Raw genomic sequence first — 108246 nt, forward strand, 5'->3', positions numbered from 1 at the left:
ACTTACCTGGGCAGAAAGTCCTCTTTATAACCTCTGTGGGTAACTAGTTAACTAGTTAAATAATAGTGAGCTTTTCCTGAGATCACAATCTGTTAGACAAACCTTCCAAATGATTTATTAAGAATCGCCATAGACTCTAATGGTGAGTTCTGTCTGACAGATTATCCCGGAGACGTTAGATGGTTAAACAATTAACGCCAGTGTTTATAGTGCATCAGATTTGTAAACTGAGACTGGACTTTGTGTGCGCAGGATTCCAGGCAGCGATGTGCAATAAAAGAGAATGTTTGGTTTAAAGCGGAACCTTCGTCGTTCTTCTCTGACGAACTTTCACGCCATGCGGTTTATTCACTAAACAGGGATTTCTGGAAAAAACTAAATAACCGAACTGTAAAGAGGTAAACAATCTCCAAGTTTGGCTGTTATGGCTCATATCATGGAATTTGCAATTTTCATCTTTATTTTTTATCTTTTAAACCATTTTATATTTCTCTTTTTTGATTTTTGCTTTGGGAAGTGTATGCTCCAGTTTATAAACCTAGCTGTTTTTCCTTCTTCACCTTTTTCGTACTTGTTCTGCCCTGATAAGCTGCGTAGAAGGCGTTGCTTGGATTTGAAATTCACTTCTTTTACAGCAGAAACATGGCTTCTCAAAGCTCACTGTTGTGGTTATGGTGCCAGGATGGCCCTGGCACCGTCCATTGTAAGGCTTCGTTTGACTTGTTACCTGGGATCCACGAGTGCTGCTTTCCACCTCTACTACTAACACTGGAGAGTCGGAAGTCTGTAGAAGTCCTAGGGGCGCTGGTTCACTCCTGGCACCATAACCACTACAGGGAGCTTTAATATATATTATGCAATACAATTACTGATATAGCGCCAACATATCCCACAGAGCTGTAAAACAGGTAAACAAGATAAATATTTGATTCTAACAAAACATGTATCACATACGGGAACAGTAGGTGGAGAGGGCCCTGGCCAAAAGAGCTTACATTCTAAAGCATTAAAACATATTGGTCCACTTTAGAGTCTCCTAAGCTAATCCTCATTATTATTATTTTTTGTGACATCATTGTCACGTGATGATGTAAGACAGGCAGGGTCAGAATATGCTACACCCATTTTGCCTTTTTATTTACACCATACATTAGCGGGAAATTTTACATGTAGATGGTTTTTATATTGTACTAACCTCTGCCACCTCGGGAGGACGGCTAGTCCATGAATGCATCCTTGGTTTATATTAAGTAATTCATTTAATCTAATATCACTAAGGTTGATGTGCTTTGACATAGCACAAGGCACAGTAATTGGGAGCATTTTGCAGTGGCTCTGAGGCCTGGCAAAGCTCAGTTTTAAGATTGCCCACTGGCTCAGTGAGGCCATGCTCAGTTTCAGCAGCCAGCGGCACTCCTCAGGACCGAGCTTTGCAGGCAGCATGTCGAGTGACCGGATATTTCCTGTAATTTCACACTCCAGGTTATGGACAAGTGGACATTCACAGGTGTAACTAGTCTTTGAAGTTGGCTGGTCAGCTGTTACTACCGTCAGCAGACAATTTTTTCATTGCTGATTGTTAGCTCTTGGGTTAGATTTTGTAATGTCTTCCTGATTGTTTACACTGTGCATGGTAGAGACTATAACAGACTGTTATACAGAAAGGATTTACCTGGTAAAAACACTCGCAGAGACTCAATTTCTAGGGGCTCGGCGTGCGCTGTGAGTCCTTCTAATCCGCTCTGGTATTTGGAGAATAGAGCTCTGCCAAAACTGCCATCACAGAACCAGCTAAGAGACAAATGCGTAGGTAGATACTCGTTACCGATACACTTGTGTGTGTGTGTGTGTGTGGGCATCATGTATTTGTATTTCATATACTTGTTAAGCATTGTGTTTGTGTTGCTGCCAGTATGCTCTCTCTAGCTCTCTATATCCTGCACTCCCTGAGCAGTACGCTCTCTCCGACTCTCTATATCCTGCACTCCCTGAGCAGTACGCTCTCTCTGACTCTCTCTATCCTGCACTCCCTGAGCAGTACGCTCTCTCCGACTCTCTCTATCCTGCACTCCCTGAGCAGTACGCTCTCTCAGACTCTCTCTATCCTGCACTCCCTGAGCAGTACGCTCTCTCCGACTCTCTATATCCTGCACTCCCTGAGCAGTACGCTCTCTCCGACTCTCTCTATCCTGCACTCCCTGAGCAGTACGCTCTCTCTATCCTGCACTCCCTGAGCAGTACGCTCTCTCCGGCTCTCTATATCCTGCACTCCCTGAGCAGTACACTCTCTCCGGCTCTCTATATCCTGCACTCCCTGAGCAGTACACTCTCTCCTGCTCTCTATAACCTGCACTGCCTGAGCAGTACGCTCTCTCCGACTCTCTCTATCCTGCACTCCCTGAGCAGTACACTCTCTCCGGGTCGCCTGTAACTTGCACTCCCTGAGCAGTAAGCTCTCTATAACCTGTACTCCCTGAGCAGTACGCTCTCTCCGGCTCTCTATAATCTGCTCTCACTGAGCAGTACACTCTCTCCAGCTCTCTATATCCTGCACTCCCTGAGCAGTACGCTCTCTCCGGCTCTCTATAACCTGCACTCCCTGAGCAGTACACTCTCTCCAGCTCTCTATATCCTGCTCTCACTAAGCAGTATGCTCTCTCCAGCTCTCTATATCCTGCTCTCACTGAGCAGTACACTCTCTCCAGCCTTCCTTTAATCTGCACTCCCTGAGCAGTACGCTCTCTCCGGCTCTCTATAACCTGCACTCCCTGAGCAGTACACTCTCTCCAGCTCTCTATATCCTGCTCTCACTAAGCAGTATGCTCTCTCCAGCTCTCTATATCCTGCTCTCACTGAGCAGTACACTCTCTCCAGCCTTCCTTTAATCTGCACTCCCTGAGCAGTACACTCTCTCCGGCTCTCTATATCCTGCTCTCACTGAGCAGTACGCTCTCTCCAGCTCGCTATAACCTGCACTCCCTGAGCAGTACGCTCTCTCCGACTCTCTCTATCCTGCACTCCCTGAGCAGTACACTCTCTCTGGCTCTCTATAACCTGCACTCACTGAGCAGTACGCTCTCTCCAGCTCTCTATAACCTGCACTCCCTGAGCAGTACGCTCTCTCCGGCTCTCTATATCCTGCACTCCCTGAGCAGTATGCTCTCTCCGTCTCTCTATATCCTGCTCTCACTGAGCAGTACGCTCTCCATCCTTCCTTTAATCTGCACTCCCTGAGCAGTACGCTCTCTCCAGCTCTCTATAACCTGCACTCCCTGAGCAGTACGCTCTCTCCGGCTCTCTATAACCTGCACTCCCTGAGCAGTACGCTCTCTCCGGCTCTCTATAACCTGCACTCCCTGATCAGTACGCTCTCTCCGGCTCTCTATAACCTGCACTCCCTGAGCAGTACGCTCTCTCCGGCTCTCTATAACCTGCACTCCCTTAGCAGTACACTCTCTCCGGCTCTCTATATCCTGCTCTCACTGAGCAGTACGCTCTCTCCAGCTCTCTATAACCTGCATTTTCCTGAGCAGTACGCTCTCTCCAGCTCTCTATAACCTGCACTCCCTGAGCAGTACGCTCTCTCCGGCTCTCTATAACCTGCACTCCCTGAGCAGTACGCTCTCTCCGGCTCTCTATAACCTGCACTCCCTGAGCAGTACGCTCTCTCCGGCTCTCTATAACCTGCACTCCCTGAGCAGTACGCTCTCTCCGGCTCTCTATATCCTGCACTCCCTGAGCAGTACGCTCTCTCCAGCTCTCTATAACCTGCACTCCCTGAGCAGTACGCTCTCTCCGGCTCTCTATAACCTACACTCCCTGAGCAGTACGCTCTCTCCAGCTCTCTATAATCTGCACTCCCTGAGCAGTACGCTCTCTCCGGCTCTCTATAACCTGCACTCCCTGAGCAGCACGCTCTCTCCGGCTCTCTATAACCTGCACTCCCTGAGCAGCACGCTCTCCGGCTCTCTATATCCTGCTCTCACTGAGCAGTACGCTCTCTCCAGCTCTCTATAACCTGCACTCCCTGAGCAGTACGCTCTCTCCGGCTCTCTATAACCTGCACTCCCTGAGCAGTACGCTCTCTCCGGCTCTCTATAACCTGCACTCCCTGAGCAGTACACTCTCTCCGGCTCTCTATAACCTGCACTCCCTGAGCAGTACGCTCTCTCCGGCTCTCCATAACCTGCATTCCCTGAGCAGTACACTCTCTCCAGCTCTCTATAACCTGCACTCCCTGAGCAGTACGCTCTCTCCGGCTCTCCATAACCTGCACTCCCTGAGCAGTACGCTCTCTCCAGCTCTCTATAACCTGCACTCCCTGAGCGGTACGCTCTCTCTGGCTCTCTATAACCTGCACTCCCTGAGCAGCACGCTCTCTCCAGCTCTCTATATCCTGCACTCCCTGAGCAGTACACTCTCTCCGGCTCTCTATATCCTGCACTCCCTGAGCAGTACACTCTCTCCGGCTCTCTATATCCTGCACTCCCTGAGCAGTACACTCTCTCCAGCTCTCTATAACCTGCACTCCCTGAGCAGTACACTCTCTCCGGCTCTCTATATCCTGCACTCCCTGAGCAGTACACTCTCTCCGGCTCTCTATAACCTGCAATCCCTGAGCAGTACACTCTCTCCGGCTCTCTATAACCTGCACTCCCTGAGCAGTACACTCTCTCCGGCTCTCTATATCCTGCACTCCCTGAGCAGTACGCTCTCTCCGGCTCTCTATAACCTGCACTCCCTGAGCAGTACACTCTCTCCGGCTCTCTATATCCTGCACTCCCTGAGCAGTACACTCTCTCCGGCTCTCTATAATCTGCACTCCCTGAGCAGTACGCTCTCTCCGGCTCTCTATAACCTGCACTCCCTGAGCAGTACACTCTCTCTGGCTCTCTATAACCTGCACTCCCTGAGCAGTACGCTCTCTCCGGCTCTCTATAACCTGCACTCCCTGAGCAGTACGCTCTCTCCGGCTCTCCATAACCTGCACTCCCTGAGCAGTACACTCTCTCCAGCTCTCTATAACCTGCACTCCCTGAGCAGTACGCTCTCTCCGGCTCTCCATAACCTGCACTCCCTGAGCAGTACGCTCTCTCCAGCTCTCTATAACCTGCACTCCCTGAGCAGTACGCTCTCTCCGGCTCTCTATAACCTGCACTCCCTGAGCAGTACACTCTCTCCGGCTCTCTATATCCTGCACTCCCTGAGCAGTACACTCTCTCCGGCTCTCTATAACCTGCAATCCCTGAGCAGTACACTCTCTCCGGCTCTCTATAACCTGCACTCCCTGAGCAGTACACTCTCTCCGGCTCTCTATATCCTGCACTCCCTGAGCAGTACGCTCTCTCCGGCTCTCTATAACCTGCACTCCCTGAGCAGTACACTCTCTCCGGCTCTCTATATCCTGCACTCCCTGAGCAGTACACTCTCTCCGGCTCTCTATAATCTGCACTCCCTGAGCAGTACGCTCTCTCCGGCTCTCTATAACCTGCACTCCCTGAGCAGTACACTCTCTCTGGCTCTCTATAACCTGCACTCCCTGAGCAGTACGCTCTCTCCGGCTCTCTATAACCTGCACTCCCTGAGCAGTACGCTCTCTCCGGCTCTCCATAACCTGCACTCCCTGAGCAGTACACTCTCTCCAGCTCTCTATAACCTGCACTCCCTGAGCAGTACGCTCTCTCCGGCTCTCCATAACCTGCACTCCCTGAGCAGTACGCTCTCTCCAGCTCTCTATAACCTGCACTCCCTGAGCGGTACGCTCTCTCTGGCTCTCTATAACCTGCACTCCCTGAGCAGCACGCTCTCTCCGGCTCTCTATATCCTGCACTCCCTGAGCAGTACACTCTCTCCGGCTCTCTATATCCTGCACTCCCTGAGCAGTACACTCTCTCCGGCTCTCTATATCCTGCACTCCCTGAGCAGTACACTCTCTCCAGCTCTCTATAACCTGCACTCCCTGAGCAGTACACTCTCTCCGGCTCTCTATATCCTGCACTCCCTGAGCAGTACACTCTCTCCGGCTCTCTATATCCTGCACTCCCTGAGCAGTACACTCTCTCCAGCTCTCTATAACCTGCACTCCCTGAGCAGTACACTCTCTCCGGCTCTCTATATCCTGCACTCCCTGAGCAGTACGCTCTCTCCGGCTCTCTATAACCTGCACTCCCTGAGCAGTACACTCTCTCCGGCTCTCTATATCCTGCACTCCCTGAGCAGTACACTCTCTCCGGTTCTCTATAACCTGCACTCCCTGAGCAGTACGCTCTCTCCAGCTCTCTATAACCTGCACTCCCTGAGCAGTACGCTCTCTCCGGCTCTCTATAACCTGCACTCCCTGAGCAGTACACTCTCTCCGGCTCTCTATAATCTGCACTCCCTGAGCAGTACGCTCTCTCCGGCTCTCTATAACCTGCACTCCCTGAGCAGTACACTCTCTCTGGCTCTCTATAATCTGCACTCCCTGAGCAGTACACTCTCTCTGGCTCTCTATAATCTGCACTCCCTGAGCAGTACGCTCTCTCCGGCTCTCTATCCTGCACTCCCTGAGCAGTACGCTCTCTCCAGCTCTCTATAACCTGCACTCCTTGAGCAGTACACTCTCTCTGGCTCTCTATAATCTGCACTCCCTGAGCAGTACACTCTCTCCGGCTCTCTATAACCTGCACTCCCTGAGCAGTACACTCTCTCTGGCTCTCTATAATCTGCACTCCCTGAGCAGTACACTCTCTCCGGCTCTCTATAACCAGCACTCCCTGAGCAGCACGCTCTCTGGCTCTCTATAACCTGCACTCCCTGAGCAGTACGCTCTCTCCAGCTCTCTATAACCTGCACTCCCTGAGCAGTACACTCTCTTCGGCTCTCTATAACCTGCACTCCCTGAGCAGCACGCTCTCTCCGGCTCTCTATAACCTGCACTCCCTGAGCAGCACGCTCTCTCCGGCTCTCTATAACCTGCACTCCCTGAGCAGTACACTCTCTCTGGCTCTCTATAATCTGCACTCCCTGAGCAGTACACTCTCTCCGGCTCTCTATAACCAGCACTCCCTGAGCAGCACGCTCTCTCCGGCTCTCTATAACCTGCACTCCCTGAGCAGCACGCTCTCTCCGGCTCTCTATAACCTGCACTCACTGAGCAGTACGCTCTCTCCAGCCCTCCTTTAATCTGCACTCCCTGAGCAGCACGCTCTCTCCGGCTCTCTATAACCTGCACTCCCTGAGCAGTACACTCTCTCTGGCTCTCTATAATCTGCACTCCCTGAGCAGTACACTCTCTCCGGCTCTCTATAACCAGCACTCCCTGAGCAGTACGCTCTCTCCGGCTCTCTATAACCTGCTCTCACTGAGCAGTACGCTCTCTCCGGCTCTCTATAACCTGCACTCCCTGAGCAGTACGCTCTCTCCGGCTCTCTATATCCTGCACTCCCTGAGCAGTACGCTCTCTCCGGCTCTCTATAACCTGCACTCCCTGAGCAGTACGCTCTCTCCGGCTCTCTATATCCTGCACTCCCTGAGCAGTACGCTCTCTCCGGCTCTCTATAACCTGCACTCCCTGAGCAGTACACTCTCTCCGGCTCTCTATAACCAGCACTCCCTGAGCAGTACGCTCTCTCCGGCTCTCTATATCCTGCACTCCCTGAGCAGTACACTCTCTCCGGCTCTCTATATCCTGCACTCCCTGAGCAGCACGCTCTCTCCAGCTCTCTATAACCTGCACTCCCTGAGCAGTACACTCTCTCCGGCTCTCTATATCCTGCACTCCCTGAGCAGCACGCTCTCTGGCTCTCTATAACCTGCACTCCCTGAGCAGTACGCTCTCTCTATCCTGCACTCCCTGAGCAGTACGCTCTCTCCAGCTCTCTATATCCTGCTCTCACTGAGCAGTACACTCTCTCCAGCTCTCTATAACCTGCACTCCCTGAGCAGCACGCTCTCTCCAGCTCTCTATAACCTGCACTCCCTGAGCAGTACACTCTCTCCGGCTCTCCATAACCTGCACTCCCTGAGCAGTACGCTCTCTGGCTCTCTATAACCTGCACTCCCTGAGCAGTACGCTCTCTCTATCCTGCACTCCCTGAGCAGTACGCTCTCTCCAGCTCTCTATATCCTGCTCTCACTGAGCAGTACACTCTCTCCAGCTCTCTATAACCTGCACTCCCTGAGCAGTACGCTCTCTCCGGCTCTCTATAACCTGCACTCCCTGAGCAGTACGCTCTCTCCGGCTCTCTATAACCTGCACTCCCTGAGCAGTACACTCTCTCCGGTTCTCTATAACCTGCACTCCCTGAGCAGTACGCTCTCTCCAGCTCTCCATAACCTGCACTCCCTGAGCAGCACGCTCTCTCCAGCTCTCTATAACCTGCTCTCACTGAGCAGTACGCTCTCTCCAGCTCTCTATATCCTGCTCTCACTGAGCAGTACGCTCTCTCCGGCTCTCTATAACCTGCACTCCCTGAGCAGTACGCTCTCTCCGGCTCTCCATAACCTGCACTCCCTGAGCAGTACGCTCTCCAGCCCTCCTTTAATCTGCACTCCCTGAGCAGTACGCTCTCTCCAGCTCTCTATAACCTGCACTCCCTGAGCAGTATGCTCTCCCTGGCTCTCTATAACCTGCACTCCCTAAGCAGTATGATCTCTCCAGCTCTCTATAACCTGCACTCCCTGAGCAGTACGCTCTCCGGCTCTCCATAACCTGCACTCCCTGAGCAGTACGCTCTCCCTGGCTCTCTATAACCTGCACTCCCTGAGCAGCACGCTCTCTCCAAATGTGTGATTTTGATTTTTTTTTTTTCCTTTAACTGAGATTTCGTTTTGCTAAAATTCTGAAGCAATAAATACGCAGTTTATCCCTAACGGTTCCACTTTTATGATGGGATGAAATCCTAATGGAGCCACTTACAAGGGAAATCAATCTTGTCATCCTAGAGCCGCCACCTCAGCCACATTTTCCCAGAGAGCTGTAAGAGTCAGGTGCAGTTGTTGCATACAGGAAAGGTGCTGCCCATTAGGAATTCCTAAAGAACCTGCTTTGATTAAATGAATTGACGTGCCATTGTGCAGTTAGGTCACAGTGACAGATGGTGGCAGTAGAGAGCTGTCGGGAATCTGTAGGGTACGCTCATGCATTCAGTAATACGTACATTGTATCAGTATAGATATATCCGCTCAGTAAGCACAATCAGCTTTGTTATGTCGACTTACAGCTGATTTAAAAGCCAAGCTAACGGCAGCTGAATAAAAGCACTAATTCGGCTAAGATATTTAAATTTGCTTTTATAAATGGCCAAAAGGATTGTATGTGGCTAAAACGTCCCTGGGCTGCCGTTCGGCTTTTAGTAAATTCTCCCCTACTCTGTGTTTTGTATTGGTTGATTTCATATCTTCCAACATCTCAGTTTAGCTGATAAACCCCTAAATCTAGTCCGCTCATGAGGCGTGTTTTGGTAACTCAGAACGACTTCCCAGGTTACTCGTCTCTTACACGTATATTTTCTGTTTTGATTTCAGTCAGTGTCTGTGAAAATTCCCCCTTTGAAGTCGGTGAGTGGCGTTTATTGGGCAGCTAGAAATCAGTGTTTGGTGGCATGTCCCCACGTTTAGAGGAAGCAGGAATGGGTCCCACACAGTAAAGTCTGTCTTAAACCTCACGTGTGAAATCCCCTTCCTTCCTGCCCCCCCCCCCCCCTCTCCATGGAAGGAGAAGAGTGTTGGTGTATCCTGTGGGTGAGTGTGGGGGCATGTATGGAAAAATCACAGCACTATAAAGGGAAGGGGGCAAAATACTTTATTATTCAAAGACTACAGGGGCCTTATTCAGACTTGTGTCATACTGAGTATCAGTATGTAAGTGCTGCTGGTTTAATCACAGGTTTGAACTGTGTCTAGTTAGATGTGTCTGGATACAAAGATTCATCAAACGGACAGAGTTAAGACTTCTGCTTTCATCAACATAAATTCCTCTTCGCCTTCCCGCTTCCATCAACATAAATTCCTCTTCCCCCTCCTGCTTCCATCAACATAAACCCCTCTTCCTGCTTCCATCAACATAATTTCCTCTTCTCCTTCCTGCTTCAATCAACATAAATCCCTCTTCCCATTCCTGCTTCCATCAACATAATTTCCTCTTCCTGCTTCGATCAACATAAATTCCTCTTCCCCTTCCTGCCTCCATCAACATACACCCCTCTTCCCCTTTCTGCTTCCATCAACATAAACCCCTCTTCCCCTTTCTGCTTCCATCAACATAAACCCCTCTTCCCCTTCCTGCTTCCATCAACATAAATTCCTCTTCCCCTTCCTGCCTCCATTAACATACACCCCTCTTCCCCTTCCTGCCTCCATCAACATAAACCCCTCTTTCCCTCCCTGCTTCCATCAACATAAACCCCTCTTTCCCTCCCTGCTTCCATCAACATAAACCCCTCTTTCCCTCCCTGCTTCCATCAACATAAATCTTCTATCCCTCTCCCTGCTTCCATCAGCATATATATGTTATTCCTCATCTTCTTCCTGCTTCAATACCTATAAATATATCTATCTTCTTCCTGATTCTATCAATATAACGTCCCTATCCCTCTTCCCCTTCTTTCTTCCATCAATATAAACCCCTTATCTCTCTTCCCCTTCCTGTTTCCGTCCCTTTAAATCCCCTATCCCTCTTCCTGCTCCCATCAATATAAATACCATATTCCTCTTCTATGTTCTGCTTCCATACCTATAAATCTATACGTCTTCTTCCTGATTCTATCAAAAAACTTCCCTATTCCTCTTCCCCCTTCCTACTTCCAGCCCTATAAATCTATCCGTCTCCCACTTCCTGTTTCCACCCATATCACCCCCTTATCCCTCTTCCCCTTCCTGTTTCCATCCCTTTAAATCCCCTATCCCTTTCCTGCTTCCATCAATATAAATCCCATATCCCTCTTCCCCTTCCTGATTCTATCAATATAACTTCCCTATCCCTCTTCCACTTCCTACTTCCATCCCTATAAATCTATTCCTCTTCCTGCTTCCATCCCTTTCAATCCCATATCGCTTTTATTCTTCCTGCTTCCATCAATATAAACCACCTATCCGTCTTCCCCTTCTTGCCCCCTATCCCATTTCCTCCAGTGTTAGCATTTCTTGTTGAACTTGTTTGGGAAGAAAGTGACTCATTCGTTTAATGCTGAGCCCTTTGAGTGATGCCACATTTAGTCACCCTGCTCTTATACACACACTCATCGTACGACAAACTTCCCCAGAACGTACAAACACACACATCAGCATGTTCACAGACAAAAAACTGGGAAAAACACTCAGAAACACAACAATGAGAAGGAAACGGTGGGGCTAATAAATAACATGGACGTGGTGGGTGGTGGGGTGAGGATTACAAAACCTAGAATGAGACAATGGGATTTAATCCGAAACTCCAATTGAAGGCATTGAACCATTTTAACAGTTTTATTTTTCATTTCTCAAGGATGTCTGTTTCAGTAGCAGAATATGAATATGTTGGTTTCTGATTTGCTCAGAATATTTGTATTATTTCAGCGCGACTCTGGGCACCATCACTACTTTGAATGAAAAAAGTGGTCATGGTACTTGGTGTAACCCTTTAAATTTCACATTTTGTAATTGAGGGTACCATTGATGCCTTGGAACTAAACATTGTTTTTGCACACTAAGGGTTGCAGAGGAGAAACATTAGAAACCCCATTCATTTAAATCACATGCACTACATACAGAGTGTAGACGGAATTATTAACCTGGTTAATACCCTGATATTTAACCCCTCATTCGCGGCACACTGAGGGAGACCATTTAAAGGAGCTCTATAGTGTTAGGAATGCAAACCTGTATTATATAAATATATATATAAATATAGTCTCTGTCCCTTGCTCTACGTAGCTGCCCCCCCTCTTTTTTGCCGTAAAAAAGAATTCAAATTCGGTTTTACTTGCCTCTTCCCGGTGCTGAGGCTCCCCTGCGCCAAGGTGCGTTGGGGACTCAATGCACATGCGATGGGCACATTCAAACTTTCCCATAATCAATGCTTACATATAGGGACTACATGCCCACTTCCTTCCATTTCTTAAAAGGACAGGCACACTGCACCCAGACCACTTCAATGAGAATACGTGGGTGACTATAGTGTCCCTTTAACAGGTAATTAACCCGCACCGCACAGCCCAGAGGAGGAGGTGTTAGCGTCTGCCCAACGCTTTGTTTATTCTTGGCCATTAATGTGATATGAATGACATGCCTTTGGAGTGCCTTCTGGTTTATCCTCTGTTATAATAGATAATATAATCCATCATTTATTGATTGAACTGATTATTTGCGGGCTGCGAAGACTTCCAAATTTAGAGCAAAGTTTTATATTTCAGATGAAAGTCAATTTACCAAATATTTACCCAAAATGTGTCTTGTGAGTTCCTGGCTTTGCTTTTATTGTCATTTTTTTTTGTGTGTGTGTGTGTGTGTTATAGTGTAGGTTTTGGAACAGAAATCCAGTCTCTGTAGAACCCCCAATAGACCATGTAAACAGGACAGTGTATTCTTTAACTGGCTATAATTAGTTGATTATTAACGTATAGATTGTATTTTCGTACATTACAACATGTCGGATTTCCTCTCGGAACATTGTGCATGTGTTAGTAAACGCTGTAACCTCCTTCTTCTGTACGCATTGTTTACTCAGTAGAAACACACTAGACACTGGGACTGGCTGCAGACGCACATGTGAGCATTACGCAATGCGGTGAGCTCAGCACCCTGTGTTGTTATGTGCTGTGTGCAGCGGATGTTCTAAATGGTACATGCCAGATGTTTAGTAATGTAGCAGACATATTAACTCTGCGGAAATCAGGGCCCGGAGTTTAAAAAATGTAACTATTTTCCCCGCTGGCAGGGCTAGAGTCCCGAGGACAGAGAGTAAAAAAAATCCAAGGGTTAATTATGTAGCAGCTGACCAGCACTTGCTACAAAGTGTTAAAAAAAAATACATTTTAAAAAGGCCATGGGGATAATAAGTTTTTAACTTCGTTCATGCCCCCACCCACTATGCCGTAGGTTGGGGCACGTCTACTAAACAGTGAACTGAAACCATGCAGCTAGAAAGCCATCCTGTTTAGCAGGTCTCCCTCCAGACATTTTCCAGGCCCCACGACTGGACAGCTACATAACTGCCTAGTCACTAGTTTTTAATTACATCGAGCAGCCGCTCACTAAAAACCAAGTGAATGGTCGTTTGCGATTGTGCATGGTGCTGCATGCAGTTTGTCACTATTGTGTTTAAAATCAGTGCTTCGTACATCTTCACAATCCTTCACTTGGATGCGAAAAGCACTGGATTTTATCCCAGACATCTAATGCAACCGAACTATTGTTGTGGATACAGTCAAGTTTACCAAATTCCGTCTTGTATTACCTTTAGTAAATATGAGAATTACCATTGATGGAATTCATTCATTTTTACTTGATTTTGTCCATCCAGGAGTTTTGGACGAACACTTTATGTGGGACCCTGAACTACTCCTATGTCTGAATCACCTTGTGCCAGTTATGGGTGCAGGTTGTGTATTAGGTATTTATTGTTAATTGTTTTCTGTGCTCTCCTGTCCTGCTGAGGATTGCTACCAACTAGGGGGATTTGGCTATGGAGCCTATATAGCGCCCTCTGTTGGTAGCAACAGCTATATGCAATACCTGAATAGCAAGGCTTATTAATTTGCATACTGTAGATTTGCATATCGCTAATTCTGCAGGCAGGAGAGATGTTTTGTATTAATTATTGTATTCCCCACCCATTTTTAAATATGTAATTATGTTCTTATGAGTTCCTGTATATTGTCCAATGTGATTTGATTGTTTGTATTTTTATTGAGTTATCACAGTAAGCTTTTTGTAATGAGTCCCAAGTAAAAATAGAGATGATCATGTTGGTTCCTTTTGGAAATGTGTGTCCTGTGTGGAATTTTTAGGGATCCCATCTACAGAGTTGTTGTATTTGTAGGCTGGCTACTGATCTTTCTAGCCCTGGAACAAATCAAAAAGAGTTAGGCCTGAGAGTTGTAAGTATATTTATAAAGACAGGAGCAATAACGCTGCAGGCAGAGGTGCATTCCTACATGGAAGGAAAGCAACAGAGGAATAAGCAGAGTGGGCGATACCTGCCTGGAAGAAGGGAAGAAGGGCTGCAGGGGGGGCGATACCTGCCTGGAAGAAGGGCTGCAGGGGGGTGATACCTGCCTGGGAGAAGGGCTGCTTAGGGGGGGTGATACCTGCCTGGGAGAAGGGCTGCTTAGGGGGGGGGTGATACCTGCCTGGGAGAAGGGCTGCTTAGGGGGGGGGGGGTGATACCTGCCTGGGAGGGCTGCTTAGGGGGGGGGGTGATACCTGCCTGGGAGAAGGGCTGCTTAGGGGGGGTGATACCTGTCTGGGAGAAGGGCTGCTTAGGGGGGGGGGGGGATACCAGCTTGGGAGAAGGGCTGCTTAGGGGGGGTGATACCTGCCTGGGAGAAGGGGCTGCTTAGGGGGGGTGATACCTGCCTGGGAGAAGGGCTGCTTAGGGGGGTGATACCTGCCTGGGAGAAGGGCTGCTTAGGGGGGGTGATACCTGCCTGGGAGAAGGGCTGCTTGTGGGGGGGGGGTGATACCTGCCTGGGAGAAGGGCTGCTTAGGGGGGGTGATACCTGCCTGGGAGAAGGGCTGCTTAGGGGGGGGTGATACCTGCCTGGGAGAAGGGCTGCTTAGGGGGGGGTGATACCTGCCTGGGAGAAGGGCTGCTTAGGGGGGGGTGATACCTGCCTAGGAGAAGGGCTGCTTAGGGGGGGTGATACCTGCCTGGGAGAAGGGCTGCTTAGGGGGGGTGATACCTGCCTGGGAGAAGGGCTGCTTAGGGGGGGTGATACCTGCCTGGGAGAAGGGCTGCTTAGGGGGGGTGATACCTGCCTGGGAGAAGGGCTGCTTAGGGGGGTGATACCTGCCTGGGAGAAGGGCTGCCCCCCTATGCAGCCCTTCTCCCAGGCAGGTATCGCCCCCCTATGCAGCCTTCTCCTAGGCAGGTATCACCCCCCCTATGCAGCCCTTCTCCCAGGCAGGTATCACCCCCCCCCCTATGCAGCCCTTCTCCCAGGCAGGTATCACCCCCCCTATGCAGCCCTTCTCCCAGGCAGGTATCACCCCCCCCCCCTATGCAGCCCTTCTCCCAGGCAGGTATCACCCCCCCCCATGCAGCCCATCTCCCGGGCAGGTATCACCCCCCCCCCATGCAGCCCTTCTCCCGGGCATGTATCAACACCCCCCCTATGCACCCCTTCTCCCAGGCAGGTATCAACCCACCCCCCCTATGCACCCCTTCTCCCAGGCAGGTATCACCCCCCCTATGCACCCCTTCTCCCAGGCAGGTATCACCCCCCCCCATGCAGCCCTTCTCCCAGGCAGGTATCACCCCCCCCCCCTATGCAGCCCTTCTCCCAGGCAGGTATCACCCCCCCCCATGCAGCCCTTCTCCCAGGCAGGTATCACCCCCCCCCCTATGCAGCCCTTCTCCCAGGCAGGTATCACCCCCCCCCCCTATGCAGCCCTTCTCCCAGGCAGGTATCACCCCCCCCCCTATGCAGCCCTTCTCCCAGGCAGGTATCACCCCCCCCCCCCTATGCAGCCCTTCTCCCAGGCAGGTATCACCCCCCCCCCCCCTATGCAGCCCTTCTCCCAGGCAGGTATCATCCCCCCCCCCTATGCAGCCCTTCTCCCAGGCAGGTATCACCCCCCCCCCCATGCAGCCCTTCTCCCAGGCAGGTATCACCCCCCCCATGCAGCCCTTCTCCCAGGCAGGTATCACCCCCCCATGCAGCCCTTCTCCCAGGCAGGTATCACCCCCCCCCCCCATGCAGCCCTTCTCCCAGGCAGTTTATCACCCCCCCCCCATGCAGCCCTTCTCCCAGGCAGGTATCACCCCCCCCTCCCCTATGCAGCCCTTCTCCCAGGCAGGTATCACCCCCCTATGCAGCCCTTCTCCCAGGCAGGTATCACCCCCCTATGCAGCCCTTCTCCCAGGCAGGTATCACCAATGTTACACACATGGGAGATACATCATGGCCTATTCAATCAGTGAGTTGTACTTTATTGAAATCTAAACTGCAAAATAGTTGTTTAAAAAAGTTCTTTAACATCGGTGTAGTCACAGCTTCGCTATTTTACCCTGAATTTTGCAATTTTCTTTTCCATTCCATTAAATCACTGTTAGTGAATAATCCTCAATGGGTTTTCTGCTCTGTTTTTCCTTAAAGTGAATTTCAATTTCCTCCTTAAAGGGTTATTACAGCCCCCCTGTGGTGGTTATGGTGGTAGGAGTACTCGGGTGCTGTTTCTTCATTGGCCTAGAGCATCAGCTGACCACGATCAGCCAATGAGTTAGTGTCTGTGCCAGTCTAGAACCCTGGTTCCGGGTTAAACTCGGTATGTGCAGCATTTCACCCATACAGGAACACTGCAAATAGAAGTGGTTATGGTGCTTGTAGTAGCCCTTTAAATAGAGGAGAGAGTTCTCAAGTTGGTCTATAAACTCCCTTTGATCCCCCGTGTTCGTGTCCTTTTCTGTGGATGTTTTAATGAATAGCTTCACACCCAGTAAATACATAAAATAAGCGGTAATGTATCGTCGGAAATACTAACCGTGCGCCATAAAGTCTGAGTAATTCTGCAATGGAACACACGGAAACCTTGAGACTGTCTGGATCTGAGTTCCTGTAAAGTTAGTAAACCACAAACATTTTCCAAAATCAACCGAGGATTAGCGGGAAACTCTGCAGTTGCTGATTTTATGGCATTTTAACTGTTTAAATACTGGGCTTCAAAGTGCTCCCAAATCACAAAGTCCCTGCATTCAATTCACTATGGGTGCAGCTATACTGAGTGTAGATACTCAGTATCATTATACAGAGCGCTGTGTTCATTATCAGTGTATAGATACTCAGTATCATTATACAGAGCGCTGTGTTCATTATCAGTGTATAGATACTCAGTATCATTATACAGAGCGCTGTGTTCATTATCAGTGTATAGATACTCAGTATCATTATACAGAGCGCTGTGTTCATTATCAGTGTATAGATACTCAGTATCATTATACAGAGCGCTGTGTTCATTATCAGTGTATAGATACTCAGTATCATTATACAGAGCGCTGTGTTCATTATCAGCGTATAGATACTCAGTATCATTATACAGAGCGCTGTGTTCATTATCAGCGTATAGATACTCAGTATCATTATACAGAGCGACGTGTTCATTGTTAGTGTATAGATACTCAGTATCATTATACAGAGCGGCGTGTTCATTATCAGTGTATAGATACTCAGTATCATTATACAGAGCACTGTGTTCATTATCAGTGTATAGATACTCAGTATCATTATACAGAGCGCTGTGTTCATTATCAGCGTATAGATACTCAGTATCATTATACAGAGCGCTGTGTTCATTATCAGCGTATAGATACTCAGTATCATTATACAGAGCGACGTGTTCATTGTTAGTGTATAGATACTCAGTATCATTATACAGAGCGGTGTGTTCATTATCAGTGTATAGATACTCAGTATTATACAGAGCGGGGTGTTCATTATCAGCGTATAGATACTCAGTATCATTATACAGAGCGCTGTGTTCATTATCAGCGTATAGATACTCAGTATCATTATACAGAGCGCTGTGTTCATTATCAGCGTATAGATACTCATGATCATTATACAGAGCGCTGTGTTCATTATCAGCGTATAGATACTCAGTATCATTATACAGAGCGCTGTGTTCATTATCAGTGTATAGATACTCAGTATCATTATACAGTGCGCTGTGTTCATTATCAGTGTGTAGATACTCAGTATCATTATACAGAGCGCTGTGTTCATTATCAGTGTGTAGATACTCAGTATCATTATACAGAGCGCTGTGTTCATTATCAGCGTGTACATACTCAGTATCATTATACAGAGCGCTGTGTTCACTATCAGCGTATAGATACTCAGTATCATTATACAGAGCGCTGTGTTCATTATCAGTGTATAGATACTCAGTATCATTATACAGAGCGCTGTGTTCATTATCAGTGTATAGATACTCAGTATCATTATACAGAGCGCTGTGTTCATTATCAGTGTATAGATACTCAGTATCATTATACAGAGCGCTGTGTTCATTATCAGTGTATAGATACTCAGTATCATTATACAGAGCGCTGTGTTCATTATCAGTGTATAGATACTCAGTATCATTATACAGAGCGCTGTGTTCATTATCAGCGTATAGATACTCAGTATCATTATACAGAGCGCTGTGTTCATTATCAGCGTATAGATACTCAGTATCATTATACAGAGCGACGTGTTCATTGTTAGTGTATAGATACTCAGTATCATTATACAGAGCGGCGTGTTCATTATCAGTGTATAGATACTCAGTATCATTATACAGAGCACTGTGTTCATTATCAGTGTATAGATACTCAGTATCATTATACAGAGCGCTGTGTTCATTATCAGCGTATAGATACTCAGTATCATTATACAGAGCGCTGTGTTCATTATCAGCGTATAGATACTCAGTATCATTATACAGAGCGACGTGTTCATTGTTAGTGTATAGATACTCAGTATCATTATACAGAGCGGTGTGTTCATTATCAGTGTATAGATACTCAGTATTATTATACAGAGCGGGGTGTTCATTATCAGCGTATAGATACTCAGTATCATTATACAGAGCGCTGTGTTCATTATCAGCGTATAGATACTCAGTATCATTATACAGAGCGCTGTGTTCATTATCAGCGTATAGATACTCAGTATCATTATACAGAGCGCTGTGTTCATTATCAGCGTATAGATACTCAGTATCATTATACAGAGCGCTGTGTTCATTATCAGTGTATAGATACTCAGTATCATTATACAGTGCGCTGTGTTCATTATCAGTGTGTAGATACTCAGTATCATTATACAGAGCGCTGTGTTCATTATCAGTGTGTAGATACTCAGTATCATTATACAGAGCGCTGTGTTCATTATCAGCGTGTACATACTCAGTATCATTATACAGAGCGCTGTGTTCACTATCAGCGTATAGATACTCAGTATCATTATACAGAGCGCTGTGTTCATTATCAGCGTATAGATACTCAGTATCATTATACAGAGCGCTGTGTTCACTATCAGCGTATAGATACTCAGTATCATTATACAGAGCGCTGTGTTCATTATCAGCGTATAGATACTCAGTATCATTATACAGAGCGCTGTGTTCATTATCACCGTATAGATACTCAGTATCATTATACAGAGTGCGGTGTTCATTATCAGCGTATAGATACTCAGTATCATTATACAGAGCGCTGTGTTCACTATCAGCGTATAGATACTCAGTATCATTATACAGAGCGCTGTGTTCATTATCAGCGTATAGATACTCAGTATCATTATACAGAGCGCGGTGTTCATTATCAGCGTATAGATACTCAGTATCATTATACAGAGCGCTGTGTTCACTATCAGCGTATAGATACTCAGTATCATTATACAGAGCGCTGTGTTCATTATCAGCGTATAGATACTCAGTATCATTATACAGAGCGCTGTGTTCATTATCAGCGTATAGATACTCAGTATCATTATACAGAGCGCTGTGTTCATTATCAGCGTATAGATACTCAGTATCATTATACAGAGCGCGGTGTTCATTATCAGCGTATAGATACTCAGTATCATTATACAGAGCGCTGTGTTCACTATCAGCGTATAGATACTCAGTATCATTATACAGAGCGATGTGTTCATTATCAGCGTATAGATACTCAGTATCATTATACAGAGCGCGGTGTTCATTATCAGCGTATAGATACTCTGTATCATTATACAGAGCGCTGTGTTCACTATCAGCGTATAGATACTCAGTATCATTATACAGAGCGGTGTGTTTATTATCAGTGTATAGATACTCAGTATCATTATACAGAGCGCTGTGTTCATTATCAGCGTATAGATACTCAGTATCATTATACAGAGCGCGGTGTTCATTATCAGCGTATAGATACTCAGTATCATTATACAGAGCGCTGTGTTCATTATCAGCGTATAGATACTCAGTATCATTATACAGAGCGACGTGTTCATTGTTAGTGTATAGATACTCAGTATCATTATACAGAGCGGCGTGTTCATTATCAGTGTATAGATACTCAGTATCATTATACAGAGCACTGTGTTCATTATCAGTGTATAGATACTCAGTATCATTATACAGAGCGCTGTGTTCATTATCAGCGTATAGATACTCAGTATCATTATACAGAGCGCTGTGTTCATTATCAGCGTATAGATACTCAGTATCATTATACAGAGCGACGTGTTCATTGTTAGTGTATAGATACTCAGTATCATTATACAGAGCGGTGTGTTCATTATCAGTGTATAGATACTCAGTATTATTATACAGAGCGGGGTGTTCATTATCAGCGTATAGATACTCAGTATCATTATACAGAGCGCTGTGTTCATTATCAGCGTATAGATACTCAGTATCATTATACAGAGCGCTGTGTTCATTATCAGCGTATAGATACTCAGTATCATTATACAGAGCGCTGTGTTCATTATCAGCGTATAGATACTCAGTATCATTATACAGAGCGCTGTGTTCATTATCAGTGTATAGATACTCAGTATCATTATACAGTGCGCTGTGTTCATTATCAGTGTGTAGATACTCAGTATCATTATACAGAGCGCTGTGTTCATTATCAGTGTGTAGATACTCAGTATCATTATACAGAGCGCTGTGTTCATTATCAGCGTGTACATACTCAGTATCATTATACAGAGCGCTGTGTTCACTATCAGCGTATAGATACTCAGTATCATTATACAGAGCGCTGTGTTCACTATCAGCGTATAGATACTCAGTATCATTATACAGAGCGCTGTGTTCATTATCAGCGTATAGATACTCAGTATCATTATACAGAGCGCTGTGTTCATTATCACCGTATAGATACTCAGTATCATTATACAGAGTGCGGTGTTCATTATCAGCGTATAGATACTCAGTATCATTATACAGAGCGCTGTGTTCACTATCAGCGTATAGATACTCAGTATCATTATACAGAGCGCTGTGTTCATTATCAGCGTATAGATACTCAGTATCATTATACAGAGCGCGGTGTTCATTATCAGCGTATAGATACTCAGTATCATTATACAGAGCGCTGTGTTCACTATCAGCGTATAGATACTCAGTATCATTATACAGAGCGCTGTGTTCATTATCAGCGTATAGATACTCAGTATCATTATACAGAGCGCTGTGTTCATTATCAGCGTATAGATACTCAGTATCATTATACAGAGCGCTGTGTTCATTATCAGCGTATAGATACTCAGTATCATTATACAGAGCGCGGTGTTCATTATCAGCGTATAGATACTCAGTATCATTATACAGAGCGCTGTGTTCACTATCAGCGTATAGATACTCAGTATCATTATACAGAGCGCTGTGTTCATTATCAGCGTATAGATACTCAGTATCATTATACAGAGCGCGGTGTTCATTATCAGCGTATAGATACTCTGTATCATTATACAGAGCGCTGTGTTCACTATCAGCGTATAGATACTCAGTATCATTATACAGAGCGGTGTGTTTATTATCAGTGTATAGATACTCAGTATCATTATACACTGCGCTGTGTTCATTATCAGCGTATAGATACTCAGTATCATTATACAGAGCGCGGTGTTCATTATCAGCGTATAGATACTCAGTATCATTATACAGAGCGCTGTGTTCACTATCAGCGTATAGATACTCAGTATCATTATACAGAGCGCTGTGTTCATTATCAGTGTATAGATACTCAGTATCATTATACAGAGCGCTGTGTTCATTATCAGCGTATAGATACTCAGTATCATTATACAGAGCGCTGTGTTCATTATCAGCGTATAGATACTCAGTATCATTATACAGAGCGCTGTGTTCATTATCAGCGTATAGATACTCAGTATCATTATACAGAGCGCTGTGTTCATTATCAGCGTATAGATACTCAGTATCATTATACAGAGCGCTGTGTTCATTATCAGCGTATAGATACTCAGTATCATTATACAGAGCGCTGTGTTCATTATCAGCGTATAGATACTCAGTATCATTATACAGAGCGCTGTGTTCATTATCAGCGTATAGATACTCAGTATCATTATACAGAGCGCTGTGTTCATTATCAGCGTATAGATACTCAGTATCATTATACAGAGCGCTGTGTTCATTATCAGTGTATAGATACTCAGTATCATTATACAGAGCGCTGTTTTCATTATCAGCGTATAGATACTCAGTATCATTATACAGAGCGCTGTGTTCATTATCAGCGTATAGATACTCAGTATCATTATACAGAGCGCGGTGTTCATTATCAGCGCATAATGATACTCAGTATCATTATACAGAGCGCTGTGTTCACTATCAGCGTATAGATACTCAGTATCATTATACAGAGCGCTGTGTTCATTATCAGCGTATAGATACTCAGTATCATTATACAGAGCGCTGTGTTCATTATCAGCGTATAGATACTCAGTATCATTATACAGAGCGGTGTGTTTATTATCAGTGTATAGATACTCAGTATCATTATACAGAGCGCTGTGTTCATTATCAGTGTATAGATACTCCGTATCATTATACAGAGCGCTGTGTTCATTATCAGTGTATAGATACTCCGTATCATTATACAGAGCGCTGTGTTCATTATCAGCGTATAGATACTCAGTATCATTATACAGAGCGCTGTGTTCATTATCAGCGTATAGATACTCAGTATCATTATACAGAGCGCTGTGTTCATTATCAGCGTATAGATACTCAGTATCATTATACAGAGCGCTGTGTTCATTATCAGCGTATAGATACTCAGTATCATTATACAGAGCGCTGTGTTCATTATCAGTGTATAGATACTCAGTATCATTATACAGAGCGCTGTGTTCATTATCAGTGTATAGATACTCATGACATGCGCACAGTCGATTATTCGGCAGGTGCGCTGTGTACCCCAACCCCCCAATAACTTACAGACACCGTATTTCTGTTGGAATAAAAAAGTCCACAGCTTTATTTATTATCATAAACAAGGTAACAAATTGGGGTCATTGCCACAAATGTAAATTTACCTCCACCCCCCACCGTACATAAATTACCCCCGGCAATGACCCCGCCCAATAACAATAAATAACATTATAAATAACAAATAACACATAACAAATGGCCTACCAAAGAGGCCCCATATCCATAACTTTTTTAACTGTAGGGGTGTACCGAGACCCCCCTACACCACCTGGTTCGGAGCCACCGACGAGCTCGAACCCACAAACCATTTCACATTCCAGTCTAATCCAGCCTAACCAATTTATACTCCTCCTACCTTCCAATTACCCAAGCTCTATCCCGCCATAGCAAGAGACTTGAACCCTTAATGTCTCGAGCGACCCCCACCACACATAAATAGGGCTTTAGAAATACCATCCTGGAAACCTAAATTTAATAGGTCACACCCCACCTCAGACAGGTGCACACCATCCCTCCTATAATAACCGGGCAACCCGCCCTCCAATTCAAAGTGCCTCACTGGGACCCCCCCTATCCTCCTAATAAAGACAGACATGGCCTTGTTTACTTTACCCCGGCAACGTGCCACAGCCGCTGGATCCCTGGCATGCCTCCAGTTCAACCGCGGCACCATCTCAGACCACACAATTGTAACTCCAGGGACCAGTGCCCTCACCCTATCCATGTCCCTCTTCATTCTCCTGACCAACACCTTCTGGGGGACCAAACCTAAATCGTTGCCCCCACCGTGAATCAAAAGTATATCTGGGGCAAACCCCCTTGACAACATTCCAAAAATCTCCCCACTTATGCTCTGCCAGCTGAAACCCCGAAAACCAAACCACCGAAGGTCCACTGTGTCCAGAAGAAAACCCAGTTGTGTGCCTTGTCTCCGAACTGCGGCCCTCTTCTCCGCCCAGTAGACAAACGAGTGACCCACCAGCCAAGCGACCAAGCCTGAAAGGAAACAAATTCAGTTAACCGGCAGAGCACCCTTTTCCCACATCCACAACATTCCATTCACACCAACCTTTCCGGCCTTACATATGCACGGAACCTGATGGATTCCCATCTCCCAATCTGCTTAATCCGCTCCTCCCCTAGCCCGAGACGCGCCGCCTCAGTCGCAGCCCCGATACGGAAGGAGTGCGTACCAAATTGTCCGGGCTGTAAGCCCAGTCTCGTCAACCCCATGCGGAAGACTCGCAAGAACTGAAAGCGCGACAGCGCTTTCCCATCCTCGTGAATCAGGAAGCAACCACCAACCTTCGGGCGAATCTGTAAAAACACGTCCCCACACACTACCGGGCACACCGGGGACCCTGGTAGCGAGGACAGAACAATTTTCTTACCCTTTCCGAAGACGTCCGTCTTCGAGCGCCGGAGCCAAATCACGACCTTGTCCTGTTCGATAACCACATCCTCATACCGGAGGCCCGATGTCCCCGACCTATTGGCGCTTACCAATTCGCCAATACGAAAGGCCCCAAAGAAAGCCCATACGAAAGCCACAGAGAACAAATTTACCTCAAATGCCGAGCTGCACACTTCGCTCAACAACCCCACCAACCCTTGAAGGGTGGCAAAGGACACCGGCCTCCTCGTATCCACGGACCTCCTGCCCTTCTTGAAACCCTTCAAAGTTTGCTTCACCAAAAAATGTTTTGTCAAGTCTTCCCACCCGTTAAACTTGAACAGGAAAGCTAACGCAGACATGTAGCGCTCCACCCTAGAAGGGGACGACCCACCTGCCACCAACCTGCAAAGAAGCCACAACAGCGTATCCAACCTACCGGCCGCTGAACCGCCTGCTCCCGTCTGGGACATCATTTCCTCCCATTCACTCCAAACCTTTGTATAAGCGGCCCAAGTCCCCGGTGCCAGCGAGCTCCTTATGTATCGCCCAAGCACAACGTCCCGAGCCGCCACATCTCCTCCGGGCACGCCTGCCCCGTCGCTTGCGCGTCCGGTGCTGCTTCCCGGAACCGCTCCCACTGCGAACGAGACAGAGCGTCAGCGACCACATTCAGCAGACCCGGCACGTGCCGTGCCCTAAAGACAATGTTCCACGACATACACAAGAGCACTAGCTGACGCAACAACCTAACCACTGGAAGGGACGAAGCCGACAGACTATTAATTACCTGTACCACTGCCATATTATCAGAGTGGAAGATAACTTTCTTGTCCTTGAGCTCCCTGCCCCATAGTGATACCGCCACCACAACTGGAAAAAGCTCCAAAAAGGCGAGGTTCCGAATCAAGGGGCTCTCGGACCAAGCCGTAGGCCAAACCTCGGCACACCACTTGCCCCCAAGGTAAGCCCCAAAGCCAACGCTCCCCGAGGCGTCCGTAAACAGCCCGGCGTCGCCAGATGCCTTCATCGCATCCCTGAAAAACACCCGCCCATTAAATTTAGTGAGGAAGCGGTCCCATATGTCCAAGTCCTCTCTCATGCCTACAGACACCCTGATGTAATGACTCGGCAGTCGAACACCACAGGTAGCCCTAGCCAGTAACCTACAAAAAACCCTACCCATAGGGATCACCTTACAGGCGAAGTTAAGGCTGCCGAGCAAGGACTGCAGACCCCGAAGCGTAACCTTTCTAGCGCCCTTTATCGCGTTCACCTGCTGGCGGAGCACCCTCAACTTCTCCTCCGGCAGCCTACATTCCCCCACGACCGAGTCGATTTCCAGCCCTAAAAAACTCAGGCACTCGGTCGGGCCCACTGTCTTGTCCTCAGCCAGAGGAATCCCAAACTGTTGCGCTATCCTCTGAAAAACCCGTAGTATATGGGCACATCTGTCGGACCCAGCCGGGCCCACACACAGAAAGTCGTCCAGGTAATGGACCACCGTACCCCCGCCCGTTTCCTTACGCACTACCCACTCCAAGAACGTGCTAAACTTTTCGAAATACGCACATGAGATGGAGCAACCCATGGGTAGGCACAGGTCCACGAAAAACTTACCCTCAAACAGGCACCCCAACAAATGGTGACAGTCTGGGTGGATAGGAAGGAGCCGAAATGCTGCCTCCACATCCACCTTCGCCATCAAGGCCCCTCGCCCTGCTCTCCGAACCAACTCGACAGCATGGTCGAATGATGCATACGATACGGAGCACAGGGCCTCATCGATATCATCATTTACCGACGCTCCTTTCGGGAATGATAAATGATGAATCAACCTAAACTTACCCGCCTCCTTCTTGGGGACTACCCCTAGCGGGGACACCCTCAAGTCAGGCAACGGCGGAGCCTCGAACGGCCCTGCCATCCTACCCAGTTGCACCTCCTTCAGCAACTTGTCCCGCACAACTCCCGGGTGTTCCCCCACCGACTTGAGGTTACTGCATAACCTCCCCACATCCCTACTCTGAAACGGTATTGAAAAACCTTCCGTAAAGCCTTGCCATAAGAATTGATGATTACCGTACTGTTTTAGCCACGGTAGCATCTCGCCTACTTTCACTGGGGTTGCCCCCCGCGGCAGCGGAGGGGGCCGCCGCTCCAATGGCTCCCCCTCCTGGTGCAGACTTACCTCGCTTAAAACACCTACTGGCTCCATGGGCTCCCCCACAACCGGAGCACTCGTGCTTAAACCGGCACGCCGTTCCCCACTTGCATTGGCCCTCGTTAAAGAGCCAACAGAAGCCTTTCTTTTGCCCGGCCGATGCAGGTCCCCCAGGGGCCGCACCGGCCGTCCCGTGAAAGGGCGCAGCCTTCTGCGCCATCATGAGCCGCATCCAGAGGGGGAGGTCCATTTGATCCCACCGCATGCTGGGATTCGCCGCTAACCTCTGGCGAAACTGTTCGTCGTACCGCCACCAGGCGACCCCGCCATAAGTACGGTACGCTTCCCCAATCCCGTCTAAGTAGCAGAACAGTTGGGAGCATTTATCCGGCGACTTTTCCCCAATCACACTGGCCAGGATACAAAAGGCCCGTAGCCAGTTCCCAAATGTTTTAGGAATCTTCCGATACCTACGCTTTTTCTCCTCCTCCTCCTTCTTCGCGTCTTTCTTGTCCTCCTCCTTCATGTCTAAAAACTCCTCCAGCGGGAGTAAAGAAAAAACCTCCACAAACTCACCTTTCCAAATTTTTTCCTTGATGTCCATTTTTAGATGACAACCTAATGGGCCTGAGAAAGACACGTGCACGTTTTGCCGCGCAGCGTCGGTAATTTCGCCCCCAATACCAACCGTCTCCCCCGACTCCTTAACAGATTCGGACACAGATAACCCCACCTCGTTATCCTCTGTGGGACCCACGGCCCTACCCGGCAACCCTTGGCCCTTCTCACACGTCCACACTCTCCCAAACTGAGGTGAAGCCATTTCCCCACCCGCCCATGAATCTAAGAAGGATTTTAAACAAGTCAATAGTGTTCCTGCGTGTGGTGCAACAGTTGACTCACCGCCTGAGCCCGAAGCCGCAGAAGGCCGTGGGTTCGTTTCCCTTCCGTCCGCCATGCTTGGCTCTGGAGCATCCGATTGGCGCCGACTCCTGTCAGCCTGGCCCTGCCTCAGGACCGCGGGTGTAGTGCTGCGAGACCTGCAAGGAGAACGACACCTGGGTAGCGTGTCCACATGATCACATACCCGCCCAACCTCCTTATACTCCTGCCTGTAGTTCCGCACCATGTCCCGCTTCCCTGCCTGGCCCTCCCGGCCGTAAGCGCTGCGCCGCTGACCTGGCGAGCTCCTGCCTGATGACCCAGACGCACTGCGCCGCTGCCTCCACCTCCGTTCCCTTGAAACCGATCTCCTCCTGCTAAGCCTGCTTGATGACCTGCTCCTCTCTCTACCCCTCCACCCGTCAGCCCGCCTCCTGTCATGCCTGGCACTGACGCCGCGCTGCTCCCTGCTGCGATGCGGCCTAGGGCTCCGCGAGAGACCCCGCCGTCCCCGGGAGCCGCCCCTGTGGCCCTCCCGCTCTCTCCCAGCCCGTCCTGTCACCATGCCCTGGGCTGATTCCTGGGAGCTATCCCGACCCGCTGAACCTGGCCCCTGTTGGGCCGCCTTGTGAACTGGGGATTCCACCTGTCTGTCCTGGCGCCTCCGGTCCACCAAAGCCGCGGGCCCTGCCGGCCCTAAGGTACCTGGCTGGGCGGACCCGCCGTCTGCGTCCCTTGTGCTGCACCTGGCCCCACTAGAGGCCGCCCCCGTTGTGTCCCCTTGCACAGGGGCTCCCCCTGCCATCAGGGGGACCGCCTGTCCTCTAGAGGCCTCCGCTCTGCCCGCTGCCCGGCCCCAGCGCCATTCCCTGACCCGGGCCGCTCACTGCTTCCTCCATCCGATCCGCTCTGCTCCCTGGCTCCAGCCGCAACCGTCCCGCCTGCCGCCTCCCGGCGGGGCGCACACCGCGTGGTAGGCCGCGGCCTAGCTGCTGCCCGCGCCCGGCCAGCACCGCGTCGAACAGCCGGTGCCGGCCGCGGTCTCTCCACTCCGCTGGGGCCCGCTACCTCATCCAGGGCCCTAACAGACTCCGCCGACGGGCTCCTCCGTCTGCCGACTTCAGGCTCCATGCCTGGGCTCAGCCGCTGGGGCGGTCTCGCCCTCCTCATGGAACGCCGCGCAGCCGCCGCAGGGGCTGCAGGGGGGGGACCCTGAGCCCCCAGTTGCTCATGAAGCCAGGCCAGTCCTCTATCCCGCACAGCAGCTCTCACTCCCTCCAGGATTTCTTCCATTGATGCCATGATCTGAAAGACAAAGAAAAAACCAACCCAGACCTGCCAAAAACAATTACCAGGTAAGTGTCAGTTTAGTTAAAATGTCCCTTACTCATAAAATGGCCGCTTAATATACTCCTATTATCCAGCCCCCATTTTCCAATAACCACGCCCCTTTAACTGGTTACTCCCCTGCCTACTCCTGGCTCTGTCAAGGCCCACTCCCCTGACTGCGCTGATCCATGGGCTTCAGTATCATTATACAGAGCGCTGTGTTCATTATCAGTGTATAGATACTCAGTATCATTATACAGAGCGCTGCGTTCATTATCAGTGTATAGATACTCAGTATCATTATACAGAGCGGTGTGTTCATTATCAGTGTATAGATACTCAGTATCATTATACAGAGCGCTGTGTTCATTATCAGCGTATAGATACTCAGTATCATTATACAGAGCGGTGTGTTCATTATCAGCGTATAGATACTCAGTATTATTATACAGAGCGCTGTGTTCATTATCAGTGTATAGATACTCAATATCATTATACTGAGCGCTGTGTTCATTATCAGCGTATAGATACTCAGTATCATTATACAGAGCGCTGTGTTCATTATCAGTGTATAGATACTCAATATCATTATACTGAGCGCTGTGTTCATTATCAGCGTATAGATACTCAGTATCATTATACAGAGCGCTGTGTTCACTATCAGAGTATAGATACTCAGTATCATTATACAGAGCGCTGTGTTCACTATCAGCGTATAGATACTCAGTATCATTATACAGAGCGCTGTGTTCATTATCAGCGTATAGATACTCAGTATCATTATACAGAGCGCTGTGTTCATTATCAGTGTATAGATACTCAGTATCATTATACAGAGCGGTGTGTTCATTATCAGTGTATAGATACTCAGTATTATTATACAGAGCGCTGTGTTCATTATCAGCGTATAGATACTCAGTATCATTATACAGAGCGGTGTGTTCATTATCAGTGTATAGATACTCAGGATCATTATACAGAGCGCTGTGTTCATTATCAGCGTATAGATACTCAGTATCATTATACAGAGCGCTGTGTTCACTATCAGCGTATAGATACTCAGTATCATCATACAGAGCGCTGTGTTCATTATCAGTGTATAAATACTCAGTATTATTATACAGAGCGCGGAGTTCATTATCAGCGTATAGATACTCAGTATTATTATACAGAGCGCGGAGTTCATTATCAGCGTATAGATACTCAGTATCATTATACAGAGCGCTGTGTTCATTATCAGCGTATAGATACTCAGTATCATTATACAGAGCGCTGTGTTCATTATCAGTGTATAGATACTCAGTATCATTATACAGAGCGACGTGTTCATTATCAGTGTATAGATACTCAGTATCATTATACAGAGCGGTGTGTTCATTATCAGTGTATAGATACTCAGTATCATTATACAGAGCGGTGTGTTCATTATCAGTGTATAGATACTCAGTATCATTATACAGAGCGCTGTGTTCATTATCAGTGTATAGAGACTCAATATCTTTCTATGATACTCTGTATCATTATACAGAGTGGTGTGTTTATACAGACACTGTATCATTACACAATAAAGAGTTGATAAAGGGGAAGTTTCGTCCCTCTTACATTGTGTTGCAGTGTGTGCGCTCCGTACGCAGAGTGCGACACTTGTGGAAAGATGTAACTGTCCAGTAGGCAGAGAATGGACACCTGCCCTATGTCACCATGTGTGATCCACCTGGAGATGTGCAGTCAGGATTATGGTCCCTTGGCTGCTTTAAAAGTGTTCAGGATCCTATCAATGTATCTCTCAGCTTGTTAACTCTTCTGACATTTCCCGTGCCTTGCATCGAGCATTTCCGAGGAGTAGAAGGAGCCCTGAAATTGAGAGGTAAATATCTCTCCAGCACTTTTTATGGGAATTAAATAACAATAAGTGTTTTTATTCTATTTTCCCCTTTAAATGTTGACGTGTTAACCTCTCCGCTGAGGATTTGCTAATACTGTGTTTTTGTTAATGTGTAAGCTCGGTTATTTTTAGGATCTGTGGAATATTTCCCATGGTTATTAAATGCTCAGCGTGACGGCCAGCCAACCCGCCTGGACGTGGAGTTGTCACTGAAACTGTGTGTCACTCTGAGACAGTCTGATCCTTCCTATAAAATTCCTTTCCCAACAGTCGCACAATGGACGTGACTCACTGAGGATCTGTTACAAGGAGACTCACAATGTGCATGACAAACACTGTGCCTACAGCTGCATTAAATCACTTTACCTGTGTCACTGGGCGTCCATTCATAACAAGGAGCCTTAGATATACAATGAAGAGTCTAAGATCCCAAGGGAACTGAGCCTGTCCTGATAATGTGCGGTCAGATCCCCTACATTAGATATAAACCCAGCGCTGTCTGAGCCTGTCCTGATAACGTGCGGTCAGATCCCCTACATTAGATATAAACCCAGCGCTGTCTGAGCCTGTCCTGATAACGTGCGGTCAGATCCCCTACATTAGATATAAACCCAGCGCTGTCTGAGCCTGTCCTGATAACGTGCGGTCAGATCCCCTACATTAGATATAAACCCAGCGCTGTCTGAGCCTGTCCTGATAACGTGCAGTCAGATCCCCTACATTAGATATAAACCTAGCGCTGTCTGAGCCTGTCATGATAACGTGCGGTCAGATCCCCTACATTAGATATAAACTCAGCGCTGTCTGAGCCTGTCCTGATAACGTGCGGTCAGATCCCCTACATTAGATATAATCCCAGCGCTGTCTGAGCCTGTCCTGATAACGTGCGGTCAGATCCCCTACATTAGATATAATCCCAGCGCTGTCTGAGCCTGTCCTGATAACGTGCGGTCAGATCCCCCTACATTCGGTCTGTTTAGTTGAATATTGCCAATACCCTTCAAGGTGATGTGTTTTTCCCCAGTCGCTCCTGTGAGGAGAGTGGAGATTGTTATCCAATCTTCTCTCCTGGTTGTTGCTGTCTTCCTCTTGGTCACAGTCTTTAAGTTCCTGTCCAGAGCTGCATCACAATTGTACTCAGGTGTGAGATTACACGGGGTCTCTGGTCTTGTGAGATCTTCATTAGATAATTTCATACCTGTGCAATGACACTATAACTATGAAATGTTGCACGTGAAGATGTGGGTTTCAAAAGCATCACACACACATACATCCCAAATGTCCCTATTTAGTAAGGTCAGTCCCTAATTTGGACTCAAATCCACCGTCCCTCTTTTCTGATCCAATGTCCCTCTTTTCTAGGAGCTTTTAGTTTTGGTGGGTCTAAGTGTATAACCGAGCTCCACAGCAATAATACTCCCAGTAATGTGCCTGAGTGTATAACAGAGCTCCACAGCAATAATACTCCCAGTAATGTGCCTGAGTGTATAACCGAGCTCCACAGCAATAATACTCCCAGTAATGTGTCTGAGTGTATAACAGAGCTCCACAGCGATAATACTCCCAGTAATGTGTCTGAGTGTATAACAGAGCTCCACATCAATAATACTCCCAGTAATGTGTCTGAGTGTATAACAGATCCCCACAGTAATAATACTCCCAGTAATGTGTCTGAGTGTATAACGGAGCTCCACAGTAATAATACTCCCAGTAATGTGTCTGAGTGTATAACGGAGCTCCACAGTAATAATACTCCCAGTAATGTGTCTGAGTGTATAATAGAGCTCCACAGCAATAATACTTCCAGCATGGGGTCTCCATTCTCTATAACAGTAAGCCCGTCCAGGCGCCTCTGTGTCTGAGAGATAGGTGAGTTTGCTTTTCCTTAAACTAATGATCTCCCAGACACTAGTTACAGTACAGAACATGAAAAACACCCCAAAATACATACAATATTGATAGGAACCCCCACAAGTATTATAGCCCGGATCTGAGCGCCCAATTTGTCCAAATATCATTCAGACCCATGTGGTATAGCCGAATCGCCACCGGGGGAAAGTTTTGACTGGTCGCTGCTGCCCAAAATAGTTCCAGAGAAAAGGAGGTAGCAGCCGGTCACTTTTTGGGAGTTCCTATTCAAATTTAAATGAAATTTCCCCCTGCTCGTAGGGAGCGAATGTGCTCCTTGTTCAGTAGCGTCTTTTCCTCGAAAAGCGCTCTCCTCGCTTGTCTAGGAACAGAGCTGGCAACGGTATGATTTTCCCGGGGTTCGCGAGGCAAAGTGTCTGAAATATAGTTCCACGCACTCGATGACCAAGTACCGCTGCCTGCGTTCGGGAGTCAAAATGGCAGGACATGTTTTCGGTTTTACGAATGGTGGCCACCCAGATAGAGCACTTAAGCTTGTGGTTTCTTTGTAGTTAAAGAGCCAGGGGGTGGTCAGTGTTCGGTAGTTTGCAAGTGCCGGAACAGGGAAAAGCATGTGGAGTTTGGTAAAACTTTTTAACGAAATAGGGTAGCTCATCCAACGAGATTGTTAATAGTGGGTACATCACACTGCTATACCACGGTTTATTGCCCAGCTGCCAGAGTTGAGGACTTCTGCACTCTCATCACACTCAGCCAGCCAGAGATTTGGCCATTTATCTATTTATTTGACAGGGAGCCTCAAGGATAGAATCCCACATTTCACAACAACTGTTTTTATATTTATGTGAAATTTTAGGGATTGGTTGATATCTGACATTGTGTTTTATGTCTCCACAGATGATCCATATAATGTTTATTGGAGACATGCTGCCTGGGATTACAGCTCCCCTGTGAGCAGGATTGGATTATTTTACATATAATGTTTATTGGAGACATGCTGCCTGGGATTACAGCTCCCCTGTGAGCAGGATTGGATTATTTTACATATAATATTTATTGGAGACATTCTGCCTGGGATTACAGCTCCCCTGTGAGCAGGATTGGATTATTTTACATATAATGTTTATTGGAGACATTCTGCCTGGATTATTTTACATATAATATTTATTAGAGACATGCTGCCCGGATTATTTTACATATAATGTTTATTAGAGACATGCTGCCTGGATTATTTTACATATAATGTTTATTAGAGACATGCTGCCTGGATTATTTTACATATAATGTTTATTGGAGACATTCTGCCTGGATTATTTTACATATAATGTTTATTGGAGACATTCTGCCTGGATTATTTTACATATAATAGTTATTGGAGACATGCTGACTGGATTATTTTACATATAATGTTTATTGGAGACATTCTGCCTGGATTATTTTACATATAATGTTTATTGGAGACATTCTGCCTGGATTATTTTACATATAATAGTTATTGGAGACATGCTGACTGGATTATTTTACATATAATGTTTATTGGAGACATTCTGCCTGGATTATTTTACATATAATATTTATTAGAGACATGCTCCCTGTGATTGCAGCTCCCCTGTGAGGAGCAGGATTGGATTTTTTTCACTTTTTGTTTTGTTTATGTTGGGACTATATTCTGGAGCTGGAGTTGGCCGCGGAAGGATATTGCCTGTGAATTGTCATGCGCAGGGATTCGCTGCGCTGTGATTCGCACCACTGAATGTGTTGCTGGGACACCCAGGGCTTTGTGTTTGGCCACGCCTAGCTGATCTTGATTGGTCGTTTCTTGGTGTGACGTCGGCGCCTGGGGTAGGGAGTCACCGTTACGGTGCTCAGGATGGGACAAAGCTCATCGAAACGCGCAGCTCAGGCAACTCCAGCTCTATACACACCCGCACACCGCAAGAAGCTGCTCAGAGCGAGGAGACAGCGGAGTGGTGACAACAGCAGCTCTGCCACAGCCAGTACACCCAGCCAAGGCACAGCACAGAGTACAGACAAGGGTACAGCACAAAGTATAGTGTCAGCCTCAGCCAGTACTCCCAGCCAGGGCACAGCACAGAGTACAGACAGGGGTACAGCACAGAGTATAGTGTCAGCCTCAGCCAGTACTCCCAGCCAGGGCACAGCACAGAGTACAGAGAGGGGTACAGCACAGAGTATAGTGTCAGCCTCAGCCAGGACTCCCAGCCAGGGTACAGCACAGAGTATAGAGCCTGGCACAGAGAGGGGTACAGCACAGAGTACAGAGAGGGGCACAGCACAGAGTATAGAGCCTGGCACTGAGAGGGGTACAGCACAGAGTATAGAGCCTGGCACTGAGAGGGGTACAGCACAGAGTATAGAGCCTGGCACTGAGAGGGGTACAGCACAGAGTACAGAGAGGGGCACAGCACAGAGTATAGAGCCAGGCACTGAGAGGGGTACAGTACAGAGTATAGAGCCTGGCACAGAGAGGGGTACAGTACAGAGTATAGAGCTTGGCACACAGAAGGGTACAGGGCAAGATGCACAACCTGGCACAGAGGGAAGTACAGTACAGGGAATAGAGCCCAGCACTGAGAGAGGTACAGTACAGGGTGCAGTGTCTGATTCAGAGGTAGGTAAGGTACAGGCTATACACTCTGGTACAGAGAGGGGTACACTGCTGGGTATAGAGACTGGCACAGAAAGTGATATAGATCCAGGCACTAAGAGAGGTACAGTACAGGGTACACTGTCTGTGTCCCTTGAGAGGACGCTATCAGTCACCGCAGCGTGTGTAGAAAGCATCGCTTCAGAGGAAATAAAACGAACATTCAGATTGGAAGAGACGCTGCAGACTGACACTGGGACATGGCTGTTATTCCCAGTCACAGCACCGGACATACCAACGGTGCCCCTTTATATTGATGCTGCTCTGAGGTCAACAGAAGGGACCGCCAAGAAACACATTCAAATCACAAGTCTTTGTTCACCAGCAGATTCAAAGACACAGACATCTTTGAAACCTTCTAAGAATACACTCCCTGGATTGTATCCAAATGTATCTATCGTAGGAGGCTCAGAGCGAAGGGTGACACTTCCCAGTGATACAGCGCCAAGCACACAAGTTGCCCTATTACCTGAGATGAGACTGGATGGGCAGGGAGTGGGGTGCAGAAGGGATATTTCCAAAGGTGGTGGTTCACAGGGTGCTATGACCGACAGAGGAAAGGTATGGTCCGAAGACTATGGGAAGAGCCACATGGAGTCATTGAAAGACACACAAAGAAATGTGGAGAATGAAACGGTTGTCTTGGGCTTTATTGAACAAAAGACAGAAAGTCAGCCGCAGAGCTCTGTGGCTGAAAGTTATAGGGAAGAGGCAACCGCTGTAAATAGTCTGGGTGATGGGAGCAAGCTGTTGGGGATGTCCTGGAAAAAGACAGTGATGTTTCCTGGAAGTTTGGGTTCAGTGGAGTGCGTTGGCACAGGAGGTGGGGAAGTTGGAGAGAAAACAACAAAAAATGCAGAGAGGAATGAAAAAGACCTAATGCTTCATGGCCAGGAAAGGACTTCAGGTCTAGAAAATGTTTCTTTGGCAGAGACACCACAGTCAGGGACAGGCCAGCAAGAGGCATTAGGAGGTGGCAATCTGGGCATAACCAGCTTGCGGCTAACAGTCACCCCACCAGACTCTCAACTTATCCCTGAATTGGCTCATAGAAGGGAGCTGCCCAGGAAGGGGCCACCACTTCTGGAGTTTAGGCTGTTGCCTGCAGAGCTGGCCTCCGATACCCACAGCTACTCCATTCCAAGACTTATTGTTACTCGGGAACCCAGCCCCAACCACCGTCTGTCCTCTTCATCTCCCCAGCTACTGGAGTCGAGCTGCAGTCTAGATGTACCCCTTTCTGGAGATGCGGAGTCTCCCTGCTCGGACAGTGGCTGCGGTGGGTCCCCTGTGCCCTCTCTCTTCCTACGCAAGCTGTCAAGCTCATCTGGCCTGTCCTCTGCATCATCTTTCGAGGAGTCTGAAGACGATTTTGGTGGCAGCGACGTTGAACCAAATGGATTACACGTCCTATACTGCAGTCCTGAAGACCATGCCGCTACGGTTAGTATGAAATTGTCTAACAAGTTATCTTCATTTGCAGACTCATGACTGCCATTGACCTGCATTCTAATGGGGCATTTAGTGATAGTGAACACACACCACATTTTACCTAACTTGTACGGGACTGTTAACAATAGATGTCTTCAGGTGTATATATAAATATATATTTTTTTCATTGTTATACTTGTGATCGCCGTCTCTTCAAGCTAAAATCTCTAAAATGTGCGTTCTCTTGGACAAAGGACCCTCTGCGCCTTCTGTTATTGTAACGTAGTGCCAACGTATTCCACAGCGCTTTACAATCAGAGAATGGGATGGGGAAGGACCTGCTCAAAGGAGCTTACAATCTAACTTGTCGTTCCATTTGTAAAGCTCTACACAAAATACTGGCTGAGTAGCACTGCTAATAATCTTATTGTTTCAGAAAATGTTTGATAGTGATGCCCAATAAAAGATCTCTATGGTTCTGCCTGCACTAGTGTAGCAGACGTTAAATATTCTAAATAAAAAAGAACTCTCAGGTGCTCATGCTGTGCCGTTAAAATTGCAATTCAGATAGAACTGGCTGAGCATAATGGGAGTTCATTGGGAAGAATAATTATTTGAAGAAGTAAGAGATTTATTTATTAAAGTGGGGTTCCAGGCCTGAATATCCAATTTTTGTATAATTCCCAGTTTAGTGGATGATCCCCGTGGAGGCCAGTATTCAGGTTTACCTTGTTGTAGTCTAGAGTTACAGTGACTTGCTGGTTAAGCATCACGATCGTCTATTCAACAGCCGCCATTCTAAACTGGGAGGGCGTTTTTATGAAAACGACCTTCTTTTAGTATATTCTGTGTGTTATCTCCATGCTGGGTCACTGCCAGATACATTGTATTAATATATAATGCCGCTGGTGGTGATGCGGTGCTATTTTACCAGCTGTGCCAATTTTGAAGTGTTCATGGCTCCGATTGAGCTCCAAACCCTTCGGTTCAGACCTTATTTCAGACGAGTTTATTTTCGGTAGCAGGTCTCACATCCGTGCAGTCTAATCCCCGTCAGTGACAGACGGACATCTAACAAGAATGCTGTCTATGTTTGCCTTCCTGAGATAAAAGCCCATTATATAAAATAATACTGTGTGTTTGCACTTCAAAAGCTTTGTTCTCCGTTTGCCTTTGGCAAACACACACCTGCTTTGTATACAGAAATCTGACATCCTATAGTCCAGGCATAGGCAACCTTTGGCACTCCAGATGTTTTGGACTACACCTCCCATGATGCTTTGCCAGCATTAAGGGTGTAAGAGCATTATGGGGGATGTAGTCCAAAACATCTGGAGTGCCGAAGGTTGCCTATCTCTGCGTCTAGTCTATCCCAGCGAGCTGTCTGCATGTACAGCGTACGTGTATACATGCAGCTCATCCCGATTCGTTCTGTGCGTTAATAGCCGGTGCACAAACTTTTGACATGACGCACGTCCCCAGTGTGAGGAAGCTGGTCACACGCCTGGTGTGTGCTGACAGATGTGGGTAGTGAACGGAGATACACTTTGAAGGCTCAAGATTTGTGGCAATGTCACGCTGGTGTGACTGCACGTGGGGGCAATGACTGACAGTCCAACCATAACCCTACTTTAGCTGTAATCCTGATAATGTCGGATGGGTCACACAGACCATTCATGGAGCTCTCGTTGGTTAATGACTGTTGCAGGAAAAAGTATTTTTGGCGAGAATTGGGAACAGTGGCTGGCATGCTTGTCAACTACCTCTCCTTTGATGCCCATACAGCTTGGCTGTGCATGATGCACCCGTTTTGGGTGGCGAGACGCCAGCCTGCGTTGCTTTTACAACCGAGCTGCCTGCCGCTATGAATTAGCTGGGGTAAATGTTTTATCGGTTATTCACTAGAGTGCGGAGAGTCAGGAATGGAAAGATCTTTGGACAAATTCTGCCTCTGCGTTATTAATTCAAGTTACATAGTTACATAGCTGAAAAGAGACTTGCGTCCATCAAGTTCAGCCTTCCTCACATATGTTTTTGCTGTTGATCCAAAAGAAGGCAAAAAACCCAGTCTGTAGCGCTTCTAATTTTGCAACAAACTAGGAAAAAATTCTTTCTTGACCCCAAAATAGCAGTCAGATGTCTCCTTGGATCAAGCAGCTATTACCCCACTAATTAGAAATTATATCACTATTTTGCAAGTATTTATCCAATTGCTGTTTAAACATCTGTATAGACTCTGACAAAACCACCTCTTCAGAGAATTCCATATCCTTATTGCTCTTACTGTAAAAAAAAAAAACTTTTCTTTGCCTTAGATGAAATCTCCTTTCTTCAAGCCTAAATGTGTGACCTCGTGTCCTATGTATAGCCCTGTTTATGAATAGATTTCCAGATAATGGTTTGTACTGGCCCCAAATATATTTGTATAATGTTATCATATCCCCTCTCAGGCGCCGTTTTTCCAAACTAAAGAGATTTAAATTTTTTAACCTTTCTTCGTAACTAAAATGCTCCATTCCTGAGTGACAATTTAAAGACTATTTCAAATACAAAGAGGCCAAAGCGAACTTCGATAATGTTTTCATTTCGGCTGTTTTACCTTGAAATCGAATTTCACTTTGAATTCTCACTTTAATAATCCCGATGTGAGTGTTTTCCGTCCAGCTATTTTGGGCAAAAAGTTAGAATTTACCTTTTCATTTCTGACTACAAACCCTGCAAGTGTTATGTGGCTACTGCCCCTTCCGTGTGTTGGTTTTAGTTAGAAATAATATATATATATATATATATATATATATATATATATATATTGGTAAAAAGAGGTGGTAGCACTCACGGACTTTATAATGCTGTAAATCTCTTATTATTCCATCTTGGAAAAGTGTGATAAAACATGCTGGTCAACGTTTCAGTCCCAGTTTGGGACATTCCTCAGGATCCAGAAAAAAAGCCCCAAACTGACTGCAACGTTCACCAGCATGTTTTATCACACTGTTCTGTGAAAACTTCAGATATTGAACAATGAATGTTAGAAGATAGAGCTGGATCTGTATCCCAGGCTGACAGAACGGAGTTAGTGAATGGCCTCTTTGTTTGGCTATCGGTTCCGTACAAGATTTGTATTGTTGTCCTGATACTATGTGACAATGCTTGTGTGGGTGTTACTCTGTCACTTGGAATGCGTAGAGACGCTGTTGATTAGGATCAGCATTTATAATTTGTCTATCTTTATTCCCTGCCTGGGACCTGCGCCAGACACTGCTTGCGTCGCTCCTGTACATGCTTTGCAGTGGACACGGATCTTGGATTTACTGTCCGTGGAAATAAAGTGCTCGCTCATTTAATGCTGTCTGCAAGCTAGCCAAGTATTCTTTTTAATACCAAATAATTCATTGAATGCACTTTTAAACTTTGTGTTCTCCTGACTTATTGTGATTGCATTCATGATAGCCCATCAACCGGCATACTTGACAATATATTCATTTGGGGTTCCAAGATGTTTAGGACCCAATAGGCCTGTTTGCCACCTAGATTCTACAAGGCCTTGGCATCACTCTGAGTCCACGGAGGGAAAGCTTTCTTTCCAGCTCATGGGCCGGAGACAGAGCATTTTAGTCCACAATAGTCAGGGCGCCATGGATTTAATGGATGGCACATACTCTAATGCAATACTGAATAGAAACCGACACATATATTCTGAAGACGTCAACCTGGCTTGATCTAGGCATTCGCAGTGTGCCATCCTGTTTTACCAAAGCTGTTACCTCACACGTTAATGTGTTTAATCTAGATTTACCGAACTGTTAGTGCTCTTCGCCCAGTTTTGGGAGCACAGGGTGAAAACCTTGGTGACTTTCCCATCAACTCTCCGAGTATCCTAGCCATTGTTGGAAGTGGCAGGATCTTAGGCTTACTAAGCATCATGGGAAATGTAGTTCACAAATATTTGCTGTGACTGTCCTACAAATGCATGTTGACCTCCTAAGATGCTTAGTCTTACCCCCAGGATTTAGCTTCCCAGCGATTTTCATATAATTCTCTTTCAGTTATTCACTAAAGGTAAGCATTATCGGAAAATGGAAATCAAAGTGAATTTCAAGTTTAAGGCCAAAATGTGCATTGGTGCAGTGTGCGTGCTGCGTGTGCACTGGTACCATGCAGTGTGTGTGTGCTGCGTGTGCACTGGTACCATGCAGTGTGTGTGTGCTGCGTGTGCACTGGTACCATGCAGTGTGTTTGTGCTGCGTGTGCACTGGTACCATGCAGTGTGTTTGTGCTGCGTGTGCACTGGTACCATGCAGTGTGTGTGTGCTGCGTGTGCACTGGTACCATGCAGTGTGTGTGTGCTGCGTGTGCACTGGTACCATGCAGTGTGTGTGTGCTGCGTGTGCACTGGTACCATGCAGTGTGTGTGTGCTGCGTGTGCACTGGTACCATGCAGTGTGTGTGTGCTGCGTGTGCACTGGTACCATGCAGTGTGTGTGTGCTGCGTGTGCACTGGTACCATGCAGTGTGTGTGTGTGCTGCGTGTGCACTGGTACCATGCAGTGTGTGTGTGCTGCGTGTGCACTGGTACCATGCAGTGTGTGTGTGCTGCGTGTGCACTGGTACCATGCAGTGTGTGTGTGTGCTGCGTGTGCACTGGTACCATGCAGTGTGTGTGTGTGCTGCGTGTGCACTGGTACCATGCAGTGTGTGTGTGTGTGCTGCGTGTGCACTGGTACCATGCAGTGTGTGTGCTGCGTGTACACTGGTACCATGCAGTGTATGTGCTGCGTGTGCACTGGTACCATGCAGTGTGTGTGCTGCGTGTGCACTGGTACCATGCAGTGCGTGCTGCGTGTGCACTGGTACCATGCAGTGTGTGTGCTGCATGTGTGTGCACTGGTACCATGCAGTGTGTGTGCACTGGTACCATGCAGTGTATGTGCTGCGTGTACACTGGTACCATGCAGTGTGTGTGCGCTGCGTGTGCACTGGTACCATGCAGTGTGTGTGCGCTGCGTGTGCACTGGTACCATGCAGTGTGTGTGCGCTGCGTGTGCACTGGTACCATGCAGTGTGTGTGCGCTGCGTGTGCACTGGTACCATGCAGTGTGTGTGCGCTGCGTGTGCACTGGTACCATGCAGTGTGTGTGCGCTGCGTGTGCACTGGTACCATGCAGTGTGTGTGCGCTGCGTGTGCACTGGTACCATGCAGTGTGTGTGCGCTGCGTGTGCACTGGTACCATGCAGTGTGTGTGCGCTGCGTGTGCACTGGTACCATGCAGTGTGTGCGCTGCGTGTGCACTGGTACCATGCAGTGTGTGCGCTGCGTGTGCACTGGTACCATGCAGTGTGTGCGCTGCGTGTGCACTGGTACCATGCAGTGTGTGCGCTGCGTGTGCACTGGTACCATGCAGTGTATGTGCTGCGTGTGCACTGGTACCATGCAGTGTGTGTGTGCTGCGTGTGCACTGGTACCATGCAGTGTGCGTGTTGCGTGTGCACTGGTACCATGCAGTGTGCGTGCTGCGTGTGCACTGGTACCATGCAGTGTGCGTGCTGCGTGTGCACTGGTACCATGCAGTGTGCGTGCTGCGTGTGCACTGGTACCATGCAGTGTGCGTGCTGCGTGTGCACTGGTACCATGCAGTGTGCGTGCTGCGTGTGCACTGGTACCATGCAGTGTGCGTGCTGCGTGTGCACTGGTACCATGCAGTGTGCGTGCTGCGTGTGCACTGGTACCATGCAGTGTGCGTGCTGCGTGTGCACTGGTACCATGCAGTGTGTGTGCACTGGTACCATGCAGTGTGCGTGCTGCGTGTGCACTGGTACCATGCAGTGTGTGTGCACTGGTACCATGCAGTGTGTGTGCTGCGTGTGCACTGGTACCATGCAGTGTGTGTGCTGCGTGTGCACTGGTACCATGCAGTGTGTGTGCTGCGTGTGCACTGGTACCATGCAGTGTGTGTGCTGCGTGTGCACTGGTGCTGTGCAGAATGAGTGGGTGGGTGCAGTAGTGACATGGAGTGCATATGCACTGGGGCCACATTCTAAATTAATAAGGGAGAAGAAGCATCGGTACACAGGATCTTGTCTTGTGCTCCCCCACTTCCCCCCACACAGCAGTTCATTTGCAGAGTGCAGGGGAGAGACATGGCATGTGGAATAAAATCCTGAAAACCCAACGCAGGACAGATAAACCGAATTGAGACCCCTAATTTTAACTCCTGCTTTATCAGAGTCGAGACACGTCTAATCAGTGACTGAATGGAAGCTAAACCAGACTCCTGCATCCTGAGCTAACAGAATAGGAGCAGAGCCTTGTAGCCACTTTACTAATTACTAAACCAGAAATTCAAGAAAAACTCTGTCTATTGTGCCGAGCTCTATAATATGGCATCGAGGAGTCGACCCTCCAGTACGAGAGCCACCATTTTCAGCTGTAATCCAAGTTACCAGGCCACTGTTTGTATCCCCCCACCATTAACGGCTGTAATCAAAGTTACCAGGCCACTGTTTGTATCCCCCACCATTAACACTTTTCTGCGTCTGATGCGATTTGATCAACCATAAGGATTGAAATGTGACATTTTAATTCACACAATGCAAAAGACAAATTACAAATGTATTAAGGACCCTCAAGCGAATGCACAATCTGTACATTTCACAAAAGGTTTTCTTTATTTTTTCGTTAATCACTCTGTAGAATTTTAGTAATTCCCCTTTAGCAATATACTATATATTATGTGCTCTAAATCCCGCACCCTCTATAAGTAATTAATCCTAACTGTCTGACAGCGACGCAGTGTCTCCTAATTCGTTAAGTAAAGCATGTAAAACCAACTAATCCAGCCCAAACTTGTTAAGAATTCTTTCTTTTAATAACCTCTGTGGAGCCGTGTGTTTGGAATGGTTATACAGATTGATAACCTTTATCACACAGCGTGTTGGCAGGGACTTCTGATGCCTCCTGTTATAATAGCTGTGGAGCTCTGTGATCTAGTCGTCACACGTTACATTGCTGTGAGTTTTATTGCTGTGGAGCTCTGTGATCTAGTCGTCACACGTTACATTACTGTGAGTTTTATTGCTGTGGAGCTCTGTGATCTAGTCGTCACACGTTACATTACTGTGAGTTTTATTGCTGTGGAGCTCTGTGATCTAGTCGTCACACATTACATTACTGTGAGTTTTATTGCTGTGGAGCTCTGTGATCTAGTCGTCACACGTTACATTACTGTGCGTTTTATTGCTGTGGAGCTCTGTGATCTAGTCGTCACACGTTACATTACTGTGAGTTTTATTGCTGTGGAGCTCTGTGATCTAGTCGTCATACATTACATTGCTGTGAGTTTTATTGCTGTGGAGCTCTGTGATCTAGTCGTCACACGTTACATTACTGTGAGTTTTATTGCTGTGGAGCTCTGTGATCTAGTCGTCACACATTACATTGCTGTGGAGCTCTGTGATCTAGTCGTCACACGTTACATTACTGTGAGTTTTATTGCTGTGGAGCTCTGTGATCTAGTCGTCACACGTTACATTACTGTGAGTTTTATTGCTGTTGAGCTCTGTGATCTAGTCGTCACACATTACATTGCTGTGAGTTTTATTGCTGTGGAGCTCTGTGATCTAGTAGTCACACATTACAAAATCTGTGTTTTTCGGTCCGGCCCTCAATGTTACACTGCCAGTTCCCAGTATAGTGAATAAGGTGTCAGTGAGTTGTGATTGCACTGAGCTCCGTTTAGTGAGTCAGTGGCAAGTCATCCTGAGAGGCAACAGGTAATCTCCAGGCGCTCGACAAGCACAAATAGCCTTTTGTTGCTATTTTGAGAATTACCTGGAAAACCTGTTTGAGAAAAACACAGTGGGAGGAAGTGAAGACACATTTAGACCATTTATATGGCTGACAAAGCCTCTCCCTCCTGACACCTTCTATAGATACGCTAATCTCCTAACACCTTCTATACATCCACTCATTTCAACAGGTCTTCATCCTAAGAAACGGACGGGACTACAAACAAACGCTATAAGTAGCCTAAACCAGCTGTCATCCGAGTCACAGATTATTCACTGAACTGGCAATTAGCTTAATTAATGAGTTTAAAGGAGCTGAATTGGAGAATTATGCCCACTCGTGTCCAGGCGTAGTCGCTTGTACGCACGCAGTTTGGGGCTCTCGGCTTCTTTACAGCATGAAACTAACCTCTCTACCATCCAGTCACCCCAAAAAAGAGACGGTCTAGTGATAACTTATCCCTTGTCTGAGTCCTGCACTGGTTATTCAATAAGAAGAGAGACTCCAGGAAATGTCACAGGCTGTGAGACGGTCTGCACAACTTTAGGCTTTCTGACACACACACAGTACCTGAGCGATGTTTGGTTTTAGAATCCCCCCTTTTCACTATTCGCTCTAATTCTTATTAAGGACACCTATTGCTCCACCTAATCAGAGCACCGGGATTGGCTGAGCAATCTCAGACAATTCCTGGTCTGGTTAAAGCTCATTGCAGAAGATGGATGAGAATATAATTTTACTCTTGTAATTTTATTATTTTTTTCATGTGGTTTGGGTGTAACATCAGACGGACTGTTCGCCCCTGTTTCTGAAATAGCTGATTTGAAACCCATACACAAATCTATTTGCTAATCCGGGGGTGGGAACTAAATGCCAGGACAGTTCCATCGCTCCCCCCGGCTGTGTCCTAAAATCACATCCATTTTTTCCCTCCTGGCTCAGAGACGGCTTTCCCAGCTGGGAACAAATGCCAGTAAACAGAAGACTTTCTTAAAACGTGATCTATTGTTATAGAGCGCGGGCACGCCTGCGATGTTGCAGGCTCATATTAATTATAGACACAAAAACTCAATCCCTCCTCGAATCCCCAGCCGCTGCCTACACGTGAGTCAGTCTTTGTGTTGTGTTTTTCTTTCTTTTTTAATTTTTCCTCTTCATTTCCTGCCCACTTGAAATGGGTACATGCTTCCTGCCGTCATTCTATTTGTGCTATTTTCATCTCCTACATCGAGACCATGTATTAGTTACTGTGGCAAAACCAACCTCGCCACTGTGCACCGGAGGAGCCTGGTTGCTCACCTGCTTTCTTTGGACTATGGCCCTGCAGGTTAAAGCTTTTATTTTCCCTGCAGAGAGGCTTGTACGTGCCTTTCTGCCGGGGTGTTCAGTAGATTCCAGCTACCGAATAAATTACCGTATGAGGGACCACCTAGGAGCTGGAGTGTGCCGTCAATTGACCGCACAGAAGCTGCGGTTAACCGCAGTTTAATTGATGAACGCTGGGTGGCTTTTGTTCGGTTGCCAAACACGTGGCAGCGGCCATTTTAACTCCCGAACGGCCAACAGTGTTCAGCGCTCAAACTATGGAACTAAAAACGGACACTTTATTGCGCGAACACCGCTGAGCCGCCAGCCTCCTTACCTCGGCATTCGGTAGTGGAACCAACTGGCTGTTCATTCGGTAGTTTGACCATATGAACAGCCTCAACCCAGATAGCCTTGCCATGGAGCCTATTCGTGTAACGAAAGACTATGTGAAAGACTTTGGCTCCATGGCGATTGAACTATATATATGTGATCTGAGCGCAATTCGGTAATAATGTGCGCTCAGATCTAAGCTATCTGGGGATATATTGCATGTATGTGTTTTGTGTACTAAATGTGTCAGTGGGTAATTTTGTGTCTTTTACTGTCTTTTTGTCTGCCATGTGGGTAATGGAGTTTTGCCTCTGTCCTTGGAGATAATTAGATTCCTTCTCCAATTATCTCCAGGCCAGGGAGGAGGGATTGTGATGCATTGTGGGATTGTTTAAAGGTGTATGTCTGTGATTGGTCCGTGTCCTATATGTTTCCCAGTTTTTCATCTGGTCCCCTAGGGGAGTGTCCACCAAGTGGGAAACCTGCATAAAAGCCGGGCAGGTAGCCCCAGTAAATGAGTTCCTGCTTAACCCTCAAAGTGAAGTGTTGTCTCATTCTTGGGGGGGAATTTGATTGTATGCCGATTGCCAGGAGTGTAAGCTGTTCATAGGGCTTTTCCTGTTCGGCTGCTTCCAGTGTTCGGGTGTCTCTTGTTCGGGAGTTGGTGAATTTGTGTAGTTTGCAGTTAGGAAGATTGGTGATTGCAGTAGCTGCTGGTCTATCTGGAAGGGGATTATCGCCTAAACGTTTTTATCCCCTTGTGAGCGAAACGGTCCGTTAGTTACTTCCAAGGACGCAGGTCGCCCATCATATTCCCCTCCCCACCTACACTCTCTGACTGCAGATTAAAAGGAAGGCCTGAGTAAATGCCTTAAAAGACACGCTGCTTGAAGTGGTTGGTTGTAGTGTCTGGCGCTGTCCTTCCAGCATTTAATGTTTTAATGCTAAACAGCGGATCCCCTCTGTGCTTCTTGGGCTAGTGAGGAAGCATTACCCACTACCCTACGTATCTCAAGTTGAGCATTCTGCGTTTTATGTATTTCCAGTTTATGCGGTTTGCTGCCTGCGTAACTGGTCCTTGGTAAGAAATTCCGCAGCTACCTGATAAACGTGCCATAGGTTACTCCACCCAAGGCAAGTTAAATGTAGAAAGTGAGGGAAATATTTACCAAATATCAGGCCCATATTGTGCTTGTGAGCGACGGCTGGTAATTTGTGAAAATAATCCTCTCCAGACGAGTCAGTACAAGCACCGCATTTTATCTACATGGATCATAATAAGGGCAGCTGGTCATGTGTGCGGAAAGCAGATCGCTCTGGTTGGATTCAGTACCAGTAAAGTCAGAATTCACCTAATTCACCAACTAACCTGGGATACAGTATTTTTTATAAAGCTTGGTATCAGCCCATTCAAATTTAATACTGGCCACATTATCAAATTCCGGGCCATGCTTAGAGGGAACTGCGAAAGGGTGTGGAGAATTTTACACCATTAAATAATGGTGCAGTGACGTGCACCCCGACAAGATGGTTTTGCAATGGGGGGGATTAATGATGATTTGAGTGGTTATCATTAGCCCCCCATTCACAAAATAGAGTGAAAAAGTTGTGTATCCTTTTCACAACCAATCAATGAACAGTTTACCCCAGAAGGTTAGCTGGCAAGCAGGACCTTCTTGCACCATAACAACTTAACGGAACACCATAGTATCCCTAACATGTTGGGCTAACTATTTAGGTTCCCAGCCCCACTCAGAATGGAGTTAAAAGGTATTTGACTTATCTTTACTCCATCGCCGCAGTTGGCCCTACCGCTGTGGCTGAGATCATTAATCTTGACGATCTCAGCCAAGCCAGTGCTTTCCCATATGAAAGCATTGGGAGGCTGTTGCGCATACGCAGCAAGATTCCGCGTTGCGCCAATCAGTATCTCCTCGTAGAGATGCATTGCGCCTCCATGCAGTGTGGTGAAATGCTGAACGTAGGTGCTGCACACTTTGCAGCCCTGAGATATGATACACCTCTAGTGGTCGCCTGAGTGACTGCACCTAGAGGGGTTCCTAGGCACTAAAGCGTTTTCATTGCTCAGCCTGCAAGGACAAGCCCTAGACTCCAGAACCACTACATTAAGCTATAGTGGTTCTGACGACACTAATGTCCCTTTAATTCCGATGAAGTTGAGCCTGTAGTGTTTCTTTACAAATATAGCTGTAAATGTTGCGTTTGCTATCTGGAGGTGTGTATCAGCCATTCTTCCTGTGTGGTGCAGAAACTATAAACAAATACTTTGCTACCTGCTACATAAATGGGAACACAGTCATTTTGAACCCACCCTGATTTATTTTACTTGCACACTGCCACTAGGGGTGCTGGAGAGCAGCCCTGCTGTGGGGCTATTGCCATCTGTGGTGTACTGTATGAAGTCAACAGGAATTCCTCTGTCCTGTGTCAGACATTCCTGGCTCGCTGAACAAACAGGAAGGTGTGTGACGCAGCCCCTCCTCGGGAGGCCGACTCTATTCAACAGCTGCTTGGCAAAACATTGGCAGCGGCTTCTCTTAACCCTCGGATGGCCTTCTGCAAAAAGCTATTCCTAAATGCAGTGCAGGCCCATCCGAGCTATGGATAGTGTGCCAAAGTGACATATTACAGCAAGCATGCCAAGTTCAAAGGCTAACATGGGCCAAATAAACAAGGTTTACTTTTATGTGGGCCGCAAAATACCCAAAACGTCAGTTTTCATGGAAACATAGGTTTATTTAAAAAAGTACGGTATTAACAAAGTCGCCTAACGGACACTGGACGTCCTCACGCTCGTAGGGCTTCAAATTAATCGTACGGAGACGGCATTTACATATAACCAATGTTTAAATCCAACTACCTTGACATATTAAGAAACGTTTGGTAATGGGACTGAAATGGTGAATGTATGCTGTTGCACAGCTGTGAAAAACAAATGACGGTATCTTGTTTATTTTGAAGCCCTATGAGTGTGTTCTTCACTTTGACTGAGATCATCAAACGTAATGATCTCCGCCAATCCAATGCTTTCCCATAGGAAAGCATTGGGAGGCTATTGTACATGTGTGGCAAAACGCTACGCTGTCAATGAGGTTCTCCATGGGGAGCGTTCAGCGCCTCCATGCAGACCCAATCTAATTCATTGCCTCCTTACCCCATTCTAATACACTGCCTCCTTACCTCATTCTAATACACTGCCCCCCTCACTCCACTCTAATTGAATACTGTCCCCCCTCCACCCAATTTAATACACTGCCCCCTTCCCTCTCCAATTTAATACACTGCCACCCCTGCCACCCTGCCTTCCCCAAAATAATACACTGCCTCCTCCCACCCCAGATTGAATAACTGCCCCTCTTCCCCTACCTTAAGATGAGCCACCCATCCTCCAGTTCCAGCCCTGTTCTTCTCTGCTCAAGCAGGCCAGACGCTCCTGGCACTGCGAGCAGAAGGGAAGGGGGAGTGGCTGGCACTGCGAGCAGGAGGGAAGGGGGAGTGGCTGGCACTGCGGGCAGGAGGGAAGGGGGAGTGGCTGGCACTGCGGGCAGGAGGGAAGGGGGAGTGGCTGGCACTGCGAGCAGGAGGGAAGGGGGAGTGGCTGGCACTGCGAGCAGGAGGGAAGGGGGAGTGGCTGGCACTGCGGGCAGGAGGGAAGGGGGAGTGGCTGGTACTGCGGGCAGGAGGGAAGGGGGAGTGGCTGGCACTGCGGGCAGGAGGGAAGGTGGAGTGGCTGGCACTGCGAGCAGGAGGGAAGGGGGAGTGGCTGGCCTGCTCTGCAGACAGACAGACAGACACTCTGCACACTGTGGCACCGCCGCCGGATATGACTTCACATGCTGTATGCGCATATCTGGTGGCTGGCGTGGAATAATGCATTATTGCTGCCGTCGGAGCACACGATCAGCCGTGGAAGGGCAGACAGGAAAGATCTTTCCTGGCTTGTGGCTGGCCACGGCCACCGCACAATGTGGCCCCAGGCAGGTGGGCCGCAAGTTTGAAATGCTTCTATTACACTGTGACACTTAAAGGGACAATCCAATCGCCATAACCACTACAGCTCACTGTAGTAGTTAAGGTGTCCTGGTGTATTCCCAGACTAAGCATTGTAGAACGGTTTGACAACTTTGACACTCTGGATTCAGTGATTGAGCTGCCTCTTGAACTGTACCAGTAAACTACTAGCGCTGAATTCCACCTCTGGTTTTACTTCGATTTGACAACTTTCCTGGGTCCTCTTGGTGCCTTGCTGCATCCGGTATTTTTCTGCAGGAGAAGCAAGGTCTGTTTATGGAGCTAAGGAGGTCCGATACAGACCTGTGTTAACTGGCAGAGAGCTCTCAACTAACTGGTGCTCTGCACAAAAAATATGGATGTTTGGGCTGCGGGGGCTGGAAGAGACCCAGGCTGTTGGGATGCTTGGAGTGTCACTGTTATTTGTACACTGTGACCCTGGGTGAAACCACATACATGCATCAACACACCCACAGGGCAATAATGATAAACACCTCATTTATCATTATTGCCCTGTGGGTGTGTTGATGCATGTATGTGGTTTCACCTCTTACCTTCTTTACTATCCACCACAAAAGGCCAAGCGAGGTCACGTATGTGAACCAGTCTGCCTGCGGGAGGTCAGGGGTTAACCCTCAATACAAACACTCTATTTTACTCCTGTGTCATGGAAAAATTCTCCTGGGGTTGCAGTTACTGAGCAACTTTTCAACGTCAGCACCAACCCCTCCCCGATCGCTGTGCTCCGTCTTCCTCACTTCGATCTCTCGGCCTCTCTTCGCAGACAATGCTACTGCTCAGGTGTCTGCCATGGAACCCCAGGTGAAAGGTGTAACTTCACCGGTATGTTGGAAAGGGTTTGAGCATAGCAGGTGGGTGACTGGTTTCAGGGAGGTGGTTTTACTCACCGGAATATGGTTTATAATTAGTTCTTTAATTATTTCAGTTGAATCATCATGTACCTAATAGCATTATATTTTAGATAAGGAGGTATGTTGGCTTATATTATGATCACCTACCTGCAGCCTGATACTGTTCTGGGTCTGTACTTACCTGCAGTGTGTTACTGCTCTGGGTCTGTACTTACCTGCAGTGTGTTACTGCTCTGGGTCTGTACTTACCTGCAGTGTGTTACTGCTCTGGGTCTGTACTTACCTGCAGTGTGTTACTGCTCTGGGTCTGTACTTACCTGCAGTGTGTTACTGCTCTGGGTCTGTACTTACCTGCAGTGTGTTACTGCTCTGGGTCTGTACTTACCTGCAGTATGTTACTGCTCTGGGTCTGTACTTACCTGCAGTGTGTTACTGCTCTGGGTCTGTACTTACCTGCAGTGTGTTACTGCTCTGGGTCTGTACTTACCTGCAGTGTGTTACTGCTCTGGGTCTGTACTTACCTGCAGTGTGTTACTGCTCTGGGTCTGTACTTACCTGCAGTGTGTTACTGCTCTGGGTCTGTACTTACCTGCAGTGTGTTACTGCTCTGGGTCTGTACTTACCTGCAGTGTGTTACTGCTCTGGGTCTGTACTTACCTGCAGTGTGTTACTGCTCTGGGTCTGTACTTACCTGCAGTGTGTTACTGCTCTGGGTCTGTACTTACCTGCAGTGTGTTACTGCTCTGGGTCTGTACTTACCTGCAGTGTGTTACTGCTCTGGGTCTGTACTTACCTGCAGTGTGTTACTGCTCTGGGTCTGTACTTACCTGCAGTGTGTTACTGCTCTGGGTCTGTACTTACCTGCAGTGTGTTACTGCTCTGGGTCTGTACTTACCTGCAGTGTGTTACTGCTCTGGGTCTGTACTTACCTGCAGTGTGTTACTGCTCTGGGTCTGTACTTACCTGCAGTGTGTTACTGCTCTGGGTCTGTACTTACCTGCAGTGTGTTACTGCTCTGGGTCTGTACTTACCTGCAGTGTGTTACTGCTCTGGGTCTGTACTTACCTGCAGAATTTTGCAGCTCTGTCTCCATACCTACAGGCAGCCTTTTACTGCTCAGGATGTGTACCAACCTGCAGAGTGTTACTGTCCAATATATGTACCAACCTGCAGAGTGTTACTGTCCAATATATGTACCTACCTGCTGGAAGTACAATGCTAATTATTTGTGCATCCTTGAAAGATATTTCCGTGTTTATAATTTTTGCAAGGAAGACAAATTTTGTGGCAAGTTGAGCTTTCGGGAAATCACCGGTCTGTGCCCAGGGTAGAATGGCACGAGGATTTATAGAGCTTGAGTTCCCAGATCAATTCATTCTAATTATAATGGTCTGGCATGTTCTGCAGTTCTCATTATCATTGGAATGAATACTGCACTCTGCACAGGAGAATCGGCTGCTGGCAATATAAAAGTGGTATGAAAGCGCTGTGATTGGTAAAGCGCAGATCATGGCAGTGTGGTAGGTACTCTTACCCTTCTGCGATGGTCTTTGTTTTTTGTACCGTCTTTTTTTATCTAAATTGTTAAGCGCTGCAGAATTTTTGGGTCCTTTTTAACTGATCGTATAAATAATATGTCATACAGTGGCAGAATTCTGAGAATTGTTATTCGAGTACGTGGCTTTAACTCTACCAGGCGCCGGTTCCCCTTTGTGTAGGTTTTTAGTTATAGTTTGCTATGGCAGTATGCTTTCTATTGAGAGGTGAGATCTTTTTTGTTGGTTTCGTGGAAAGGCTGATTTCTGGTCACCAGATTTAACGTTCTACACACTCTGAAATTTGCTTTCATACCACGTTTGTTTTGTTTACATTAAACCATACAGATCCTGAACAATTTTCATTGTGTAGTTCCATTGGTCCAAGAACCAGTTGCACAATATATTCTACTCATGTTATGTACACAGCTACTTTAAAGGGATACTCCGACACCTAGAGCACTTTAGTTTGTTGAAATTGCCTTATTTTTGGAGTGTCCTTTTTAAAAATAAAATTTCATTTTACAAAAAGTGCAGCTTTCAACTGAAATGTACACTTTTATAAATTAACCTGGTTACACCCCTCATGATGTCAGTCATACAACATGTCCTATTACTTCCTGGTTTGTTTAGCTCAGTGCAGATAAACTCAAAAGGCAGCCATTGCCCAGAGCAACAGCCTTGCAAAGACTTCGCATAGAGCTGCATTGGGAAGTCTGTGATTGGACAGCCACAGAAAGCCTGGGCGGGGTAAGAAGGGGAGGGTTTGCAAAGGCTGCAGATAACAGATTAATTTTAATTCATGTTGTTATATCTATAAAAAAAAAATATTATCTTTATTTATTTGGGCAGTGGCGTGTCTCTTTAAAAATAATCTTGGGAGGTAAGATGTAGAATAAAATGGCACACACGGTATACACAGAGGTGAAGTGTCTCGTTTTATATAATTATATATATATATATATATATATATATATATATATGGTAATTCCTGATTGTGGACTGATATGTTCACTTGACTTTGTACACAGAAAGTGTGAATGCTTCAAATATGAAGAAATAAAGACTGTTACTATAGAAGACCGTGAGTGCATATAAATTAATTCTAAAAGCCGGGGTATCCCTTTAATTGTGTGCACAGACGTTTTAAAGGGACATTGTTATTGCCTTCTGTGTATTACTGTGTTTTATTACCCTGGATATTATAAAATTGCTTTTGAATCAGTACAGATTTATTTGCATACGTTTTCTATTTTCTCTGATTGCTCATATTCCGCTCTCATTATCTCTTGTGCACAGAAAATGTATTCAAATCTTCCCTGCCCACATTCCAGCAAGCAAACCATCCACTGGCTCTAATCGCCGCCATTACTTCCAAGGTTTCTTATTGATGCGGAGACCGTTAGAGGGGAAACATTCTGCCGTAGTTTGTAACACAGAGGAAGCCAACGGATCACATGACCGGTTACTGAAACCAACTGAACGTCATTATTCTGTTGGGGTTTTATTTACTAACCATGGGAATTGCAAACCTAAGTACAAAATAATCAAACTGGAAAAACGGCCTTTTAGATTCCGCACGCCGGGCATAGAATGCGAATGAGCTTCCAGTCATGTCGTACGTTTGGGTTACAGCAATTAATGTGACAAGACAGGTATGCGGCGTTTGAAAACTATTTTAACTTGGAATGTTCGCCCCCATGATGACAATCTGTCTGTTATGGAATCCGCATGTTTATAGGCTGTAACTGATCCACCTGCACATTGTGTTCACATGTGCGTCAAATGTAAAAAATAGCTACTCCACACTTTATACATTGGTGATTTTTGGCCGACTTATTCTGTATTGCGGCAAAATCATCTGTTTTTCTTCCACGTTATTTCTCGTTTACATTTTTTGTTCCTTTTTTTTATGATGATTTTGCCATTGATTATGTTAACAAAGTAGAAATAATTCACAATTTGAATGAGAAAACAGCTTGCCCGTTCCAGCAAAACATTTGTCAGGAACACTGTGCACGCTTGCACCCTGTTTTTGATATATCTTGCCACCCAAGGTGTGTACTACATAATGGGGACAGATCACATCCACTGAATAATAACTTCAGAATAAAATGCCTTGTGAAATAGGAATCGTAATGGCTGCATCTAAGAACACTTACAGCTCTGCTGCCCAATGAAGGCCCCAGAGATACAATATGATGTTTGCTAATTACCATGATAGCTGTCCTGGCATCCATAAGGCTTCTAATTGTCTCTTAGTCCCACTATCCTCAGCCAGCTCTGTATGGGATTGCAGTGCAGAATGTGCCCTAGCCCCATTTTAGGATGTTTTTCCCCTTTGGCCAGAGAATTTGTTTTAAATTCTGCCATTTATCGCACACGTTAGTACTCCACACGTGCAGCCTGGGCAAATGTTACAGACTGCTGGAGCCGAAGTGGTTTTATTTATATATGTGCGTGTGTTTGTTTATGATCTTTATTCTGTATTTTTGGAGCAGTACTTTCATTGTGTTTTCCGGGCAATGCTTGCCAACAGCTGTAACCGTTTTACGAGCCCTGTCTCCTTAAAGTTGGGTTTTATGGCCGGCAGTGTGTGTTGCACTGTGTGTACACTCTGCTTGTTAACAGGTGTACGCTATGGACAGGTAGATATCACTAAAACACATCTGGATTAGTTTGGATGTTGGATTGGTGTTATAACACTGGAGTGTGTAGCACATTATAATTGTGCAGTTCAGGTATTGTGGTTTTATCCCATTTTTTTCACACACCTGATTTCCCTTTTTTTAGCGCTCCAAAAATATCCTTTACATTTCTAGCCATTAAGTGTAAAGCATAGATCAGAGATGTTCTGTGTAACACGCACCCAGATGCACGTGTTTGAAGCGTGTGCACTAGCAGAGCATACACCCACTGTTGTTCTAAGGAAACAATAGGCGGAAACCTCAGATAAATGGGGGGTGATTTTCACTTTTTCTACCTAAACGTTGACTCTCAGAATTGGCGTTCAATGGCTTGGCACAGCTCTCATTGTGCCTGCAGAGTCACCAAGGTGCCAGTGAAAACCCACCCGCAATAAGATGACTGGGGTAACATCTTTCCTGAATGTTTGAATAAAATGTGGTTATGGGGTTACATGGGTCATGGCACTTCTGTAACCACAAGTCTCACTGGGTCTGTCAGCTGGTGCTTCAGTCTCGCTGGATCTCTAATTCTGCAACCACAACCCTCTGGGGTCTGCCCGTGAGCCGGGATCTGTGATTCAGTACTAACCAGGTGCAAGTGAACATAATAATAAAAAAATGAACTGCGTGTCAAAGACGTACAGTCACAATCATGATGGATTTTCTTCCTTGCTCTTTAATCGTCAAAAATCAGTATACCGAATCTACTTAGTGGTACGGCGAAAAAAGCCATAAAGATATATTCACCTAGAAAAGAACACTTGCAAGAAATAGACTTTTAAAAGAAGATTTTTTACAACTAACGCCAGATTCTCGTCAGTATTAATACATAGTTCCTTTTTAGAAATGTTTTTGCTCAGTGTTAGTGAATAGATAACTGTGAAAATACAATTCTCCTCACTGTCTGATTAGTAAACACCAATAAAACAATATGTTCATGTCTTTTTTATTTTATTTATTATTCTGTTTTAACTCCCTCTACATGCTAATCTAAACTTCTAGATCTGCACCAATTAAACAAATTAACAATGGGTTATAAATAGCGCACAAAGAGCCGGATGAATTATGCTGTCACTGTGTGACTCCAGGCAACAAATGAATTATCTGTAATTTCACACTAAACTCCAAGTACCCTCTATGTTCTATAAAAGTCATTTCTTCCCTAAATTTCTCCTGGCAGGGAGATACCATCTTTAGGTAGCTGATTAATTAGAGGAAACCAGCATAGCAGATACGTTTTGTATTTTAGTCCTGTAAAGGATTAATTAGATTCTAGCCGTGTCTGGCCCTGTGTATACACATTATATATAGCGATATGTGGGCTAGCTGTTCCTGCCAGTCTCTGACTCTATAAAATACTGTATTTGGATTACACGCAGGTGAAATGTCTATTTGTTTGCATGTTTAATTCATTGGTAACTTGTTTGCCAGCTGATCCTGCATGTGTTTGCACAGAGATGTTGTTCGCTATTCTCTGTACAGCTCGCAACATTCACCTCCAAACCGCAATGAAACCACAGTGGAAAAATAGACATCATCACTGCGCTCACAAGGAGGGGCGCTCTGCATGAATGGCCCGTGATTGGCTGACCTGGGACACATTGTTTGCCAGTAGAAGTAGGTTAAGTAACTGTGATTCTTCTGAATAAACAGAGTACAATTTACATTGTATTTCTTGATTTCTGCAGATACATTTCATGCTGTGGAGATAAAATAGTAATCCCATGACAGACTCCCCCATTTAAATACTTTAACCCTACGATCGACTGAACCCTAAACCTGTCACTGCCCTGTCAGTAGTACACTGTGACCCTGGGAGGGACTGATCCTTAATGAAGCAGTTTGAAACGTATAGATCAGGGGTTGGCAACATCTCCCTTTATGCTTTGCCAGCATTATGTCTGTAAGGGAATTATGGGAGATGTAGTCCATAATATCTTGAGTGCCAAAGGTTTTCTACTCCTGGTATAGATCATGCCTTTGAAGTTTAACTACTCAATTCTCTGCCATTTAGGTGTTAAATCACTTTGTTTCTGTTCATGCAGCCCTAGCCACACTTCCCTTGGTTGTGAATCAGCCTGCATGGGGAAATGATTTCACTTTCAATCAGCTGTTAACTTACTTTAACAGTTTTTATCTCCTGCTCTGTAAATAGAAGTTTAATTACACAGGAGGCTTCTGCATGGTCCAGTAAGCTATTAACAAAGCAGGAGATAAGTAATTCTAAATTAAATACAATTTGCAATAAAGGGAGTTTAAATATTAGATCTCTCTTTGCAGGAAGTGTTTAGGAAGGCTGTGTAAGTCACATGCAGGGAGGTGTGTCAAGGGCTGTATAAACAAAGTGATTTAACTCCTAAATGACAGAGAATTGAGCAGTAAGTCTGCAGGTGCATGATCTATACACCAAAACTGCTTCATTAAGCTAAAGTTGTTTTGGTGACTGTAGCGTTCTTTGAAAAAAAATGTCACTGTTATTAGTACTCTGTGACCCTGAGAGGGACAGACCATTAAACATGTCACTGTCATTAGTACATTTGTGGTATGGCTCCTTGAATGCTTGCTCACATATATTGATGATGACACAGTTCTATGATGTTTGGAAATGTGGCTAATGATAAAATCACCATACTGTATTTGGTGGGCTTCCCTAATCTAATATCTAATTAGTTATTTAAAAAAAAAAAAAACAACTTGGACCTTTTGAGATTTTAAGGTCAGGTACATGTTTACTTTATAGGAACACTGAGCACCATAACCACTAACTTATCCGTAATTGGGCCTTCTACGCACCACAGCCAAGGACTACTGTTTTACCCTGGTATGGGTTTTTTAATACACCAACTCAGACTGGAAGGAGCATGGGCTCTTGACACAGCAAGTTAAGTGTCAAAATGTTTGTAAATGGTCTGGCAGATTGCTGGCAAACAGCGCCCAGGGACTCCTGGCCATGATGGTACGATGCAGTGATTATGGTGCTTTGAGTGTCACTTTAAGCTGTAATTGTATCCATTAACCCTCTATTTTATTTCTGCGGAGACTAACCTGAGTGCCGCGGATGTAAATACATGAAAACCAATTTACGTTTGAGATATTTGTTTCCCTTTAGAGCCAAACAATGTGTTCTTTATCTATAGAGAGACAGCCTTCAGCTATTGGTGGCTACTTTAGGAAGTATGGTGAGCCAGCAATTAAACGTTTTAACAAAGGTTTATATATAGTGTATGAAGGATTCGTTTAGTGACATTGTCGCAGTGGAGTCAAAGCAAGACATTGTTACTGCTCTGAGCGGTCAGTTTGTTATTAATAGCACATGTGCTTCACTTTAAACTCTATTTATGAGGAAACCAGCTTTAAGGCTGAATTGTAAGAGTCTCTACTTCCGTCTCCTTGAGAAAACTCTGTAGAAAATTCTCAGTGGGTACATTTTTTTTCCCTCAAGAATGGAGATTCAGGGGGAAAACAGCCAATGACCTTTGGAGAAAAATGAACGTAAAAATAAATAAAAACATTTTACTGAATACATAGCTACCAAGTGACTGTTTAGAATGGACAGTCCTTATTGTTTATTATTATTTTATTATTTATATAGCGCCATCACATTCCGTAGCGCTGTACTGATCCAAATCCATATTTCCATTTTTTCCTACGAGGAATATCTGAGGTGAATTCACACAGTTTACTTTTTTTTTTATATCAGTTAGGAATTGTGTGCCATAACTATTTTCTTCACAATTCTCCCCCCTGTTAATGGTTTCTAAATGACAATCCTGGCTTTTTAAAGGACCAATAAAGTCATACAGACCACTTGAACTCACTGCTTTCCTATGAGAGAGACTCCATGTGCATCACATTGGGTTATACCACCCCTGAAGGAGGACATGACTCCTCAATGACGAGGCAAACGGGTAACTAAAACCTTTTCCTTCATTTAATGGTGAACTAAATAGGGTCACTATAGCATTTTAAATACAGGTTTGTACTCCTAACATTGTAGTGTTCCTGTTTGATGGCACTTTTTCTAATGTTGCTGTTACAATAAATCGAGACCCGTTAGGGCTACTTGGTCGATTGTCACCTTTGACCGATGTCTCTGTGGTCAGACCGTGTTAGTTCAAGCTCTCTGTAAACATTTATCCTAAAGAACAAATCTATAACACCACAGCCGGCTCAATGTTTGTCTCTCTGTTTACACTTTGATAGTGTATACATTTACTGTTTGACAATGGTCACACTCAGACAAATATATAAATGCAACATGACAGCTTCTCACTGACCTGAGATCGTCAGACATTGGATACATTTCAATAAGAAAAGCGGAGTCTATTCCCGTCTATTCGCTCTCCATTATCTGTCATTGCAAAGTATTGAGGACTCGGGCTCTGGGTAACGGGAGCTACTGTTTTATTGTCTTGGATTTGTGAGCTTTAATTTTGTTACATTACGTGATGAATAACCGCAAGGTGTATTGTAACATGTTATTATTAATACTTTATATTTTTAGCAGCATTGTTTTTAGCTTAACACTAGCACGTTATTTACTAAATAATGGAATGTGGAGATCTGCAATACCGTGTTTGTTTTTGTTCATGGCGTTAGATTTATTTCATTTAGTCCCACAAATTGCCATTCCTCTGCCGGTTCTTCTAGAATCCCTGTTTAGAGAATAATGTTTCTCATTTGATTGCAGTAGGACCAGTGAATGGATTGCGACTGTATATTGTTAGGAATGCGTTGGTACTTTTTAATAAACTCCTAAAAATGAGACTAATGGAATTCTAGAATAACATCGCAGCACTTGCTTTGTGTGATAAATGATTCCCTGCTAATCAATGAATTCCTCTTTATACTCTCTGACTAGTTATTCCGTATTCCGTGGCGTTTGTTAAATAATATTCTGTCCGATGTTACATGCTCCTGCATGAAGGTCTGACCCGGCGTTGTGTTAAAAGCTTCAGTTTGTTGGGAGTAAAAACTCCATTGTGTTTCTAAAATAGATCTTTTTTTACGGGAACAATCTGTTGTTTTCGGTAACTCCCAGCCTTGTACTTTACGTGTTTATTGAATGTCAGTGAGATTGTGGTGCAGTGTGTCTTCCTGTAGGTTTCATGTTATGTTCTGCTCAATCGCCTGATATTTACTCATCCTTCTAAAACTTCCTGGTTTCGGTTTTCCCTCCCCCCTCACTTTGGGTTTTCAGAATCCATAATTGTTAGGAATCCAGCAGGAGACCCTTTGTGTTTTAGAGCTTCTAAGAATTTGCAATAAGTTGATACAAGTCATGGCTGCTCCCCTCTCCCCCCCCCCATGTTGATTATAAACTGAGTAAGTCCAGGGTGGGTACGTCAGGCAAACTGCTGTGGTCAGCCAAAGGAGATATTCAGTATTGTAATGTTGGCATCTTAAAGTAAAGTGAAGCCAACAGGACTAGAATGATGGGTTAGATGAGCCGGCATGCCCTGCAGTCATGTGTAGTGTTTTTATAAAAGGGACAGGTTTTTACCCTTAAAGTGGCTGAATGTTGTTTAAACCATTCTTTACCCCTTTGGCCATTTAAATAATAAAAAACACGAGCAATTTGGTCACTTCGAAGTCTTTACCTTAAATCCTGCAGAAAGGGGGGGTGAGCGGAGCGGAAGCTGCCAGAGTATCTTACTCTCTCTATTTTACACAAGCATGTTGGTGGAATTAGGACTTTGGCCGATCCTATACCAAACGGTTCAGATTCAGGAGAGCCCATGCTTTCTGCTGTCTCTGTCCAGCTCTCGGCTGTATTGTACTGTGATCTGCCAGATATGCACATCTCACAGACGGCACCTTATGTTTGGTGATGGATTTGGCCCCCGATGAGGTAGGATTCTTGTAAAGCGCCTGATTTGCTCATTTTACATTTCTGTACTTTCTGACCTCATTACCCAATCTCGCAATCGCTGTGCTGGGATGGCTGTTTACCCGTCTATCTAGGTGTTTGCATCATTGATTGTTTTGGGGGATTTCAGAAGGTCTGTGAGATACAAGTGACTTTGTGTTTGCAAAACTCCTGTATGTGCCCTCCGTTTTATAGCTCTGCTTCGTTGAGTTTTTTGTCACTGTGCAAGCTTTTATTTGCATTGCGAAAACTGTATGCTCTAAAATTGGTCCCTCCCTCTTTATTCCTTCCTAAAACATCAGACTGGTCAGTGTCCGAGCTCACACCAACGTTTTCTCCATCCGTATTCATACTTTGTACACTGTCTCAGATTATTGATTGGCCAATTGCAGCTTTAAAATACCCCACTCTATAATGTGCTATTTCTACGTGTTAAGTCTGAGTCTCCCTCATTCTCTGCGAGGTCAGCAAACACCCTCATATCTTAATTAATTGTTAGACTTCTCGCGGGCGGCTCACTTCCTATGGAATAGCCTGCCTACCGCCATCAGACTCTCCCCTAGTCTTCAATCGTTTAAGAAGGGCCTTAAAACCCATCTCTTTAGGAAATCTTATGGCCTCCCAGAGTAACCTCTACCTCACATACCTGTCTCTTGCTCTCTCCTCCAGCTCTGCTTCACTCCCACCTTATTTGATTGCTACTTCTGTCCTAATGTGTTTTACACCCCACCTCCTACAGACTGTAAGCTCGTTTGAGCAGGGTCCTCTTCAACCTATCGTTCCTGTAAGTTTTCTTGTAATTGTCCAATTTATAGTTACATCCCCCCCCAATAATAATGTTTTAAAAAAAAAAAATCCAACATTTACTCGGTTTATTTGCAAAACTGAGAAAGAAATTGCATATTTTAGGCTGAAATTGCTTTAAGCATTAAAGTTGGGGAATTCTCAATTTTTGGTGTAAAATTCTCTAGTTAGTTTTTCACAATATAAATTCTTGCTGGCTCTACACAAAGGCAGGGACAATTCACCATCTGTTAGTTATCAGGCTACAACAATGTATATATTGTATCCCTGTGTTGTACTCCGCTACAAATGATGTGGACACTGTAAATGGTTTATATTGTGGTTTGTTCTATAAAAGACGGTGCAGTATGGATCCTTGGACAGTGGAGGCTGGGAGAGTTCAGTTTTGTTTCCTGAACATTTGATCCCAGAGAGCATCAGATGGTGTTTGGTGGAGGGGGCTGAGTTGGCTGAACTCACGCCCATTCTTTTCCATTTTCCAGGTTCAGCTGTATTTATAATCGGCCCTCGGGACAGTTCGCATGCAGCGTGTTGTTTGTGTTCACAGGGAGCTGGTCCAGGAGCTGAATACATTTTGTTTGTATTTTTAGGCAGAGTCCTATCCTGCCCCTTTTGCTAAATATGCCCAAGGATTCATCTTAATTTCACTTCCTTTAACGAGACTTTGCATCCTTTGTCTGAATCCTTTCTACATTGAAACGGAATCTCTTTATGTCGTACATTCACTGGAATCATGCCAGCTTAGACGAAGCTCTCAACACACGCACGTCATCAACATGTCTTGTCTTGAGTGCTCTGCTTGTAAGGATGAAGCTGTGAGGTTTTGTAAGTCTCTTTCAGCAGGTCGCTCTCCGCTTTTTGTTCACTTCAGTGTATTTGGGGCTTTGTGTCTATTGCATGGAGCTGTGGAATACGATGATAAAGTGTAAAATGATGGCCAATACTGCCCTCCCATTCCAGCCTTTATTCCTTTTTATTTTTGCTGGATATCAGGACCAATATTTATTAAGCCTTTCTAATATACTGCGGTGTCTATCATTCCATTGTACAGCGCTACGGAATCTGATGGCGCTATATAAATAATAAAATAATAATAATTTCAGCCAATTGGCTTCTCCGTGCACCAGGTCTATTTGCGTAAAATATTTCCACCTAATATTCCGCTCTCATCGACTTCACATCTTGTCCCTCTGTGTTTAGCCTTTTCTTACAAAATGTCACCTTCTTGTACTTAAAGTCCCTTTAGGTTTTGTCCATTTTAAAAAATTGTCCCCCAAACCGTTGTTGCTCCGTGTATTTTTGATTTTCTGTCTCTTTTTAATAAGTATTATTGTGCAGAACTTGGCACTATTCTGGTTGAGCTTTTTGGGGTTTCCCATTTATATATAAAATAAACCCTAAATTTTTTGTCACTTCACAATAGACTACGTGATACAGATAGATTTACTCGGTTAGCCCCGGTCTGTACAGTTGTCTCTTTATAGACCTGCACATATATAAGCAAACCCGTGATTTATCTTTTGGTTTTCCATGGTGATCGTGGCGTGTAGAATTATTCTTATTTTGCTCCATGGTATAAATAGGCTTGTTTGGTGAATGGTAGCCCTGCCTCCAGTGAATGCCAGTCACTAGCCGATAATCTCAGCCTCTTTCCTGCTTGTCCTGGAGATAGCACACGGTTTATAAACAACTTGCGTATCCATATAAAGGTTATAACTTTTCTAGCTTTAAAAATAACAAAAGCTAACATTCCGGTTTATTGACAGCTGCATAAACCTTTATGAAGTAAGCGTAACCCAAAACTCAACTTCAGTTTTTCCTTTTTTTTTTTTTTTCAGAGGTCGTGGAGGAAGTTAAAAAACATTGTCCACTGGTCACCATTTGTGGTGTCCTTTAAGAAGAATTACCCGTGGATACAGCTGGCGGGGCATGCAGGTAAGGGAGCTTAGGACTTGGCAGACACAGTCCCCTAAAAGAAAAGCCTACAAAAAGACGAAAAGGAGGGGAATGGGAAAGGGGAAACCCGCTGCCGCGATGTGGCTAACACCGAGGGGTCAGCCTCCATTAAATAGCTGAGACATATTCTGTCCATGGAAGCCATGTCTTTTCAAATTCTGGAAATCTGTTATGAACCAAAGCAGTTAGGCTATCTCTTTAATTTTAATTATGGTATCTCTCTTTGCTGAGGCTCTGTGTGTAGCCAGGATGCAGTCAGGGCTCTTCTAGCAAGTGTATAGCAAGAGGAGCCTTTAAGTTGGACAGTCCTTGAGGTTGGGTCAGTTGGGCTTATAGCCCACACTTGCCACAGAAATCAAGGTTGCCTCATCCTGAAGGAGTCCAGGAAGGCCGTGTGAAGCTGCAGTGTTTAATTCCCCCGTTTTGCCCCACAGGTAACTTCAAGGCCGGGGAATATGGGAAAATCTTAAAGAAGTTCTGCCTGTCTGAGCAGCAGTGTCTGGAATGGCTGAACAGAGACTCGCTGCGACCGTTTGTCCCAGGATATTACGGCGTGGTGGAGAAGGATGGAGAGACCTACATCCAGATGGAAGATCTTCTCTCCGAGTTCGACTCTCCATCCATCATGGATTGCAAAATGGGAGTCCGGTAAGAGACCATGCATTGCTCTGCTGGTATTCTGCTGCCCCCCCCCCAAAAAAAAGTAAAGGGCAGAAATTATAAAAATCGATTCTGAGTAATTTAACCTGTGAAAGAATAATATCGTTTTGTCAAATTAAATTTCATCTGTGTGGCGTTAACAAACTGCAAAGCCAAAAAGAATCCACTTCTTCTATATTCATTCCTTCTTCAAACAGCTCGTCCATTGCTGGTTTTGTGATACACCATATGGTGTTTTCAAATTGCCGAATTTAAACAAATACAAATAATTTGCCCAATATTTGGACAAACAGTGATTTTGTTTGAAAACAAACACATAATTCAAATATATAGATATAGTGTTTGTGTTCTATTGTCAGTCACTTCAAATTCCTCTTCCACTGTCTTCCATCATATTGTCTTCTTCCTTAAATCCATATCTCCTCCTCCCATTTAACTCCGTGCTCTGCTTCTTCCATCCAGGACCTACCTAGAAGAGGAGTTGGTAAAGGCACGTGAGAAGCCCAAGCTGAGGAAAGATATGTACGAGAAAATGATAGCCGTAGATCCCAATGCACCCACAGAAGAAGAGCACATACAGAGGGCCATCTTGAAGCCACGATACATGCAATGGAGAGAGACTCTTAGCTCTACTGCAACTCTGGGCTTCAGAATTGAGGGCATTAAGGTGCGTGTGAAAATATTTTAGGCAGTGGGACACAACTCTTGTGAGATGGCAAATTATTATAGGGACTGTAGTTCTTCAAAACTATAGGACTTCATCTGAGCCATCCATGTGTTCTATATAGTGAATCGGAATCAATAGAAAACCCGTTTTACACAGAGCAGGAAATAAAAACTTTTAAAGTAAGTTACATCTGATTGAAAGTGAAACCATTTTGTTTTCATGCAGACTGTGTCCGTCACAGCCAGGGGAGGTGTGGCTATAGCTGCATAAACCAAAACAAAAGGGATTTAACTCCTAAATGGCAGAGGATTGAGCAGTGAGTCTGCAGGGCCATGATCTATACACCAAAACTGTTTCAGTAAAATAAAGTTATTTTGGTGACTGTAGTGTCCCAGTAAGTATTGGTCAGCTCAGTTGTTAGTTCTTGCACTGAACTATCAATCCTTGGAAGTTGACAACAATAGGCAAGTGGAATTACTCCTAAATCTGACGGTTCAAAAGCATAAAATGTAAACAAAGGCATTTTCTGGAATGTTACAAGATCCTTTGACATCTACTAACAACTCTCTTTTCAACTCTTAGAGAGCCGATGGAACGTGCGACACCAACTTCAAAAAGACCAAACAAAGAGACGAGATTGTCAGGGCTTTAGAGGACTTTGTAGATGGAAATAAGCTTATTTTGGTGAGTTGATACAATTACACGGTCAACCCTGTATTTCAGAAAAGTGCGTGAGTGTGCAAAGAACAAGCCCATGTTTGTATGTGAGTGGTCATTTCTACCCCCAACTCATGGGAATATTCTCCTATTATACAGAAAAACTACTTGGTGAGATTGAAGGATCTACGCACAGAGCTTGAGAAATCGGATTTCTTCAAATCACATGAGGTATTTTATTTTACACCGTTTCCTGGGCTTATATCTTTTACAGAAATGGTGATTAGGGGTAGTGAGAGAGAGCGAACAAGGTTTTTACAGTTTCAGGTGCCAGGTGAGGTTTATGAACGTGTATCTTAGTGGGGAATGTGGAATATTTTAACGGGTTACTCCAGGTACAACGAGCAATTGGAGTAACCCTTTAATGATTGTAGACATATCTAGCAGTTGATGTTTTTATAAAGGGTTGACATTTTAATAGATTCAGTTTTCATAAACTACTACAATTCATGAAGTGCTTCTGTCTCCTCAGGTGGTTGGAAGCTCCCTCCTGTTTGTCCACGATTCCTCTGGGTTGGCCAAAGTGTGGATGATCGATTTTGGGAAGACTGTGCGGCTCCCCTACAAACAGACACTAAACCACCGCTCTCCATGGGTGGAGGGTAACAGGGAAGATGGCTACCTGTGGGGACTAGACAATCTTATTAATATTTTCACCAGTATGGTGCAGGACTAACCACAATGTCTAACCAAATGAGAACCCAGCAACCTCAAACCCCCAAGTTCCCACCATACATTCCATCAAAACGGGGGCACGGTTACTCTCCGTCCATCCCACGTTCTGCTGCGCTGCTTGGACGAATGTTTGGAAGATTGCCACGAGTGGAAGTAGTCGAGCAGCTTTTAAAAGACAAATCACGTGAAGAGTGGAATTTTCACACTATGTCGCAGAGATCGGTCTAGGAAACCATGTCCGTTTTTATTCGAATGTACTTTTAACTTGTTTTTATAAAACGTATTTATGCTTGTACAGTCTCAAGAAACTCAACACTGGAATTATTGTACATACAAAACCGTTTTCAAGCTATTTGGGGACAGAAGTGGAGATCCTTTCTTTTTTTTATGTATATATTTTAATATTGTAACTTTTAGATGCAATAGACTGATTTATGCTCTATTTGAACAATTTTTTTTTTATAAGCAGATAATGTTAGTAACATGGGGGAGGCGAAATCTTTTTATTTATCTACTATTGACTATGGAGTTTAGGTTTATATATATATATATATTTTTTTTAATTATTCTTACTCCCTACCTTACTAAACCAAAGAGATTGCGTGTTTCTAGCGGTATTGCAGTAATAAGCTTTGCGCTTCTTAGGCTGGAAGCTGACATTGTCACTGTATACACCAAGACCAATCTTAAACCGCCTTGAATATAGCCATGTTTCATCTCATTGTTCATCTATCTTATTGTTGCTTTGAAACCCAGAGTAGAAAATGACATGTTTCTAGCAAATAAAATCTGCAAACACAACTGTATTATTTATTTTCGATTTATTTTCTGAAGTTTCAAGGACCGCTATAGTGCATATAGTCCTTGGGTCCCCCTCACCCTCAGGGACCCCTCCAGCCACTTTCCTTAGTCCAACTCTGGGCTCCCTCGGCGCTGGTAAACTCTCCTCCCCCGCCGACGTCAGCTCCTGAGTGGAACCGAATGCGCATGCGTGGCCAGAGCCGCACGCGCATTCAAACAATCCATAGGAAAGCATTACTCAAATGCTCCTATGGACGTTCTGTGTGCTCAATGAGATTTTCGCATTGAGCGTTGTGGATGCGCCTCTAGCGGCTGTCGGGAAGACAGCCACTAGAGGCTGGATTAACCCTCAATGTAAACTGCTATGTTTACATCTGAAGGGTTAAAACCAGGGGGACCTGACACTCAGACCACATCATTGAGCTGAAGTGGTCTGGGTGCCTATAGTGGTCCTTTAAGTATAAACGCTTTTTTCACTTAGAAAATAAAGGTGAAACGGCTACTATTGAACTAGACGACGTCCCATGAATACTAGCCAGACAGTTCAACGGAGTCTGTTTTCTTGGAGGCAAAAATAATTAAATAATACGTGCGTTGCCAGTAGTCATGTTATTGGTAAAACAATTCCACTTTTTTTTTTTTTTTTACTATCCTTTTGTTCCCCATATTAACAAATGTGTATTTTCACTATAAAGGGAATTATGGACAGTTTTTTTCAGATTTAGCTATTTTGAATAAACCATGTGGAATTGGAGCCAGTGATTATATATAAAAATGTCACACAGAAAGGTTCACTACAATCTTTTTACTGAAAAATGTAAATATTTCTATTTTTCTGTTGAGGTTGTGCCCATTAATATGCTGCTTTGGGCTGAGAAACCACAAGGCGACTCTGTTCTTCATTTCATTATAGCCATTTCTGGTAAGTTGAACGTCGGATGAAGACTCATGCAGGTCATGTAGTGGAATTGTTTTTAGTTAATTTGTTAAAGTTCTCTAGATGGGATCTTGTTAACATGACCCACAACACTTGAGTAAAGGGAAACCAAAAACTGCTGCTCTCTGAGATCAACTACGAGAACCAGAAACCTTTTTCTTTTACTAATAAAAAATAATCTGAGAAAATACTGTTATATAGAATGAGTAAAATGCGAGTAATAGCCTTTCGTGGGAAACTAACACTGGCAGTGATAATTGAATGGGAAGATGGTGGGTGATGGTAAACCCCCTCCTATGGGCACATGGACCCAGGAAATACCACGACCCCACCATTTTCCCCGGAGGGTATGGACGCAGGAAATGGTACAATGGCGAACCATTCCCCTAGGAGTACGGACGCAGGAAATGGTACACATCCTGGCTAATTCATATTAATTGAATCCAGAGAGAACTTCCAGAGTAAATGTTTTGTCCCATGTTTACCAGGCCCTCTGGAACACAATTTAGAAATTATTACTCTGTGTGTTTAGTCTTACTGCGAATATTTATTTTAACTAAAAAAAAGCATTAAAGAAAAGTGTGAAAATCAGAGTTTAAAGGATCACTATAGGGTCAGGAACACAAACATGTATTCCAGACCCTATAGTTTTAACACCACCATCTAGCCCCCTGGATCCCTCATGCCTCCATCAATATAGCAAAATCTTACTGTATTCAAGCCAGAATCTGTAGATCTGCATGCTGTTTGCTTAAAAAAAAAACAAGCAGTCTACTGACATCATCAGATGTGGTAGCCTGATCCAATCACAATGCTTCCCCATAGGATTGGCTGAGACTGACAAAGAGGCAGATCAGGGGCAGAGCCAGCACAATTCAAACACAGCCCTGGCCAATCAGCATCTCCTCATAGAGGTGAATTGAATCAATGAATCTCTATGAGGAAAGTTCAGTGTCTGCATGCAGAGGGAGGAGACACTGACTGTTTGGATGCATTTTAGGCAGCCATGACCCAGGAAGGATCTCTAACAGCCATCTGAGGAGTGGTCAGTGAAGTTATCACTAGGCTGTAATGTAAACACTGCATTTTCTCTGAAAAGACAGTGTTTACAGCAAAAAGCCTGACGGTAATGATTCTACTCACCAGAACAAATTCAATAAGCTTTAGTTGTTCTGGTGACTATAGTGTCTGTTTAAAACAAAGCGTGATGTGAAAGTATGAGCCAGTGTATATGCTCACTAAATATACAGAAATGTCAAAGAACAAAACTGACTGCTCACTGTTTTGTTTTTAAACATACACACATATCATAAACCTTGGGCACTGCTTGTCATTTAGTGATGTCCCGAACAGTTCGCCGTCGAACATAGCTTGTTCGCGGCGGGCGAACATATGTGATGGTCGGTCCGCCCCCTATTCGTCATGGAGGTGGGAGGGTCTGGGAGGGAGGGTCTGCTGCTGATTGGCTGGAATGTGTCTGCTGACTGTGAGGTACAGGGTCAAAGTTTACTCAATGATGACGAATAGGGGGCGGACCGACCATCGCATATGTTCGCACGCCGCGTTCGCTACGAACAAGCTATGTTCGCCGACGAACGGTTCCTGGCGAACAGTTCGGGACATCACTATTGTCATTTTGTCAGTATTCTGTGTGTTCTATTTTATATATATTTATTCTACGGGAGTTAGAAATGAGAAATGCGCACTATTATTGTAGTGTCAATAAATTCTGCCGTGTTTGGTTTTGTGAAGCTCTCGCTCTTCTTGCTATCTTTTGGTTTCATAAGAAAATAAGATCTGAAATAGAAAGTTGTCCAGGAAAAGTTTTGGAGATCTGCTGTTGTCCAGTGAGGAAGACATTGAGGTATTCGGAGAGGAGCATTCACAGATTCTCACAACTTACAGATTTTTACTTCAGTGCTGTTTTAGAAGCACAACCTGTCCACAGAGCCCTGCGGCTACGCCACCCTTGGGCAGCACATAAACTGTGCCATCACTGGCTCTCTTAGGGTCGAGATGTAGGAGCTGTCCATTACTCTGACTAACTGACTCGTAAGACCACAGCTGGTATCGGATGCTCTTTCCTTGTTTGGCTACGAGGTAGGTCTCCTGAATATCGTCACATTCCAAGACACAAGAGTCAGGTGTTGGGTAATACAATCCAGGGAAGTCGTGGTCAGGCCGGAAGGACCCGTTCTTCATTCCAAACAAGACACCTTGACGGAACAAAATTGCTTAGTCATTAGATATCAACACAACAAATGGGATTGGGACTAACGCTGAATTGTACGAAATTGCAAAATCTCGTTTAACCCCTTAAGGACCAAACTTCTGGAATAAAAGGGGATCATGACATGTCACACATGTCATGTGTCCTTAAGGGGTTACACAGCCGAGCAGTGACTTAAAATCCACACAGCCGAGCAGTGACCTTAAAATCCAATTCCAGTGTCTGTTCTTACACAAGTCTCGGTTTAGGGAATAACGCTTTAGTGTTTTAAGCACAATAATACCTTTGTAAAAGCAAAGTACGCAGTACAACAAACAATTGGCTGACATACAAGTCCAATTGCTGTACACAGTTTTACTGAAAAGACCCATGGTCTGCACATTACTACCTGACACGACTGCCCAATGAGCCCGGTGGCCATCTCTCCGACACGGTTCGTGGTTAAAGTCTTCATCATATCTTCAGAAATAGTTAAGGATCCCTACCCAGAACATGAACACATGGCCCAATTTAGATCACATTGCAAAACACATGGATTGTGCAAACATTGGGTATGCTTTTTTTTTTTTAATGATATTAAGATATTTTTGCCATGCTGCACTATATCTGTATAGAATGTGATGATGTATTGTGCAAACAAGATGGATTACTCACAGAGAGCATGGATGCCTTCCAGTGATTCAGAGCTGTTGCAATACTGGAGTAATGTGACATATTTTTTCATTTTAGGTTATACCACCATGGAGCATTTCATCTTCTTTTATCTGATTTAGAATTATGCTAAGGTTCAGGTAGCGGTTAGGTTGGAGTGGCTCGCAGTTTTTTTAGTAATGAACATTACTAAAACTAGCCAGTTAGGGTCTTTTGGATTAAACTAGCCAGTTAGGGTCTTTCCAGACTCTGAGATTTTAGCAAATTTTACCCGCTGGCGAGATCTTATGCTGGATAGATACCCAGCTCACAAATATAGCTAGCTATTAGTAACGATTGACACATTGTAGGGAACGAGGATCCTGAGTTAATCTGTGAAGCGAGAGAATTTTGGGTGCCTGTGCGCGGTTTGATACCTGCTAAATGCATGATCTGATAAAGACCTACTTTCTAATACTAATATTACGGTCCTGCTTAGAATCCTTATTCACTCTACAGCTCACTCCTAACAGCTACTTTATTGCTACCTGGTTAGAAGGGGATGGTACCTCAATACATTTGTTGAAACTGTTTCTGTTTCTAAATAGCAATCTCCACAGGGTTTTTTACTGCGGTGCAATTCCAATTGATTTTGAAATCTTCTGAGGTGGTGTATATAACCTTTTTTAGATATTTAGTGGACATACCATCTGACATTTATCCTAGCACCTAATAAACGTTAAATGTAGGCAGCTGTTTTATTTACAGGTTTTTAATGTATTAGCTTTACTATTTATTAAAAAAAAATAGGTGGTACGCCCAGATTCCGATGCCTGGGACTGCGAAGCACTATTTGTTTTGTGTTTGCCTACTATTTGATGTGTTTACGCCAAACTAACTAATGTCAAAACATTTCAATAAAGAATGTCTTAAAAAAAATAAAAAAAATAGGTAGTTATTTCTTGGCGAAAGAAGAAAGAGGAAGCGGAGGCTGCAATACCTGATAATACCAGAAATGGAAAAAGAAAATTAAATAAATCTATATCTAAATATAAAACATAACTTTTAATTAAGGTCCATAAGTAAAAAAAAAAAAGGTCTTAAAAGGAACAATGTATGTGAAAAGTAACTGCTAGGGGCTTTGGGGTGCTGCTGGTTCCACACTCTCTCCCTGCAGTATCTGCCGATATACTGGAACACTTACGGTACCTAAGATTCAGTTTTTTTGCATCCGACTTTATTTCATTTACTATTTATTTCTACACGGATTTCACTGGGACTCTTGTACAAGTGGGTGGTGTTTTTATCTGTATACGGACTTCGGGTGGCATTTGGGGTAAGGGGAGCCCTCGAAGGCACAGTAGGGATAGAGACTTTCTCCCCCCCCCCCCCCCCTCTCCTGGTATAGTTTTGCCTCTTCATATGAGTTAATAGACCTCACTAAACACAGGCATTTATTTGCCAAGAACCCGCCAACAGTTACGTTTCGTACACCTTGTTCCTCGATTACTATACGGATGTTTTTCAGTTACATAGATGCATTATACAGGCAGCAACAGTCCAACTGACCGCCCAGCGTGTGTTTAACAACAAATACTTTCTGTCTTTATTTTTTTCCACATTCACCGACGCACACACGGCTGGGAGCCCTTCTATACTTCTCAGGAGTACTAAGTTTATTGTGTGGACCTGCTTCCTTGCTATTTTAATTTATAAATGTTGTGTGTCTAGTACATAGTTACATAGCTGAAAAGAGACTTGCGTCCATCAAGTTCAGCCTTCCTCACGTATGTTTTTGCTGTTGATCCAAAAGAAGGCAAAAAACCCAGTCTGAAGCGCTTCCAATTTTGCAACAAACTAGGAAAAAAATCCTTCTTGACCCCAAAATAGCAGTCAGATGTCTCCTTGGATCAAGCAGCTATTACCCCACTAATTAGAAATTAAATCCCTGTATGTTATGTTTTTGCAAGTATTTATCCAATTGCAACTTAAACATCTGTATAGACTCTGACAAAACCACCTCTTCCGGCAATGAATGCCGGACTAATAGTACTATTTTATTTTGTTGCTTTTGTCCCTTTTGAGACTTTTTTACCTATGGACCTTTATTAAAAGTTATGTTTTATATTTAGATATAGATTTATTTAATTTTCTTTTTCCATTTCTGGTATAATCAGGTATTGCAGCCTCCGCTTCCTCTTTCTTCTTTTGCCAATTTAATCATAGGGGCTATCCCCCATTTAGGGGGTCTGCACAGGCAGATTGTTCATTTCTTCTTTTTCTTTCTTCTTCTATTTTATAGTAGGTAGTTATTTCTACTCCATCGATTCCATTTAAAAAAAATATTTAATTAAAATCCATGTACTTTAACTTCCACATCTTAATATCAAGTTAATCCGGTGCTGTATCCGTGCTGTATTGAAAAAACAAAGTTACTCAATTTGTGTGATGTGTTCTGTATCAGTCTGATAAATTGCAAATACATCGACTGAACCCAGAGTTCTTTCTGAGGCTGCCATGCCCCCTAGTGGCCAATGCAATCAGGGTTATTCACTGAAGTGAGAATTGAAAGTGAATTTAAAATGTACGGCCAAAGTGGCCAAATTCAAAATATAGCTGGCTTTTTTTCAGCTACTCGGACCTTAAATTTGAAATTGACTTTGAGTTCTCTTATTAGTGCATAAGCCTGCCAATGTCACAGCTCTGAATTCATGTTACTTTGTATGGACGTATAGTTTTGGGGCGAATTTGAGCTCAAAGTTGAGTATACAGATTGATGTGTGTGCTCTGTATTTCCCTGCTCAGTGTACAGATTGCTGTGTGCTCTGTATTTCCCTGCTCAGTGTACAGATTGCTGTGTGCTCTGTATTTCCCTGCTCAGTGTACACATTGCTGTGTGCTCTGTATTTCCCTGCTCAGTGTACAGATTGATGTGTGCTCTGTATTTCCCTGCTCAGTGTACAGATTGCTGCGTGCTCTGTATTTCCCTGCTCTGTGTACAGATTGATGTGTGCTCTGTATTTCCCTGCCCAGTGTACAGATTGCTGTGTGCTCTGTATTTCCCTGCTCAGTGTACAGATTGATGTGTGCTCTGTATTTCCCTGCTCAGTGTACAGATTGCTGTGTGCTCTGTATTTCCCTGCTCAGTGTACAGATTGATGTGTGCTCTGTATTTCCCTGTCCAGTGTACAGATTGCTGTGTGCTCTGTATTTCCCTGCTCAGTGTACAGATTGCTGTGTGCTCTGTATTTCCCTGCTCAGTGTACACATTGCTGTGTGCTCTGTATTTCCCTGCTCAGTGTACAGATTGCTGCGTGCTCTGTATTTCCCTGCTCAGTGTACAGATTGCTGTGTGCTCTGTATTTCCCTGCTCAGTGTACACATTGCTGTGTGCTCTGTATTTCCCTGCTCAGTGTACAGATCGCTGTGTGCTCTGTATTTCCCTGCTCAGTGTACAGATTGATCTGTATTTCCCTGCTCAGTGTACAGATTGCTGTGTGCTCTGTATTTCCCTGCTCAGTGTACAGATTGCTGTGTGCTCTGTATTTCCCTGCTCAGTGTACAGATTGCTCTATATTTCCCTGCTCAGTGTACAGATTGATGTGTGCTCTGTATTTCCCTGCTCAGTGTACAGATTGCTGTGTGCTCTGTATTTCCCTGCTCAGTGTACAGATTGCTGTGTGCTCTGTATTTCCCTGCTCAGTGTACAGATTGCTGTGTGCTCTGTATTTCCCTGCTCAGTGTACACATTGCTGTGTGCTCTGTATTTCCCTGCTCAGTGTACACATTGCTGTGTGCTCTGTATTTCCCTGCTCAGTGTACAGATTGCTCTGTATTTCCCTGCTCAGTGTACACATCGCTGTGTGCTCTGTATTTCCCTGCTCAGTGTACAGATTGCTGTGTGCTCTGTATTTCCCTGCTCAGTGTACACATTGCTGTGTGCTCTGTATTTCCCTGCTCAGTGTACACATTGCTGTGTGCTCTGTATTTCCCTGCTCAGTGTACACATTGCTCTGTATTTCCCTGCTCAGTGTACACATCGCTGTGTGCTCTGTATTTCCCTGCTCAGTGTACAGATTGCTGTGTGCTCTGTATTTCCCTGCTCAGTGTACACATTGCTGTGTGCTCTGTATTTCCCTGCTCAGTGTACACATTGCTGTGTGCTCTGTATTTCCCTGCTCAGTGTACAGATTGCTGTGTGCTCTGTATTTCCCTGCTCAGTGTACACATTGCTATGAAGAAGGATACGGTATGAGGACAGGCCGGCCAGCAGTCAGCTGGTGCAGGATTCGGATTCTGTTCTCTCCTTCCATCCCCCCCGTGAGAAGTTCACACTGACAGCCAAACATCTCCTCGGCCAGATGGCGCATATTAGCGGCTAGACAGAAAGAGCAATGTTAGAACAGATACTTCGTAAATATTGGACAATAATGTCAGTTTATTAATCCCCCCCATAAGACACATAAATAGCCCACCCTTTGCCAGGGACATGGACAGATCATTTGGATTGACTCGGCGGACATGTAGTATGGCTAGTTACTAACTCCAATAAGCATTGGTTACAGGCAGACAATGTGTTTTGGAGAATTCTGCGCATGCGCTGTGCTTGTGTGGGATAAAATGTGGGACCATTACTTCTATTTTTGCTGGATTTTAGATCAGACTTTCTGTCGTCGTCCCCGTAGCTCACAGTGAATACAGCCCTGTGTGATGTCGGTATTATACCGTAACCTGTGTTTAATGCTGTCTGCATGTTTAATCTAAACATTTAGAATGACAAGAATGGGAATATACTGCACATTTGGTGGAGGGAACCACAGAGCTATGTATGACATGGAGCATGGACTGACCTGAGAACATCTCCCCCTGAGCTGTATAACCTCGGCTGACGGCAACTTCAACAATTCTGCCAAGCGATATGTCATTATTGATGTCCAGTAACATCCCGGCCATGCACAGAGCCACCAATCCACACCTGAAATGAAACAGGCTTAGGGAAGTAATGTACCAAGAATACACACAGTGCCGAGAAAGAGTATACACAACAAATATACCTATTATACACAGTGCTGAGGGAGCTCACACACAACAAATATACCTATTATACACAGTGCTGAGGGAGCTCACACACAACAAATATACCTATTATACACAGTGCCGGGAGTACACACAACAAATATACCTATTATACACAGTGCCGGGAGTACACACAACAAATATACCTATTATACACAGTGCCGGGAGTACACACAACAAATATACCTATTATACACAGTGCCGGGAGTACACACAACAAATAAACCTATTATACACAGTGCTGAGGGAGCTCACACACAACAAATATACCTATTATACACAGTGCCGGGAGTACACACAACAAATATACCTATTATACACAGTGCCGGGAGTACACACAACAAATATACCTATTATACACAGTGCCGGGAGTACACACAACAAATATACCTATTATACACAGTGCTGAGGGAGCTCACACACAACAAATATACCTATTATACACAGTGCCGGGAGTACACACAACAAATATACCTATTGAACACAGTGCCGGGAGTACACACAACAAATATACCTATTATACACAGTGCCGGGTGTACACACAACAAATATACCTATTAAACACAGTGCCGGGAGTACACACAACAAATATACCTATTGAACACAGTGCTGGGAGTACACACAACAAATATACCTATTAAACACAGTGCTGGGAGAGCTCACACACAACAAATATACCTATTATACACAGTGCTGAGAGTACACACAACAAATATACCTATTATACACAGTGCTGGGAGAGCTCACACACAACAAATATACCTATTATACACAGTGCCGGGAGTACACACAACAAATATACCTATTATACACAGTGCCGGGAGTACACACAACAAATATACCTATTATACACAGTGCTGGGAGTACACACAACAAATATACCTATTATACACAGTGCCGGGAGTACACACAACAAATATACCTATTATACACAGTGCTGAGTGTACACACAACAAATATACCTATTATACACAGTGCTGGGAGTACACACAACAAATATACCTATTATACACAGAGAAAATATATCTTTATATCTGTATTATATATCTGTATAAAGAAAGAACTGGGCACAAAGCTCATACATCTTATACAGAACACAGTTTCTATGTGTGTAATACACAGAGATTGCATGTTATAAACAAAGAACATGATTTGTGTTTCCATTTTACACAGAGCAGTGGGTATGTGCCTTGTGCGATACACTGTAACTGAAGCGGTTTCCCCTATTTACCACTATAACGCCTTAAAGGATCACTATAGTGTCAGGAAAACAAAGCGGTTTTCCTGACACTATAGTGCCCTGATGGTGGCCCCTCCCGTGGCTACCCCTCCCCACTTACCTTATTCCAGCGCCGGGCTCCCTCGGCGCTGATGACCTCTCCTCCCTCGCCGAAGTCAGCGGAGCCGAAAGCGCACGCATTTAAAGTGTCCATTGGAAAGCATTTCTCAATGCTTTCCTATGGACGCTCTGCGTGATGGAGGATAATATGCCTCCAGCGTTGCATATGCGCCTCTAGTGGCTGTCCAGAAGACAGCCACTAGAGGCTGTCTTAACCCTGCAATGTAAACATAGCAGGTTCCCCCCACGCTCAGGGTCCCACTCTCGCCGGGCTGAAGGGTTTAAACTCTTACCTTTCTCCAGCTGGGATCTCTCCTGCCTCTTCCGACGTCAGCGCTGGATGCGCATGCACGGCAAAAGCCGCGCGCATTCAATCAGTCCATAGGAAAGCATTTCTCAATGCTTTCCTATGGACATCCAGCATCTTCTCACTGTGATTTTCACAGTGAGAAGCGCCTCTAGCGGAGGTCTATGAGACAGCCACTAGAGGCTGGATTAACCCTAGTGTAAGCATATCAGTTTTTCTGAAACTGCTATGTTTACAGCTGCAGAGTTAACCCTAGATGGACATGGCACCCAGACCACTTCATTGAGCTGAATTGGTCTGGGTACCTATAGTGGTCTTTTAACACAGTAAGGGAGTTTAAGCATGCGTGGGATAGGCATAAGGCTATCCTAACTATAAGATAAGGCCAGGGACTAATGAAAGTATTTAGAAAATTGGGCAGACTAGATGGGCCGAATGGTTCTGCCATGTTTCTATAATTTAGCAGGGCTAACCATACAGATATCTTAGCCATAATATTATATAGTTAGTGTGGCGGAACCAACCTCGCCACTGTCCACTGGAGAGGCCTGGTTGCTCGCCTGCTCCCTTTAGACTATGGTCCTGCATTTTAAACTTTTATTTTCCCTGCAGAAAGGTTTATTCGTGCCTTTCTGCGGACTGACAAAGCCATGCTACCCCAGATAGCTATGCCATGAAGCCCAGCCGTATAATGAAAGACTGTATGAAAGACTTTGGCTCCATGGCTCCATGGCGATTGTAGCGGAATCCCCGATCTCCGCTGGTATCACAAGTAAATCCACAGTCAGCGTTAGAAAGCACGGCAATATCCCAATCCTCCCAATAACCGGACGAAACACAGTATGGGAGTCAACTAACTGGCTTTATTCACAAGCTGGCATATTTATACAGTTCCCCATGCAAGGGGTTTCCTTACAGAGGTTTCAGGGGATTTATCCCATCATGCAATATAATTCTCCCAACAGGCATTGCTGCACGAGAGGGACACTCCCACTAAAATGGACGGTTAAGTGGATTATCCCCTCGTGCAGCAAAACTGTGTGGGTTGAAGTAATTATATCACAGGCAGAGGGGAGGGATGTATGTTTGTGCTGGGTGTGTTTTACGGTTCTCCTGTAAATGATTGGTTGTACTGTGTCCCACCCTGTGGGATGCCCCTTTGCATGGGGACTTGCATAAAAGCCAGTGTGTGGCCATTACAGTAGAGTTCCTGCTTAACCCTCAAAGTGAAGTGTCGTCTCATTATTGGGGGAGGATTTATTGTATGCTGTTCCAGTTTGACTGCTAGGAGTGTAAACCTATTCGCATGGTTTGTCCTATTCGTCTGTATACAGCATTCATATGCTTGAGAGAATTTATATGTTTCTCCAGTTCGGTGGTTGTGGTGTCTGCTGCAGTGCTTGGAGTCCTCAGGAAGCGCTAGGAGCATCCTTTAACGGAGGTACCCAGTCGGGGTGCCAGGTAATCCGTTACAGTTAGTAAGAGTTCCTCTATTTAAAATATAGAAATAATTGAGAATACAATAGGGATAGTCTTGTAAGCAATAACGTTTTGTCTTTAAAACATTTTTTATTAAATAAAAATATGAATAAAGACATATAAAACCTTAAAGGGAAACTCCAGTGCCAGAAAAACGATCCGTTTTTCTGGCACTGGAGGGTCCCTCTCCCTCCCACCCCCCAATCCCCGGTTACTGAAGGGGTGAAAACCCCTTCAGTGACTTACCTGGGACAGCGGCGATGTCCCTCGCTGCTGTCTCCGCCTCCGCGACGCTCCTCCTTGTGATTACGTCGGCCGGTGGGCGAGACTAATCTCGCCCACCGGCCGAGGAGACCTAATGCGTATGCGCGGAAATGCCGCGCATGCGCATTACGTCTCCCCATAGGAAAGCATTGAAAAATCATTTCAATGCTTTCCTATGGGGTTTTGAGCGACGCTTGAGGTCCTCACACATCGTGAGGACGTCCAGCGACGCTCTAGCACAGGAAACCTGTGCTAGAAACTAGGAAGTGACCTCTAGTGGCTGTCTAGTAGACAGCCACTAGAGGTGGAGTTAACCCTGCAATGCAATTATTGCAGTTTATGAAAAACTGCAATAATTACACTTGCAGGGTTAAGGGTAGTGGGAGTTGGCACACTGGACCACTCCAATGAGCAGAAGTGGTCTGGGTGCCTGGAGTGTCCCTTTAATAATCCATTACAATAATTTATAGCAGAGTTTATAAGATCAAGGTATATGCTTGCAATATCAGTAAAATATAATACCCTCCTGAACAAGTCAAGTCGTGATAAAATGGAGCAGTATCTTTGTCTCCAAAATCTCTCCTCTGTGTCCTAATATTAATAAATTCACATATTTATACCCTAGATTTTCAATTAGGTCATGTTAGGACCGACCTTAACTTGGCAAAGATACGAGGCCATAACTTGGTCATTTCACATGGGAGCAGTGGGAAAGTAACAGTTTATGAAGCACAAGTTTTCATTCTAAAAACTTGTAATATTTGAATGTGTTACACGCAGAGCACAGTGTGTTGTACACAGATAGTCAGTGTATGATGTGTGGAATAACTTACTGGGGTCCTTCCTGGATCAGAGACGGCACATGCTGGTTATAAAGCAGCCATTTTAACTCCTCACTGAACCTAATAAAGAAGGAATCAGAGATAATAGATCATAGAGTGACCCTTGGTCATTACTGCACACAGTGTACTTCAGCTACCACCCCATTACTGCCAACACTGCACCTGCCATGTGACCCCATTACTGCCAACACTGCACCTGCCATGTGACCCCATTACTGCCAACACTGCACCTGCCATGTGACCCACTCTGCATTCACTACACTGACACATACACTGCATCCACAACACTAACACACACACTACATCCACAACACTAACACACACTCTGCATCCACAACACTAACACACACTCTGCATCCACAACACTAACACATACTCTGCATTCACTACACTAACACACACTCTGCATTCACTACACTAACACACACTCTGCATTCACTACACTAACACACACTCTGCATTCACTGCATTAACACACACACTGCATCCACAACACTGACACACACTCTGCATCCACTACACTGACACACACACTGCATTCATTACACTGACACACACACTGCATCCACAACACTAACACACACACTGCATCCACAACACTAACCACACACTGCATCCACAACACTAACCACACACTCTGCATTCATTACACTGACACACACTCTGCATTCATTACACTGACACACACTCTGCATTCATTACACTGACACACACACTGCATTCATTGCACTGACACACACACTGCATTCATTACACTAACACACACACTGCATTCATTGCACTGACACACACACTGCATTCATTACACTAACACACACTGCATTCATTGCGGGGGAGGGGGGGGGCGTGGGGGGCCCAGACCTTGTGCTTTGTCAGGGGCCCCAAAATTTCTGGTGGCGGCCCTGGTTAGGGGGTATGGAAGATGAAAGCATGAATTAGAGAGAGATTAGCATATTTTAAGAGAATCTGAGTTTTCTTATATCTCCACCAGATACATGACGCTTGGGAGGTAGGACTGTTTTAGTGTTTTTTGGTCGATAAGATTCTGTACTTAGACCCCTCATAATTGTCAGCGCCAGGCCCACTGGGCTCTTAATATGGTCCTGCCTGGTGACCGTCTGCCATTACCGCACACAGAATGTACCTTCCCGGTATTGACTGCACACAGTTGGCATACTTCGCACACAGAATGTACCTTCCCGGTATTGACTGCACACAGTTGGCATACTTCGCACACAGAATGTACCTTCCCGGTATTGACTGCACACAGTTGGCATACTTCGCACACAGAATGTACCTTCCCGGTATTGACTGCACACAGTTGGCATACTTCGCACACAGAATGTACCTTCCCGGTATTGACTGCACACAGTTGGCATACTTCGCACACAGAATGTACCTTCCCGGTATTGACTGCAGACAGTTGGCATACTTCGCAAACAGAATGTACCTTCCCGGTATTGACTGTACACAGTTGGCATACTTCGCACACAGAATGTACCTTCCCGGTATTGACTGCACACAGTTGGCATACTTCGCACACAGAATGTACCTTCCCGGTATTGACTGCACACAGTTGGCATACTTCGCACACAGAATGTACCTTCCCGGTATTGACTGCACACAGTTGGCATACTTCGCACACAGAATGTACCTTCCCGGTATTGACTGCACACAGTTGGCATACTTCGCACACAATGTACCTTCCCGGTATTGACTGCACACAGTTGGCATACTTCGCACACAGAATGTACCTTCCCGGTATTGACTGCACACAGTTGGCATACTTTGCACACAGAATGTACCTTCCCGGTATTGACTGCACACAGTTGGCATACTTTGCACACAGAATGTACCTTCCCGGTATTGACTGCACACAGTTGGCATACTTCGCACACAGAATGTACCTTCCCGGTATTGACTGCACACAGTTGGCATACTTCGCACACAGAATGTACCTTCCCGGTATTGACTGCACACAGTTGGCATACTTCGCACACAGAATGTACCTTCCCGGTATTGACTGCACACAGTTGGCATACTTCGCACACAGAATGTACCTTCCCGGTATTGACTGCACACAGTTGGCATACTTCGCACACAATGTACCTTCCCGGTATTGACTGCACACAGTTGGCATACTTCGCACACAGAATGTACCTTCCCGGTATTGACTGCACACAGTTGGCATACTTCGCACACAGAATGTACCTTCCCGGTATTGACTGCACACAGTTGGCATACTTCGCACACAATGTACCTTCCCGGTATTGACTGCACACAGTTGGCATACTTTGCACACAGAATGTACCTTCCCGGTATTGACTGCACACAGTTGGCATACTTCGCACACAGAATGTACCTTCCCGGTATTGACTGCACACAGTTGGCATACTTCGCACACAGAATGTACCTTCCTGGTATTGACTGCACACAGTTGGCATACTTCGCACACAGAATGTACCTTCCCGGTATTGACTGCACACAGTTGGCATACTTCGCACACAGAATGTACCTTCCCGGTATTGACTGCACACAGTTGGCATACTTCGCACACAATGTACCTGCTCTGACGGTTTTTGATCATCCTTTTCAACTCATTGCATTCTCCAGCTGATGGGTCACTGTTCTCGGCCACCTTCTTATAGAACTTGCTTTTTACGTCAGATTGTGGGGCAGGGGGCAATTGGACAGGTGGAGGTAGCGGAGGAGGGGGGATTGGTCTGGGAGCAGAATTATCTCCATCTTCACCTGGCATGGATCCTTTATTCATTTATATACATACACAGTCCTGGAAAATAATCACAATAAAACAATTACTAGCTTGCCATTCACAGATTTATGGAAAATCGACATTTGTTACTCGGTTACCAGAGTGGATCACACATAATGACTGACAGGCTACATGACCAAAGGGAACCCGATAAACTGACATATATCACACTACTACCAACATGATGTATGGGGTATTTTATAAATATACCTGAATTCTACCACCGAGCTGTCACCAATTGGCATTTTGTAGATGAGTTATTTTACTCTACATTTTGCTAATGAGGTTTTAATCTGAGAGTTTAGTAAATAGGTCCCACAATAATATACTGATAATGTTATGCTGGCTGGGTGAGATCATATTAATCCTGCCACTACTGGTGTTAGAGCCGGCACAGGTAAAGTGCTGTCTTGAGGTATGTAGGATTCATATGCTGCAGGAGGTCAGTTATTGGAGGGTTAGTGCTGTATGTAGGATTCACATGCTGCAGGAGGTCAGTTATTGGAGGGTTAGTGCTGTATGTAGGATTCACACGCTGCAGGAGGTCAGTTATTGGGGGTTAGTGCTGTATGTAGGATTCACATGCTGCAGGAGGTTATTTATTGGAGGGTTAGTGCTGTATGTAGGATTCAAATGCTGCAGGAGGTCAGTTATTGGGGGTTAGTACTGTATGTAGGATTCACATGCTGCAGGAGAGTATTTATTGGAGGGTTAGTGCTGTATGTAGGATTCAAATGCTGCAGGAGGTCAGTCATTGGGGGTTAGTGCTTTATGTAGGATTCACATGCTGCAGGGGGGGTCAGTTATTGGAGGGTTAGTGCTGTATGTAGGATTCACATGCTGCAGGAGGTTGTTTATTGGGTTCATGTTTCCCAGTTGAAGGCTGTGAATGCTGCATACAGCAGGGGGGTTAATGTAACGGTCAGCAAATCCCCCCCGAGCTCTGTCCCTCTCACCGCTCCTGTGGCTCCTGTTTCCGGGGGGACGGATTTAGAGACTGCACAGATCTCACGCGCACATCTGATGACGTTGCAATATCTCTCTCTTTCTATTGGACAGCTGACTAACCAATCACAGCGGAGCGGGAAGCAGAGCTACCGCCAGTGGGCGTGGTTAACGTGCAGCCAATCAGCAGCTTGCATTGTGCCGGTGGGCGGTGCTTCCTGTACATTACTGAGCGGTATTGGTTGCTGTAGTAACGCGGCCTAGTCTCAATCCGAGCGTTATCTCAGCCTGTGTCTGCCATCGGCCGGAATTCACCCCGAGAGCGAACCCGGAGCCGCCCTGTCTGCCGCCCGCCAGCCGGTACTGACCATCCGAGAGCTCCCCGAGCCGCCCACCGAGACTGAGCGTCTCCCCCGCCTCACAGCTACCGCCAGCCGCCATATTGGCCGCAGAGGCCTAGCTTCCGGGTGAAGCCTGCCTGGCAGTGAGCGCTGTGCCTGCGGCAACGAGGGACTTGCAGAGCTTTATACAGTGAGTGCGAGCCCGGACTGCAACTCCCATCATACCCCCCTCCGCCGGACTACAACTCCCATCATACCCCCTCCTCCAGACTAAACCTCCCATCAGGCTGGCCCTATACCCCCCCATCTTCCAGACTAAAACTCCCATCAGGCTGGCCCTATACCACCACCCCCCCTCTCCCAGAATAAAACTCCCATCAGGCTGGCCCTATACCACCACCCCCCCTCTCCCAGACTAAAACTCCCATCAGGCTGGCCCTATACCACCCCCCCCCCTCTTCCAGACTAAAACTCCCATCAGGCTGGCCCTATACTACCCCCCCCCCCTTCCAGACTAAAACTCCCATCAGGCTGGCCCTACACCTCCCCCTCTCCCAGACTAAAACTCCCATCAGGCTGGCCCTATACCACCACCACCCCTCTCCCAGACTAAAACTCCCATCAGGCTGGCCCTATACCACCCCCCCTCTTCCAGACTAAAACTCCCATCAGGCTGGCCCTATACCACCCCCCCCCCCTCTTCCAGACTAAAACTCCCATCAGGCTGGCCCTACACCTCCCCCTCTCCCAGACTAAAACTCCCATCAGGCTGGCCCTACACCTCCCCCTCTCCCAGACTAAAACTCCCATCAGGCTGGCCCTATACCACCACCACCCCTCTCCCAGACTAAAACTCCCATCAGGCTGGCCCTATACCACCCCCCCTCTTCCAGACTAAAACTCCCATCAGGCTGGCCCTATACCACCCCCCCCCCCCTCTTCCAGACTAAAACTCCCATCAGGCTGGCCCTACACCTCTCACAGACTAAAACTCCCATCAGGCTGGCCCTACACCTCCCCCTCTCCCAGACTAAAACTCCCATCAGGCTGGCCCTATACCACCCCCCCTCTTCCAGACTAAAACTCCCATCAGGCTGGCCCTATACCACCCCACCCCCCCCCCCCCCCCTCTTCCAGACTAAAACTCCCATCAGGCTGGCCCTATACCAACCCTCTCTTCCAGACTAAAACTCTCATCAGGCTGACCCGCTACCTCCTGCTTTCCTAGATTGGGCCAGTAACACCGGTCCCTCCTACTCCCTGAGTTAGAAATCCCATGATGCTGGATATAAAGGGAGTCCCAGGCTTGTACTGTATTGGCTATCACTGCCTGGGCATATCTCACGCGTTATTCTCCTCTCTGAATGTCTGTTGGTTTTTGCTTTGCAGATACTCGTGAAACATGGCAGTCCAGGAGACCAGACCAAATAATACCATCTACATAAACAACCTCAACGAGAAAATCAAAAAGGATGGTGAGTATTAGAGGACGCAAAAATGGCACTCATTATACCATGTTTAATCAGTCTAGTACAGTATTGCTGGAAATCTAGGCCTATAGCCCATTGTGGCAGTATGTTCTATATAAACTTTCATTAGTGATCATACTAGGGTTTTCTGCAATCTGCCTGTGACAAACGTCCTTGGGTCTGGTCGTTTGCCACGAGCTTCTGGAGGAGCCTGCTTGCCAGCCCCAGAATTACGGGCCATGCAAAACTGAAAAAGCCCTGTTTGTTCAGTTTCCGAACAACACAGTCCCAAATCACACAAACGCATGAACCAGCCCAATTGACACTTTGTAGCAAGTTCGACCGCAGTATTCTAATTGTTGTCTGGGTGGCTGCATTTTGTAGGAATGCCACGAGGTGGGGGCCCTCTTGTTCCCGCGAATGCAGGTAGTGGTGTTTGGGCATCAATCTCCTGGAACTAAAATCGGGCACAGACTCCTGAGCACCACTGAACTTCTATCATCACCTGCGTTCGGTTCTATATGACTTAGAAGGGCACTGTTCTGTGGAATCGTTCCCACGAACAAGATTAACTAGCTCCAGGGTAGAACTGTGGATTCCGTTTGGTAGTTTCTTGTTTTTTGTAAACTACCGAACTTGACTGTTAGCACTGATTTCATGGTACTGTTTTGAGCATAGGACCATGTGCACGGTCGGTCAAAATTATGACTTCCAGGAAATCCTGAACCGATCTGGGTGATTTTTGGATATGTTGGTCACCCAGATCGGGGCTATCAGGGGGATGTAACTTTTGTGGGGGTTTTATGTGGTTTTGGGGAGGGTATTGTTGGGGTTTTTTGTTATATTGCCTGTTTCTGTACTGCAAGATAATTCAATGATATGTTTTTGTGCTCAGGTAATTATCTCTCAGGCACAGGAGGAGGAGGAGTATGTTAGATGTTTGCATGTAAATAGTCTCCTCTCAGGTTTAGGGGAGGGATTATCCTGTTTTTATGTGGGAGTGTCATGGGCGTGTTTGACTGTGTCTAGATTTTGTAAAAGCAGGCCATCAGGCCAGATTAACCCCTTAAGGACTGAGTCAACTACACGTTTTGATCAAAACAAAACTTGGAACTTGACTGACTATATGTCTGTTCAACTGTAATTCACCTCTTTCATATTATGTGCACCCACACTTATTATATATCATTTTATTCAGGAGAAATAGGGCTTTCAGTCAACATCAAATATCTAGCAGTAAAACATAATTTAATATCAATAAAATATAAAAATGTGAGAAATTAAGAAATTTTTTTAGTTCTGCAGGACTTTTACTGTAAATGTCATACTGTTTGTTTTTTAATGCAATAAAATACACATTTGTATTCAGTGATGTCTCACGTGTAAAACAGTACCGCCTATGTACAGGTTTTATGGTGTTTTGAGAAGTTACAGGGTCAAATATAGCATGTAACATTTTTTTTATTTTTACATTGAAATTAGCCAGATTGGTTACGTTGCCTTTGATACCGGTATGTCCAGTCTTTTTTAGTAGTCACAAACACTGGCCAAAGTTAGTGTTAATATTTTGTGTGTGAAAAATGTAAAAAAACTAAATTGAATGCCAATTTTGGCCAGTGTTTATGACCAAGTAGCTACTACCAAGTGGCCCATTTGCAATACCTTGGGTTGTCTCCTTTTGTAAATGGTATGCCATCATGGGGCTAATTCTCATTCCTGGGCTTCCAAACAGTCTCACAGGCAACGTAACCAATCTGGCGAATTTCAATGTGAAACACAAGCCTTCTATTTGACACTAACTTTTGAAAACACCATAAAACCTGTACATCGTGGATACTGTTATACTCAGGAGACTTCGCTGAACACAAATTAGTGTTTCAAAACCGTAACCCGTATCACAACAATTATATCGTCAGTGTAAGTGCCGTTTCTATGTGGAAAATGCCAAAAAAAAATCACTTTCGTTTTCGTAAATAATTAATAAAAAAAAAAGTAACAAGTGCACTTACACCAAAACTGCTTTGTTCAAGATTAGTGGGATTCCTATCATGTAGACATTTATTTTAACGGTTGTCTTTCTTAAACATTAAACTTGTCTCTTTTCTTCATTATAGAAAGAGTGAACTGTAGCCTTGATGTTTTGTTACGTACCCTGATCCATGGCCGTTAAGTGCCTCTGATCTTATCAAAGTGTCATAAATGTATTTGTCTTTCTCTTTTAGAGTTGAAGAAGTCTCTCTATGCTATTTTCTCCCAGTTTGGACAGATCCTCGATATTTTGGTTTCTCGGAGCTTGAAAATGAGGGGGCAGGCTTTCGTTATTTTTAAGGAAGTTGCAAGTGCTACTAATGCCTTGCGGTCTATGCAGGGGTTTCCTTTCTACGATAAACCAATGGTTGGTAAATAAGAATGCGTACTTTTGTTCTCATTTGGGATCAGACATCAGGATCAGTCAAGTTAAAGGGACACTATAGTCACCTGAACAACTTCAGCTTAATGAGGTTGTTTAGGTGAGTGCTACAGCTCCCTGCAGCCTTTTTCTTGTAAGCACTGTATTTTCTGAGAAAGTGCAGTGTTTACATTGGAAGCTTGGAACACCTTGCAGTCAATTAGACGGCCACCAGAGGGAGTTCAGAGGCCCTAAAAAGGCCTCATTCACGTCTGACGTATTCACGCATGGGTGAATACTTCAGACGTGCTATCAGCACACAAAGCACTGTGAACGCGCTTTGTGTGCTGAGGCTGTCAGCACTGCTGTGGGAGTGGCTTGAGCTGACAGCTGAAGAGGAGGAGAGGATTCAAACAGTAAGTAAACTTATTTATTGAGTGTGGGTGGCTGGATATGGATGGTGGGAGTGGGTGGCTGGATATGGATGGTGGCGATGGATGGAGAGAGTGTGTGTGTATGTCTTAATTTTTTACTACTTGTGTGTTTGCATAGAAACACTATATAGAGAAATCTCTATATATAGTGTTTATAGGCAAACAGTTTGGCTGAGGAGGGGGGGGGTATAGAAAGTGAGCTGTCAGACAGCTCGCGAACGCGCATTCCGCGCACATGCACTCTATGCCGCTCTATGAAGAATGCGATGTGTGCAGCGCGAAACCGCGCGTGCGCACCACATCGCGATGACGCTTCTCAAGGAGAAGCGTCCTATTGGGCCCCGCGATTTCGTCATTTTGACGAAAAGGGGGTGTGGCCTAGTGGGGAGCTCGCCGCTGGAATGGAGGTAAGTTTTATTATTAAAACTTACTCGATTTTTTTTTTTTTTTTTTTTTTTTTTTAAATGACAGGTTCATATAAAAGCAAGAAAGAAGGCTGGGGGACCTGTCTTTCTTGCTTTTATATGTTTACTATAGAGTCCCTTTAACATGGAAACAAATAATTGTGCTGACATCCAAGTTTTTATACTGGTGAACTATCTCCATATTCTAAGATGTGCCACTTGGGGGTTATCTCACTTGTGGAGGAGTGTGTTTTGTAACCCACTTGTTATTATAAAGTAATGTCTAATATCACATCAGAGATATCCTTTGACAGGTTTTTATTCAGTGTTGTCGCTTAAATGGATTTTTCTTTCCTGCAGAGAATACAGTATGCAAAGTCTGATTCTGACATAATTGCAAAGATGAAGGGCACCTTCGTGGAGAGAGACCGAAAGAGGCAGGAAAAGAGGAAGGTGAAAGGGCAGGAAGTTGCTGCTGCCAAGAAAGCTGTGCCAGGAGCTCCGGTTGTGGCTGCTGTGCCAGGCCAGATGCCGGTTAGTTTTTTTTTTTTTTTTTTTTCCTTGTGCATCATTCCGTGCCTTTCTCTCAGTATGATTTTTATTAAACTTTCTCTTATTTCAGGGAATGCAGAACATTCCTGGCATGACCCAGGCACCTCGTATGATGCACATGGCTGGGCAGACACCATACATGCACCATCCTGGCATGATGCCACCACCAGGAATTGCACCCGGACAAATTCCTCCAGGAGGAATGCCCCACGGACAGATGGCACCCATGCAGCCGGTATGTATTGCCTTACGTGTAATCTATATAGAATGGTATTTGAGGGCATTAGTAAAGACTCCATGACTTCACCTTTATGTGGAAAGGCTGTGCTTCTATATGCTTATTGTATAGCCAATGAATGTCTTGAGTCTTCTCACTGTCATCCAGAAGCCTCTTTGATTTGCACCATGACTAATCCCAGTTCTATTTCTTAGATATCTGAAAATCCACCCAATCATATCCTCTTCCTCACAAACCTTCCAGAGGAGACGAACGAGCTGATGCTGTCCATGTTGTTCAACCAGTGAGTATTTCTTCTCCACTTGTTGGATTGTTCTTCTCTAATTGTTTCCCTGTCGTTGTCCCCCCCCCTGTTTGTGTCTATGCTCATTGTGAATTTATTTACTTAATTTTTTTTTTCTTCTCTCCATTAGGTTCCCAGGTTTCAAGGAGGTTCGACTTGTCCCTGGCCGACACGACATCGCTTTTGTGGAGTTTGAGAATGAAGTGCAAGCTGGAGCTGCCCGGGAGTCCTTGCAAGGGTTTAAGATAACACAGAGCAACGCGATGAAGATCTCATTTGCCAAAAAGTAGGCCTGGGGACAGGCATGCTCCATCTATCTGCTGTATGTTCAACCACTGAGGAAACCCATTGCAGCAATGAACCCGGCTCAGGTTATGTCTGGCAGTGCTCTCAATCCGATTTTACTAAGTGACTATTTTATGTTCAGTTCTTGTTGATGCTCTTTTTGTCCAGGGCTTTTGTTTTTTTTATACTGTCCTCATCCAGCGAGCTTTGTTGGTGAGTATGGAAGTTGCTTGTTTTCTACACACTCTTTTGAAGCATTGCACCCAGGGTCTGTAAGTCAGACATTGTACCTGGAGCTTTTTTGTTAAATAAACATGATTTAAAATGTCTGTTTGTATTTGTCTTTTACTGGACCTGTGGAGTCCCTGTCCCTTGTAATGGTGTCTTGACATGAAGATTCTAACTGGGCAGTAGGATTGTTCATGGCACCCGTGTTCCTAACAGAGTGTGTTCGCGTGTATTATGTTCAGGTTTCAGACTGTGCTGTGGGATTGATTATATGTTAAAATGGTATGCAGAGTAACCAGAATCCTATGTTCTAGTGCTCCAGAAGGTTAATTTTCTGCTTTCTTTTGACCTTAATCTCCTTCTATTGCGGCAGTTTGGACTTGCTAGTCAGTTGGACCTGGTAACAGTGTTTGCTGGTAAACACAAACTCCTTGGCATGGTTGCTTTCAGAAGGGTAGTTCATAATAAGGTAACAAGATGGGAAGTCTTGATGGTATTCAGTGGTAAACCACACATGTGTGCGTCTTCCTGTTTATCGAATTGTTCTTACTCTGAGATGCCTCCTTTTCTAATGCTTACTAAATTTTGTAAGCCATCATAAATGCAGTTTGCAAAGGGCAATAAAGACTTCTATGTTCCCATGAAAACCGAGCAGTGTTTACCCTAAACAGTAAAGGGCCCTGAACCCTGACAGCTTGTGAGCCAGTTTAAAGGAGCACTAACATTTTAAATGGACACTAGTCACCAGAACAACTCAATCTTAATGTATTTATTCTGGTGAGTAGAATCATTCCCTTTTGTTTTTTTGCAGTAAACCCTGTCTTCAGAGCAAATGCAGTGTTTACATTACAGCCTAGGTATACCTCCACTGGCCACTCCTCAGATTGCTGCTAGAGGTGCTTCCTGGGGCAGTGCTGCACAGTGTGACTGACCCTCTGCATGCAGACACTGAACGTTCCTCATAGAGATGTATTGATTCAATGTATCTCTATGAGGAGATGCTGATTGTCCAGGGTTGTGTTTAACTTTTCCTGGCACTCTTTCCCCTCTCCCCAATCCCATGTTGCTGAAGGGGTTAAAACACCTTCAGTGACTGACCTGAATCCAGCACCGATGTCCCTCGGTACTGGGTCAGGTTCCTCCTTGTCGACGTCAGCTGGCGGGTGAGACCTAATGCGCATGCACGGCAATGATTGCACATTAGACCTCCCCATAGGAAAGACCTTGCAAGGTAATTATTGCAGGTTTATAAAAGGTGCAATAATAACACTTGCAGGGTGATGGAAGTTGGCACCCAGACCACTGCAATGGGCAAAATGGTTTGGGTGCCTGGAGTGTCCCTTCAAATACAAGACTTACTATATTTTGGGAGGCCAGGGGGCTAGATGTTGATTTAAACACTATATAGGGTCAGGAAATACATGTTTGTATTTAAGAAAACCACTTTGTATTCCTAATGCTTTAGTGCAGGGCTTGATAAATCTTAGGCCGCTATGGCTACTAGGATTTTTGTCCTGGTGCCTGTTATTTGCTTGCCCATTCAGCCCCTGGGGTGATCAGCTGTCTGAGTGAAGGCGGCTAGCTCATAAAGAGCAGGGGCGTGTGTGATCAGCCAGTTCAGGGAGAGCATTGGTGGGTGGGCGGGCGGACGTTCGTTCGGCCTTGTGTGTGTGGGAGGCTCCTGGAGGTTTGAGGTAGACTGGCAGGTGTGTAAGGGAGCTGCACCCTCCAGTGATACCGGGAGCTGGAAATGACATCATTCCGGCATCGCTAAACAGTGCTCTATTGAGCAGTGCAGGGAGGTGACAGTGGCCCTCAGCTCTCTCAAAGGTAAGGAGGCTGGGTGGTCAAATTAAGGTGTGTGTGATTTATTGCAGTGAGTGTGTGGGGTTTTTAAGGTGACGGATTTTCACATGGGAAAGGGTTTGTTTTTGTTTTCTAGTCCCCTTTTTACACCCCCACGCTGTGCTAGTCTTGCTGCAGCTAGCCCTGCCTCCATGACTGATAATCAATCTTGATGGTCTCAGCCAATCCAATGCTTTCACATAGAAAACCATTGGGAGGCTATTGCGCATGTGTGGCAAAACTCCACAATCAGCATCTCTATGGGGAACGTTGAGCGCCTCCCCTGCTAAAAATAGGTGCTGCACACTGTGCATGCAGCATTGACTCCGGATGCAAGCTAAAGGGCGTCTGAGTGATTCACTAGAAGTGTTTATAAGGCAACCATGTAAATACTGCCTTTTCCAACTGACCACACTCAACTATACAGACACAACTACCTGCCACTGCTCTTCATGTGAGACTTGGTGCATTTAAAGCATCATTATAGGGTCAGGAATACAAACATTTATTCCTGACCCTATAGTGAAAAACCACCTCAGAATGGGTTAAAACTACCGTATATACTCGAGTATAAGCCGAGTTTTTCAGCCCATTTTTTGGGCTGAAAAACCCCAACTCGGCTTATACTCGAGTCAAGGTCTGTATTATGGCAATTTGCATTGCCATAATACAGACCGGGGGAGAGGGGGGCTGGCAGAGCTGTACTTACCTGTTCTGCAGCTCCTGTCAGCTCTCTCCTCCTCCGCGCCGTCCGTTCAGCACCTCGGTCAGCTCCCAGTGTAAGTCTCGCGAGAGCCGCGGCTCTCGCGAGACTTACAGTGTGAGCTGATAGAAGGAGCTGCACGGACGGCGCAGAGGAGGAGAGAGCTGACAGGAGTTGCAGAACAGGTAAGTACAGCTCTGCCAGCCCCCCTCTCCCCCCCACTGAACTGCCACTGGACCACCAGGGAAGGAGAGCCCCCCTCCCTGCCATGTATCAAGCAGGGAGGGGGGACGAAAAAAAAATAAAATAAGAAATAATAATAAAAAAATAAAAAAAGGGGGTATAAGGACCACTGTGGGAGGGGGGGGGGGGGGGTATAAGGACCACTGTGGGAGGGGGGGGGGGGGTATAAGGACCACTGTGGGAGGGGGGGGGGGGTATAAGGACCACTGTGGGAGGGGGGGGGTATAAGGACCACTGTGGGAGGGGGGGTATAAGGACCACTGTGGGAGGGGGGGTATAAGGACCACTGTGGGAGGGGGGGTATAAGGACCACTGTGGGAGGGAGGGGGGGGGATAAGGACCACTGTGGGAGGGAGGGGGGGGGATAAGGACCACTGTGGGAGGGAGGGGGGGGGATAAGGACCACTGTGGGAGGGAGGGGGGGGATAAGGACCACTGTGGGAGGGAGGGGGGGGGATAAGGACCACTGTGGGAGGGAGGGGGGGGGATAAGGACCACTGTGGGAGGGAGGGGGGGGGATAAGGACCACTGTGGGAGGGAGGGGGGGGGATAAGGACCACTGTGGGAGGGAGGGGGGGGGATAAGGACCACTGTGGGAGGGAGGGGGGGGATAAGGACCACTGTGGGAGGGAGGGGGGGGGATAAGGACCACTGTGGGAGGGAGGGGGGGGGATAAGGACCACTGTGGGAGGGAGGGGGGGGGATAAGGACCACTGTGGGAGGGAGGGGGGGGGATAAGGACCACTGTGGGAGGGAGGGGGGGGGATAAGGACCACTGTGGGAGGGAGGGGGGGGGGGGGGTATAAGGACCACTGTGGGAGGGGGGGGGGGGGGGGGTATAAGGACCACTGTGGGAGGGGGGGGGGGGGTATAAGGACCACTGTGGGAGGGGGGGGGGGGGGTATAAGGACCACTGTGGGAGGGGGGGGGGGGGGGGGGTATAAGGACCACTGTGGGAGGGGGGGGGGGGGTATAAGGACCACTGTGGGAGGGGGGGGGGGGTATAAGGACCACTGTGGGAGGGGGGGGGGGGTATAAGGACCACTGTGGGAGGGGGGGGGGGGTATAAGGACCACTGTGGGAGGGGGGGGGGGGTATAAGGACCACTGTGGGAGGGGGGGGGGGGTATAAGGACCACTGTGGGAGGGGGGGGGGGTATAAGGACCACTGTGGGAGGGGGGGGGGGTATAAGGACCACTGTGGGAGGGGGGGGGGTATAAGGACCACTGTGGGAGGGAGGGGGGGGATAAGGACCACTATGGGAGGGAGGGGGGGGATAAGGACCACTATGGGAGGGAGGGGGGGGATAAGGACCACTGTGGGAGGGGGGGGGGGGTATAAGGACCACTGTGGGAGGGGGGGGGGGTATAAGGACCACTGTGGGAGGGGGGGGGGTATAAGGACCACTGTGGGAGGGGGGGGGGGGTATAAGGACCACTGTGGGAGGGGGGGGGGGGTATAAGGACCACTGTGGGAGGGGGGGGGGGGTATAAGGACCACTGTGGGAGGGAGGGGGGGGATAAGGACCACTGTGGGAGGGAGGGGGGGGATAAGGACCACTATGGGAGGGAGGGGGGGATAAGGACCACTATGGGAGGGAGGGGGGGGATAAGGACCACTATGGGAGGGAGGGGGGGGGATAAGGACCACTATGGGAGGGAAGGGGGGGGGGATAAGGACCACTATGGGAGGGAAGGGGGGGGGGATAAGGACCACTATGGAAGGGAGGGGGGGGGGATAAGGACCACTATGGAAGGGAGGGGGGGATAAGGACCACTATGGGAGGGAGGGGGGGATAAGGAGCACTAGGGGAGGGAGGGGGGGATAAGGACCACTAGGGGAGGGGAGGGGGAAGTAAGGACCACTAGGGGAGGGGAGGGGGAAGTAAGGACCACTAGGGGAGGGGTGAGTCAGGACCACTGGGGGAGGGGGGTGAAGGAACACGGGGGTGGGGAGGTAAGGACCACTGAGGGAGGAGGAGGGGAGGTCAGGACATATGGGGGGGGGCAAATATCCTTGCACCGGCCCTGCACACACTGCATTCATACACACACTGCACTCACACACACACACTGCATTCATACACACACACTGCACTCATACACACGCTGCACTCATACACACACACGCTGCACTCATACACACACACGCTGCACTCATACACACACACGCTGCACTCATACACACACGCTGCACTCATACACACACACGCTGCACTCATACGCACACACTGCATTCATTATACACACACTGTAAATAAATATTCAATTAATATATTTTTTTTAGGATCTAATTTTATTTAGAAATTTACCAGTAGCTGCTGCATTTCCCACCCTAGTCTTATACTCGAGTCAATAAGTTTTCCCAGTTTTTTGGGGAAAAATTAGGGGCCTCGGCTTATATTCGGGTCGGCTTATACTCGAGTATATACGGTAATCTTATTTTCAGCTCTCCATGCGTCTGCTGGCACCGGCCCGCCTCCTTGTTTTTTTTTTTTTTGGTTTTTTTTTGTGCCAATCCAATACTTTCCCATGGCGAAAATCAGCAAGGGGGTGGGGCCAAATGCAGTTGGCCAATCGGCATATTCATAGAGGTGCATTTAATCAATGCAGCTCTATTAGGAAAGTTGTCCCTAGGGGCAATGTAAACAACACTGCCTTTTCTTTGGAAAAGCAGTGTTTACATGAATAAAGATAAATGGGCGGGTGGTGAAGGTGATGATAGGTCTCAAATCTAGTGTACGCAAGCCACTGTACTGAGGTCACTCTTAACCTCTATACAAAATAAACACAATGTCTTAACGCTAATACAGACTACAGGGTGCCACAATCACTAAGATATATAATAGTATAATTCCGGATAATCCCATAAATGAAAAACAATCCGTGGAAATATGAAGTCCACTTTATTTGAAACAGTAATACCCAAAACTGCAACCTGCACAATGCATATAGAATAAAAATAATTAAAAGTAAATACACAGCCAAATTGGCCAAGAACCCCTAAGGATAGCCGCTATAAACATACAGGAAGCTTGAATTATAGTAAAGTGCAAGATGTTAATAATATTGCTCCATGGGCTGAAGACAGCACAAGATACACAAATACTATAAAATGCATGTTGAGAAAAGACTGCTATACCAAAAAATGCAGGGATCTTGTGGATGCTCAACGCGTTTTGTCGATGTCGACTTTCTCAGGAGCTTGCTGAATTCTTGCTGGTCTTCTTCCTCTTTTAAATCTGCCGGTCCAGTCAAAAACATCCTTATTACCTCGCGGCACAACTAGCCAAATTGTTCACCAGCATTCTCCCCCCGATCAGAAGTGTTTGGTGGACATCGAATCATTCCTAATGGGGGCAGACCGTACCCAATTCTTTACATTGGTACCCAAAGACAACATAACTTTCTTGAGAACGACCTGTCTGGCAATACTCAACTCCATCAGGTTATGGGACTTGAAAGCATCCAAATATCTCTTCAGCAAATTCTCCTCTGTTTTTACTATTAACATGATGTAAAGTCATCATTTTATTAAGACACGGAGGCTACTATTATGTTGCACTCTTTCTTTCCCTCAGCAGCAAAGAAAAAAAATAGAACATTCAAACGGTATGATAATAAATAGCATGAGAGGTATATCTTCCCAGCTTAATTGGCGATGATGCGTAATCTATTTCCTCTTTCTTGCGATCCCGAACAAGGACAAACATCTCACGGAACAGGGAAACCCCAACAAGATGAGCATGCCAGTAACGGTGCAATGTCAAATCAAGCTGGAAGAGAGAGGAGAAATATGGTAATATCAGAGTATAAAACTGGATTTCTGCATAAATCATACTATCTGTCATCAAGTATAAATGTACGATATTAATTAGGTGTAGTCTCAACTGAATTCTAGACACTTAGAACTTGGATAATACTATACTCTACTAGACTTACCATGACGTCAACTTACCCAAACCTACTCAATCCTTGGGTGCGAGGGATAATACTCGCCTCCGTGTCGTTAATTAAAATAATGACTTTACGTCATGTTAATAGTAAAATCTGTGAATTTTATTAAGACACGGAGGCTCCTATTATGCTGGTTTAAAGCTGGGAAACTACAGTCCCCGCAAAGTGTTGAATAGGTCTAAAATCAAAGTCACAGAAGTTTGACTGCTTTCAAAAAGTCCTCTAGGCAACAACCAATTGAGTATGCCTTAGAGGCCATCGCCCCTCGAACCGAGTGAGGCGAAAATAGTGAAATCTCAATGCCAGCCAGAGACATAATCCATTTGACCCAACGAGCCAGGGAAGGAGTAGACACTGGCAGATGTGGTTTCTGGAAGGAAACAAAGAGTTTGTGTTTCGAAGGATTCTGTAGTGAAAAAGTGCAAAGTTTATATGCTCGCAGGCATTCGACCGGACATAAGAGCGGTCTGTCAGGAAAGGATGGATATAAAACTTTCTTCAAGGAAGTTTTAGTTCTTCAAGATATATCGAAGAGGACACCTTCCAGAGTATTTGAGCAAGCAGTAACATCAAGAGCTCTGACGTCAGAAACCCTCTTGCAGGATATTAAACAGAGAAACACAAAAAGAATTCAGCGCTAGTAATCACAAAATTAGTTAAGGTAGGCAGCAACCCAAATGAAGGAAAACCCCTCGGATCATTCGGTGGATAGATACAAAAAGATATGGAAGGGCTGCGCCAAATAAGGGTAGATAGTCCAGTAAAGTATTGCTAGGGTGCCAATAGATGGTCTAGGATACTTGATAGAGTTCCTCTGTGGATGCGTCTAGTGTAGACCGTTCCGTATATGTAAATACAAGAGAGGTAGAGGCGACTAATGGTATAGTATGAAAGTTCAGGGTGTGATAGGTAACAAAATGTAGAGAACTCACATTCAAGAGAGCTATGGCCAGCTCTGGTGTGGATTGCGTACAGCGGTATAATCCCCGCTTATGGGATATGTAGGGAGGGGGTCTCCGTCAACACCGTCTGGTAGTCCAGAGCTCGGAAAAGAAAGACAAAGCGACAATAGTGCTCTCAGTTTTGATGTGGTTCAGTGTGCAGATAAGAAGAGGTAAAAAACTCACATTTGAGGGAGCTATGGCCAGCTCTGGTGTGGATAGCGTACAGCGGTATAATCCCCGCTTATAGGATTTGTAGCGGCGATACGTCCGTCAGCACCGTCTGGTGATCCAAGGCTCCAATATAGAAAAATAAAAAGCAGCAATAGTGCTCTCAATTGTGATAGGTTAAGAGAGTAGTAGAGGAAATAAAATAATACTCACAAAGATAGAGCAGAGGTACTGCTCTATGGATAGGCGCTGGTGGTATGATCCCCACCTAGGATTTCTTGGAGTACTGGAACTTTAAAATTGCCAGTGGAAGTAAAAGTAACCAGGAAAGGTTAAAATGCCAGGAATAGGTAAAAAAAAAAAAGTATAAAGTGCATAGAGAGTGCAATAAAAAGAGGATTGGTACAATAAAGTAGCCAAAAAACTTTTATTGATCTAAAATACACAATAAAATACAGAATTAATAACCATAAACGCATTTCACCATAAGTGGCTTCTTCAGAATGGGATGGTGAAACGCGTTTATGGTTATTAATTCTGTATTTTATTGTGTATTTTAGATCAATAAAAGTTTTTTGGCTACTTTATTGTACCAATCCTCTTTTTATTGCACTCTCTATGCACTTTAAACTTTTTTTTTTACCTATTCCTGGCATTTTAACCTTTCCTGGTTACTTTTACTTCCACTGGCAATTTTAAAGTTCCAGTACTCCAAGAAATCCTAGGTGGGGATCATACCACCAGCGCCTATCCATAGAGCAGTACCTCTGCTCTATCTTTGTGAGTATTATTTTATTTCCTCTACTACTCTCTTAACCTATCACAATTGAGAGCACTATTGCTGCTTTTTATTTTTCTATATTGGAGCCTTGGATCACCAGACGGTGCTGACGGACGTATCGCCGCTACAAATCCTATAAGCGGGGATTATACCGCTGTACGCTATCCACACCAGAGCTGGCCATAGCTCCCTCAAATGTGAGTTTTTTACCTCTTCTTATCTGCACACTGAACCACATCAAAATTGAGAGCACTATTGTCGCTTTGTCTTTCTTTTCCGAGCTCTGGACTACCAGACGGTGTTGACGGAGACCCCCTCCCTACATATCCCATAAGCGGGGATTATACCGCTGTACGCAATCCACACCAGAGCTGGCCATAGCTCTCTTGAATGTGAGTTCTCTACATTTTGTTACCTATCACACCCTGAACTTTCATACTATACCATTAGTCGCCTCTACCTCTCTTGTATTTACATATACGGAACGGTCTACACTAGACGCATCCACAGAGGAACTCTATCAAGTATCCTAGACCATCTATTGGCACCCTAGCAATACTTTACTGGACTATCTACCCTTATTTGGCGCAGCCCTTCCATATCTTTTTGTATTAAACAGAGAAGCATGACTAGTTTCGCTGAAAGTTGTTTCAGAGATAATACGGGATTAGTTGGCCAGGATTCTAAGAAGTTGAGGATGATAGAAACGTCCCATAAAACCAAATAATGCGGTAAAAGGGGACGAGCAAGTCTTATTTCGCGGAGGAGTCTACACACCATAGGGTGGTGACCTACCAGGGTTCCATCCAAACCTTGGGGTCCAGCAGAGATAGAAGAACGGTATATGTTCACTGTGCGATTGTCAGGATTGCTAGTTGATCCAGCACGTAGAATTGTGAGGCTGAATATGTTACAGCGATAGTCCTTACTAACATCGAAGAGTGAGGTGAGGAATTGGAGGAACAAAGTCAGAGGAGCCGATACGGGATCCATGTTTCGTTCCAGGCACCAACCATGCCATCTGCTAGACTTATAAGCCTGTCTATCAAGTAGACTTATAAGCCTGTCTTGTGCCATGCGCCCTTGAGAAGACTGATAGTTGATTCCGAAACTCCCTCAATTGACCAAGGTCCCCTGAAATCAGCCACACCATGAGATGTAAAAGGTCTTGGAAAACCAGGGGATGGGATATTCCATCTGGATCTTGAAAGAGACAGTCGAGTGATGGGAGAAGACATGGTCGATAGCCATCTCTAGAAGAGGAGATAACCAAGGTTGGGATGGCCACAAGGGCGTCACAATCACCAGAGTCCTGGACTGGCGTTGTAGTTGCAGTAGGCAACGGGGAATCAATGCAAAGGGTGGAAATGCATAGTTCCTAGCGGACAACCAATCCTGGGCGAAAGCATCTGTTGCTGTAGCTGTTGGGTCTGGTCTCCAACTAAAGAAACTGGGAAGCTGTGTATTCAAGCGGGAAGCAAAAAGGTATATGTACAGTGGACCCCATAGATGGTGGATATACTGGAAGACTCTTGAATCCAGTTGGCAATCACTGGAATCTCTAAAGGTGTTGTGAATACAAACTCTCCGAACATCGGAGACCTATCTATTTCGTATACCGAACAAACTACGAAACAGCCAGACCACCCAGGGCAGGCATGTGCTGCTCATTGACCCTTTTCACCTTTGTTAGCACCTCAGTAACCACAATACCAACATTCTGATTGGTCAGCTGGGTGGCTATTCATATGGCTGAACACGTGGCAGCGGCCATCTTTAGCCGTGAACCCATACAACGATGTTTGGTCGTCGAGTGCATGGAACTCAAATTTGGCACTCAACAGCGCGAACACTGTTAGAACTTCCACCTCCATAGAAGTTTGGTAAAATACGTGAGAACTGAATAGCGTTCAGTGGGAGCAAGCTCCGGAACAAGGAATAAAGACTGATTGTTCTCCCGAATCGTTATGTTCGGTACTTTTATTATATTTGTCACTCCTGAAAGAGACCGACTGCACAGCCTGATTTCATGGAACTGTTTTGGGGCAAGAACCTCGTGTGTGGTCGGTCAAACTGATACTTCCATGGAAATCCTGATCCCTGGAACCGATCTGGGTGATTTTTTGATATGTTGGTCCCCCAGGCTATCAGGGAATATGACTATATTGGGATTTCCATGTGTTTTGGAGGTATGTTTAATATGTTATAAAAATTATGTTTTCTGTGCCTGGAGATAATTGAGTTTAATACAGTGCTTGACTCAATTATCTCCCAGGTACAGAGAAGGGATTAACCTATTTTGTATGGGAGTGTCCTGGACCTGAGAGCCAATGTGATTGTGTATATGTTTTTACTGTACTCTACTCTCAGGTCCAGAGGAGAGTGCCCTTTGCATGGGGATTGACATAAAAGGCCAGTGTGGCTAGCAATAAATCGGTTCCTGCTTACCCTCAACATAGAGTCTCATCTCATGTTTGTAGGGAACCACTACACCTGCTATAATCACCAGCTCTACCGTCCTTGGGATTTGGAAAGCATCACTCTGAATAGGGGGAAAGAACATATCTGGCGGCAAACCCCCTCACTCCCTCAGGGTGGCCGCCACACCATACGTGAAAAAAATTAATTAGTCTGGCCCCACTACCAATAGGGAAGAATGAAGATTGAGAGGACTTACCATAAGGTCGTCATCCTAAATGGGCACCTCCTGGTTTACGGGCAATCCAGGGTCCGATGGATCCCCTGAATCGTCCTTATAGGACTCCTCCTCCTCAATATAGCTGAGATCTGACTCAGAAACAATTTGGGCTTTTTCCCTCTTCCATAATCTAGCCGATTTTGCCCAGCTAGTGGCTCTTTTGCACGGTGGCAGAATAGTCATGCCATCTGTGATAGGTGTAATGCTATCCATCTCTGACCTTGAGGAGTGTTTAACCTTAGCGAGAAATAGAGAACAAAAGGGGAATCCCTTGAGAAAGGGGGTCCCAGAGTGAAACTCTGGAGGAACAGAGAGAGATCCCTATCTAGAGAGACTCTATGGGGGGATCTGCTTAGTAGCCAGGAACTGGGAACACATAGGGAGAGGTGTATATATATACAAAGGAGGGGTAAAGGAATGAAAACAGCTGTGGAAGAACCACACCTGAGATTACCTCGACACTAGACCCTATAATGGTAAAACCTCTTAAATCAAACACAGGCCCCCCTAAGGTGAAGGTAGATATCGACAAAGAGGCAATTCCCCAAAGAGGATACAAACGTCCTAGAGGCAGGCTATATCGCAATAAACTGACCCTAGAAATACCTCGGCACCGTGGATGAACCCACTAGTACCTACTTAAACCAAGCTGTCCCTGCCTGAAAGAGAAAACTTATTTAACTAAAAAGCTTTTTTACAGAGATTAGTTATTTCTAGTACAGTATACACTTATTTCTTGTACATTTGTTTATATATATATATTTATAATAAAGTTTTATTACTTTCATATCCTTACCATATTTGTGTTTGGGCATATCAGTCATTACCGTCCCGGTCATTACCCCACAGCTTACCTTAATTCATTCCTGCCGTACGGACACTTAAACAACTAGTATTATAGTGATAGAGGTTTTACTGTCTAACATGGGATGCTTAAGACCCTCTACTTCTAGGGATTTATGGGTCCTCTATGTATAAAGCTTACTTGACAATTGCTAGGCAGTAGTACCCTTACCCTTATGAGTGCTCTAGGGACATCACCCATGATGATTTCCCCTATCAGCTCTTTAACCTGTGGCCTTACCAGTATAATTACTGTTTTTGTTCCGTCTCCGATTTATTTTAGCAATTTTACTATAGGCGTGTCTTCAGATTCATGACATCCTCCCACCCCTCTTTGCAATGAGGGTTTCACCCCCTTCTGTAAATTAACCGTGCAAGAGGATGTCTAAGTTTTGGGTACCATCCTATTATATTCCGCTACTCAATAACGGAATATGCAGGATTATGACACACATACCGCTTCCTTCTCTCACATACAGAGGAAGGAGGGCAGAGTCAACACTTGGTGTTTCCATGATCCCACTATACTCCGGTGGCCAACTACATGATGCCGGGGTCATGACTGACAAGCTCACCACTCTTCACATGAGGAGATGGGTGGAGCTTTACTTTGTCAATCCCCAAAGTGCGTAGCACCTCCGTGAGTTATAATGCGATCAACCAATAAGACTGGATGCACTACAATTACCTCAGCAAACAGCTGATTTCAGGGGGAGGATACTATGATACCTCCTTTCCCACTCTCCTGATAGTACGCTTTCAGCTGTAGGAAAATCTGCTGCATCTAGAGGGTATTTAGATCCGGGAATTTGTATGCCCTACTTCACTTGCTCCTGACAACGGTGTGTAGACACACCGAAACGCGCGTCAAGCTATTTTCCTTTTCACACTTGGTAGTACTTTTATATCAATTTTTTATTCGTTTTTTTTAATACGTTTTCTTTTTTTCAGGCAGGGACAGCTTGGTTTAGCTAGTGGGTACTAGTGGGTTCATCCACCGTGCCAAGGTATTTCTAGGGCCAGTGTTTTATTTTATATCCTGCCTCTAGGACGTTTGTATCCTCTTTGGGGAATTGCCTCTTTGTCGATATCTACCTTCACCTTAGGGGGGCCTGTGTTTGATTTAAGAGGTTTTACCATTATAGGGTCTAGTGTGGAGGTAATTTCTGGTGTGGTTCTTCCACAGCTGTTTTCACCCCTTTTCCCCTCCTTTGTATATATATGTACCTCTCCCCATGTGTTCCCTGTTCCTGGCTACTGTGCATATCCCCCCTAGAGTCTCTCTAGATAGGGATCTCTCTCTGTTCCTCCAGGGTTTCACTCCGGGACCCCCCTTTCTCAAGGGATTCCCCTTTTGTTCTCTATATCTTACCTAGGGTTACCCCATTTCTGTTACTCTGGTTTAGGCCTCTCAAGAACCCTGTTATGGACTCCAACTGCTACTTGGGAGTCTGGACTTGGTCCTTTATTTTGTTTTTCTTACTTAACCTTAGCGAGAGCTTTGCGGCCAGAATAAGGCTACGCAGGAGTCTTTTAAGGCAATGCCTGGGTAGTGGTCGGCTGAGCCGATTTCTGTGCCTGTAGTATGGCCTGTGCAAATGTCTGTGACCAGGAGTCAGACATTACTCCCATAGAAGACATCAGGGCCTTAGTCATGGCTTTCGACATTGAATTGTCAATCAAAGTCTGCATTTCAGCATGAGCATCAAAGTCGGCGGTGAATTCCGCTCCATCTCCAGAGGTACCTGGGAATGTATCAAAAACTACCTGAATGGGTGCAGTAGACCCAGAGGATGCTGAGGCATCTTTGTCAGACTGCATTTTAAATAAGAACTGACAATTACAGTAAGTGGAAACCTAAGAAAGGGTTGATACCCAAATAGAGGATCTAGGGTAAAAGGGAGGAAAGTGTACTCACAGGAGTTGAATAGAATCAAAATTTATTTCACAAACACCAGAACCGTCCACCCGCCACTAAAACTAAACCCCAACTTCAAGTTCCAGCCGTTGGGGGCAGTACTAGCGTCAAAACGCGTAAAAAACAAGAAATGGCTGCCGCAAACAGAAATGTCGCTGCGAACGGAAACGAATGCAAGTCTATGGAAGTGTACGCGGCAAAAAAACAAAATAGCCGTACGTATGAGTCACTATGTGCGTTTCCAATAACAAACTCCTGAATGCTGCGTTTGTGGATAAAAAAACCCGAACGCTATAACTGAACGAAACGCACATGCGCGTGTTCGAATCCAGTGAGTGGTGGTTGGAACAATAAAAGGCACACGAAAAAATGACACGAAGGCGCCGAACAGGGAACAGAAATCCCTGAAGACGTCCCTCAGCCCTATTTATAAAACCGGGCTCAGGGAGTTCCAGAAAACACAAGCAATTACATAGACAAATAGCTAAATAAAATTTAATAAATCAATATTAATCAATATATATACAAGCCAATTATACCAAGAATAAACAAATGTATTAATACTGTAATAAATAAGTAATAGTATAATTTAAAATACATCAACTATGCTACCAAATAATAAAAGCAGATAATAAAAATGTAAAAGGTTTAAAAGATTCCACAGTTAAGAGAACATTGGGACCTCGTGTTACTTAAAGAGCAGCAAAGAAAGAGGACGTAGATTACGCATCATCACCTATTATGCTGGAGAGTGGAAGCTGATTGGCTGTTGCTGCCACTAGGAAGATATACCTCTCATGCTATTTATTGTTATCATACCGTTTGAATGTTATATTTTTTCTTTGCTGCTGAGGGAAATAAAGAAGGAGTGCAGCATAATAGGAGCCTCCGTGTCTTAATAAAATCAAGGACAACTACCGCATGGATAAATCGACTGCACAGGTTCGGAATTCTCTTAAAACTTTCCAAAAAGTGTGGGAACAGTTTATTGAATACCGAGGTGGTGGCAGGGGGTCCTCAGAGCCGGGGCATGCAGAGAATAGACGGGGAGGGTTCCCTGGTGCTGTGGGTAGGTCTAGAAGTTCTTTGTTAACTTTTATATATCATATTATTTCATGATGAACATACTTGCACTGTGAAGCACTTACTACATTATATGTCACCGTGCCTTGGAGTGCAAAGCATGCCACGGCCCATTTCGTATCTTCTAGGTGTTTTTTTAAACCTCTCAAGTATTTCTCTGACTTCCTGAACACCATTAACCATAATTCCGTTAACTGTAAGGGGAGACTGAGCCTCTTCCTGTGAACAGAGCCATTAAACGATGCCATACAAAGTGTCTCTGTGTATCTCCGACTTTACAGTCCCTGAACAGAGAGCGGTTTGTCCAGTGATTTCGTTTGCCAGATAATAAGCCACAGGTGGAGTTTTTGTGTCTAGACTCGCTCAGTAGCTCAGAATGAGGTGGTAGGGATTGAATTGATCAGTATTACGCTCTATTTGGAGAACAACTTAAAGGTGTTCACTTTGTGTACATAGATTGGCAGAATAACAATGGGATTACGTTCTCTTCATCCTTTGTATCTGCCAATCACTAGCTGTTCTGTAATGGAATGTGTGTTTATCCGTATGTCTTTATGTATTGTGTATCTATATGTCTGTCAGTGGGTGTATCTGTATGTCTGCCTGTGTGTGTGTATCCATATCTCTGTCAGTGGGTGTATCTGTATCTCTGTCAGTTTGTGTATCTGTATGTCTCTGTGTGTGTGTGTCCATATCTCTGTCAGTGAGTGTATCTGTATCTCTGTCAGTTTGTGTATCTATATGTCTGTGTGTGTGTATCCATATCTCTGTCAGTGGGTGTATCTGTATCTCTGTCAGTGGGTGTATCTGTATCTCTGTCAGTTTGTGTATCTATATGTCTGTGTGTGTGTGTATATCCATATCTCTGTCAGTGAGTGTATCTGTATCTCTGTCAGTTTGTGTATCTATATGTCTGTGTATCTGTGTCTGTCATTTTTTGTATCTGTGTGTGTGTGTGTATCCATATCTCTGTCAGTGGGTGTATCTGCATGTCTGTCAGTGTGTGTGTATCCATATCTCTGTCAGTGGGTGTATCTATATCTCTGTCAGTGTGTGTATCTGTATGTGTATGTCAGTGTGTGTTGTGTATCTGTATGTCTGCCTGTGTGTATGTCTGCCTGTGTGTGTGTGTATCCGTATCTCTGTCAGTGAATGTATCTGTATATCAGTGTGTGTATCTGTGTGTATGTCAGTGTGTGTTGTGTATCTGTATGTCTGTTTGTGTGTGTGTCTGTCTGTGTGTGTGCATCCGTATCTCTGTCAGTGAGTGTATCTGTATATCAGTGTGTATCTGTGTGTATGTCAGTGTGAGTTGTGTATCTGTATGTCTGTCTGTGTGTGTGTCTGTCTGTGTGTGTATCCGTATCTCTGTCAGTACGTGTATCTGTATGTCAGTGTGTGTTGTGTATCTGTATGTCTGTCTGTGTTTGTGTATCTGTGTGTGTCTGTATGTCAGTGTGTGTGTCTGTATGTCTGTCAGTGTGTGTTGTGTATTTGTATGTCTGTCAGTGTGTGTTGTGCATTTGTATGTCTGTCTGTATGCCTTCCTGACTGGGTATGTATCTGTATGTCTGTCAGTGTATGTGTGTGTTTGTCTGTATGTCTGTCAGTGTGTGTTGTGTATTTGTATGTCTGTCAGTGTGTGTTGTGTATTTGTATGTCTGTCTGTATGCCTTCCTGACTGGGTATGTATCTGTATGTCTGTCAGTGTATGTGTGTGTTTGTCTGTATGTCTGTCAGTGTGTGTTGTGTATTTGTATGTCTGTCTGTATGCCTTCCTGACTGGGTATGTATCTGTATGTCTGTCAGTGTATGTGTGTGTTTGTCTGTATGTCTGTCAGTGTGTGTTGTGTATTTGTATGTCTGTCTGTATGCCTTCCTGACTGGGTATGTATCTGTATGTCTGTCAGTGTATGTGTGTGTTTGTCTGTATGTCTGTCAGTGTGTGTTGTGTATTTGTATGTCTGTCTGTATGCCTTCCTGACTGGGTATGTATCTGTATGTCTGTCAGTGTATGTGTGTGTTTGTCTGTATGTCTGTCAGTGTGTGTTGTGTATTTGTATGTCTGTCTGTATGCCTTCCTGACTGGGTATGTATCTGTATGTCTGTCAGTGTGCGCTCTAAAAACCTATCTGCGGCCCGAAGAAGCTTAGCCTATAAACTTTTGGCCCCTAACTTCTGCCA

At 45.4% G+C, this 108246-nt stretch overlaps 3 protein-coding genes across 14 annotated transcripts; 2 read left to right on the forward strand and 1 right to left on the reverse strand.

Annotated features, from left to right (window-relative positions):
- The first annotated feature begins 34290 nt into the window (after positions 1–34290).
- Positions 34291–67435, forward strand: ITPKC (inositol-trisphosphate 3-kinase C). Of its 11 annotated transcripts, none has more exons than XM_063431125.1 (10): positions 34291–34733; positions 34764–34791; positions 34924–35129; positions 35238–36748; positions 63798–63894; positions 64350–64563; positions 65038–65242; positions 65825–65926; positions 66059–66130; positions 66432–67435. In XM_063431125.1, the coding sequence occupies exons 1-10, from the start codon at positions 34508–34510 to the stop codon at positions 66633–66635; spliced, it is 2865 nt and encodes a 954-aa protein (XP_063287195.1). In that variant the 5' UTR covers positions 34291–34507; the 3' UTR covers positions 66636–67435. The 11 variants fall into 11 exon arrangements, with proteins under 11 accessions (XP_063287195.1, XP_063287191.1, XP_063287192.1 ...); XM_063431121.1 differs by having other exon boundaries at positions 34291–34673; positions 34704–34745; positions 34776–35129; XM_063431122.1 differs by having other exon boundaries at positions 34291–34661; positions 34692–34745; positions 34776–35129.
- A 2735-nt stretch (positions 67436–70170) lies between these two features.
- ACTMAP (actin maturation protease) lies at positions 70171–84347 on the reverse strand. Of its 2 annotated transcripts, none has more exons than XM_063431129.1 (7): positions 84269–84347; positions 83104–83330; positions 80531–80599; positions 76083–76207; positions 75481–75610; positions 70991–71061; positions 70171–70588 (listed from the first exon to the last, which is right to left on the reverse strand). In XM_063431129.1, the coding sequence occupies exons 2-7, from the start codon at positions 83310–83312 to the stop codon at positions 70287–70289; spliced, it is 906 nt and encodes a 301-aa protein (XP_063287199.1). In that variant the 5' UTR covers positions 83313–83330; positions 84269–84347; the 3' UTR covers positions 70171–70286. The 2 variants fall into 2 exon arrangements, with proteins under 2 accessions (XP_063287199.1, XP_063287201.1); XM_063431131.1 differs by lacking the exon at positions 84269–84347 and adding an exon at positions 83523–83663.
- A 105-nt stretch (positions 84348–84452) lies between these two features.
- On the forward strand, positions 84453–90970 carry SNRPA (small nuclear ribonucleoprotein polypeptide A). The gene is made up of 7 exons (XM_063433207.1): positions 84453–84788; positions 85988–86073; positions 88290–88462; positions 89655–89828; positions 89917–90081; positions 90279–90367; positions 90498–90970. Exons 2-7 carry the CDS (start codon positions 86001–86003, stop codon positions 90655–90657), a joined length of 834 nt encoding a protein of 277 aa, XP_063289277.1. The 5' UTR covers positions 84453–84788; positions 85988–86000; the 3' UTR covers positions 90658–90970.
- The last annotated feature ends 17276 nt before the right edge of the window (positions 90971–108246 follow it).

This window comes from Pelobates fuscus, chromosome 9, assembly GCF_036172605.1.
Source record: "Pelobates fuscus isolate aPelFus1 chromosome 9, aPelFus1.pri, whole genome shotgun sequence".
In the NCBI taxonomy this organism is placed as follows: Eukaryota; Metazoa; Chordata; class Amphibia; order Anura; family Pelobatidae; genus Pelobates; species Pelobates fuscus.

What these genes read in the sequence shown, in the direction of transcription:
- ITPKC (XM_063431120.1), top strand. Translation starts at nt 34,508, where the DNA reads ATGGGACAAAGCTCATCGAAACGCGCAGCTCAGGCAACTCCAGCTCTA. An exon ending in AGCACAGAGTACAGAGAGGG is followed by an intron (nt 34,818 to 34,847) that starts GTACAGCACAGA and finishes TGTCAGCCTCAG; the next exon opens with CCAGGACTCCCAGCCAGGGT. An exon ending in ATGGAAATAAGCTTATTTTG is followed by an intron (nt 65,927 to 66,058) that starts GTGAGTTGATAC and finishes CCTATTATACAG; the next exon opens with AAAAACTACTTGGTGAGATT.
- ACTMAP (XM_063431129.1), bottom strand. Translation starts at nt 83,312, where the DNA reads ATGAATAAAGGATCCATGCCAGGTGAAGATGGAGATAATTCTGCTCCC. An exon ending in ATCAAAAACCGTCAGAGCAG is followed by an intron (nt 80,600 to 83,103) that starts GTACATTGTGTG and finishes CTTCTTTATTAG; the next exon opens with GTTCAGTGAGGAGTTAAAAT. An exon ending in CTGATCCAGGAAGGACCCCA is followed by an intron (nt 76,208 to 80,530) that starts GTAAGTTATTCC and finishes GTTTCATTTCAG; the next exon opens with GTGTGGATTGGTGGCTCTGT.
- SNRPA (XM_063433207.1), top strand. Translation starts at nt 86,001, where the DNA reads ATGGCAGTCCAGGAGACCAGACCAAATAATACCATCTACATAAACAAC. An exon ending in CGAGAAAATCAAAAAGGATG is followed by an intron (nt 86,074 to 88,289) that starts GTGAGTATTAGA and finishes TTTCTCTTTTAG; the next exon opens with AGTTGAAGAAGTCTCTCTAT. An exon ending in AGATGGCACCCATGCAGCCG is followed by an intron (nt 90,082 to 90,278) that starts GTATGTATTGCC and finishes TCTATTTCTTAG; the next exon opens with ATATCTGAAAATCCACCCAA.